This window comes from Thalassophryne amazonica, chromosome 6, assembly GCF_902500255.1.
Source record: "Thalassophryne amazonica chromosome 6, fThaAma1.1, whole genome shotgun sequence".
In the NCBI taxonomy this organism is placed as follows: domain Eukaryota; kingdom Metazoa; phylum Chordata; class Actinopteri; order Batrachoidiformes; family Batrachoididae; genus Thalassophryne; species Thalassophryne amazonica.
The window spans coordinates 47,209,222-47,353,400 of record NC_047108.1 but is presented as its reverse complement, the minus strand read 5'-3'; the positions used below and the strand labels follow the sequence as shown (position 1 = coordinate 47,353,400).

Genomic DNA, 144,179 nt, shown 5'->3' with positions numbered 1-144,179 from the left:
GACAACAAAAAACATTAATCTTTAGTACATACTGTAGTGCCACAGACGCTAATTTAGCTGATGATAAACATGTAATGGTGCTTCAGACTGTAGACACTGGGAGTGTGGTAACAGACTAATGTGGAGTGTTGGCCGATTAGTGAGTCTAGTTACAGTAGGATGTCTATAAGTCAAAAAAAAAAAAAAAAAAGGTTATCCTTTACGAGAACTAGTATTCTGCATCATTGGAGCAGTACAACAGTCTACTATGGGTTTAGATGTATTTAATATAGTATAAAAGGGTTCTGCCACTATACAGCATAGCGGTTGTTTGAGAAAAGGCACCAGTAGTGCAGTAATAAGTGTGTATGGAGTTTAAAAAAAAAAAAATGTATAACATTTTTTTTTCTTTTGTTTAAGTAGGGGAGGGTGTGGCACCCTGGACATGTTATTAGTTCAAATTGTTCAAATTATATCCAGAATGATTTCTTTATTAGTGCTTGCAATTAACTTGGTCCCCCCACCCTTATTTTTCTCATTAATATAGTTTAAAATGCTTTGTGTCACTTGTAGACTCACCTGTTTTACCTGAAGTAATCGTAGGGCAATACCCATTTGCGTCAGACGGTGGCAGTATTGGCTTTGTAATGAAGCTGGTGCTGTAATCCTGTTGTAGCAGGAAGCAAGCGCAGTCATTAAGCAGAAGACGGTCAAGATAGCAGCACAGGAAGCCGATACTCACTGAAGGCGGCTTCTGTTTTCTGTTTTACAGGTGAGCAAAGTGCACAAGCATCCCCTACAGTTCTGTTAAGTTTATTTGTAAGTTCTGGTGCTATATTTATATGTTTAGAATATAGTCAACGTCCAGGAATAAGGCAGCTAACTACTGCTAGCCTCAGCTGCTAACACAGTGTGTGTGGTGCCTGCCGTAGCGGTCAGCTGAGAGCCGTGTGTGAGTGTTAATGGCGTCGTGCTACAATGTTAGTAGCCTTATCTTGTACTTTTGTTGTCATGTGAATAAATCATAAGCTCAGAGGTTATGGCAAACAGGAAGCAGGTGCTACAAAAGGTTTAAAATCTGCTGCATCTAAATATTGTGTTCAGTAAGTGAGATGTTGAATGATTAATATGAGCAGTTTAGTAGGTACATTCTGTGTTTAACGGTAGAACAGTAATGGTTGCATTATTTGCTTAACGGTAATAATTACATTATTAGTTACTGTATTATTAGTTACTGTATTATTTGTGGCACTGTAATCCTGTTGTAACAGGAAGCAAGCGCAGTCATTAAGTAGAAGATGGTCAAGATAGCAGCACAGAAAGCTGATACTCACTGAAGGTTGCTTCTATTTTCTGTTTTACAGTTTTACATTGTGATCCGTACAATAAAGTCTCTGGCACCCCAGGTGGGACGTCGTCGTCATTGTACGAGTGTAACAACTTGCACCACCATGCTTCACTGTCTTCACTGTGAACTGTGCTTTAAATTCAGAGTTTGGGGGTCGCCTCACAAACTGTCTGCGGCCCTTGGACCCAAAAAGAACAATTTTACTCATCAGTCCACAAAATGTTCCTCCATTTCTCTTTAGGCCAGTTGATGTGTTCTTTGGCAAATTGTAACCTCTTCTGCACATGTCTTTTATTTAACAGAGGGACTTTGAGGCAACTCTTGTGATTTGGTGCTACATAACTGAAAAGAAATTGAAATTGAAATTGACTTTGCGGGGGATTCTTGCAAATAAATTAGCTTCACACAGGCGTCTTCTGTCACAGCATTTACAGGTAGTAACTCCAGACTGTCTTTGATCATCCTGGAGCTGATCAATGGGTGAGCCTTTGCCATTCTGATTATTCTTCTATCCACTTTGATGGTTGTTTTCTGTTTTCTTCCACACGTCTCTGTGGGTTTTTTTTTTTTTTGTCCATTTTAAAGCATTGGAGATCATTGTAGATGAACAGCCTATAATTTTTGCACCTGCATATAAGTTTTCCCCTCTCCAATCAACTTTTTAATCAAACTATGCTGTTCTTCTGAACAATGTCTTGAATGTCCCATTTTCCTCAGGCTTTCAAAGAGAAAAGCATGTTCAACAGGTGCTGGCTTCATCCTTAAATAGGGGACACCTGATTCACACCTGTTTGTTCCACAAAATTGACAAACTCACTGACTGAATGCCACACTACTATTATTGTGAACACCCCCTTTTCTACTTTTTTTACTAATAGCCCAATTTCATAGCCTTAAGAGTGTGCATATCATGAATGCTTGGTCTTGTTGGATTTGTGAGAATCTACTGGTACCTTGTTTCCCATGTAACAATAAGAAATATACTCAAAACCTGGATTAATCTTTTTAGTCACATAGCACTGCTATTATTCTGAACACTACAGTACATGCATTTATGCTCCTAACGTAGAATACAGAAAATATTTTACTTACTAGGCTATAAATACACTGAATCCAATTAATAATAATAATAATAATAATAATAAAAACTTTGACAGAAAAAAAAAGCGCAGTTGCACATTGAGCAAGTTACATCATCTCCACATGTGCAGTTGCACGAGGCACCTCATCTCAACGGGTGACGTGTTCAAGTCTGGGGTAGAGCGATGTGCGCATTCGCACGCATGCGCAGTAGCGCAACGCACCTCATCTTGACGGGAGACCGGCTCACTGCTTCGATGGTTTCTTGTATTATTTAGCTTTATCTTAATTTTGCCCTGCTAAAACCCTAAACAGCATATGTCTGTGAGTAATATTTACCTTTTTAATATTAAACCGACCTGTTATGGTCTTCTAAAACAGTTGATAGATGTATTTTATAACTTAAAAATGGGACAGATGCTAACGCATTAGCATGTCTATGGCGTTTTCAATGTTAAAGTTAGCATTAAGCTGTTCACATCTCAGCACAGTTTGTGCATTTTTCTGTATAATAAATAATTAATGGCTTAACGTTTGTTGTCGTAAAAGAGTCAAATGTATTACGAATTGTAATATTTTTTAAATTTATTTTTATTTATATATTAATAATAATAATAATAATAGCAACAACAACAAAAGTAATAATAAGTAATATTGCTACAATACACTTTTAGAGAAACAGGCAAAAAGAACCTGATAAAACAAAACACAACAGAAAAGGTAAAACCAACTAACAATGAACACAAATAAATAAACAGAAATAAATAACTGTTTCCTGTGAACACCTAGTGACTCCACTTCATCCCTGTTTTATTTAAGTTTAATGACAATTTGTTTCAGTCAAACCACATCTAAGCTGTGTTTTTACTCAAGAAAAAATAAAATGCAGTAAACTGCACATTTGTGTCTTTTTTCATGAAAATAACTTATTAAAGATCACATATTACACTTTAGTCAGGCCTTTAAAATACTTTTGTGGACTCTTGCTGTATTATGTTGTCAATGGTTGAGACAGTTGCTGTAGGCATCTAAAAATGCTCATAATCGGGTGAAATCTGATAGAAATCTCTTTGTGGTGTGTCAGTGATGTATGTATGTGCAAAATAAAAACATTACTCCAGGTATGTTTTTGACGAGAATATAACATCATAACTTTATTACAAGCTCAAACGTTGATGTTGCGTGACAAAGGCCTTTTAATAATAACTCACTTCAAGAAATAATGGCAAAACTCATGTAAGTAAAAAAAACCAACAAAAAATGATTAATCGATTACTAAAATAATCGTTAGTTGCAGCCCTAGTTTGTTTTATGAGTGAGAGCATTTTACCGATTAAATGTGAATAAACCAGTTTTGAGTTTCTCAGTACGCATGCGTTTTCAAAACTGATGACAGTGTTACTTTGTGCACAGCAGAACAACGTTGTCAGTTGCTTTAGGCCCTAATTTTGTATTTTATTGACTGTACAGACAGCAACACAGCACCCATTTGGTGCATTCACCGTATTAGAACCGATCAAAACACTACAGAAGACAAAGAATTTTTACTTGACAGTTTGAAGTGAGTTTTCTTTGCTTCAGAGGACTTCATACCCATTAAAATTCACTAGAATATACAAAATTTGACTTGCTCTTTTAAAAAATTTCTGGGGGAGCACCCCCAGACCCCCCATAATCAATAGTGTGTTTTTACTTCACAGATTGAAGTGAGTTTTCTTTGCTTCAGAGGACTACATACCCATTAAAATTCACTAGAATATACAAAATTTGACTTGCTCTTTTAAAAAATTTCTGGGGGAGCACCCCCAGACCCCCCATAATCAATAGTGTGTTTTTACTTCACACTTTGAAGTGACTTTTATTTGTTTCAGAGGGCTTCTCATTAAATATATACTCATTAAAATTCACCACAATGTACAAAATTTGACTTGCTTGCAAAATTTGAGATCCCCCAGACCCCCATAGTTTGAAGTGTGTTTTCTTTGTTTCAGAGGGCTTCATACCCATTAAAATTCACCAGAATATAAGATAAGATAAGACTTTATTGATCTCACAGTGAAGAAATTCACATGTTACATCAGCTCTTAAAAAAGACACAAGATGGGTGCGAGTAGAGGAAAATGTGCATCAAACAGCTTGTGCAAGGATAAGCAATAATAATAATACTCGTAACAATACAATAAAATAAGAAAATGAGGTAGAAATGTACAAAATTTTGCTTACTCTTTTAAAACATTTCTGGAGGAGCACCCGCAGACCCCCCATAATCAATACTGTGTTTTTACTTAACAGTTTGAAGTGAGTTTTCTTTGTTTCAGAAGGCTTCATAACCATTAGAATTCACCAGAATACACAAAATTTGACTTGGTCTTTAAAAAAAATGTTCTGGGGGGGGGTGGCCCCCCCCCAGAAACCCCGGAATCAAGACTACACCCCGCCCCAACCACCCTTTTATGTACCTTTATGTTCAAGTTTTGCATTCTTTTTATGCCTCTCTCCTTAGAGGCTATTTAGAACAGATTTGTGTGCTGTATAATGTGTTTATTGTATTTATTGAGGAACAAAGAGTGTGTGTTTTAATTCAATGAAACTAGATACTTATGCTATGGACATTGTAGAAATATTCATTACAGGACCTCAAATTATAAATTGTCATCATCCTCACTTCGCTCGATGGCTCCGTCGCCTCGTGCTGCTTGGTATAAGATCCCACAGTTGATGGTGCATGTCAGAGCACAAACCAAGCATGAAGTCAAAGGAATTGTCTGCGGACCTCTGAGACGGGATTATCTTGAGGCAGAAATCTGGGGAAGGGTACAGAAACATTTCTACTGCTTTAAAGGTCTTAATGAGCACAGTGGCCTCAATCATCCATAAATGGAAGAAGCTCGGATGTACCAGGACTCTTCCGAGAGCTGGCCACCCGTCTAAATTGAGCAATCGGTGAAGAAGGGCCTTTGTCAGGGAGGTGCCCAAGAACCCAATGGGCACTCTGTCAGATCTCCAGCATTCCTCTGTTGCAGCAATCCACCGATCAGACTTGTATGGTAGAGTGGCTAGATGTAAGCCACCCTTTAGTAAAAGGCACATGACAGCCTGCCTGGAGTTTGCCAAAAGGCACCTGAAGGACTCTCAGACCATGAGAAACAAAATTCTCTGGTCTGATGAGACAAAGACTGAACTCTGGAGTGAATGCCAGATGTCACGTTTGGAGGAAACCAGGCATCACCTCTACAGTGAAGCATGGTGGTGGCAGCATCATGCTGTGGGGATGTATTTTAGTGGCAGGAACTGGGAGAGTAGTCATGATTAAGGGAAAGATAAATTCAACAATGTACAGAGACATCCTGCATGAAAACCTCCTTCAGAGCACTCTTGACCTCAGACTGGGGCAACAGTTCATCTTTCAGCAGGATGGCAGAGAAACTTGAGTCTTGACTGGACTGGGTTGCTTGACATGAGGACGTTTCGCTTCAAATCGCAGAAGCTTCCTCAGCTAAAATTCTTGCTGTGGTAGTCTGACTTCTGTCTTGACTCTTGTAGAGAAGAATAAACAGAAGCCACAAAAGCTGGAGTTTTAAACCTAACCAGACCCCTCCTACCGAGAGGCAGACTGCTATAGGCTAGTGACTAAACAATAGCTGATTAGCAACTATTGTGCTCTAGTTAGCACCCTCCTAATGACAGGGCAGCTGTCCTGCCTAATGATGCGACGGACGCCTCTCCTGAGGGCTCCCTTGACGACTCTCCTGATGACGTGAAAGACTCATTACCATGAACAAAAGACTGAAACTGCTTTGACCTGAGTACCCCATTGTAAACAGGGGACAAAGCGTGTCTCAGACCCCCTCCCCAGTTAAGGCTGGGTTTCAACTGTTTCACATAGAATGCCTCCTTGACCCCTCTCTCAAACCATTTCTTCGCTCTGGCTAAGATTTTAACTTCCTTCTCCTCAAATGTGTGGTTAGTGTCTTTAAGGTGGAGATGAACTGTAGACTTAGGTCCACTGGCGCCCTCTCTGCGGTACTGGTATAGCCTTTTGTGTAAAGGTTGCTTAGTCTCACCTATGTAGTGTTCATTACAGTTTTCCTGACATCTGATAGAATACACTACATTGCTCTGTTTGTAACTAGGGATCCTGTCCTTAGGGTGAACTAATTTCTGTCTCAGTGTGTTAACCGGTTTAAAGTAAACTGGGATTTTGCTGTCTGAAGATCCTCTGTAGTTTTTCCCCTACTCCTGCTAAATAAGGGAGAGACACTCCTCTTCTTCTTGTCTCCGTCTCCAGTCTATCTGGTCTCTTTGTTGTCTGGGACTTCTGCACTTTGTCCAGGGACCATCGTGGATACCCACATACTGGGCCTCATGTATCAACGTTGCGTACGGCGATATTTGAGCGTATATGGGGTGTACGCCAAAACGGCTGCGCTACTTGGCATTTATCGATGTGGTCGTTGCCGTACGCTGCGCTGAAAATATACACCAGGTCGAGAGGTGGCATAAATTATACACCAAAATGAACCACCGCTGGAATCCACATAAAAATGAAGCTAATCAACATGATAAACAGTGCCATTATACAAATCAATGCATATGTTACATAAATAACACTTTCCTGATTATACTACATAATAATCAATACAAATCCCGCCTTTGCGGGATTGTTATGGAGCACGATCCGTGGCCACAGCGTTACTGCAAAGACAGCGCTGCTCGCCTTTTTCTCCAGACTTCGAGCCTGGAGCCAGAGCAGCGCTGAGCTTAACTTCATGTGGTGTGATCGTTTTAGACTATGAAATTGATAATAACAACTGTAGTTTCGTCATTCCCTTAATTCGCCCCGTGCTGCAACCAGGTTTTGTCGTCTCCATTCGGTTGTCACAATAAAATAAATACAGAAATACATTTAAAAAATAAAGACATCTGACAGATTAGGCGTGTCTTATTAATTGAGCGAGCAAATATCCATGTCAAGAATTATTGACATGTGAAAAGAGAACACAGTGGTCCCTCGCTATAACGCTTTTTTACAGTGTTCTGTATTCTGCGTATCTGTTTATAAGAATCTTGTTGCCCAGAAGAGAAAAGAGGCCCGATCTGTGAAATACTGGTCAGTCACTATTAATAATTTCTTATGTGTCCGACCTCATTCGTTGATCGTTAAAATTAATTTGTTAGTTCTAAATGCCATCATAATTATTTATAGGAAAACGTTCTATTTTTATTTCTCAAACAAATGTTTGGGGCCTGAAAACAGTTTGGTATTATTTTCCTACTAAGGAAAATGTTCATGCCTGATTGAGAAAGTGTATAAACTGTGTAGTGAGAGGTTTTACAGCTTTGAAACGTCTATAATAATTGTAAAAAATAACACTGACTACGTCGCGGTTTCGCGTATTGCGGGCTATTTTTTAGAACGTAACTCCAGCGATTAATGAGGGACCACTATAACACTTTATTGATTATATACTACAAAACAATTGATACGACAGCCGCTTTTGATGCTCTATTGGCACGCGTCGTGATTGGTGGAGTTCTTTTTCATTGCCGTCTTTCCGGCTTCCATGTCGTAAAATGAGGGTGTGTCTGAAGCAGAGTCTGAATATTTATGGGCGTGTTTATTATAATTACGATCGTTTCCACCCACCGCATTGATCAAGATCACGTCAGCCGTACGCCAGAAATGGCCAGAAGTGGTGCACACTGCTTGATACATGTCACGGCGACTTTGGTGTATTTCAAGTTTACGCCATAAATTTACGCCACAAGTGCGCAACATTGATACATGAGGCCCACTGTGAGGGCTTTCCGGACAAGTTGTTGTTCTTTAGCCCTTCCCTCTGCAGTTGTGGGCACCTGTAGGGCTCTGTGTTGAAGAGTCCTGATCACCCCGAGCTTGTGTTCAAGGGGGTGGTTTTGTTATGTGGGCCGCTGAAGAGGAGGTACTGCTGGCCCACCACCAGAGGGCGCCCTGCCTGAAGTGCGGGCTTCAGGCACGAGAGGGCGTCGGAGCAACCGGGAGTGACAGCTGTCACTCATCAACAGCACCAGCTGTCACTCATCATCACCACATCACCATAAAAGCCGGGCAGTAACTCCACCTCGCTGCCGAGATATCATCTACCAAACTAGGTAATATTCTCTGCTGAGTCTGAACGTTGACTTACGTGTGATCTGTTTGCAGCCGTTGTCCTGTGGTGTCCTGTCAGTTGGGTTGGCGGTCTGTGAGAGTGCCGACGTCTTCGCCTCTCACTCCAACCAGATAAGTGGTAACAGGAGCTGCTGACGTATTCCTATTTCGGAGGTGGAGGTGCTCCCTCCCGGAGGAACTGTTTTCTGTGTCTGAGGATTTACTGGGTGTGTATCCACACACCCACCATTAACTGTCTCTGCTTCCTGCCAGCAGTACCAGGTCTGACAGCTGGAGACGGTGGCCACCTGGAGATTCAGGGCTTGTCGGCTCCGGTGTTCTTCAGATCTGTTGGCGGTGGAGGCCGAGTGGGACCCGGCTCTTCTCTGGACGGACGTCTTCTATCCTCGAGCCTGCCCACACGTCACTTTTCGTATAATTGCTTATCATTCACAAACTGCATTTGTCTGTATTCCGTTGTGCACAGTTTGCAACATTAAATTGTTATATTTTGGCTTATCCATTGTCCGTTCATTTACGCCCCCCTGTTGTGGGTCCATGTCACTACACTTTCCCAACAGGTTTGAGCCAAAGGGCAGATATTGGTCAGTGTGAGTGGGTTTTCTGTAAACCCCTGTCTGGAGCTGCCTGTTCTCTCCAATCGTAACATCACAGTCCAAGAAGGCTAAATGGTTGTTTCTGGCATCCTCATGTGTGAACTTGATATTGGAGTCCACTGAGTTGATGTGTTCTGTAAAGTCCTCAACCTCCTGTTGCTTGATTTTAACGCATGTCTCATCGACATATCTGAACCAGTGACTGGGAGGGATGCCCGTGAAAGATGTCAAGGCTGTCTTCTTCACTCGCTCAGTGTACAGATTGGCAACAATGGGGGATACCGGAGACCCCATCGCACAACCATGGATCTGCCTGTAGTAATTCCCCCTAAACAGGAAATACATGGTGTTGAGACAGATCTCCAAGAGTTGGCAGATGTGGTCTGGTGTGAGTTTGGTCCTTTCAAGTAGAGACACATCCTCCAGCAGTCTCTGCCTCACAGCTGAGACAGCCTCAGCGGTGGGGATGCAGGTGAACAATGATGTCACATCAAATGACACCATAGTTTCATCTGCCTCCAGAGGTCCTTGATCTTGTTCACAAAATCTTGTGTGTTCGCCACATGGTGGTCTGAGTTACCCACTAGAGGAGCCAAAATCCACTTGAGGTGCTTGGCCAAATTGTACGTGATGGAATCTGTGCTACATACAATAAGCCTGAGTGGCACGTCCTGTTTGTGGATTTTGGGCAGTCCATAGATGCATGGAGTGGCGTCCCCAGGGTACAGTCTGTAGTATGCCTGCCTGTCGATGATTTCAGCAGGACAGTGACCCTAAGCACACAGCCAAGATATCAAAGGAGTGGCTTCAGGGCTACTCTGTGAATGTCCTTGAGTGGCCCAGCCAGAGCCCATAGTGGGGCAGCATAGCAAAGCAATTGTTCATTTTGTGATAAAAGCATGGAATTTGGCAGACATGTTCTAAATTAACTAATGTTTATTTTCAGATATGGAGCCATCCTGGAGCTGATCTCTAATGAGCTACATATAAAATAAACATTAGTTAATTTCAAACACGTGTGCCAAATTCCATGCTTTTATCACAAAATGAACAATTTTTATGGAAATTTTGTAGATGTGATGAATGAAGGAGGCAGAATTTCTCCATTTTGGCAATGCAAGTGTGCACTGTTTATTTCTCACATTCTTTCTAGTTGTACATCTTCATTGCTTTGTCATAGTAGTTCGTATAGATTTCATCTTTTACAGCTTGGCTCCGTCCGTTACCACACAGGAGTTCTTACAGAGAAAAGCACCGCAGGAGTCCTGACAGTAAAAGATCAAAGGGCCAGGCCAGTTGATTACATACACAGGTTATATACACCTGCCACAATGCAGCGAGTGAACAGAATCTGAATACAAGCTGTTGAGACAGCTTTGAGAACAATCAATCATACATCGCCCTGCAGGGGTCCTGCCAGGAAAGCAGCGATGTGCCCGTCTTGGCTTGTTAACGTGTAAAAAAGGAACACAGTGTAATTGCAAGTGGTGGAACATTTACATGCAAAACAGGTTTAATATATATATATATATATATATACGAGGTCTATTAGAAAAGTATCCGACCTTATTATTTTTTTCAAAAACCATATGGATTTGAATCACGTGTGATTACATCAGACATGCTTGAACCCTCGTGGGCATGCGAGAGTTTTTTCACGCCTGTCGGTTAAGTCATTCGCCTGTGGGCAGTCTTTGAGTGAGGAGTCGCCCACCCTCTTGTCGATTTTTTCATTGTTTAGGAATGGCTCAGACTGCTGCTTTGTTTGATCAAATTTTTTTCAAAACTGTAAGGCACAACTGAGTGGACACCATTCGATAAATTCAGCTGGTTTTCAGTAAAAATTTTAACGGCTGATGAGAGATTTTGGTCTGGTAGTGTCGCTGTAAGCACGCCCACGGCGCCTGACGGTGATCTGTGCTTCGAGGTGGCAGCGTCTCGCCGTTTCAAGTTGAAAACTTCCACATTTCAGGCTCTGTTGACCCAGTAAGTCCTCAGAGAACAGAACTTTCAGAAGAAGTCAGCATGAGGAGTTTATTCGGACATTCCATTGTTAACGGACATTTTGTAATGAAAGAACGACAGGAAAAACACCTCAGTTGGAAACCTTAACGGGCAAGTTGGAACATGCCCAAGCTGTTGTATTTGCGCACACGTCTTTCATTAAAAAATGTCCTTAAACAGTGGAATGTCCGCATAAAGTCCTCATGCCGGCCTCTTCTGAATCTTCTCTGTTCTCTGACGACGTCCTGGGTGAATTAAGCCTTAAATTAGGATGTTTTCAGGTCGAAACAGGGCGACGATGGCGCCTGGAAGCGCTGCGCGACGTCCTGCTCCGTGGGAAGTCCTTACAGTGACAGAAACACCCCATAATCTCTCATCAGCCGTTAAACTTTTCACCGAAAACCAGCTGAATTTCTCGAATAGTGTCCACTCGGATATTCCTCACAGGTCCAGAAAAAATTTTGATAAAGCAACGCACGCCGTCTCGAGCAGCGTGTGAAACAAAGGAATTCAGCCGAGAGGGCTGGACCACATCTCACTCAAGGCCTGCCCACAGGGAAATGACGTCACCGACACGCATGAAAAAACTCACGCATGCACACGAGGGTTCAAGCATGATTGGTGTAATCGCACGTCATTCAAATCCATATAGTTAAAAAAAAATAAGTGTGTCAGTTTCTTATCTAATAGACCTCGTATATATATCTGGGCACACATTGCAACCACAGGCGATGATCTGACTTGGTGAATTATGTCTGAATAGTACATTGGGTGTTGCAAGTCCGCTACAATCTTTGGAGAGATCTGAAAATGGCTGTGCATCGACACTCCACATCTAACCTGATGGAGTTTGACAGGTGCTGCAAAGAGGAATGGTCAAAACTTGTGTACATATGATTTTTAGTTTTTTACTTTTAATAAATTTGCAAAAATTAAAAAATGCCATGGAATGGACTTCGACCAGGGGTATTCAAGTCATTCCAGAAAGGGCAGAGAGGGTGCAGGTTTTCTTTGTAAGCACCCACTCCACCAGCTGATTTCACTGATTAAGATCACTTTGAGCAGATGGAATTGGTTAATGAGGCCCTTTCTGGAACAACTTGAATACCCCTGACTTAGATCCTATAGGACTGACTTAGTCCTAAGGAACAATCTTGAAAAGGTACCATGAACCACTGTATTAAGAAGTACAGTCTCCTCCAAAATAATTGGGGTGGGCGGGGGGGGGGGGGGGGGGGGGGGGGTGTTCAGGGAAATAAATGATTGATAATGTTTGGGAACATTATTATTTATGGCAATCTTTCTCTCATCCATCCACGGGGGAAGAAAGGATCTGCTCATGATCCAAAACAAAAATCGGTTGTGAACCATGATGGAGGTAGTGTTATGGTTTGGACTTCCACGGCTGTTTCTGGATCAGGCTCACAAATCTTTACTGATGATGTATGAAGGACTTCTTCAGTGGAAAAGGGTAAAGGTTCTACACTTAGTCAATCAACAGCAATTATACAGTTTTGTTTCTGAAAAGAAGACTGAAAACAGATTGTTCTCCCACCGATGCTAGTATTTCTATAACAAGCAAGATATCTAATTGAAACAGGTATAGTTTCTAAATACTTTTTATTTAATGACTGCTGCAACAATATTGAATTTGACCACGGCAGAGGATTTGGACATCCAGTGATGAGTGCCGTCTATGCCGATGCCTCTGTGGACAGTACAGTCAGGAGATTGGCGAGGAGTTTGAAAGGTGAGAATCCAGCCCCGAGGGCTGGCCCCTAGGGGGCGTCCGATAACAGCCACAGATCAAGTGTAGGCATAGTCCTCAGGATTTTTGGAACAGGACAATTCTGTCAACTTCAACCAATATGTGGACACATTGCAAAAGGTACGTGCACCCTTGAAGCAGGTTCGTCCTGGAAAAGACACAATTCTTCAGCAAGACCATGCTCATCCACACACGAGTCACCGAACACAGGGTGCATTGCAGTGGGTCAAATCTTACCACACCTGCCGTACACTCTGGAGTTTTTGCCCTCTGACTTTTTCCCATGTTGAAAGAACACCCGAGGTTACACCGTTATGCTAATAACGCAAAGCATGCAGTTGTGTGAAACTGGTGCAGAAAAGACACCTGATTTATTCACAGATGGGATGCAAATGCTTGTTTGGTTTTGGCGTAAAATGTGTGGAAAAGGAAGGTGACTACGTGCCTGATAGAGCTTCTAAGCAGGTATGCAATTCTTGTGAAGATCTTGGGTTCTTACTGAAATAACCATGTAGGAGCCAGAAGTTTTCAGCCGACCCTTGTAAATATTTACCATGTGTAGATCAGTGTGGAGCAAAAACAAATGGTCATTCTCATACTTTTGGAGAGGATCCCAGATGATATTTTCATCTAGTCAGTGGTGCCAGGAAGTGGGCTGCTGAGCTGAATGTTTTTGGCTTGCCTCGTACAATTACATTGCGTTGCTGTTTATCTCATGACCGTGTTTGCATTCTAAGTACTGCCCAATAAAAATCAACTTTGTACAACTTTACAACTTTCAGCGACAGTTGTGAAGTTATTGAGAAAATTGTGAAACAAATTTCACAGTTGTGAAATTAATTGTGAAAATATCAACTCAATAACATTTCTACCCCAGGTTGAAAAATGGGAAATTATTCTGAAATCTACAAATAGAGAGACAGACACAGATGTGTTTCCTCCATGCTTTTTTAATATTAGTGTGTTTTGTCTTTGTACATGGTGGTGAATGGAGAAGTCTACTGATGTCTTTACTGTACACGTTACTATTGCCATTAAAATATCTCATTTACATTTAGTTACCTGCAGATATTCATAGATTGAATTCCTATACAATGCATTAAATGTCCAGGATGGACTTTTATATTTGTTATTACATATACTACCTATGGAACACAGAGGCAATCGGGCAAGTAATAAAGCATGAAATGATGATACATATCCAAATAAGACACACATTTCTATCACCACCCACCTCCTCTTGTCTGTCCCCACAAAATGTTCAGTATCACGATTTTAACGATATACGTAGTATATAATCATGCTGTCACAATGTCACACAGCAGCACAGAGTGCAGGTCACTGTGATCAACAATGACGTTAGATTCCAGAAGCAGTGAGAGACGTTGACACAATGTGAGCTCATCTGTGAAAATTTAGGAAAGGGGGTTTGATAAAGTCGGAGCAGTAACATCCTGATGAGTCTCATGTTTAGTATTGAAATTCAAAAAGTAGAAGACACTCAGATAGCGCCTACCTCCACCAAGGCCACTGCTTATATTAAAACATCTGAATCCTGGACCCAAAATATGATCCACAACAAAATTAAAAAAACACTCATTTTCTTGAGCATTATCCATCTGCTCATCAACATCCTCTCACAGCTTTTTGAGTTAAATGTCGTTATGTGCCAAACATTCTTCTGAATATCTGTTTTGGAGCTGATCCAGGATATAGTATTCTCGATCAATCACTTATTTCCCAGTACATTATCCATCTTCTCACCCAATTTCATTGAATACGGTTCATTACGTTTGGAGTTATATTGCTAACAAAGAAACACCGGCGGAAACGTTACCTGCTTGGCGGAGGTAAAAAGCGTGCTCCAGAGCATGTTGCCGTTTAAATAACAAGTTGGTGTCATCGTGATTCAAACATTAAAGATGTGAAGACACATTTATTAAATCCTATGAAGTGGGAGTGAAGGCGTGAGAGTCGTTCAAACATCATTACATCAGTGGCTCCCAAACATTTTAATGATATGATCAGCTTTGGAAGCTTAAAAATGTTGGTGTTCCCTGACAACTAAAAATACTGAAACGGGTACATTTTTAGCAGGGGTGGGCAACTTGTTCCATAAGGGGTCAAGAGGGTGCAGGTTTTCTTTGCAGCCACTGACTCCACCAGGTGATTTCACTGATTAATATCACTTTGAGCAGATGGAATCAGTTAATCAGTGAAGTCACCTGGTGGAATCAGTGGCTGCAAAAAAACCTGCACCCTCTTGGCCCCTTCTGGAACAAGTTGCCCACCCCTGATTTTTAGCACTCCACACTTTGTTTCACAACTCGTCTGAGGTACTTGGACCAATTACCACCAAACGTGTGTACGTTGACAAGCCAAAGGTCAAAACTGAGATGTTTCACTCTAATGTCAAACAAACTTGGCAGACAATATATAGGTGGGTTTTGGAATTACCCAGGGAAAAAATCAAATTTAATCAAAGGTTAATCGCTGGCTCAAGGGTCAAAATTAAAGTTTTACTCCAGTTTGTGCCAAACATAGCACAGATATGGAGGTGGGTTGTGAAATTGCCCTTCAATAATTCATTTCAATTCAATCAATTTTTTTATATAGCGCCAAATCACAACAAACAGTTGCCCCAAGGCGCTTTATATTGTAAGGCAAGGCCATACAATAATTATGTAAAACCCCAACGGTCAAAACGACCCCCTGTGAGCAAGCACTTGGCTACAGTGGGAAGGAAAAACTCCCTTTTAACAGGAAGAAACCTCCAGCAGAACCAGGCTCAGGGAGGGGCAGTCTTCTGCTGGGACTGGTTGGGGCTGAGGGAGAGAACCAGGAAAAAGACATGCTGTGGAGGGGAGCAGAGATCGATCACTAATGATTAAATGCAGAGTGGTGCATACAGAGCAAAAAGAGAAAGAAACAGTGCATCATGGGAACCCCCCAGCAGTCTACGTCTATAGCAGCATAACTAAGGGATGGTTCAGGGTCACCTGATCCAGCCCTAACTATAAGCTTTAGCAAAAAGGAAAGTTTTAAGCCTAATCTTAAAAGTAGAGAGGGTGTCTGTCTCCCTGATCTGAATTGGGAGCTGGTTCCACAGGAGAGGAGCCTGAAAGCTGAAGGCTCTGCCTCCCATTCTACTCTTACAAACCCTAGGAACTACAAGTAAGCCTGCAGTCTGAGAGCGAAGCGCTCTATTGGGGTGATATGGTACTACGAGGTCCCTAAGATAAGATGGGACCTGATTATTCAAAACCTTATAAGTAAGAAGAAGAATTTTAAATTCTATTCTAGAATTAACAGGAAGCCAATGAAGAGAGGCCAATATGGGTGAGATATGCTCTCTCCTTCTAGTCCCCGTCAGTACTCTAGCTGCAGCATTTTGAATTAACTGAAGGCTTTTTAGGGAACTTTTAGGACAACCTGATAATAATGAATTACAATAGTCCAGCCTAGAGGAAATAAATGCATGATGCAAACCAAATGTGACACATACATAGGTGAATTCCAGAAATGCCCTGGCAAGATCAGCCAGAGTTTAATCATTTGAAGGTCAAGGTTCATGGGGTCGAACAGTTTGGGAGCCACTGTTGTACATCAAAATGTGAAACAGGTCCATTAGTTGATATATGACATTACAATGATCGTACATCCATCTGACACATCTACATAATGCAGCTAAATTACAGTAGACTATTGTGCATAGAGTAAAATAAATGACACAGAGATGATTGCTGCTAATTAGTTATTTGCAACAGCTTTTCACAAAATTTTCCAGCAAATTTCCTCTCATTTATCATGACAAGTCTAACCAATGGCAAAATGTAGCCGATTATGTTTGGATCAGCTGTGCTCATTCGAGGTTTTGTTTGCAGGAGGAGGTGGTTGCCTACTACATTCTCACATGATTATATGGCTTTTTGTAAAAACATGAACTTGTTTTGGCTTCTAATCCTTTACCAAGTGTTTCACACAAGTCGTGAGATGGGAACACAGCTATTGCACAAAAAGCAAAAGTGGCAGACAGTTGTGCGCGTCTCTAAGGCGTTCGTTCAAACTCATCATACGTTGATAACCTCTGCTGTTGATGATTGTCGCTGACAGTTGTACAATGTGACAATAAAGCACACACAATGCTCATTTTCCACCATGTCACCTAAACAGCATTTAGACAAACAGCAGGCATTGAGGACAGTTTGTGTGGTCCATTGTGGAAAATATTGTAGTTTTCAGGATCTACTTTGAGTGTCTGTGCTATCTGATCATCAGTCCCGCACAACTTAATTCCAAAGTATTAGTTTTTCTTTTTTTTTTGCTTTACAATAGTGATACATCAACAGAATGGTCAGAACAGTTGGTGGACGGACGCACAACACTTTGAAGACACATACAATATACAGTCTGAAATTCAAGTAATTGCTTAATTTATAAAGTGAGCAATAGTGCAAAATATGTCAACAATACAATAAAAAAAAAAGGAATTTATGCTGCCTCTCTGAAGAATCATTACACTGTTCTTACTTATTGTGTTGGGGTGCATCTTAGTCCACGATCAGCTCTTCAACTCCGGTACAAAATTGGCCATTTTACATTTGCAGGCTGCTTATTCGCTCTATGACACACACACACACACACACACACACACACACACACACACACACACACACACACACACACACACACACACACACACACACACACACACACACACACACACACACACACACACACACACACACACACACAGTCAACTAAAATATAAAAAAGGAATATAAATTCCCATTTTTCATACATTGAAGTAAAAGATTTAAGACCTCTTTAATGCAATCAAAAACGGCTTATTTGCCTCGAATTTCATTCACAAATTTATTAAAAACCAAAACGGCCACTCTATGATTATCTTGAAAAAAGATGGTAAATGGAGTGCATTTATATAGCGCTTTTCCATCTGCATCAGATGCTCAAAGCGCTTTACAATAATGCCTCACATTCACCCCGATGTGAGGGTGCTGCCATACAAGGTACTCACTACACACTGGGAGCAACTAGGGGATTAAGGGCCTTGTTCAAGGGCCCTTAGTGATTTCCCAGTCACGCTGGGATTTGAACCAAGGATCTTCTGGTCTCTAGCCCAATGCCTTAACCACTAGACCATCACCTCCCCTGATCCGTTCCAAGTAAAGGTGTAGTGGTCCAGGGCTGGCAGGGTTAATCTAAAGTTGTGACACTGGATGGAGGTGGTTTACGGTAGTGAAATTAACATTCAGTTCACTGTCAGCAGCTCAGGTGGACATTCCTGCAGTCATCAACTGGCTGTTCCCTCAGAACTTGTGACACCTGTGGCTTTGTGTTGTGTGATGAAACTGCACATTTTACAGTGGCCTTTTAGGTGGGCACACCTAACCGAAAAGCTAGCTTCGATAACCATTAAAAAGTGAAAAGTAAAATTTTATAATGCTAAACCGTCAAACCTCTAAACACCATTTACCGCTAACTTTTAGTGTTGACTCGGTTGCCCCACATCAGATTACACTGTCGGCTACTGATAAACCCGTTTCAAGTTTATGTGCTGCAGGGGCTGCTGGGTAAATTCAAAGGCGATCACAAACACAAAAGGAACACATGAAAAAAAGAAAAAAAAAAAAAACAGTCATCATTTTTTACCAAAAGCAGTAAATTCCAGTATAAAAGTCACAGTTTTTCTCTATATTATATATTTATAAACCATTAACAGAGCTACAGCTCACCCATATAGTGTTCATTAACACAAAACAAATGCATAAAAAATAAATAAAAATACTGACTTTTAAGCTGCTTACATACCGTTTTTATGCACAGTGTAACTTCTTTTGGCTCTAAGTTGCAACAACAGCAGAGCTTGTGTGCTTTGACCTGTGAACCGGAAGTGTTAGCTAGCTCTCTGCGCTCATAAACAGAAACTAACATGTATGATTATAGGATTTACAAACATTTTTGACCATTAAATTTACTCACTTTACCAGCAAAAAAAAAAATAAAAAAAAATAAAATAAAATAAAAATGTTAGTGAACTGAATGTTAGAGGAACCGAATTTAGTGGAAGCTAATTGGTCCACTGATGGTTTTCAAAGTTAGCTGAAAAGCTAACCCACTGATGAAAACATTAGCTTCACTAATTAGCATAACTGTATCCACCACTGGATCAGTCCAAGGCACATCTGTGCAATAATCATGTTGCTTAATCAGCATCTTCACATGCTACACCAGGCAGGTGGATGGATTAATTTGGCAAAGGTGAAGTGCTCACTAACAGACTGTAAGAAATACATGTACAAAACTGAAGCAAATTAAGCATTTTTTTGTGCATAGAGGAAATCTTTGACGTTTTACTTCAATGCATGAATAACGGGAACAAAAATAATTTAGAATTGCATTTAGAATTTTGTTGAGTATACATGTGAAGCTGAAGATTTGCAGAAATGCAAAACTATCACCAGATGCCTTTCTGATTCATTAAAGTCACTTTATAATCGTAAACCAACAGCCGTTACATCTCATATGTTGGCCTGTCAAACTTGCTCAGTGATTTACATTTTCAATGGAAATATTCCAGTTTTTTTGAAGAATGACTCAAGATTACTTGTGATGTCAGACTACCTTTGAAATACACATGACCAGCGTGACAGTTAAACTACAGCACAAGAGCGTTAGGTTAGCAGAAATATACAGCACAGAGCACAGAACACCTCTCACGTTACACTGAGATCAACATTTCAAATGATGTGGACAATCATAAAATTATCTTCCCGTTAATCAGGTTAATTAAACACCTGTTCCTTTGTGCATGAAGGAAGGAGACAAACACATTTGAATTCAATCAGTGTCAGTAAAAGAAAGCAGCCGCGATTCGACAGTTAGTTAGCTTCAGGGTAGAAGTGCAGGAAATGTTCCAACCAACGTGCAGTGCACATGACTGTAATCAAATGTAAAGTAGGCAAAAACAAATATATGCTGTTAATAAAACACATAAATTGGTATGAAATTAAATTAGACACCATGAGGACAAAAAGAAAAACCATAAATGAAAAAAAATATAAATTTATTATTATTATTAATTGTTTACACTATTTAAAGCCAAATTTGATTTTTATTTGTTCAATGGAATATATATTACTTTTTTAGTCCAGAAAGGAAACCTAACTAGATATCAAATAAAAACCACACTCCCACAAATTTACAGACCAAATGACTGTTATTTGGGCAGTAAAATTACATATAACAATCAGTCAGTTGGTCTGTGAATTTGTGGGAGCGTGATTTATAGTTGATATCTAATTAGGTTTCCTTCCTGGACTACAAATAAAAATTAAGTTTGACTTTAAATAGTGTAAACAATTAATGGGCTACACTAATATAGCCGCAGAATCTTAAAGTGCTTTACAGTGATGCCTCACATTCACACCCTGATGCTAAAGGGCACCTGAGTAATTTATCTTGTGTGATACAACTCAACCTTTGTCCCTCTGGTCCCGTGCTCAGTTCTGTTTTGGACACTGGTGTGTTCAAAACACAATCTGTGTATTAACTTTAAATTTGAATCCAAAGCCAAAGCATCATTCCTTTGAATAGGGTAAGCCTTTATAGTTCAACTATAAAACTGTTCACAAACCACCTAGGTTCAGTTAAATGATTTTGTTTTTAATGAAACAGTGACCTTGGAAATGAACTGTTTCAAAACCTGTTTTGTCTTTTACAAAATGATGTTTCAGGTGTAATTATACCAACCTGTTATATAGAGTAAAAAAGCAACTCCTATATCAGCCATTGAAATTCAAAATTTGATGCTCGGTAAGGACGTGATCTATAGCACATTTGATGGGTGCTTAATTTCACTTTACGATTTGCATGGTGCTTAATCCAAGTGCAAAAATAAGGTATTGAAAGTGTTTGTATTTATTACGTTAATTAATCATGAGCGTGTTTCGGGCATAACATGAATAAACCAATCAGACTGTCATCTGTCATTACTTTTAAGAGTGCGATGCAGTCGAATCTGGTCCATTGTGATTTATATGGCGGACTTGGTAGGTGATTTAAGTGAGAGGTTTTCTGGCAAGGCAATGGCTTGTGCACAAGTAGATCATTGATACATGTACATGTATACACACATAAGCAAGAGCATTTAAACACAACAAAGAAATAAAACAGCGTTTTAACCAACATGGATGATTCAACTTATCAGTCAGCTACTGTTTTGGGTTTGTTTTTGCAAATACACAGTGACAATCAGTCAGGCATCTATATCCTACAAATCTGAACTCTGAAGGTGACAAAACAATGGATTTATTCACCATTTAATGTTTACAGATTTTTCAGTGATGTGATAGGAGTGCTGGCACGATAATGAGATGTATGACATCAGGTAGGTGAGAACCCGTTTGAGGGTATTTACGCCCTTATTATGTGAGCTGGGTCAGGTACAACAAATTTTGTAACCCACTTTTAACACTCCAAACGTAACTGGAAAAACTAACATGACAATTTTTAACACTTTGTTGCAGATACTCTTTGAACAAGTTTGACCTCAAGATGTTGGGTTTCTTCCAGAAAGATGTTCCTTCAGACTTCCACTGTAGTTGTTGTCAGTTGCTGTTAATTTTTGGGACATTTGCCTGAATGTTAGCAGATAATGTATGTAGCTCTAAGCCAGTTTTTCTCAATATTATTTTTCTCGATATTCTCAAAATTAATAAATAATAAAAAATCTCATGGACCACCTAGCTCCCCAAATTATCCAAAAACAATAAGTCTGTTTACCACTACAATAGTATATTACAATCTGGCAGCCTTTTGGGTAATTTTTAAACAGTTTGAGACATATTAATTTAAAATGTGCCATTTTACCAAAATGCTCACAGTCCACTAGGTTGCTCATGGACCACTCTTTGAGAAAGGCTGCTCTAAGCCATGTCACATCAGGGTTTTTGTAAACCAGTTAACTGGGTATTGCGCCCCTTGTGGTCACCATGCGTCCTCTTGTTCCCATTCTGCCTTGAATGCTATATTTGCTACAAACACCCTCTTGTTCTTGAAGAATTTTTAACTTCTACCAGTAAGCACTGTTCTTGTTGAAAACAACTTTATTTTGACAAATCAGCAGCAGGACAAGCCGCCATGCTTTATGTGTTTCCTGTAACATGTTCTTGTGATATTTTGAAATATGCGTGGAAAGTGTCAGGTGACTTTGAGTGGAATATTGCATCATTATTTGACATTTGCAACCACGTGAGTCTAATGTGAACTGTAGCCATGACGGGTCACACCATGACATGTACCCGTTACCTGTCTGGGGGGTTGCCATCAGGGAGCCAAGGTGTGGTGTCATGATATTCCGAAGAGCTAGTGCCAGTGCATGCTCCCAGATTTGACTTGATGCCATGGCATAAAATGAAACAAGGCGCCTAAATGCATGGAGCATAAGAAAAGCACAGAATGGCAACATGGAAAGAAAGATAAGGACCTTGGAAAGCAGTGGTGGGTAACCCCAGCTTCAGTGAGTTGAAGTCCTCCCACTTATTTGCTCCATCCAACCATTAAACCAGTTGAATCTAATTACTTCAACTTTTCAGGCAGATTGATGAGCAAATCTATTAAATCACCTGTTTTAGGTACACAGGCAGAAGGCAAACATGGTAGGGCTTTTACCCACTGAAGCCATGGTTTTTCACCTATGGTGGAAAGATCTATTGTTGGGAGTTAAAAAATTACCAGCTATTAGGGTTGCCAACTCTCTGAAAAATAAATAAGGGACACCTCACTGGCAGGGCTGACCGGCCCATAGAAATATAGACTGGAATGGACATGCGCGCCTCTATCTATTAGCATCACTCAGGACAGGAAGGCGCCATTACTAAGGGTGGAAATGTGTAGCTCATCAATAATAAACTGACCGCTTTTTTTGCACTAGCGTCACTATTTCTTAATGGATTTAAAAAAATGTAGGCTTGTTTCAAAGCCCTTTGAAAGCTCTTTCCAATGCACCTATGCATGCGTGGGTTAAAAAAAAAAACTTTTATGTAAAATGCAGAAATTTGGGGAAATTACGACAAACTGTGCTGCTTTTCTCGCTCTATTGTCACTATTTGTTAACAGATTTTAATAAAAGTAGGCTTGTTTTAAAGCCTTTTAATTGCTCTTTCTAATGAACCCATACATGTCTAGGTAGAAAAAAATGTTTTATGTAAAGTGTGGAAATTTGTGGAAAATATTCCATTCTGTTCATTTACTGTGATTTTTTTTTTCCTGTCATCATAATTCTCGATGGATTTTTTTTTATAAATGAAGCCTTGTAAGTTGTATTCATGCTAATTAAAAGGTCTAACGAACCCATACATGTCTGGATAAAAAAATCCTTATGTATTAAAATATAAATCTGAAGTCTTACCATTGTGCTCATTTACCTTGCTGCTTTTTCCACTGTAATATTATTGCTAGTCTTTTAATGACAACAACATATATATGATTTTTACTAACATTTTATTCCAAGTAGATATAAAGCCATTCAGAATGTATTACTTTTGACCCTCAGTCAGGGTAAAAAGTACCTCCTCCATCCCCTCCAACCACACTGTTCAAATTTAAATGCCTCCTGTGACCACCACGTATATACCATATTAAACAACAGCTGCAAGTATATATACTCAACAAAAATATAAATGCAACACTTTTGGTTTTGCTCTCATTTTGTATGAGATGAACTCAAAGATCTAAAACTTTTTCCACATACACAATATCACCATTTCCCTCAAATATTGTTCACAAACCAGTCTAAATCTGTGATAGTGAGCACTTCTCCTTTGCTGAGATAATCCATCCCACCTCACAGGTGTGCCATATCAAGATGCTGATTAGACACCATGATTAGTGCACAGGTGTGCCTTAGACTGCCCACAATAAAAGGCCACTCTGAAAGGTGCAGTTTTATCACACAGCACAATGCCACAGATGTCGCAAGATTTGAGGGAGCGTGCAATTGGCATGCTGACAGCAGGAATGTCAACCAGAGCTGTTGCTCGTGTATTGAATGTTCATTTCTCTACCATAAGCCGTCTCCAAAGGCGTTTCAGAGAATTTGGCAGTACATCCAACCAGCCTCACAACCGCAGACCACGTGTAACCACACCAGCCCAGGACCTCGACATCCAGCATGTTCACCTCCAAGATCGTCTGAGACCAGCCACTCGGACAGCTGCTGAAACAATCGCTTTGCATAACCAAAGAATTTCTGCACAAACTGTCAGAAACCGTCTCAGGGAAGCTCATCTCCATGCTCGTCATCCTCATCGGGGTCTCGACCTGACTCCAGTTCGTCGTCGTAACCAACTTGAGTGGGCAAATGCTCACATTCGCTGGTGTTTGGCACGTTGGAGAGGTGTTCTCTTCTCGGATGATGCGAAGGAGATGTGTTGCACTGCATGAGGCATATGGTGGTCACACCAGATACTGACTGGTATCCCCCCACCAATAAAACAAAACTGCACCTTTCAGAGTGGCCTTTTATTGTGGGCAGTCTAAGGCACACCTGTGCACTAATCATGGTGTCTAATCAGCATCTTGATATGGCACACCTGTGAGGTGGGATGGATTATCTCAGCAAAGGAGAAGTGCTCACTATCACAGATTTCGACGGGTTTGTGAACAATATTTGAGGGAACTGGTGATATTGTGTATGTGGAAAAAGTTTTAGATCTTTGAGTTCATCTCATACAAAATGGGAGCAAAACCGAAAGTGTTGCGTTTATATTTTTGTTGAGTGTATATAGACATAAATATATTTAAACATTTTTGTTTCCGCATGTGAACGCAGCTTAATGAAAAGAACTTATGGCGTTGAGTTATAGTCTCAGTATACTGACATTAAATTGCGGCATAATGACTTTAAAATAGACATTTGTTTTACATAATTACATTAAGGCTCTTGTACAGTTCATTTTAGCATTGGAGAATTTGTTTTTGTGGTTCGTGCAGTTGATGGTGGAGCAGTGGCTGCCTTTTTTCTCCTCATATCGCTTCTGTTTAACAGGATCAAGGTCTCTCTCCACCCTCAGTAATGGCCGCCGTGCAGCACGCCGCTAGTCACGTGACGTCCATTCCAGGTCTCTATTTCCATGGACCGGCCAACTGACCATTGCCTTCACCCTTCCCAGCGTGTGTGTGAAACGATTTTTAACCATTTGACTATTGACTTGACCCTGAATTTAAGTAGATGCACACATGCATTTGTTATGATATGAACATGCAGAAAACAAATTATTATTTAGCAATTTATTTTTAGTGCAAAATAAATTTTCACTCACAATTTCAATATGAGCATCCTGTCCTGCTTCAAAGTATATAAAAAAAATGTCTTTAAAAATAAATCTTGCTCTGTCCTGTTATTGTTATAAAAGTGTATAAATTAAGAAAAAAAATATAATCCAAAACAATGTAACAGTGAAAGTCTGAAAAAGTAAACAATACTTACAATACTTATAGCTGTTGTCGCGCACCTTTTCCCATTTGCCCATGTATTTTTGCTTTCTTTTTTGTTTTGTTTTTTTTCGAGGAGGAGTAACGATGTTACAGACATTGCTGTTCGTAGGCGTATCTGCAATGCCAGTGTCGGTGTCGGTATCAGCCATGCTGCTATGGTCATCCGACGACCATCGTCGGCTCATGATTCTCGTCCGGGATCTTCTTGCGAGCAGATGTCCCTCGACCAATGAGATAAGAGTGATTCTGTATTGTCAACTCGTGTCTGTCAGCTCATTGGTGAAGAGCAGGAGAGAGGCTGGGATCAAATTTACCGTAAGTTTCCATATAAAGCGCCAGTCAATTCCATTGACATTTTACAGACTTTTTGATTCTCACAGAAATACGGGACAAACTGCGTCCCGTTTCAGGTCAATACGGAACGCACACTTTTATTTCCAAATAAGGGACGATTACATTTTTCAAGGGACGGTTGGCAACCCTACCAGCTATAATAGTGACTATTGGAAGCGGCTACAATTGCTATTCATTCTGCTATGACAAGGGCAAGGGACACAACTGTTAAGTTGATTTTTGGCTGTCAGCCCATCTTATTTGTCATTATTATTTGTCGTTGAATAACATGCGACATGTCCTTTAACCAAAAGTTAAAGGACATGTCGCATGTTATTTCACATCCCAGTTAGCAACACAACATCAAAGTACTCATGACTGTAGGTGTCTCCGTGCACATGCACTAATAATTAGTGGCCGCTGATGTATTTTATTACTAATTATTCCTCTCACTCTGAGCATTAGCAGGTGCATTTCAGGAAAACGTCATAATCAGCAATTCTCCGCATGTCTCTGCGTGTGACATACGTTTCAGTAAAAGCAGAAGCATGCAGACAGAGTGTGCTATGTCCAATAACAAAGCTTCTGAGCTTTCATTCGAAACTGATGGCTCAGATTTACCCAGGATATACAGACAGGAGATGACACACTTCACCCCGAAACTCTTAACTTTTCAGCCTGTCGGACTTTTGAACCTGTGATGAACATGTAATGATGTCACAGCACACTGTTCTAACGCACACCTCTCAGCTGTTTTACTGTCGCTGTGAACATATACGTGGAATGTCTCCACCACATTGTTTTTCACAGGCTCCCTGACCACACAGATGTATTTTTTTTATTTTTCAGTTATATTCATGACAACACATGAGCATGGACAAAGCTGAGCCTCGAGCAGAGATTGTTTATAACAGGCTGTGTTTATGACTAATGGCCGTGCAGGCGCACTAAGTCTTCTCATGGCTGCTGCTTTTACTGTGACTGCATCAAAATGAACAGTTATCACTTAAAAACGAGTCATCATAACACAACATCACACTTATGTCAACTATGGAATTAATTTGTGGCCCAGTTCTTAATTTTAGTAGATACATTCCATTCAAGCGCACGATTGGATGTTTCTAAAAGTTATGTTACCGCTGTCCGAAACACGGGAGTACTCATGAGTACTTTGTTTTCAGCAGTCCCCATAGCTGTTTGATGCGAATGTTGTATACTTTGAAACCGGTCACGGAAGTGCAGAAAGTAATCCCTGTGTATCATGATGATTTAACATCTCAAATGAGTAAACATTTGAGACCTTGCTTTACATATGAGCACCTTCTGTTGCCATCTCGCAGGCGCTGTCAGCTTTTCTGTGCTCCTGTACATTATTATTATTAGGTCAGCAATTTCTCTTGGCAAGCACAACTTACAGTTGTGAATAAGCCACTATAATTCCTAGATTGGGAGCCTATATGGCTGTATACACTCAAATTAAAGTTAACATTCTCCACTTTAATTTCATATTCATTGTTTGCCTCCCACTCCAACATAATATGTTCGAGAGCTAAAATAAAATAATTTTGCCTTGGCCAAATAACATGGAGCTGACTGTAGCTAGGTGAGATTCCAATGGATATCCACTGATCTTTCACCTCTCCAAACATTACTGCCAGGGCACAGGTTCAATGAATAACAGTATTTATACATTCTATAAAAAAAGTGGACAAAACTTTGATTTCAAAGTAAAGAGATGCTACTTTGTTACTATGGATGCCATGTGAAATCGAACATCATTGACATTGAGAAAAGATGCCAGAGTTTGACAGACAAAATTCCATCTTCAGTGGTATTTTCGAGACATGTTTAGATGCTGAAGTCAGACATTCTGAGTTGCCATTACATGTTGAGCACAGTATAAGAGCCTGACCATAAGAACTTTATGACTTACAAATCATGTTTCAGATGCAGACACCCCGACCCTGATGCTTCCCTTAAATAATGAACTGTGAAATCATTTTCTCTCCTCACAACAAAAGCAGATCCAATAACAACCCTGAACCACATTACAGGCCAAAGGGTCACAGCAAAGGACCACAGATCCTGCATGGTGAACGATTCTCTTCATATCTGTGATCCACCCAGGTCTCCCCCGCCCGCGGGGTAATGTCTCATTCCACCTCCTCTACGCAGCGAGTGCAATGCCACAGTGCAGCAGCCCCGCAGCAGTGACCCTATATGATACATAGGCTGTCCATCACGAACTGGACCACGGCACAGCCACGCCACCGTTGGCACCACAGGGATAGCCAATGCCAGGAGGTCGACTAGGAAGTGACGACTCCAGTAGCTTTTTTCAACTGATCCAGAGTCGGACGTGGACGAGGGGTCTCCATCCCCTGCTGCAGCATTCCCGGTGGCACCTTGTTCTTTAGTGTCGTCTCCATCAATCTCATTATCAAGCACCTCCACAACAGTGACCCCAGCGATCTCCTCAGGGGAGGTAGATCTCCTTGGCTGAGAGGTGTGAGGCTTTTCCATACCTGGTGATAATCCTGGCCTGAAATCTGCCATCTCTATCTGGGTTGATCCTAACATACCAACATGTTGCTGCGACGCTTCCCCGCTGAGGTTCTCAACTGGCATGTTGCCTGTAGGTCCATCTGCAGTCTCTCCTCTTTGCATTGATGACGTTGGTTCTGCTGAATCACATGATTTTCTTGATTCCTCTGCAGGACTCTGACTTTGGACTTTATTCTTTTCCACAGTGACAATCGGCATCTGCTGTGATTTTTCTGCCTCTTCTGTGAAAGATCCTGCTGCCTGATTCTCCAGCGGCGTTGATTTTTCTCTCTCTCTTGCTTTTCATCTTCCTCTCCTCCCTCGCACAGAGGACTCACCATTGAGAATGCCACAGTGGCGGAACGTGGTAAAGGTGCAACCAGAGGGGTCTTAGAGAAGGAGATGGGCTCTGTGGCTGTACTCATGACTGTGGCTGTAGTTATGGAAGTGGTGGTCGTGATCGAGTCCAGCTCCTCCTCCCCCTCATCAGACATCCATGTGGATGTGGGGCTGCAAGCCTGGGAGCGGAAAGTGCGTTGCTCTGCAATGGTATCCAGGTCAGAAGGGTAATCTGCTGTTGCAGGAATGGGGCAGCTTTCAGTCTGAATACCTGTCTCCCGTAGAGAGTGCAGGTAGAGATGATGGTGGGACAGGCAGGGGTGGCTCATGCAGCCCAATCCACTGAGGCCGCAGCAAAAAGGTGCCGTTCGTTTTCGCCCGGTGCACAGCTTCTCATAGGTGGAGGCGTGAGGCAAAGAGTGGGACAGCGGGACAGAGTGGGACACTTGTGAGGAAAACTATGAGGTAAGGTGTGGGAGAAGGTGTGAGGCAGAGAGTTGTAAGAGAATGGGGAAAACGTCTGTGTGTAGGACTGAGTAAAGATGCAGTTTCTTCAGAAAGGAAGGCAGCCTCAAGCAGCAGGTCGGCTCGGCTGGGGACGCTGTTTTCCCCACAGCAGACAAAGCCGCTGTCATGGGTTCCATCACCTGACAGACAAGGAAAGTCCGACCCGTTCTGGTCTGCCATTGCCTGGTCGCTCAACTTGGTGTAGGTGGAGCTCCGGGTCAAAGATCTTGCAGGAGATGCATCACAGGAGCATGATCCCTTCACTCCTACAGCTGGTTTTGGTATTACCCCAGGACTTTCTCCTGATACAGATGCTGGTGCTGAACCCCCCAACACAGGTCCGACAGCCTGCGCGAGCTTCCCTTCTTTGGCTAATCCAGTCTGGGCTAGCTCCATGTTGAGCAACAGATTCTCAAGTTTTGTGGTTCTGGCTGTTGATGTCCTGGAAGTACTTTTGGACCCCTATGTCCCCACTGATGTCCCCAGCTTCACTGAGTCTGCTACGTACAGTGTCCACAGCCTGTTTGAGCTGCTGGATCTCTTGACGCGCCTCCTTCAGGACCAGCTGAGCCTCGACACGATGACACTCTTCTTCTACCCAGTCCTCCTGCATCCTGTATAGTTGGCCTCTCAGCTCATCTATCTCTGTGTCCCTAAGGATGGGGAAATAACAGGAGAAGGGAAAAGAAACCATGATTAACAGGACAAGGTGAGAAAGAGAAAGGGTGGGATAGGGGCAATTTATTCCAAATATAAGTATTATCACTTTTACAGCCAGTTTTTTTGAGACAAGTCAAGGGATGGATACATGACCATTTCAAAGTCACTAAATATGTCTCAGACTTCATTTCCATCAATCATTAAGAAATACAAACATGTATTTCTGCAGGGAAACATGGCGGCCAAACAGTTTGTATGCTTCTTTCCAAAGCAGAAGGTGGTCAGTTTAAGACCACCCATGCCCATTCTCATGTTATGTGGAGTTGCATCAAGTAAGGCCTCCAGCATAAACATGTGCCAGATCAGCATGTAGATTCATATTGGATATGTTGTGGCTACCTCAAGGGAAAAAGGGAAAAAACCAAAAAGAAATTACTATAGAAATACAACAGTATGATACTGTATGGTGAATGTGTGTGTAGTAGCTAGGAGATGAGTGAGGAAAGCCACCAAGACACCAACGGCAGCTCTGGAGAACCTGGGAGCAGTGCATTTGCCTGTTGCATCCCCACTCAATGTGTCATGTTGGAGTGGAGTAGAGAAGACTGTTAAACAGGAAAACAGATCAAATGTAGACTCGGGTTTTTCATGTGCCTTCTCGCAAACCTACAGCTGAAATTCTGCATGTTATTATTCAGAAGCTCTCTTCTTCCATACCACTTTGTCATGACGCCGAACAACTGCTGATGCAACAGACAAAAATTGCACTATGCACAGTTTCTACAATAACAGAACCTGTAACTCCTGTAGAACTATCAGGGTGTTTTTTGGTGGCTTCCCTCACTACTCTAACTCGTACTTGATGTAGATTACCCTACAGTGCCATATTGTTTTGTTTTTCTTAATGATCAATGTAAATGAAGTCCAAGACATATTCAGTGACTGTTCATGTAACCATCTCTGTCCCTACTTTTTTTTTTGGGGGGGGGGGGGGGGGGGGGGGTTTGTTACAGGCCTTAAATACAGAAATGGATGTATATGAACAAATTAAATGAAGTTGACCACATAAAACATGGAATATCTTTGGTTAATACTGTGAATGAAATAGAAGTCAAATACATTAAGAATCATTGCATTTTTTTTTTCAATCTGCATTTTCCATATCATCCCAAACTTTTTGGGAGGTTGTGCAACAGAAAGAACTGAGTCCACAACTTCATACCATCAACATAAATCAGTATCCCACCTGTCTTGTAGTGTGTCGATGGTTTCTTTTAGCCTGGCCCGTAGGTGTCGGATACACACCTCCTTCTGTTGCAGGGGTGTGAGGTATTGTTCTGGTGGAGGGGGCCTGATACCATGGTTGTCTGTGCATGATGTATATTTCTGCTGGCGCCTGAGGAACATATAGCAAGTGAAAGATAAGAACAGTACTAGGTGAATTTTTCTATGATACGTGTACCACTACATCTGCGTGTTCATTTTAATGAAGAGGTTACCATCAAACTGTGTCAAAAGGTTGAGCTTATCCTGGAACAGTAATACTATTACAGATTTGTATTAAGTTATGGATGAAAGAATTTTTATTTTATGTAAGTGCCACCATTCAAGAAAAATTTCTGTTCATTCAGCTATCGTTCATCTCAACACTTTCTGAATGCATTTCCAGACCAAAGTCATTTTATTGTTGCTAGTAAGAGGTCTTTACTATGAACTACAACCATGAGAAGTTTTCTCCAAACAAACCTCTCTGCATTTAGTTCGGCCACTTTTTCTGAAACACTTTGGGGCTTACCTCAGTGATCTATAGAGCACTGTCTAAGACCCAAATGCAGATCCATTGGAGCGGTCTCCAACACATTTATGCCATTAACATGGCACAAATTCAGAGAAAACTAGGGCACAAAGGTGCTAGGTTAAATCTACACATTACTCATTGGTGTGTTGAGGGCCTACAATGATTTACAATGAATACAAATTACAGTGGCGCCTCTCATCACCTTTAAGGCAGAGTGATCCAAGTTCTACTTTGTTCTTATTAAGAGAAGTGACAGGTTTTCTGGTCAGACAATAATTTTGAGCATGCAATGCAGGCAAAAATCTGGAAGTGTACTGATAGCTGTAAGAGTTGTAATAAAACCTGTTGGCTGCTGTTTCTGGTGTCGGACAATATGAACATGGTAACTCGTGCCTGACTGTACCTCATTCTGAGACTAGACCAGGGTTGTAAGGGGCTAAATCACACAACTGAGAATTCAATCTCCAGGCAGCAGGGCTTCGTAAGGCCCCTTGCTGTCTAACCGCTTCATTAAGGCCAAACCAACTTCACCTCTCCATGGTGCAACCTGAGGTTCTCAGCCTCACTGCTGGGTAGCTAACAAAGAGATCCCTGGCAGAATCTTCTGTCTGGCCCTCCCTGTTAAAAGACTGCTTTGGCTGTCAGCTGGAATGTGCGAGGTCTAAATAATCCAGTAAAAAGGGGCAAGGTACTCTCTCATCTTAAAACACTAACACCATTTGAAAGACAAAGTTAATATGCGATTAAGGTGCAGGTGGATTCAGGATGTGTATTACTCTTCTTTTCCTACCAAAGCCAGAGGCATAGCTATTATGATAAAAAAGGGTGTTCCTTTTGTGCATAAAAGTACAATATCTGACAGAGATGGACGATATCTGATTGTAATTGGGGAGTTATTTTCTATACCTCTTACTTTATTGAATATATATGCTCCAAATATTGACAATCCTTCATTTTTAAAAAAAGTGATGACACTTATTCCAGATAGTCCCAAACAAATCTTATTATTGGTGGGGATTTTAACTGCGTGCTTGGATCCATATCTTGACAGATCCTCTCCAATAAGCAAGCTAGAAATAATTCTAGTATATTTCTTAATACTTTTATTAATAATTCAAATTGTCTGATGTCTGGAGAATTGCAAACCCTTCTGTAGAGATTATTCCTTCTTTTCAACTAGACATAATTCATATACTAGGATCGATTATTTTCTCTTGGATGCCAAATAATGCCTTCTTAGTTGTCAACACAAAATATCATAATATGTCATTTTCAGACCATGTCCTGTTACATGTACTCTGAATATCCAAAACGCAGTCAGACCACAACAATCATGGAGGACTGCACCCACTATTATTAGGCGATAAGGATTTTCTTGATTATTTGGAGGCACAAATCTCTTTGTATTTGACATCAATGACAACCCAGACACCTCACCTGCTGTGTTCTGGGAAGCTTTCAAAGCCTATTTAAGAGGTGTTATTATATCCTTTGAAATGGCTAGAAGAAAGAGAAATAGGGCTAAATTGGCTGAACTGGAGAAACAAATTAAAGATTTAGACGAGGAGAACGCCCGAATGCCTTCCACAATTTTGTATAAAAAAATTCTATCCTTGAAATATGAATACAACAATTTAATGTCAGTGAAAATTAGTAGGGGCTTTCTGTACACTAAGCAGAAATATTTCAAACTGGGTGATAAACCACACAAAATATTGGCTAGACAACTTAGGAAACAGGAACAGGATCGTACAATATGCAAAATTACAAATAGGGATGAAATCCTGACTAACCCTAGAGATATCAACAATTAGTTTTTTCAGTTTTATCAAAAACTATATGCTACACAGAATGTAGAGCATGACTCCATGAAAAATTCTTAGATAATGTACTTTTCCCAAATTTGGAGGAGAAAGAATTGACCTCACTGAACTCAGAAATAACAGTAGAAGAAATCAAGAGTGCAATTGCCTCAACTAAGAACAGAGCTCCTGGGCCGGATGGTATTCCTGGCGAATTTTATAAACAAATTTAGTGAAACTCTCTGTCCATATTTGTATAAAACATTCACTCAAGCTTTACTTGATAAAGCTTTTCCCCCTACTCTTACAGAAGCAGTTATCACAGTTATTTATAAGAAAGGCAGGAACGCTGAAGAAGTGGGTTCCTATCGCCCCATCTCTCTTCTAAATGTGGAATACTTGCCAATAGACTAAGCCCCCTCCTGTCACGGTTAATACATTCGGACCAGACTGGATTCATACCTCAGAGAAATTCATTCTTTAATCTCAGACGTCTATTCAACATAATTTATTCTCCAAGTAGGCCTAGGGAGGAGCTAGCAGTTTTGTCACTTGACGCTGAAAAAGCATTTGACCAGATTGAATGGTTGTATTTGTTTGAAATATTGGAAAGGTTTCAATTAGGTCAAAATTTTATATCAATGGTCAAATTACTCTACACTAACCCACAGGCCCGGGTCCTCACCAATCAGATTCTGTCACCACATTTTCGTTTACACAGGGGACGAAACAGGGTTGCCCCCTGTCCCCGCTGATATTCGCTCTGGCAATAGAGCCCCCGGCTGAAAGTATCCGCAAAGACCCTACTATCTTTGGCTATGAAACTAACAAAATCTGTAATAAAATTTCTCTTTACGCTGACGATATTTTGTTATATATCACCAACCCTGAGCTATCTCTACCTGCCATTTTAGATAAAATCAAGCTATTTGGGTCCTTTTCTGGATACAGGATAAATCTGAATAAAAGTGAACTTATGCCCGTACATGTGAATAATACATCCAACACTACCGCAGACACTAACTGTGGGGTAAAAAAGTATTTAGTCAGTCCATGGTTGTGCAAGTTCTCTGACTTAGAAAGATGAGAGAGGTCTGTAATTTTCAACACAGGTACACTTCAACGATGAGAGACAAAATGAGAAAAAAAAAAAAAATCCAGGAAATCAAATTGTAGGATTTTAAAAGAATTTATTTGTAAATTATGGTGGAAAATAAGTATCTGGTCACCCACAAACAAGCAAGATTTCTGGCTCTCACAGACCTGTAACTTCTTATATAAAAAGCTCTTCTGTCCTCCACCTGTTACCTGTATTAATGGCACCTGTTTGAACTTGTTATCTCTATAAAAGACACCTGTCCACAGCCTCAAAGAGTCAGACTCCAAACTCAACCATGGCCAAGACCAAAGAGCTGTCGAAGGACACCAGGAAGAAAACTGTAGACCTGCACCAGGCTGGGAAGAGTGAATCTACAATAGTCAAACAGGTTGGTGTGAATAAATCAACTGTGGCAGCAACTGTAAGAAAATGGAAGACATACAAGAACATTGATAATCTCCCTCGATCTGGGGCTCCACGCAAGATCTCATCCCGTGGGGTCAAAATGATATTGAGAACAGTGAACAGAAATCCCAGAACTACACAGAGAGACCTGATGAATGACCTGCAGGGAGCTGGGACCAAAGTAACAAAGGCTACACACTACGCAGAGAGGGACTCAAATCCTGCAGTGCCAGGCGTGTCCCCCTGCTTAAGCCAGTACATGTCCAGGGCCGTCTGAAGTTTGCCAGAGAGCATGTGGATGATCCAGATGAGGATTGGGAGAATATCATGTGGTCAGATGAAACCAAAATAGAACTTTTTGGTTAAAAACTCAACTCATTGTGTTTGGTGGAAGAAGAATGCTGAGTTGCATTCCAAGAACACCATACCTACTGTGAAGCATGGGGGTGGAAACATCATGCTTTGGGGCAGTTTTTCTGCAAAGGGGACAGGACGACTGATCCGTGTTAAGGGAAGAATGAACGGGGCCATGTATCATGAGATTTTAAGCCAAAACCTCCTTCCATCAGTGACAGCATTGAAGATGCAACAGGGCTGGGTCTTCCAGCATGACAATGATCCCAAACACACCGTTCAGGCAATGAAGGAGTGGCTCTGTAAAAAGCATTTCAAGGTCCTGTAGTGGCCGAGCCAGTCTCCAGACCTCAACTCCATAGAAAATTTGTTGAGGGAGTTGAAAGTCCATGTTGCCCAGTGACACCCCCAAAACATCACTGCTCTAGAGGAGATCTACAATGAGAAATGGGCCAAAATACCAGCTACAGTGTGTGCAAACCTGGTGAAGACTTACAGGAAACGTTTAACCTCTGTCATTGCCAAATGTTATGTTACAGATATAGAGTTGAACTTTTGTTATTGACCAAATACTTATTTTCCACCATAATTTACAAATAATTTTTTTTTAAAAAATCCTACAATGTTATTTCCTGGATCTTTTTTCTCATTTTGTCTCTCACAGTTGAAGTCTACCTATGATGAAAATTACAGACCTCTCTCATCTTTTTAAGTAAGACAACTTGCACAATCATGGACTGACTAAATACTTTTTTACCCCACTGAATGTGGACTGCTGTACTCGAACAACAACAACAGCAAACATCAACATGCAAGGGTGCAGAAAACACATGATTCTAAGAGAAGGTGGCAGACAGAACAGGGGACTTATGGCAGGCAAGGTTCAGGGTCAGAAAGGTCATGAAAAAAAAAATCTGGCCAACTGCAAACTGAAAGAGGGTGCTACTTCAGAAGAGTCCTGATTTCAGGGAATCAGGTGAACTGAATTGAGCTTGGAGGCCCGGGGTGGGGGGACTACCAAACTGGAGATGATGACAAAAAAAGATATCAGCCGATGTCAAAGATAACTGCTGGAGAAGCTGGCTTTAGATGAAAGATCAAAGAGTGAATCCTGCCTTTGATTTTTGAGTTAGATCCTGACTGCTGATTGCTTTGATCCATTTATCAAGATTAAACAAATCAGGGGTCAAACATTACAGTATCAAAATAATTAGCACTCACAATCTAATTTCAACTATCATTATCAAAGATCAGGATGGATGGGTGGCAGCACAGTGACTTAGTGGTTAACACTGTTGCCTCACAGCAAGAAGGTCATGGGGTCACGTCCCACCTGTGGCCTTTCTGTGTGGAGTTTGCATGTTCTCCCCGTGTTTGCGTGGGGTCCCTCCGGGTGCTCCGGCTTCCTCCCACATCCAAAGACATGCACGTTAGGTGAACTGGAAACTTTAAGTTGACTCCAGGTGTGCATGTAGGCGTGAATGTGTTTGTTTGTCTATATGTGGCCCTGCGACAGACTGGCGTCCTGTCCAGGGTGGACCCTGACTCACACCCTCTGACTCCTGGGATAGGCTCCAACCCCCCCACGACCCTTGATTGAAGTAAGCGGGTATAGAAAATGGATGGATGGATAATTGATCAGGATCAAAGATCACTGTACAGTCCATGTTCATAAGTTAGTGACCAATACCAAAGATCAACAATTAGGATCAGAGAACATGATCAAAGTGTAGGAGCAACACTCAGGATCAGCATCATGTTCAGTTTGTTAAGTTTGCAAGACCACCTCTCGATAAACGCAGAACACTTGCTTATCACCAGCAAGGCCCCCCAAGCCATCGCTCGCGATGCCGGCATGTGACTGCAAACGGCACGGCCGCATCATGCCGGATGCATGTGTCACATGAAAGTTAGGCTTGTCTGCACTTATACCGGGTGGCATTTCAGCTGCGATTTTGATGGGTTGCTGCTCAACTGTCCACATCATCTGGGTCTGTCAGTGACTTTTATTTTACACTCTTGTGTCTTCTGTACCATTTTACAGTGCGCTGTCAGTTTAGGCTTTTCTTGTGTCAATCAATCAATCAATCAATCAATTTTTTTTTATATAGCACCAAATCACAACAAACAGTTGCCCCAAGGCGCTTTATATTGTAAGGCAAGGCCATACAATAATTATGTAAAACCCCAACGGTCAAAACGACCCCCTGTGAGCAAGCACTTGGCTACAGTGGGAAGGAAAAACTCCCTTTTAACAGGAAGAAACCTCCAGCAGAACCAGGCTCAGGGAGGGGCAGTCTTCTGCTGGGACTGGTTGGGGCTGAAGGAGAGAACCAGGAAAAAGACATGCTGTGGAGGGGAGCACAGATCGATCACTAATGATTAAATGCAGAGTGGTGCATACAGAGCAAAAAGAGAAAGAAACAGTGCATCATGGGAACCCCCCAGCAGTCTACGTCTATAGCAGCATAAGTAAGGGATGGTTCAGGGTCACCTGATCCAGCCCTAACTATAAGCTTTAGCAAAAAGGAAAGTTTTAAGCCTAATCTTAAAAGTAGAGAGGGTGTCTGTCTCCCTGATCTGAATTGGGAGCTGGTTCCACAGGAGAGGAGCCTGAAAGCTAAAGGTTCTGCCTCCCATTCTACTCTTACAAACCCTAGGAACTACAAGTAAGCCTGCAGTCTGAGAGCGAAGCACTCTATTGGGGTGATATGGTACTACGAGGTCCCTAAGATAAGATGGGACCTGATTATTCAAAACCTTATAAGTAAGAAGAAGAATTTTAAATTCTATTCTAGAATTAACAGGAAGCCAATGAAGAGAGGCCAATATGGGTGAGATATTGTGTGTGTGCACTTGTGTGGGTTTCCTTTTACTATTGCCTCAGCAGATACAGTCATCCACCCAACACTGTCTGACGTTTCATAATATACGAGGTCTGTGATGAAAAAAGTGGTCCTTTTTATTTTTTCAAAAAATAAATGGATTTGATTCATATGTTTTTATTCCAGACATGCTTGAACCCTCGTGCGCATGCGTGAGTTTTTTCACGCGTGTTGGTGACGTCATTCGCCTGTGGGCAGGCCTTGAGTGAGGAGTGCTCCACCCCGCCCGTCGGAATCTCTTTGTCTGAATAGCCGCTGCGGACAGCGCGCGTTGCTTTATCAACATTTTTTCTGGACCTGTGAAGGATATCCGAGTGGACACTATTGGAGAAATTAAGCTGGTTTTCGGTGAAAAGTTTAACGGCTGATGAGAGATTATGGGGTGTTTCTGTCTCTGTAAGGACTTCCCACGGAGCGGGACGTCGCGCAGCGTTTCCAGGCGCCGTTGTCGGCCTGTTTCGACCTGAAAACATTCTAATTTAAGGCTTAATTCACCCAGGACGTCGTGAGAGAACAGAGAAGATTCAGAAGAGGCCAGCATGAGGACTTTATGCGGACATTCCACTGTTTAAGGACATTTTGTAATGAAAGACGTGCGCGCAAATTCGTCACGGAAACGACTCGGCGAATCTGTGTGCGCCGCGACAGGAAAAACACCTCCGTGTTGAAAACCATTTGTAAAATTCAGGCGGCTTTTCATGGCTTTCAACAAGTGAGTAACTGAGAAATTGTTTAACAGCTTGGGCATGTTCCAACTTGTCCGTTAAGGTTTCTAACGGAGGTGTTTTTCCTGTCGCGACCCCCCGCGGTCGGGTCTGGCCCGACATGCGACTCTGCCCGCACGTTCTTTCATTACAAAATGTCCGTTAACAATGGAATGTCCGAATAAACTCCTCATGCCGACTTCTTCTGAAAGTTCTCTGTTCTCTGACGACTTACTGGGTCAACAGAGCCTGAAATGTGCACGTTTTCAACTTGAAACGGCGAGACGCTGCCGCCTCGAAGCGCAGATCGCCGTCAGGCGCCGTGGGCCGTCCTTACGGCGACACTACCAGACCAAAATCTCTCATCAGTATATAAAGATAAAAATTCTGGCATTCAAAGGCAGCGAGTTTCCATTGTTTGCTGTTAAACAGAGCATGCAGTGTTTAATGTCTCACCCTTTGGTTGGGCTGCAGTCGCTTCCTTTGCAAGAGCCTGACTGGCTGCTGCTGCTGACAGAGGTGTTGCCATGGGGATCTCTATTACTGGGCGGGGCCGGCACGCGCCTGGTCCAAATTAGAAACCGTTATGTTAACTCAATGCAACCACAGTACAAGACACAGCAAAAATTTCAGTGTTAATTCAACTCTCATACTGTTAAAATTAGCACTATTCTGAAATTTATTTCCGAAAGTTACTTTTAATAGTGATACCTTTGTGGTACTTTAACACCATTATAAATTGTTTGGGAGTTGGTTTCAGGAACTTGACAAAATGTACCAGGTTGTATTTGACAACTTTTTCATTATAAGGTAACAGTACAGAAATAGATCCACAACTAATACCCCTGTCACACTAGAGCACGAACTGCAGGAATGCCATATGAATTGACATTTGAACGGCATTTGTGCAGTTCGTGTTCCATTCGAACTGCATGTGAATGCCTCGCACAGCATTCCAACAGGAATTGACACATTCGTGTGTCGCTCGTGCTGGAAAACATCCAAACGGCAGTAGAGTCATTCGTAGGAATGGACATTCAAACATCATTCGTACAAGTCGACTTGCAGTACAACTGCAAGTCGACCTGCAGCACGAATTGCATGAATGCCATACGAAGTGACATTTGAACTATATTCGTGCAAGTCATGCTGCATTCCAGCTGCATTTGAATTCCTTGGACAGCATTCATGTGACACTTAGGGAAATACACCAAATTGGCAGGCCAGCACAAATGTGTAGAACAGGCACACTACTGTCATGCTGCAGTGGAACTGGGGAATATTTGTACGGTGGCCGTACTGCTGTGTGACTGCTAGCTCGAATGTCATTCGAAATGAGATACAACTGGCATCTGAAATGGCAACCCACCAGCATTCAGAGCAGTCTGATCACAATGGCATGCACCCCTGTTGAGCCAGACACCCTTCCCTGTTTGGTGCACAAAGGAAATACTGTAATGTGCAAAGTTGCAGTCATCATGTGCACTAGACTTGAACATTGGGCAATCACACCAAATACACTCTGTGTCACAGGTAGTCAGCACGTCCTTGTGATGCATTGACGCACACTGCCGTGTGGACAGGATCTAACAGTCATGATGACATGATAATTCAGATGAATCCTCTGACACATGAGGTGGACTGGCAATGGATGTGTGATTAGATGCTCAATCCGGATGCTCCATTGTGACCACAGGCACTGTGCGTCAGTGCATTTCTGTGCCACATTGACGTGCACTGCCAGCGGTAATGGTCCGATATTCAGCGGGAGTGGCCGGGAGCCACGCAGGGCTCTGGTGCTGCAGCGCTTGGTCTGCCATGCCCCCCCCCCGAACAGCTGATCTCCAGAGAGTGAGAGAGATGGCGAAACAAGGAAGTTGCATGTACGGTGGGTGGGGATCCAACCCAGGAATGGTCTATTCACAGCGCTCAGCCCCCTGTGGTGCCCCCCCAACCTCCTGCTTACTTTCCACCCAGATCTCGGGTGCAGCATTGTGGGGTTTCGTGCTGTGTTGTTTTTATTCCTTGGTTTTTATATATTATTCTGTCTGGAAGGTTTATGTCCACATTTGACTTGCAGTCTGTGTAGTCCACCTGGATTCAGGTGCTACTGCACTCCTAATTGCACAAATCATTCGTGCTGACCCACATTCTGGGTATTCGTGCATGGCTGTACAAATTTCTGTCCCGTACGAATGCAGCTCAAATTCTGTTTGTCTTTCCAATTCAAGTGATTCATCCAGCATTCATGCTCTAGTGTGACGGGGCCTTAAAACTTGACAGGATGTGTCAAAGAGTTCCTTCTGAACATTTTTCATTCAGCTCATGGACAGGGTTAAAATTACACTGACAGAGTTAAAGCACACCAGCAGAGAGTTAAATCAACACTGATATGATCAACTCTGAGAAACTACGCAAATACAATGCAAGCTTCAACACAGTGTTAAAATAATTCTTGAAGAAAGCCATTCCCAAATGGAAGCATGTCATTTTGAAATCGGAAAAACTTAAATCACAATTTTGATCGACATGTGAGACTTTGAAGATTTGTGTGTGTGTAGATTTTTAGGCAATTTTAAACTTTATTACAAAATTGAAAGGCAAAGATGTTTTTAACAAAAACATTTTTAACTTGCCCACCTGCAGTACCTTTCCCCCGCTGGTGGGCCCCACTGGGAATCAGGACTTTAGGGGTTTTAATTACCTCTGTAAAATTTGCCTCAGAGATTTTAACACTGCTGATCAAGGATAAAAATGTTCAAAAGAAATGAGCCAAAACTTCCAACATGCACGTACATCACGGAGTTGCACAAATACCAACAGATACATCACAGACATCATACCGAGGCGCCAACAAAAGACAGCTGTGCTGCACAAACAAGAACACAGACTTGGGACTGATGGGTTTTCTCAACAAAGGAGAAATAAACGAACAGAAAACATGACAATGACGTGTTAACTCATGACTACGATGCTGCAGACGTGCGTTTGGATCAGTGACTCTCCCACTGTGTCAAACTATGTTTTATCCTCAATGTCACAATCACAGCATTCTCATGCTTTTCAGAACCAACAGTGATGAAGAAAAGGAACTCAGAACAGACCGAGAACGAGGGGTGGAGGGAGAGTTTGCTGAATGACTGTGGCGGTCTGGAGACTTGGTGGACGTGAATCCTTTCGTTGGCGACTTGGAAGATGTAAAGGCTTTAGTTGGACGCATTGAGACCATATACCCTGTCTCCATGGGAATGTAGTCTAGCTCTATGAACCTGCAGTAGTCAAACCTGACCAGGCAAAGACAGCAAGGTGTTAATCTCAGAGGACATGACAAAACAACGTGCATGCTGCACACGTCTGCATGCACACTGTACGACAGCAGTAAAGCATGAAACTTCAGTAAGGTATATCTTATATATTATATTCCAATTCTAAGGTGGAACTATGCTAGTATACTAAAGTATATTTATATATCTAAAAAGGAAGAGTAAAATACGTAGAAGAGTAGAAAAGAGTAGAGTAGAGCCACTTAGGTGCCTGGTCTTGAGAACCAGGGATGGTAGTTTTTTATCCCATGGGAACTCTCCCTACCCACCCAAGTGGCTCAAGAAAAAAGGTATATAATAATAAATAATAACGCATAAGAAAGATAAGACATCATGTATATATATATATATATATATATATATATATATATATATATATATATATATATATATATAAAACATATTTAGATATTAAGGGTAATAAACAACATATACAATAAATATGGTACTATATAATATACAGGAGTAGGTATTAAAATCTAAATATTAATACAGGAGAAGATTGTAGTATAGGTAATTTAGTATGTAGACTAGTAGTAAAATTAAATTCTAGTTAGTAGGCTAAGCTATAAATCTGGTATTTTATTATAGAAACAGAAGCTATGATATGAGCATAATCTATATGCTATCAAATGGAAACCTAAGAATGTAGGTACTATATGTTGATATTTTTAAAAGAACACATAAACTGATGAATCATTAAAAATTTACACCATGTAAAATAAAATTGTAAGTAGCTAAAATACGCTAGTTATAGTTAGATGAGCTAAATTAACCATTAATAAGCCAACCGTACCTAGCAAGCTAACAAGATAAACAAAAACGGTAAATAGTGCATGTTCTTGTTTTCCTGCACTGAGCTAGAAGCAGGATCACGTTGGCTGTGAGCGACAGACAGCAAAGCGGATGTTCCATTGTTTAATGAGGATCTGATGGAAAATTCCACCAACTCTGTTTGTGAGCACGGCGACCATGTACAACAACGCCACTTCCTGTTCAAAGTTTTTAAATTTTCAACTTTTACTGCCTGCTACAGCCAAGACAAAACAGTTGTTGGATCATCTTTAACAATGAAGAATGTAGGACAGCGAGAGATGGATGATTTAAGTGCAGACAGTCATTATGTGATATTACAGAGGAATTAATGTAAAACCTCGCAAAAGTTAAGTTTTAATGTACCATCAGAGCCAGGGCTTCCTGTTTTAATATAGTACAATGCAAAACGTTACAACTCTGTTACCTTTCAGTCAGTGGTGGGCACAGTTCCGCTAATCCAGTAACCGCTAACTAGCAAAGCTAAGTTTTTCATTAACGGATTAGCTTTTCAGATGAGTTTGAAAACCATCAGCGGACCAATTAGCTTTTGCTAAATTTAGTTACAAATAGCCATTTTTTTTCTTATTTTATTATTATTTTTAATATTTTAGAAGTGCCACTGAAATTGCAATTGAAATTGACATCAAATGACTGCAGGCTACAATATAACTCTTATACAAAACATCCATGAATTGCAAATTTGAGTAAACATCCCCTCACATGCTAAATTCCTGTCATTAGACACTATATTAATCTGTTTTTTAGGGAGGAATGATTAGCTCTTTTACTGAGGTGCATATCTGTCTCAACATTCAGCTAAATATTTAGCTTGATGTTTGTAAAACCACCTAAAACAGTTCTGCATTTTTATGGTTTAAAGTGGTCTCACCATTTTCTTACTTATTTATATCTGTTGTCAGCCATCAGTCATATTGACTGTGGTGTAGCACCAGAATAATAATCATTAGATTATTAATATATAAACAAAAATAAATTTAAGAAATATTACAATTTGAAAACAAATGCACCTGAACGTGATGCGAGCTGCAATTGCTTAATGCTAAGTTTTAACACTGAAAATGCCATAGACATGCTAACGCATTAGCGTCGCTCCCGTTTTTAAGTTATAAAATACATCTATCAACTGTTTCAGAAGACCATAACAGGTCGGTTTAACATAGAAAAGGTAAATAATACTCACAGAATTATGCTCTTTAGGGTTTTAGCGGGGGAAAATTAAGCGAAAGAAAGAAAGAATAAACGAAGCAATAGGTCGAAGCGTTGCTTCAGTCTGCGAACCACTGCTTCGATTGCTTCACGGTTCAAAGCAAAGCCGCGCTGCAGAAAAGTTGATTACAGGTGCACATGACGTGAAATATATATATATATATATATATATAAACATTAAACTGAAGCCAAGAGTAACGAGGCTGTTTGTTTTAAAAATGTAAGGAATAGAAAGTACAGATACTTGTGTGAAAATGTAATGAGTAGAAGTCAGAAGTAGGCAGAAAAATAAGTAATGGAGTAAAGTATAGATACCTAAAAAGTGTACTTAAGTACAGTAACGAAGTATTTGTACTTCGTTACTTGACACCTCTGCTCTTAGATTTACATCTTCTGCTGGACATTTCTGACATATGAAGACAGACGCCTGTTGTAGATGCCAGTGATTCTGCAGTGCTGACAGTTTCTGATGACTGTCCATTACTGAGTTCTTGTGATATTTGTTCCTGAATCTTTTTTTTGTTTTTTCCTGTTTGAAAGTGACCGATATCTGATCTCACAGCAGTCATATCACCAGTGATGACAAAGAAAGCAGAATGAAATCAGAACTGAATCTTATCTCCGAGCACATACACAAAGGAAGGTAACAAGAAAAACACATAAATTAAACTTGACATGTTCAGATGGCTCATAAAACAGGAAGGAACCCAAATCTCACATCAAATAATTTGAGTTGGCACATTCACACTCTGCTAAATTCACCTAATCTAGTTCTGTAAACAGAATATACTTTGTTTTATATATATATATATATATATATAGTTGAAATACCAGGTTATGTGGTGAGGGTTAACAAAAAATTTGATTAAGTACATAGTGTTCAGAATAATAGTAGTGCTATGTGACTAAAAAGATTAATCCAGGTTTTGAGTATATTTCTTATTGTTACATGGGAAACAAGGTACCAGTAGATTCACACAAATCCAACAAGACCAAGCATTCATGATTTGCACACTCTTAAGGCTATGAAATTTGGCTATTAGTAAAAAAAAGTAGAAAAGGGGGTGTTCACAATTATAGTAGTGTGGCGTTCAGTCAGTGAGTCCATCAATTTTGTGGAACAAACTGGTGTGAATCAGGTGTCCCCTATTTAAGGATGAAGCCAGCACCTGATGAACATGCTTTTCTCTTTGAAAGCCTGAGGAAAATGGGACGTTCAAGACATTGTTCAGAAGAACAGCGTAGTTTGATTAAAAAGTTGATTGGAGAGGGGGAAACATACGCAGGTGCAAAAAATCATAGGCTGTTCATCTACAATGATCTCCAATGCTTTAAAATGGACAAAAAACAAAACAAAAAAAAAAAACAGACGTGTGTAAGAAAATGGAAAACAACCATAATAATGGATAGAAGAATAACCAGAATGGTAAAGGCTCACCCATTGATCAGCTCCAGGATGATCAAAGACAGTCTGGAGTTACCTGTAAGTGCTGTGACAGTTAGAAGACGCCTGCGTGAAGCTAATTTATTTGCAAGAATCCCCCGCAAAGTCCCTCTGTTAAATAAAAGACGTGCAGAAGAGGTTACAATGTGCCAAAGAACAGATCAACTGGCCTAAAGAGAAATGGAGGAATATTTTGTGGACTGATGAGAGAAAAATTGCTCTTTTTGGGTCCAAGGGCTGCAGACAGTTTGTGAGACGACCCTCAAACTCTGAATTCAAGCCACAGTTCACAGTGAAGGCAGTGAAGCATGGTGTTGCAAGCATCATGATATGGGCATGTTTCTCCTACTATTGTTGTGTGTTGGGGGGGGGGTTTGGCTGGACATTTTGGTGTTCTTTTCTTTTCTTTGCTCTCCAGGTGGTATGCAAACTGATTTATTGTCTGTGGAGAAGGTGCTGGCAGAAGAGTCCTTCACCCTCATCAACGTGATGTGCAGCACCTGTGGATGGTGCTCACGTGCAACCTTAAAGACTTTCAGCTGAAGCAGATAATGAGATGGCGTTCTGCATTTAAGCCAGGTGTGATTCAAGCAGAATTGCCGGGAACTCGACCTTGTGATGTTCGTTTGTGAGACGCTGAGGACTGCGCCTGGGTTTGACACATCGTGCCTGTGAAGGAGGATGGGTGAGGGACACATGCTGTCAGCACACATCAGAGGTGATTGATTGTCTGAATAATTGTTAACAGTAACTTGGTATTTTGTTACGCAGTATATTTGAACATTGATGAGAATTGTGCAGCTCGCTTCTCACTGCCATGGCATGCGGACTGATGATCCTCCACCTGTTGTGAGAAGCTGCTCATTTACATAAAGCTTAAATTCAGACCTGAATGTGTTGCTGATAGTGTGTGCCTCTGAAGGATATTAGTTGTAGCTGCTGACTTACCTCACCTTTTCTATCCTTCGCAGAGTCGGTTTGTCGTTTCCACCTGGGGGGTGTTTGGCGGTGAACGTGGGCCCAGAAGCGCTGGGCTTCGATCCTTTTGGGCGCTGGAGAGTGTGCCGTCCTTCACTCCGCCAGACAGATGCATTTTACGTTTGTACACTTTGTCTTGCACAGAAGGGGGTAAATAAACTGTTTTGTTTTTGGAACCGCTTTCTGGTTGTTTTGGCGCTGGGTTCCGTCAGACGCAGGTCCGCTCCTCAACCCGGGTCGACACATAACAGTAGTTCCCGGCCATTCTAAAATGGACCCAGCGGCAGAGGCGGTTCCGTTTGCCGAAAGAGTTCAAGAACACTTGGAGAAAATATGGGAGCAATTACAGCATCTCGCAAACCAAATTAAACAAACAGATGCCAGCGTTACGGAGCTTGCAGCGCAAGCCGTTCCGCTTCCTGCTGCTCCAGCTGCGGCACCATCGATACCAGTGCAGATAATTCCGTCACCCAGAGATTCGGCTTCCGAACTGATTATTTGTCGTCCGGAGCCTTATGCGGGAAACGTTGAAGCCTGTGCTCCGTTTTTGATGCAATGTTTTCTGTTTTTTGCTTATACCGTTGCCCAACGGTTGCTGAATCTCAGGCAGGGGAGGCGGAGTGCGGCGGATTATGCTGTGGATTTCCGAATTTTTTCTGCTCAGTCCGGTTGGAATGCCGCAGCATTAAGCGGAGTGTTTGTGGATGGTTTAAATGATACATTAAAAGACGAGCTAGTAGTCCGTGATGAACCAAACGATTTAGATGAGCTAATATCTTTGGTGATTCGTCTAGATGATCGGATAAAGGAGCGTGGACGCGAGAGAGGGCGGCCATCAGAACGGGTTTTTTCGTCTTGGGGCTTTCCCCGACACAGGTCTGGGCTGCCTCTTCTTCGCCCCACTGAGACTCCTCCGACGGGACCTCTGGCTCCTCTTGCGGATGAGTCCATGCAGCTCGGACGAGCTGAAGTTGCTATATTGCCCCGTCATATAAGCGTCAAGAAAAATAGTGGTGACGTATCTCCAGGTGTTCTGGGACAGGCAAAATAATACACACACACACACAAAAAAAAAATTATTTGGGCTGATTTGTTTTTTTCTGAAAGGGGTTATAAATTGTTTGGGTGATTCAGCGGCGTTTCTGGTGGAGTGAACGACAGGCGGTTCGAAGCCCGTCTGGACTCAGTTGATCGTTGGTTTTTATTATTTGTATTTAGGTATTTTCTATTTGGGTCTGGGGTCGTTTTTTTTTTTTTTTTTTTATTTCCCTACTTCCCTAACCCCAACCTCACTCGCCCCAAGACCGTTCGTCTTGTGGGTTGTGGGGTGGTGCAGGTTGGTCACGCTGAGCGTTCTCAGGTGACCTCTGCACCTGGGGGGGGGGGGGGGGGGGGGTTGTTAGGGGCGTTTTTTCTGGTTTGGTTAGGGCCCGGTTCCACTCCAGCCTCGGTGGGCCTTTGTACCGTTCGTCATTGGTGTTGCCGGGGTGTGGTGCAGCGGGAACATACCTCAGTCGGAGGGGTGGGCCAATCTGTTGCCGTTTGCCATTTCGGTAGTTCCACCCCTCCCGATAGGCTGGGGTATGGTCGGGTTGGGGCACCGGACGTATTTCCGGTTTTCCGCTGCGCCTTGGGGTTGGGGCCGGGTTAGTTTTTCCTGTTCCCTTCCCCGGCTTGATGTTTTGTGCCGTTCGCCAAAATTGAGCCGCCGAAAGGCTCTGGGAGGGATCTGGGGTCTTTCGGGGTGCTGGGGAAGGTAACAGGGTTTATCGGTTGTTTTATTTGCCCCCGGGGTTGTTTAATGTAGTCCTCCGGGGGTTGGAATTTTGTGTTTTTTGTTTCCTTCCAGGTTCCACCTCCAGGGTTGATGAGACGGTCCTCTGGGGGGGAATTGGCTTGTGGGGCCGACTAGCCAAGTGTGGCCGCGTCTGGGGTTCCTGGGTTGTGGGGAGGGTGCCTCCTGGGGTTTGATGGTACGGTCCTCTGGGGGGCGCCGTTGCTCCATGTGTACCTGGGGACCTCTGTGGGATTCCGGCTTTGGCTATTTCTCCTGGAACTGGCGGTGAAGGCCTTCTGGGGGGTGTTGGGCTCTGCAAGTCGTTCTGCGGGGGTTGTTATTTTTCTTGGTGCATTTATGTTTGTATTGTGTTTGTGGGGCTGTGTTGGGCTTTTGCATTTGGGAGTTTTTTCTTTTCTTCCCGGGGTTGGATGGGACGGTCCCCTGGGGAGGTCTTGGGTGGGTTTTATGTTTTTCTTGTATGTTGGGTTGTACTAGGGACTGTTTTGGGGTTTTTGTTGATGCCAGCCGGCCTTCCAGCTGCGGTGCCGTCCTGCTGTCTGTGGTGGATCTTGGGAGCGTTACGCTGTCTGCTTCCTGACGAGGACCCCGGAGGGAGGTGCTGTTCTCGGACCTGGTCTGTTCGGTTGCCGGGAGGCTTCCCGTTAAAGGGGGGGTACTGTTGTGTGTTGGGGGGGGGGGGGGGGGTTGGCTGGACATTTTGGTGTTCTTTTCTTTTCTTTGCTCTCCAGGTGGTATGCAAACTGATTTATTGTCTGTAGAGAAGGTGCTGGCAGAAGAGTCCTTCACCCTCATCAACGTGATGTGCAGCACCTGTGGATGGTGCTCACGTGCAACCTTAAAGACTTTCAGCTGAAGCAGATAATGAGATGGCGTTCTGCATTTAAGCCAGGTGTGATTCAAGAAGAATTGCCGGGAACTCGACCTTGTGATGTTCGTTTGTGAGACGCTGAGGACCGCGCCTGGGTTTGACACATCGTGCCTGTGAAGGACGACGGGTGAGGGACACATGCTGTCAGCACACATCAGAGGTGATTGATTGTCTGAATAATTGTTAACAGAAACTTGGTATTTTGTTACGCAGTATATTTGAACATTGATGAGAATTGTGCAGCTCGCTTCTCACTGCCGTGGCGTGCGGACTGATGATCCTCCACCTGTTGTGAGAAGCTGCTCATTTACATAAAGCTTAAATTCAGACCTGAATGTGTTGCTGATAGTGTGTGCCTCTGAAGGATATTAGTTGTAGCTGCTGACTTACCTCACCTTTTCTATCCTTCGCAGAGTCGGTTTGTCGTGTCCACCTGGGGGGTGTTTGGCGGTGAACGTGGGTCCAGAAGCGCAGGGCTTCGATCCTTTTGGGCACTGGAGAGCGTGCCGTCCTTCACTCCGCCAGACAGATGCATTTTACGTTTGTACACTTTGTATTGCACAGAAGGGTGTAAATAAACTGTTTTGTTTTTGGAACCGCTTTCTGGTTGTCTTGGCGCTGGGTTCCGTCAGACGCAGGTCCGCTCCTCAACCCGCGTCGACACATAACTATGGTGTTGGGCCTATATATCGCATACCAGGTATCATGGATCAGTTTGGATATGTCAAAATACTTGAAGAGGTCATGTTGCCTTATGCTGAAGAGGACATGCCCTTGAAATGGGTGTTTCAACAAGACAATGACCCCAAGCACACTAGTAAACGGGCAAAATCTTGGTTCCAAACCAACAAAATTAAAGCCTCGCAGATGTGAAGAAATCATGAAAAACTGTGGTTATGCAACTAAATACTAGTTTAGTGATTCATAGGATTGCTAAAAAAGCAGTTTGAACATAATAGTTTTGAGTTTGTAGCATCAACAGCAGATGCTACTATTATTGTGAACACCCCTTTTCTACTTTTTTTTACTAATAGCCCATTTTCATAGCCTTAAGAGTGTGCATATCATGAATGCTTGGTCTTGTTGGATTTGTGAGAATCTACTGAATCTACTGGTACCTTGTTTCCCATGTAACAATAAGAAATATACTCAAAACCTGGATTAATCTTTTTAGTCACATAGCACTACTATTATTCCGAACACTACTGTCTGTATATGTTGTAATTTGTTTTAAAGTGTACACTGCATTTCTTACACTTCTGTGTAAGAAATGCTGCATCCTAAGTGGACCTTGCCACCGGAAAGCAGTATCCTGCTGAGCGGAACAGCGTAGAAACTGGAGCAGTGCAGGATGCTCCGTCCGTCAAAGCGGAGCAGAGCGTCTCTCCAAGGGGACAACGCAGGAGACAAACCACCGAATCTTTTACACTGGTTCTGTGCTGTGCAGCTCAGCAAGCAGGGGTGCCTACAGCTGCAGGGAGTGACTGCCAATTTGCTAATTCCCCACACAGTGATATGATCACCACTTTGCGGCGCAGGTGATGATTATTAGTTTTAAGTGTTTGTGCCGCCCCCTGTGTATCATGAAAAAAATGCACCCCGGGCAGCTGCCCGCTTCGCCCACATCAAAAACTGCGTCCGTTTACAAATACAGATTTATTTGTAAAACCCACTGCACGTTTCAGTAACTGTGTGTTATACCGATCAGGCAGCCAACCACTGACGTCAGGAAACGAATGTACCCATAATGCAATGTGGCATGTGTATCTAAACGCTAAAACCTTCAAAATTATTGCATATAGCTGATATTTTCACTTTGTAAAACAACAGACGTGATGTTAATTTCGATAACTTGACCGGAATTAATTTGTTTAAAATTATAACCCTAAGTCAAAACTGTCTGCCCGGCAGGTCTGTATGGTGAGTAAAGAAATTACCCCTCGCCCCCCCTTCTCTCTGATTACCAGGTCTCTTTTGCTGAGAGAAGGCTGAGCTGAGACAGAAGTGCTGATTCGTTGTTGTGTCAGTAGCTGCTGTGTACTGAAGTCAATACTGAAAGTTATCGGTTTAGCTTTTATCTGTAACTTCCACTACATTTTTAGGGATTTATTGGTTTAGCTTTAACAAAGTTAACCTTTCAGTTAGCAGATTAACGGTATCAACGCTGACTTTTTGTTTAGCTATGCTCACCACTGTTTACTTATCTTTTATGTATTTGTTTTGTGTTTGTGATCACATTTGAATTTACCCAGCAACCCCAGTGGTGCTTAAACTCAAAACTGGCTTGTTAGTACCTGACAGCGTACTGACTCAATACTAAAAGTTAGCAGTTAGCGAGAACTTCCGCTAAATTTTTTAAAGGTTTATTGATTTAGCGTTATAAAAGTTAACTTTTCAGTTGTAGGTTTAATGGTTATCAAAGCTAACTTTTCTGTTAGCTGTGCCCACCACTGCTTTCAGTTAGTAAATTATTGTCTGTCAGTTACAGTTAAAAATGCCTGCCCTTGTCATTGTCACCTGCAGCCTATTGCTACAATGACAGGAATTCTTCTCTAAAGACAGCCGTGATGGTTTTTCTAGTGCAAATGTGAGTGCAGCAAAATATCAATAAGCACTCAAAAACTGATGAGGCCCGAGAGACTGCCATCTAATTCCTTGATCAAAGGAAAGATAGATGGCTCTGGTTTTAGTTCTTTAAGATGCTGTCTTTATTTTCTCATGTCAAACGTGAAGTCATTTGCTGCTCCACTGGGACAGAAGATCAGCTGAAATCCAATTTGTGTTCTTAGATCCGAAGGACAAGAGCTGCTGAAAAGTAGAAACAACAGCAACTATGCATAAGGGCATAACCATACAGACACAGCTAAGAATATTGTCCCAATTTCTTTCAAACATGGTGGGATAACTGAAGGTCAGCCAAGGACAATGCAATTCAATTTTGAGAATAACTCATCAAAAGCATATCACAAGGCAAGGTCAAGATTTTGACCAATGCTTATACTGTATATGGATGACTGTTGAGAGTGGCTAGTCTAAGGAATTGTATAAAGATACTGTATGCTCGTGGTCACTATTAAAGAGTAATATGAAGTCATATTTCAACTTGCTGTTGGCCACATGACGTTAACCTTGGGTGACCTTGAAAGATCAGACTCATTTTGAATGGTTATTTTGAGGAATTGGTTAAAATACATTAATGTTAAAACTACTATAAAGTTGTATCACCTTTATACTGGTCACATAACCTTTAATCTTGGGTAACCCTGAATGATACCATACTACTCGGATACTAACCAGTAACCTAAGCCAACAAGTGGAAATTTCTGAGACTAGGTCTCTTTGGAGCATCCTTGGCTACCACTGGAATGATGTTGACTCTCAGATAAGGTACCACCTGCATTGTGAGGTAACATCAACTACGACATTCTGGATATTTGCTGCACTTCCCTGGACATGATCCAGCATACAGGTACCCCGTTGTTGAGGACCCCAGTGGCTGGAATGCCAGGGGGATGTCCATTTTTCACCTGACTGCAGCAGATATGGTTACTTTTAAGAGTTTGGAATGGATCAGTTGTCTGCCTGGGTGATTCCAGCCAGTACACAAGGTGGTTCCATAGTGTGGTAGATTCTGCAATAGGTAGTACCAATGCATGCTATCTGACCTCAGCTGACCTGAATCAGTGTTAAACGTCTGAGGCGATAGTGTTGCACTCTTAGAGCACCCCTTTGATTTTATATAATTACAAATCCCAACAGATCTCATATCAAAGTGCTTTACCTATAGAACAGGTCAAGACTACGCTCTGAGACATAGAATTTACCTTCCATCTATCATGCAGATGACTTCACCATTATATTTTGTAAAAATCCCTTTGTCCTGTTATTTGGAAGTACAATTTTCATTACGGTGTCAATGATAATGGGGAGTGGGGGGATGCAGTAACAGCTAACAACACTAGATGGTGACACAATCAATCACAATCAATGGATGTTGGAAACACGGAAGAGACCGGGGCCAGGTGTGCCTGATAGCAAGCACTCAATCATTTCGATGTATGTCAGTTATCTGACATACACTCCCAAACCAGCTCAGAAAAAAATTAATAATAATAATAATAATAATAATAATAATAATAATAATAATAATAATAATAATAATAACAATTTAATAATAATAATAATTATTATTATTATTATTAATAATAATGTTATTTGTATAGTTCTTTCAGGTCAGACATTTCAAAGTGTTTTATGACATCAAACCATGTTAAAAACAAGAAGTTAAAAAACAAATTTAAACTCAAAATAAAAGAAATTACACAAACACGTGAGCAGAGATTAAAAGTCTAAACACACACACACACACACACATATATACTCAACAAAAATATAAACGCAACACTTTTGGTTTTGCTCCCATTTTGTATGAGATGAACTCAAAGATCTAAAACTTTTTCCACATACACAATATCACCATTTCCCTCAAATATTGTTCACAAACCAGTCTAAATCTGTGATAGTGAGCACTTCTCCGTTGCTGAGATAATCCATCCCACCTCACAGGTGTGCCATATCAGGATGCTGATTAGACACCATGATTAGTGCACAGGTGTGCCTTAGACTGCCCACAATAAAAGGCCACTCTGAAAGGTGCAGTTTTGTTTTATTGGGGGGGATACCAGTCAGTATCTGGTGTGACCACCATTTGCCTCATGCAGTGCAACACATCTCCTTCGCATCATCCGTGAAGAGAACACCTCTCCAACGTGCCAAACGCCAGCGAATGTGAGCATTTGCCCACTCAAGTCGGTTACGACGATGAACTGGAGTCAGGTCGAGACCCCGATGAGGACGACGAGCATGCAGATGAGCTTCCCTGAGACGGTTTCTGACAGTTTGTGCAGAAAGTCTTTGGTTATGCAAACCGATTGTTTCAGCAGCTGTCCGAGTGGCTGGTCTCAGACGATCTTGGAGGTAAACATGCTGGATGTGGAGGTCCTGGGCTGGTGTGGTTACACGTGGTCTGCGGTTGTGAGGCTGGTTGGATGTACTGCCAAATTCTCTGAAACGACTTTGGAGACGGCTTATGGTAGAGACATGAACATTCAATACACGAGCAACAGCTGTGGTTGACATTCCTGCTGTCAGCATGCCAACTGCATGTTCCCTCAAATCTTGCGACATCTGTGGCATTGTGCTGTGTGATAAAACTGCACCTTTCAGAGTGGCCTTTTATTGTGGGCAGTCTAAGGCACACCTGTGCACTAATCATAGGTGTCTAATCAGCATCCTGATATGGCACACCTGTGAGGTGGGATGGATTATCTCAGCAAAGGAGAAGTGCTCACTATCACTGATTTAGACTGGTTTATGAACAATATTTGAGAGAAATGGTGATATTGTGTATGTGGAAAAAGTTTTAGATCTTTGAGTTCATCTCATACAAAATGGGAGCAAAACCAAAAGTGTTGCGTTTATATTTTTGTTGAGTGTATATACGAGGTCTGGGAGAAAAGAAACCGACAGTTTTATTAAAAAAAAACTATATGGATTTGAATCACGTGTTATTACATCAGCCAAGCTTGAACCCTCGTGCGCATGCGTGAGTTTTTTCAAGCCTGTCAGTGACGTCATTCGCCTGTGAGCACGCCTTGTGGAAGGAGTGGTCCAGCCCCCTTGTCAGATTTTCAATGTCTGAGAAGTTGCTGAGAGACTGGCGCTGTGCTTGATCAAAATTTTTTCAATTACTGTGAGGCACAGCCGAGTGGACACCATTCGAGAAATTCAGCTGGTTCTCGTTGAAAATTTTAACGGCTGATGAGAGATTCTGGATTGTTTCTATCGCTGTAAGGACTTCCCATGGAGCGGGACGTCGCGCAGCGGTCCGAGGCGATGTCGTCATCCTGTTTCAAGCTGAAAACCTCCAAATTTAAGCCTCTGTTGACCCAGGACATCGTGAGAGAACAGAGAACTTTCAGAAGAGGTCAGAATCAGCAGTTTATCTGGACATTCCACTGTTAAAGATTTTTTTAATGAAAGATGTGCGGACGGATTGCCGCGTTGGCTCGCAGCCGGCGCAGTGCGCCGGCCACAGGAAAAACACCTCCGTGTTGATAACCATTTGTAAAATCCAGGCGGCTTTTGGTGGCTTTCAGTTGAGTATCTGAGAAATTGTTTAACAGCAGGGCATGTTCCAACTTGTCCTTAAGGCTTCCAACGGAGGTGTCTTTCCTGTGGCCGACGCGCCAATCCGTCCGCACGGATTGCACGGAAAGTTAACTTAATATAATGCTATGCAAAATACTAAAACTCTGTTACATTTTTCAATTAAGTGAATCATTTTCCGTGTTGTTAGTACTCATAACTGAGCATGCATCACGTCATCATCTACAGTATGCCACTGCAGCTGACAGGAGTTCAGCTGTAAAGAGTGATATGAAGTTTTTTTCTGCTAGGAATATTTGAATGCAGGATAAAAGACACAACCTGCACCAACGGATAAGTAAACTTGTATGTCATCAGCATAACATCAAACCTTATTTCTGTGGCTACATGTAAATTGACCAAGAGGAGCAAAATAAGAGGAGAATCATAGTGGGACAAGAACTGAAGTGCTTGAACACCATACTTCACTATACAGTAGTGTTCAGAATAATAAGACTAAAAAGATTAATCCAGGTTTGAGTATATTTCTTATGGTTACATGGGAAACAAGGTACCAGTAGATTCAGTAGATTCTCACAAATTCAACAAGACCAAGCATTCATGATATGCACACTCTTAAGGCTATGAAATTGGGCTATTAGTAAATAAAAGTAGAAAAGGGGGTGTTCACAATAATAGTAGCATCTGCTGTTGACGCTACAAACTCAAAACTATTATGTTCAAACTGCTTTTTTAGCAATCCTGTGAATCACTAAACTAGTATTTAGTTGTATAACCACAGTTTTTCATGATTTCTTCACATCTGCGAGGCATGGAGTCAACCAATTTGTGGCACCTTTCAGCTGTTATTCCACTCCAAGATTCTTTAACAACATTCCACAATTCATTCACATTTCTTGGTTCTGCTTCAGAAACAGCTTTTATGATGTCACCCCACAAGTTCTCAGTTGGATTTAGGTCCAGGGATTGGGCAGGCCACTCCAAAACATTAATTTTGTTGGTTTGGAACCAAGATTTTGCTCGTTTAACACCCAAGGGCATGTCCTCTTCAGCATAAGGCAACATGACCTCTTCAAGTATTTTGACATATCCAAACTGATCCATGATACCTGCTATGCGATATATAGGCCCAACACCATAGTAGGAGAAACATGCCCATATCATGATGCTTGCACCACGCTTCACTGTCTTCACTGTGAACTGTGACTTGAATTCAGAGTTTGGGGGTCGTCTCACAAACTGTCTGTGGCCCTTGGACCCAAAAAGAACAATTTTACTCTAATCAGTCCACAAAATATTCCTCCATTTCTCTTTAGGCCAGTTGATGTGTTCTTTGGCAAATTGTAACCTCTTCTGCATGTTTTTTTATTTAAAAGAGGGACTTTGCGGGGGATTCTTGCAAATAAATTAGCTTCACGCAGGCGTCTTCTGTCACAGCACTTACAGGTAACTCCAGACTGTCTTTGATCATCCTGGAGCTGATCAATGGGTGAGCCTTTGCCATTCTGGTTATTCTTCTATCCATTTTGATGGTTGTTTTCCATTTTCTTCCACGCGTCTCTGTTTTTTTTTTGTCCATTTTAAAGCATTGGAGATCATTGTAGATGAACAGCCTATAATTTTTTGCACCTGCGTATAAGTTTTCCCCTCTCCAATCAACTTTTTAATCAAACTACGCTGTTCTTCTGAACAATGTCTTGAACATCCCATTTTCCTCAGACTTTCAAAGAGAAAAGCATGTTCATCAGGTGCTGGCTTCATCCTTAAATAGGGGACATCCGATTCACACCTGTTTGTTCCACAAAATTGACGAACTCACTGACTGAATGCCACATTACTATTATTGTGAACACCCCCTTTTCTACTTTTTTTTACTAATAGCCCAATTTCATAGCCTTAAGAGTGTGCATATCATGAATGCTTGGTCTTGTTGGATTTGTGAGACTCTACTGTATCTACTGGTACCTTGTTTCCCATGTAACAATAAGAAATATACTCAAAACCTGGATTAATCTTTTTAGTCACATAGCACTACTATTATTCTGAACACTACTGTAGGTAGTGTTGCTTCTGTTGATAACGTTATTCTCTGCAACACACCCAGGCATGTCCAGCAGGTGGCAGGCATGCCTATGGGATATTACATTAGCAAAACAAAGTTGCTTTTTCTATTCATCTGGCTTAATTACCTTGTCCTAATTATATGCCATTATAATTTGGAAATATATAAAATGATATAATTTAGTCATATCTTGAGTTATTGTGTTAACAACATGGAGGGGATGGACTCATTAATTTATCTACAGTATCCATTTATTCACTCACCGTATTTTACAGGCTATATGCAAATAAGCAGCAATCATTTTTTTGATGTCTCTCTGTAACAGTCTGTAATACAAATATGATCACGCTTTTACTAAATGAGTTCACCAACACATCTGTGATTGATTTAAAAAAGCTAATGATAACATCATCTAAAAAGTCTTCATCAATTAAAATGCACAAAGAAAAAAACCTGGCATATTTTGCCCCAAACCACTACTACCTTTGAGAAAAATAACGCTGTTGAGTTTCACACATTGTAATGAGTGGTAACAGAACAAAGGAGACGGACTGCATGATCTGTGATGGGCAACTCCTGTCACATCTTTGCAGATTACTCCTAATGTAATGTGGAGTAATCAATAATGTTATTTGGCAATGTAACAATCTGTCTATCAAAAGACGGGGCTGTTGCTCAGTCACTGGCCTCCACAAAGGGAGAAGGGGCATGCAGGGCCAAAAAAGCATTTTCACACAGGACACAATAAGATCATTTCAAGAGACAAATCGTGGCCACAGCCTGGCTCCTATACCTGAACTGAAATGAGAGTTTTCACTCATTCTGCCTTGAATTTAATATTTTCAAACGTTTTACCAACAACACTAAATGTGTCCTGTGTGACACAATAAGTGACAATGCCAGATATTGATTAATCCAGAAGTTTGTGAAGATCAATATATGACAAGAGCCAAGGCATTAGAAGAATGCAGACACAGCGGTAGCAGCTGAGGGAGTGATCCTGCAGAAGAAGAGCTTTGTTTGCTTCCGCTACACCAGTCTGCTGAGAGTCTGTGGTGGCGCAGTGGCTGTGTGAGGGATCGGACAGTGGGGACAGTGCATGAGACGAGTGCGCAACTGGTCCTTTATGTGTCAGATTCCAGTGGAGACAGAGAGTTTGCTTATGAAATTTAAAACATCCCAGAGCCACAAACAGTGACAAGATGTTTCAACTACAAATCCATATCTCATTTTAAAATCATCTAAAAGTACAAGCTCAGTTCAGGCAACATCGATGTCTCACCAGTGGGAACAAGCACGGTGCTTTTAATGAAGTGGCACCAGTGATCACTATACACCGTGCAGTGATAGCATCATTTCTCCCGTGCATGTAGCCACTAAAAACAGCCACTGATAAGATCTGACTCCATGTGCACAAATTTACCTAATAATATGACCAGTGGCCAATGGCACACATTTTAATTGGAATTTTACATCAGTCAATATACAGAAATTCAAGATTCTTGATAGATTGTTTATAAAATAATACTCCATCATGTCAAAGCAAAAAGATATAAATTGTCCGATCATTTAAGCAACATTTGTCTTTCTGTTTGTTTCACTGCTCCTCCTAGGTCCATCCATTTGGTGAACTCAGTATTCCAGTTAAGGAACTTGGCAGGGCCACTGGAGCCTATCTGAGTAGTCACTGGTTGAGGGGCAAGGTACAGACCACCAGTCTGCCGCAGGTCTAACATACACAAAGCCTCATTCACACTCTTAAAGTTTCCAATTCACTGAACTTGCATGTCTTTGGAAGTGTGAGGAAACTAAAGTACCCGGAGGGAACCCACACAAACTCCACACAGAAAGGACCAGGTACCAGATCTGAAGCAAACCAGGGACCTTCTCACTATGAGGCAACAGTGATGCCCTCCTCCTAAGTCCTTTGTCCGATTTCCACGAAACTTGGTATATGGTTGAAGGTCAACCCTTCCACCAGAAGGGTAGTTCCAGCAGACATTACGGTTATTAGGGTCAAAGGCCAAAACTGAAATTTTAATTCCAATGTATATACAGTAACAGTCAAAAGTCTGGATACACTTTACTTTTATGAAGTAAACCTTGTAAGTATATTATTTCAATACTTCTTGGAACTAAATTGGCCTACGTTTTAGTTTATAAAAGTGTACTTCAATGTAAAATAAATAAAGTTTGAGGACACAACAAACTTTATTTGACAGTGCAAGTGAATGTACAAGTACCAGTTACATACTTATAGCCCAATTTTTAAGTTTGTGAAATGACAATCATCGAAGGGATTTCCCTAATCTAATCAGGATTTGAATCAAGGATCCTTTCATTGCAAAACTATTTCCCTAACCCTACCATGAAACCCAGTCTTGGAACTTCTGATTTATGTTACCTAAAGACACTTGCTTCTTATAGCTACAACTATAACATACAACAAGTATAGTTGTCAGTATACACCAAGTATACTTCTCAGTATAAACAAACTATACTTATAGTCCGCAGGCCAACATGGGTATTTGTACACCCCCCCTCCACAACTCTATGAACCTATATTTTTCTGAAGCCTTAGATTGTCCCATTAATGAAACTAATGTTAACATTGAAAATTTTGGCATGTACTACCTGTTTTCACACAACAAATAGACATAACCTATAATCCCCATTTTTGTAAGCCAAACACAAAAATTCTTCACTGAAGTATATAACGTTACAGGTTAGGCAAATATTGTTGTAGTTCAGATACAATAGCACAAAAGCAATGTCTAAAGTATTGTTAGTGTAAAACAATGTTAAAATATTGTATTTTAATATATTACCTTTTTTATGAAACAATAGAGATGCCCCATAATTGTCCGGTTTCACACTCATATCAAAATAGTTTTTTCTTATGTAGAAAAATATGACTCCCACAAACATGCAACAGAATTCATGGTATGAAATTTAATTAATATGCACAATGTACTGGATTGTTTTCTGAATGTTTTGATGCTTTCAAGGAAGGACAGTCTGGAGGTCTGTGGTCTTGTATCTGACATTATTCATTATTCATATGCAATATGGAAAAAGCATATTGTTAAAAGTCTATTTCATACCAACGTAAACTACCATTTGAAGTATTAACTGTCTGAAAATAATAAAAATAATAATAATTGCAAATTGCTAGATTCTCAGCATCACAAAAATATTTGAAACGGTACAATCTTTTGTGGATCGTACTTTGTACCAAATCATGATTATGGTCACCTGTTTGACATTACCTGGAATATATATATATATATATATATATATATATATATATATATATATATATATATATATATATATATATATATATATAGCTGACCAGAAAAAAGGGAAATATCTTGGGTTCACACTGTCTGCACTGAAACAGAAGTCAGTAAATGTAAGATTCACTCCATTTTTTAAAATTAACTGTAATTTTATTTTATTTGCATTTTCCTTAATGTATCAACTTTTTCTCACTTGGGGTTGTAACATAATGATAATAACAATAATAATAAATATAACACAATGCTAAAATACCCTCGGCCGTATGAGCATTGTGTTCTTTATAATTTGCACTTGCTTAAGTAATTATTAGGTTCCAAAAACTGAGTTTGCAGCTAGCAACCAGACTGTGACGTCATGGCGCTGCTCTACTCTGATTGGCTGTCACCCCCACCACTCAAAAACTAAACTGAAGAGATTGAATGCTAACATCTGCTAAATGTCTTTTAAATCACTTCAGAGGTATTATTAGGTTCTAAAAACAGCATTTTCAGTTTTAGACGTGTTTATTTGTCATTAATTTTACATAATATGACAAAGAGCATATATTTACACACAAACGAAACAGTTTTACAGTGAGCTTCCAACCTGTGACATCACCATGCTATCATCTGCAAAATACGTTCAGAGGTGTTATTAGGTTCCAAAAATGGCATTTTAAGTTTTAGAAGTATTTATTTCTCACTAGCTTTTACATAATATGTAAGAAACATGTATATAAACACACAAAACGAAGCGGTTTTGGAGAGACCAGCCACTGACGTCACTGTACAGCTCTATGCTGATTGGCTGTCACGCTTGCCACTCAAAAAGATAAATGAACAGGTTCACACAGAATGTGAGTTTTTAACCTCTCAAAATACCTCTTACAATATGTCAAGGCTAGTCATCTTCAAACCTGTCCAAGATCTGTGTCCCAAGAATGTTCCCTGTGAATTTGAAGACTGTCGAAGTGATTGAACTGGACTTATGCTGTACACAGACAGACAGACGGACGGACAGACGCCAGGTCTTCACAATACCCGATGGCCCTATGTTGGCCTTGGGTAAAAAAAACACTTTCAGAAGACCTACAGTCCAGACTAAATGTGGTGCACATTCTGCTTTTGCTTTTTGTTTTGTGACTGATCATGTTTTAGTGGCTACATCACATGCCGGTGCTGCAGCTATGGAACATGCTCTCTGAGACTTTAACTAAAGTGTGTCTCACGAAGGTGGGCGCGGGCCCTGGAAATTGCCACGGTTGCCGTGGCTGCTACTGCACCCAACCCTGCGCCGGCTTGGCCACTGGGATGGGAGAAGAAGCCAGCATTTGCTGCAGGCGGCGTTTGGGCTGCAGCACCTTCAGAGGGTTGAATCTGAGGAAAAAGAGAAGAGGTGGGCACCACAGATACAAATAACAGTCTGTAGCTACAGGTTACCATCGTAGTACATCATTCGGGATTTAGTCCAAACTGTGAAACTACATGAAGACATCCTTGTCACAGATTATTTGATTTTACACCATTTTGGTCAGAAGTTAAAAAAAAGTACTTTCACAAGCAAAACAAGCAAACAAACAAACAAACAAGTCTGAAAAACAAACAGTGTAACAAAATTATTTCTTTTCTCCTTCTTGGAAGCCTTGTTGAGTTCTTCACCATCAGCCTTAGATCTTCATATAATGGCTAATTTACCGCTGTAACCAGGGTCTGCGGTAATGACGTAATTACCATACAGTTGATTACGAGGAGCCAGATACTAGTTCGGGAGGGAGGGTAGGAGACAACGAGGGAGTGAAGTCAAACCGCTTACTGGAGCCACAGACGAGTTTATATGAACTGTATTGAACACAATTAATTATCGTAAATATAAAATTCAGCTGACATTCATTAATACAATACACAAAAAAAAACAAAACCCAGTGCCCTTAATTGAGCTCAAACGAATTTTAGTCCTGCCGGCTTAGTTAATGTCTTAGTCAGTCAAGTCAAACTCCTGCCTGCAGTTCTCCTACCACACTCCAATTGTCCGTGTTGCTGGGAGAGTGACCTGCTCTCTCAAAAGGCCAACTCCGGTTAGATTCAGTTCAACAGGGTAGCTCGCCATCTCCCTCGTCAGGGAGAATTCCACATCCAGTGGATAAATAAGGAGAAAAAAACCCAGCCTGTTGAAAACAGAGCTGTTACTACAAAGTTCACATTTCTAAATCACAATGGCCATATAGTCAATGTAAGTGCTTAACTTTTACACACTAGCACTAACAATTAATATTTCAAATAATCATGTTCAAATATTTCCCAATGTACTAATAATCATGGAATGTAAAATATCCCATAAGCATGCAGTACAGTATATAATAACAAATATTCATATTTCATCACATAGTGTAATAAACCATAAACCATGGTAAACCTCTTCTTTGCAGTACACATTTAGAATGTACTGTAACTTCAAAATATTACATTGAAAATATAAAAACATTCAACCTCTCAACTCTTCCACAGTGCAACATGAGCTTAGTACAAAAACAATGGTGACAGTCCTTCAGCCCAGTTCCTCGCAGATCTAAAACAGTGAGTTTTAATTCTTTAGCTTGACAGTAACTTTTAGCTGTTAGCTCTGTAATTCTCTGTGTCAATCCACTCACCAAAGTGTTCCAATGGCTTTCAAATTGCAGTGGTGGGTCGGGTCGGGTCCTCCGATGTCTCAGGCCCAATGTGGTTTCGTTTGGATGAAGTAATTTGATTATCTTTGATTTTATTCAGTGTAAAATCCTCAGGTTCTCTTGCGTGTGCTTTCATCTCTCTCGAAGGTTCTTTTGCGTGTGCTTTCATCTCTGGTCCACAAAACATGAGCGCGCACCCACTTTTACAAGGGAGGGGGCGGATTAATCGGAGTCTTGAGCCAATGAGAAACAGTGTTTTATTTTGGTGAATAATTGTTAACAGAAACTTGGTATTTTGTTACGCAGTATATTTGAACATTGATGAGAATTGTGCAGCTCGCTTCTCACTGCCGTGGCGTGCGGACTGATGATCCTCCACCTGTTGTGAGAAGCTGCTCATTTACATAAAGCTTAAATTCAGACCTGAATGTGTTGCTGATAGTGTGTGCCTCTGAAGGATATTAGTTGTAGCTGCTGACTTACCTCACCTTTTCTATCCTTCGCAGAGTCGGTTTGTCGTGTCCACCTGGGGGGTGTTTGGCGGTGAACGTGGGTCCAGAAGCGCAGGGCTTCGATCCTTTTGGGCACTGGAGAGCGTGCCGTCCTTCACTCCGCCAGACAGATGCATTTTACGTTTGTACACTTTGTATTGCACAGAAGGGTGTAAATAAACTGTTTTGTTTTTGGAACCGCTTTCTGGTTGTCTTGGCGCTGGGTTCCGTCAGACGCAGGTCCGCTCCTCAACCCGCGTCGACACATAACAACTATGGTGTTGGGCCTATATATCGCATACCAGGTATCATGGATCAGTTTGGATATGTCAAAATACTTGAAGAGGTCATGTTGCCTTATGCTGAAGAGGACATGCCCTTGAAATGGGTGTTTCAACAAGACAATGACCCCAAGCACACTAGTAAACGGGCAAAATCTTGGTTCCAAACCAACAAATTAAAGCCTCGCAGATGTGAAGAAATCATGAAAAACTGTGGTTATGCAACTAAATACTAGTTTAGTGATTCATAGGATTGCTAAAAAAGCAGTTTGAACATAATAGTTTTGAGTTTGTAGCATCAACAGCAGATGCTACTATTATGTGAACACCCCTTTTCTACTTTTTTTACTAATAGCCCATTTTCATAGCCTTAAGAGTGTGCATATCATGAATGCTTGGTCTTGTTGGATTTGTGAGAATCTACTGAATCTACTGGTACCTTGTTTCCCATGTAACAATAAGAAATACTCAAAACCTGGATTAATCTTTTTAGTCACATAGCACTACTATTATTCCGAACACTACTGTCTGTATATGTTGTAATTTGTTTTAAAGTGTACACTGCATTTCTTACACTTCTGTGTAAGAAATGCTGCATCCTAAGTGGACCTTGCCACCGGAAAGCAGTATCCTGCTGAGCGGAACAGCGTAGAAACTGGAGCAGTGCAGGATGCTCCGTCCGTCAAAGCGGAGCAGAGCGTCTCTCCAAGGGGACAACGCAGGAGACAAACCACCGAATCTTTTACACTGGTTCTGTGCTGTGCAGCTCAGCAAGCAGGGGTGCCTACAGCTGCAGGGAGTGACTGCCAATTTGCTAATTCCCCACAGTGATATGATCACCACTTTGCGGCGCAGGTGATGATTATTAGTTTTAAGTGTTTGTGCCGCCCCCTGTGTATCATGAAAAAATGCACCCCGGGCAGCTGCCCGCTTCGCCCACATCAAAAACTGCGTCCGTTTACAAATACAGATTTATTTGTAAAACCCACTGCACGTTTCAGTAACTGTGTGTTATACCGATCAGGCAGCCAACCACTGACGTCAGGAAACGAATGTACCCATAAGTGTGGCATGTGTATCTAAACGCTAAAACCTTCAAAATTATTGCATATAGCTGATATTTTCACTTTGTAAAACAACAGACGTGATGTTAATTTCGATAACTTGACCGGAATTAATTTGTTAAAATTATAACCCTAAGTCAAAACTGTCTGCCCGGCAGGTCTGTATGGTGAGTAAAGAAATTACCCCTCGCCCCCCCTTCTCTCTGATTACCAGGTCTCTTTTGCTGAGAGAAGGCTGAGCTGAGACAGAAAGTGCTGATTCGTTGTTGTGTCAGTAGCTGCTGTGTACTGAAGTCAATACTGAAAGTTATCGGTTGAGCTTTTATCTGTAACTTCCACTACAGTTTTAGGGATTTATTGGTTTAGCTTTAACAAAGTTAACCTTTCAGTTAGCAGATTAACGGTATCAACGCTGACTTTTTGTTTAGCTATGCTCACCACTGTTTACTTATCTTTTATGTATTTGTTTTGTGTTTGTGATCACATTTGAATTTACCCAGCAACCCCAGTGGTGCTTAAACTCAAAACTGGCTTGTTAGTACCTGACAGCGTACTGACTCAATACTAAAAGTAGCAGGTAGCAGTTAGCGAGAACTTCCGCTAAATTTTTTAAAGGTTTATTGATTTAGCGTTATAAAAGTTAACTTTTCAGTTGTAGGTTTAATGGTTATCAAAGCTAACTTTTCTGTTAGCTGTGCCCACCACTGCTTTCAGTTAGTAAATTATTGTCTGTCAGTTACAGTTAAAAATGCCTGCCCTTGTCATTGTCACCTGCAGCCTATTGCTACAATGACAGGAATTCTTCTCTAAAGACAGCCGTGATGGTTTTTCTAGTGCAAATGTGAGTGCAGCAAAATATCAATAAGCACTCAAAAACTGATGAGGCCCGAGAGACTGCCATCTAATTCCTTGATCAAAGGAAAGATAGATGGCTCTGGTTTTAGTTCTTTAAGATGCTGTCTTTATTTTCTCATGTCAAACGTGAAGTCATTTGCTGCTCCACTGGGACAGAAGATCAGCTGAAATCCAATTTGTGTTCTTAGATCCGAAGGACAAGAGCTGCTGAAAAGTAGAAACAACAGCAACTATGCATAAGGGCATAACCATACAGACACAGCTAAGAATATTGTCCCAATTTCTTTCAAACATGGTGGGATAACTGAAGGTCAGCCAAGGACAATGCAATTCAATTTTGAGAATAACTCATCAAAAGCATATCACAAGGCAAGGTCAAGATTTTGACCAATGCTTATACTGTATATGGATGACGTTGAGAGTGGCTAGTCTAAGGAATTGTATAAAGATACTGTATGCTCGTGGTCACTATTAAAGAGTAATATGAAGTCATATTTCAACTTGCTGTTGGCCACATGACGTTAACCTTGGGTGACCTTGAAAGATCAGACTCATTTTGAATGGTTATTTTGAGGAATTGGTTAAAATACATTAATGTTAAAACTACTATAAAGTTGTATCACCTTTATACTGGTCACATAACCTTTAATCTTGGGTAACCCTGAATGATACCATACTACTCGGATACTAACCAGTAACCTAAGCCAACAAGTGGAAATTTCTGAGACTAGGTCTCTTTGGAGCATCCTTGGCTACCACTGGAATGATGTTGACTCTCAGATAAGGTACCACCTGCATTGTGAGGTAACATCAACTACGACATTCTGGATATTTGCTGCACTTCCCTGGACATGATCCAGCATACAGGTACCCCGTTGTTGAGGACCCCAGTGGCTGGAATGCCAGGGGGATGTCCATTTTTCACCTGACTGCAGCAGATATGGTTACTTTTAAGAGTTTGGAATGGATCAGTTGTCTGCCTGGGTGATTCCAGCCAGTACACAAGGTGGTTCCATAGTGTGGTAGATTCTGCAATAGGTAGTACCAATGCATGCTATCTGACCTCAGCTGACCTGAATCAGTGTTAAACGTCTGAGGCGATAGTGTTGCACTCTTAGAGCACCCCTTTGATTTTATATAATTACAAATCCCAACAGATCTCATATCAAAGTGCTTTACCTATAGAACAGGTCAAGACTACGCTCTGAGACATAGAATTTACCTTCCATCTATCATGCAGATGACTTCACCATTATATTTTGTAAAAATCCCTTTGTCCTGTTATTTGGAAGTACAATTTTCATTACGGTGTCAATGATAATGGGGAGTGGGGGGATGCAGTAACAGCTAACAACACTAGATGGTGACACAATCAATCACAATCAATGGATGTTGGAAACACGGAAGAGACCGGGGCCAGGTGTGCCTGATAGCAAGCACTCAATCATTTCGATGTATGTCAGTTATCTGACATACACTCCCAAACCAGCTCAGAAAAAAAATTAATAATAATAATAATAATAATAATAATAATAACAATTTAATAATAATAATAATAATTATTATTATTATTAATAATAATGTTATTTGTATAGTTCTTTCAGGTCAGACATTTCAAAGTGTTTTATGACATCAAACCATGTTAAAAACAAGAAGTTAAAAAACAAATTTAAACTCAAAATAAAAGAAATTACACAAACACGTGAGCAGAGATTAAAAGTCTAAACACACACACACACACACATATATACTCAACAAAAATATAAACGCAACACTTTTGGTTTTGCTCCCATTTTGTATGAGATGAACTCAAAGATCTAAAACTTTTTCCACATACACAATATCACCATTTCCCTCAAATATTGTTCACAAACCAGTCTAAATCTGTGATAGTGAGCACTTCTCCGTTGCTGAGATAATCCATCCCACCTCACAGGTGTGCCATATCAGGATGCTGATTAGACACCATGATTAGTGCACAGGTGTGCCTTAGACTGCCCACAATAAAAGGCCACTCTGAAAGGTGCAGTTTTGTTTTATTGGGGGGGATACCAGTCAGTATCTGGTGTGACCACCATTTGCCTCATGCAGTGCAACACATCTCCTTCGCATCATCCGTGAAGAGAACACCTCTCCAACGTGCCAAACGCCAGCGAATGTGAGCATTTGCCCACTCAAGTCGGTTACGACGATGAACTGGAGTCAGGTCGAGACCCCGATGAGGACGACGAGCATGCAGATGAGCTTCCCTGAGACGGTTTCTGACAGTTTGTGCAGAAAGTCTTTGGTTATGCAAACCGATTGTTTCAGCAGCTGTCCGAGTGGCTGGTCTCAGACGATCTTGGAGGTAAACATGCTGGATGTGGAGGTCCTGGGCTGGTGTGGTTACACGTGGTCTGCGGTTGTGAGGCTGGTTGGATGTACTGCCAAATTCTCTGAAACGACTTTGGAGACGGCTTATGGTAGAGACATGAACATTCAATACACGAGCAACAGCTGTGGTTGACATTCCTGCTGTCAGCATGCCAACTGCATGTTCCCTCAAATCTTGCGACATCTGTGGCATTGTGCTGTGTGATAAAACTGCACCTTTCAGAGTGGCCTTTTATTGTGGGCAGTCTAAGGCACACCTGTGCACTAATCATGGTGTCTAATCAGCATCCTGATATGGCACACCTGTGAGGTGGGATGGATTATCTCAGCAAAGGAGAAGTGCTCACTATCACTGATTTAGACTGGTTTATGAACAATATTTGAGAGAAATGGTGATATTGTGTATGTGGAAAAAGTTTTAGATCTTTGAGTTCATCTCATACAAAATGGGAGCAAAACCAAAAGTGTTGCGTTTATATTTTTGTTGAGTGTATATACGAGGTCTGGGAGAAAAGAAACCGACAGTTTTATTAAAAAAAAACTATATGGATTTGAATCACGTGTTATTACATCAGCCAAGCTTGAACCCTCGTGCGCATGCGTGAGTTTTTTCAAGCCTGTCAGTGACGTCATTCGCCTGTGAGCACGCCTTGTGGAAGGAGTGGTCCAGCCCCCTTGTCAGATTTTCAATGTCTGAGAAGTTGCTGAGAGACTGGCGCTGTGCTTGATCAAAATTTTTTCAATTACTGTGAGGCACAGCCGAGTGGACACCATTCGAGAAATTCAGCTGGTTCTCGTTGAAAATTTTAACGGCTGATGAGAGATTCTGGATTGTTTCTATCGCTGTAAGGACTTCCCATGGAGCGGGACGTCGCGCAGCGGTCCGAGGCGATGTCGTCATCCTGTTTCAAGCTGAAAACCTCCAAATTTAAGCCTCTGTTGACCCAGGACATCGTGAGAGAACAGAGAACTTTCAGAAGAGGTCAGAATCAGCAGTTTATCTGGACATTCCACTGTTAAAGATTTTTTTAATGAAAGATGTGCGGACGGATTGCCGCGTTGGCTCGCAGCCGGCGCAGTGCGCCGGCCACAGGAAAAACACCTCCGTGTTGATAACCATTTGTAAAATCCAGGCGGCTTTTGGTGGCTTTCAGTTGAGTATCTGAGAAATTGTTTAACAGCAGGGCATGTTCCAACTTGTCCTTAAGGCTTCCAACGGAGGTGTCTTTCCTGTGGCCGACGCGCCAATCCGTCCGCACGGATTGCACGGAAAGTTAACTTAATATAATGCTATGCAAAATACTAAAACTCTGTTACATTTTTCAATTAAGTGAATCATTTTCCGTGTTGTTAGTACTCATAACTGAGCATGCATCACGTCATCATCTACAGTATGCCACTGCAGCTGACAGGAGTTCAGCTGTAAAGAGTGATATGAAGTTTTTTTCTGCTAGGAATATTTGAATGCAGGATAAAAGACACAACCTGCACCAACGGATAAGTAAACTTGTATGTCATCAGCATAACATCAAACCTTATTTCTGTGGCTACATGTAAATTGACCAAGAGGAGCAAAATAAGAGGAGAATCATAGTGGGACAAGAACTGAAGTGCTTGAACACCATACTTCACTATACAGTAGTGTTCAGAATAATAAGACTAAAAAGATTAATCCAGGTTTGAGTATATTTCTTATGGTTACATGGGAAACAAGGTACCAGTAGATTCAGTAGATTCTCACAAATTCAACAAGACCAAGCATTCATGATATGCACACTCTTAAGGCTATGAAATTGGGCTATTAGTAAATAAAAGTAGAAAAGGGGGTGTTCACAATAATAGTAGCATCTGCTGTTGACGCTACAAACTCAAAACTATTATGTTCAAACTGCTTTTTTAGCAATCCTGTGAATCACTAAACTAGTATTTAGTTGTATAACCACAGTTTTTCATGATTTCTTCACATCTGCGAGGCATGGAGTCAACCAATTTGTGGCACCTTTCAGCTGTTATTCCACTCCAAGATTCTTTAACAACATTCCACAATTCATTCACATTTCTTGGTTCTGCTTCAGAAACAGCTTTTATGATGTCACCCCACAAGTTCTCAGTTGGATTTAGGTCCAGGGATTGGGCAGGCCACTCCAAAACATTAATTTTGTTGGTTTGGAACCAAGATTTTGCTCGTTTAACACCCAAGGGCATGTCCTCTTCAGCATAAGGCAACATGACCTCTTCAAGTATTTTGACATATCCAAACTGATCCATGATACCTGCTATGCGATATATAGGCCCAACACCATAGTAGGAGAAACATGCCCATATCATGATGCTTGCACCACGCTTCACTGTCTTCACTGTGAACTGTGACTTGAATTCAGAGTTTGGGGGTCGTCTCACAAACTGTCTGTGGCCCTTGGACCCAAAAAGAACAATTTTACTCTAATCAGTCCACAAAATATTCCTCCATTTCTCTTTAGGCCAGTTGATGTGTTCTTTGGCAAATTGTAACCTCTTCTGCATGTTTTTTTATTTAAAAGAGGGACTTTGCGGGGGATTCTTGCAAATAAATTAGCTTCACGCAGGCGTCTTCTGTCACAGCACTTACAGGTAACTCCAGACTGTCTTTGATCATCCTGGAGCTGATCAATGGGTGAGCCTTTGCCATTCTGGTTATTCTTCTATCCATTTTGATGGTTGTTTTCCATTTTCTTCCACGCGTCTCTGTTTTTTTTTTGTCCATTTTAAAGCATTGGAGATCATTGTAGATGAACAGCCTATAATTTTTTGCACCTGCGTATAAGTTTTCCCCTCTCCAATCAACTTTTTAATCAAACTACGCTGTTCTTCTGAACAATGTCTTGAACATCCCATTTTCCTCAGACTTTCAAAGAGAAAAGCATGTTCATCAGGTGCTGGCTTCATCCTTAAATAGGGGACATCCGATTCACACCTGTTTGTTCCACAAAATTGACGAACTCACTGACTGAATGCCACATTACTATTATTGTGAACACCCCCTTTTCTACTTTTTTTTACTAATAGCCCAATTTCATAGCCTTAAGAGTGTGCATATCATGAATGCTTGGTCTTGTTGGATTTGTGAGACTCTACTGTATCTACTGGTACCTTGTTTCCCATGTAACAATAAGAAATATACTCAAAACCTGGATTAATCTTTTTAGTCACATAGCACTACTATTATTCTGAACACTACTGTAGGTAGTGTTGCTTCTGTTGATAACGTTATTCTCTGCAACACACCCAGGCATGTCCAGCAGGTGGCAGGCATGCCTATGGGATATTACATTAGCAAAACAAAGTTGCTTTTTCTATTCATCTGGCTTAATTACCTTGTCCTAATTATATGCCATTATAATTTGGAAATATATAAAATGATATAATTTAGTCATATCTTGAGTTATTGTGTTAACAACATGGAGGGGATGGACTCATTAATTTATCTACAGTATCCATTTATTCACTCACCGTATTTTACAGGCTATATGCAAATAAGCAGCAATCATTTTTTTGATGTCTCTCTGTAACAGTCTGTAATACAAATATGATCACGCTTTTACTAAATGAGTTCACCAACACATCTGTGATTGATTTAAAAAAGCTAATGATAACATCATCTAAAAAGTCTTCATCAATTAAAATGCACAAAGAAAAAAACCTGGCATATTTTGCCCCAAACCACTACTACCTTTGAGAAAAATAACGCTGTTGAGTTTCACACATTGTAATGAGTGGTAACAGAACAAAGGAGACGGACTGCATGATCTGTGATGGGCAACTCCTGTCACATCTTTGCAGATTACTCCTAATGTAATGTGGAGTAATCAATAATGTTATTTGGCAATGTAACAATCTGTCTATCAAAAGACGGGGCTGTTGCTCAGTCACTGGCCTCCACAAAGGGAGAAGGGGCATGCAGGGCCAAAAAAGCATTTTCACACAGGACACAATAAGATCATTTCAAGAGACAAATCGTGGCCACAGCCTGGCTCCTATACCTGAACTGAAATGAGAGTTTTCACTCATTCTGCCTTGAATTTAATATTTTCAAACGTTTTACCAACAACACTAAATGTGTCCTGTGTGACACAATAAGTGACAATGCCAGATATTGATTAATCCAGAAGTTTGTGAAGATCAATATATGACAAGAGCCAAGGCATTAGAAGAATGCAGACACAGCGGTAGCAGCTGAGGGAGTGATCCTGCAGAAGAAGAGCTTTGTTTGCTTCCGCTACACCAGTCTGCTGAGAGTCTGTGGTGGCGCAGTGGCTGTGTGAGGGATCGGACAGTGGGGACAGTGCATGAGACGAGTGCGCAACTGGTCCTTTATGTGTCAGATTCCAGTGGAGACAGAGAGTTTGCTTATGAAATTTAAAACATCCCAGAGCCACAAACAGTGACAAGATGTTTCAACTACAAATCCATATCTCATTTTAAAATCATCTAAAAGTACAAGCTCAGTTCAGGCAACATCGATGTCTCACCAGTGGGAACAAGCACGGTGCTTTTAATGAAGTGGCACCAGTGATCACTATACACCGTGCAGTGATAGCATCATTTCTCCCGTGCATGTAGCCACTAAAAACAGCCACTGATAAGATCTGACTCCATGTGCACAAATTTACCTAATAATATGACCAGTGGCCAATGGCACACATTTTAATTGGAATTTTACATCAGTCAATATACAGAAATTCAAGATTCTTGATAGATTGTTTATAAAATAATACTCCATCATGTCAAAGCAAAAAGATATAAAATTGTCCGATCATTTAAGCAACATTTGTCTTTCTGTTTGTTTCACTGCTCCTCCTAGGTCCATCCATTTGGTGAACTCAGTATTCCAGTTAAGGAACTTGGCAGGGCCACTGGAGCCTATCTGAGTAGTCACTGGTTGAGGGGCAAGGTACAGACCACCAGTCTGCCGCAGGTCTAACATACACAAAGCCTCATTCACACTCTTAAAGTTTCCAATTCACTGAACTTGCATGTCTTTGGAAGTGTGAGGAAACTAAAGTACCCGGAGGGAACCCACACAAACTCCACACAGAAAGGACCAGGTACCAGATCTGAAGCAAACCAGGGACCTTCTCACTATGAGGCAACAGTGATGCCCTCCTCCTAAGTCCTTTGTCCGATTTCCACGAAACTTGGTATATGGTTGAAGGTCAACCCTTCCACCAGAAGGGTAGTTCCAGCAGACATTACGGTTATTAGGGTCAAAGGCCAAAACTGAAATTTTAATTCCAATGTATATACAGTAACAGTCAAAAGTCTGGATACACTTTACTTTTATGAAGTAAACCTTGTAAGTATATTATTTCAATACTTCTTGGAACTAAATTGGCCTACGTTTTAGTTTATAAAAGTGTACTTCAATGTAAAATAAATAAAGTTTGAGGACACAACAAACTTTATTTGACAGTGCAAGTGAATGTACAAGTACCAGTTACATACTTATAGCCCAATTTTTAAGTTTGTGAAATGACAATCATCGAAGGGATTTCCCTAATCTAATCAGGATTTGAATCAAGGATCCTTTCATTGCAAAACTATTTCCCTAACCCTACCATGAAACCCAGTCTTGGAACTTCTGATTTATGTTACCTAAAGACACTTGCTTCTTATAGCTACAACTATAACATACAACAAGTATAGTTGTCAGTATACACCAAGTATACTTCTCAGTATAAACAAACTATACTTATAGTCCGCAGGCCAACATGGGTATTTGTACACCCCCCCTCCACAACTCTATGAACCTATATTTTTCTGAAGCCTTAGATTGTCCCATTAATGAAACTAAATGTTAACATTGAAAATTTTGGCATGTACTACCTGTTTTCACACAACAAATAGACATAACCTATAATCCCCATTTTTGTAAGCCAAAACACAAAAATTCTTCACTGAAGTATATAACGTTACAGGTTAGGCAAATATTGTTGTAGTTCAGATACAATAGCACAAAAGCAATGTCTAAAGTATTGTTAGTGTAAAACAATGTTAAAATATTGTATTTTAATATATTACCTTTTTTATGAAACAAATAGAGATGCCCCATAATTGTCCGGTTTCACACTCATATCAAAATAGTTTTTTCTTATGTAGAAAAATATGACTCCCACAAACATGCAACAGAATTCATGGTATGAAATTTAATTAATATGCACAATGTACTGGATTGTTTTCTGAATGTTTTGATGCTTTCAAGGAAGGACAGTCTGGAGGTCTGTGGTCTTGTATCTGACATTATTCATTATTCATATGCAATATGGAAAAAGCATATTGTTAAAAGTCTATTTCATACCAACGTAAACTACCATTTGAAGTATTAACTGTCTGAAAATAATAAAAATAATAATAATTGCAAATTGCTAGATTCTCAGCATCACAAAAATATTTGAAACGGTACAATCTTTTGTGGATCGTACTTTTGTACCAAATCATGATTATGGTCACCTGTTGACATTACCTGGAATATATATATATATATATATATATATATATATATATATATATATATATATATATATATATATATATATATATATATATATATATATATATAGCTGACCAGAAAAAAGGGAAATATCTTGGGTTCACACTGTCTGCACTGAAACAGAAGTCAGTAAATGTAAGATTCACTCCATTTTTTAAAATTAACTGTAATTTTATTTTATTTGCATTTTCCTTAATGTATCAACTTTTTCTCACTTGGGGTTGTAACATAATGATAATAACAATAATAATAAATATAACACAATGCTAAAATACCCTCGGCCGTATGAGCATTGTGTTCTTTATAATTTGCACTTGCTTAAGTAATTATTAGGTTCCAAAAACTGAGTTTGCAGCTAGCAACCAGACTGTGACGTCATGGCGCTGCTCTACTCTGATTGGCTGTCACCCCCACCACTCAAAAACTAAACTGAAGAGATTGAATGCTAACATCTGCTAAATGTCTTTTAAATCACTTCAGAGGTATTATTAGGTTCTAAAAACAGCATTTTCAGTTTTAGACGTGTTTATTTGTCATTAATTTTACATAATATGACAAAGAGCATATATTTACACACAAACGAAACAGTTTTACAGTGAGCTTCCAACCTGTGACATCACCATGCTATCATCTGCAAAATACGTTCAGAGGTGTTATTAGGTTCCAAAAATGGCATTTTAAGTTTTAGAAGTATTTATTTCTCACTAGCTTTTACATAATATGTAAGAAACATGTATATAAACACACAAAACGAAGCGGTTTTGGAGAGACCAGCCACTGACGTCACTGTACAGCTCTATGCTGATTGGCTGTCACGCTTGCCACTCAAAAAGATAAATGAACAGGTTCACACAGAATGTGAGTTTTTAACCTCTCAAAATACCTCTTACAATATGTCAAGGCTAGTCATCTTCAAACCTGTCCAAGATCTGTGTCCCAAGAATGTTCCCTGTGAATTTGAAGACTGTCGAAGTGATTGAACTGGACTTATGCTGTACACAGACAGACAGACGGACGGACAGACGCCAGGTCTTCACAATACCCGATGGCCCTATGTTGGCCTTGGGTAAAAAAAACACTTTTCAGAAGACCTACAGGTCCAGACTAAATGTGGTGCACATTCTGCTTTTGCTTTTTGTTTTGTGACTGATCATGTTTTAGTGGCTACATCACATGCCGGTGCTGCAGCTATGGAACATGCTCTCTGAGACTTTAACTAAAGTGTGTCTCACGAAGGTGGCGCGGGCACTGGAATTGCCACGGTTGCCGTGGCTGCTACTGCACCCAACCCTGCCGCCGGCTTGGCCACTGGGATGGGAGAAGAAGCCAGCATTTGCTGCAGGCGGCGTTTGGGCTGCAGCACCTTCAGAGGGTTGAATCTGAGGAAAAAAGAGAAGAGGTGGGCACCACAGATACAAATAACAGTCTGTAGCTACAGGTTACCATCGTAGTAACATCATTCGGGATTTAGTCCAAACTGTGAAACTACATGAAGACATCCTTGTCACAGATATTTGATTTACACCATTTGGTCAGAAGTTAAAAAAAAGTATTTCACAAGCAAAACAAGCAAACAAACAAACAAACAAGTCTGAAAAACAAACAGTGTAACAAAATTAGTTTTTTCTCCTTCTTGGAAGCCTTGTTGAGTTCTTCACCATCAGCCTTAGATCTTCATATAATGGTAATTTAACGCTGTAACCAGGGTCTTGCGGTAATGACGTAATTACCATACAGTTGATTACGATGGACCAGATACTAGGTTCGGGAGGGAGGGTAAGGAGACAAGAGTGAGAGTCAAAACAGTTACTGGAGCCACAGACAGAGTTTATATGAACTGTATTGAACACAATTAATTATCGTAAATATAAAATTCAGCTGACATTCATTAATACAATACACAAAAAAACAAAACCCCAGTGCCCTTAATTGAGCTCAAAACGAATTTTAGTCCTGCCGGCTTAGTTAATGTCTTAGTCAGTCAAGTCAAAACTCCTGCATGCAGTTCTTCCTACCACACTCCAATTGTCCGTGTTGCTGGGAGAGTGACCTGCTCTCTCAAAAGGCCAACTCCGGTTAGATTCAGTTCAACAGGGTAGGCTCGCCATCTCCCTCGTCAGGGAGTATTCCACATCCAGTGGATAGAATAAGGAGAAAAAAAACCCAGCCTGTTGAAAACAGAGCTGTTACTACAAAGTTCACATTTCTAAATCACAATGGCCATATAGTCAATGTAAGTGCTTAACTTTTACACACTAGCACTAACAATTAATATTTCAAATAATCATGTTCAAATATTTCCCAATGTACTAATAATCATGGAATGTAAAACATATCCCATAAGCATGCAGTACAGTATATAATAACAAATATTCATATTTCATCACATAGTGTAATAAACCATAAACCATGGTAAACCTCTTCTTTGCAGTACACATTTAGAATGTACTGTAACTTCAAAATATTACATTGAAAATATATAAAAACATTCAACCTCTCAACTCTTCCACAGTGCAACATGAGCTTAGTACAAAAACAATGGTGACAGTCCTTCAGCCCAGTTCCTCGCAGATCTAAAACAGTGAGTTTTAATTCTTTAGCTTGACAGTAACTTTTAGCTGTTAGCTCTGTAATTCTCTGTGTCAATCCACTCACCAAAGTGTTCCAATGGCTTTCAAATTGCAGTGGTGGGTCGGGTCGGGTCCTCCGATGTCTCAGGCCCAATGTGGTTTCGTTTGGATGAAGTAATTTGATTATCTTTGATTTTATTCAGTGTAAAATCCTCAGGTTCTCTTGCGTGTGCTTTCATCTCTCTCGAAGGTTCTTTTGCGTGTGCTTTCATCTCTTGGTCCACAAAACATGAGCGCGCACCCACTTTTACAAGGGAGGGGGCGGATTAATCGGAGTCTTGAGCCAATGAGGAAACAGTGTTTCTATTTTGGCCTATAAAGGCGCTTTTCCACTTCACAAAAGTAGCACTACTCGGCTCGACTCTACTTGTTTTTTTTGCTTTTCCATTACGGTAGTATCTGGTACCGGGTCCTTTTTTTTAGTACCTGCTCGGGAGTGGTTCCAAGCGAGCCGAGCCGATACTAAAATGTGACGTCAACAGGCTGCCGGCCACTGATTGGTCAGAGAACGTCATCACTGGACGAGTCATGAGCGCGCTGTCCGAGAGGAAAATCAAAACCCGCCATTTTTAAATAGTCACAGCGGCGTTACAGCGACCGTCGTTTTCTTTTGTTTCACTGCAAGTTTTTTTTTTTTTTTACACGCACAAAACCACACCGTGGTCTGTGGATGAGCTGCAGAAGTTTATGTTTGGTGGCGGAGGAGAGAATACAGAGAGGTGGATGAAGCGATCCGAAATGAGGCCGCACTCGGCTCACCGGACATTACAGCAACTCAGAGAACAGCTGAAAAAGCTTAAAAGTGATTAAAGGACCACAATGACCGGAGTAGGTCGGACCGTAAGGGCTGGAAATGGTTCGACCGCAGGAACGCTGTTTACGCACACCGACCGGCGAGCAACGGGAGGCAGGATGACCGTGACTCGGCTTTGTTGGAAGCGACGGATGGTAAGTGTTTTTGTGACTGTAGTCTGCTTGAAAGCACCGTTTAACGTTCCTTTTCCCATTGGTGGGAAGCACACTTTAACAACCGAAGATTGTGAGTCTAAACTTGTGTTAAAGTAACATCGTTGTCTCATGTACGCGGACACAGTGAGCTAGCTGACTGCTAACTAGCGAGCTAGCTAACTCCGTGCTCCGCTTTAAAGTATTAACTTCTGACAGAAAAACACCTCAAGTCAGCAAGACAACAAACGTGTACATTTGACTCATTTAGTGCCATTACTGTGATGTGTGTGTGTGTTTTTTTTTTGACATGTCGCCATTTTGTGTTTTTGTTGAAGAATCCAGTTCCATAAGCGAGAAGGGTTCGAACACCAGCTTCAACATCTGTATCAACGTCCAGCACCACACAGCAACGTGTCATCACAGGTAATAACGTGTCTCACATCACCTTAACTTTCCCAAATATGATATATATATATATATATATACACAGGGTGACCCCCCCCCTCACCAAAAAACAAAACAAAAAACAATCAAATCCAGAACCCATAAATATTGTCATAAATCCCAAAGTTTCAGTTATCCTGATCGCTTTGCATAAAAGTCATGTTCTTTCAAAATGATGCTCCAAATGATCTGATTTGTTGGAGAATAAGTTTTAAAGAACATAATTTTTATGCAAAGTGACCAAGATAACTGAAACTCTGGGGAATGATCATACAAAGACTGAAGGTTTTATTTATTTATTTTTTTTAACTTTCCCATTTCTACCTTCATTATTGTCCAGGAAAGAGATAAAGGAAGCCTGTTCCAGCAGGAGAATCTGACCATCTTGAGTGACGTTGAGGCTGAAGCTGAACTGGGTTCAGTGTGATCGACACATCCGACTGATCCTTGAGGAAGCAACGGTGGTGGAAGCTGCATTTAATCAGGCATATCTTGGCATGCTGGGTGACCTTGTGCACGCGATGCATGACCGGGGCATGTGACATGCGCCCCCAACCCAGACTACAGACACATGAAACTTATACGTATAGTTTGTGTTGCTTTTTGTGTGTGTGTGTGTATTTGCTCTTTTTTGTTGCACTCATGTGACTGTATCATAATTTGTCATTTCATTCTGAGTCAACAGTAAAAAACATTTTGGTTCATTTCTAAGAATTTTTAATTTGCGTTTTAGCCTCTCCAGAAGACACTGCACACTACACCTGGCTGAATCTTTACACAGATGCTGGAATAATCATGTCTAAACTGAGATTTTACCAAATGGTATTTAACATAAACAAAAAGGTTTAGTCACTTCAGTGAAGGCACCATTACATCAAGGAATTTTGAACAACCCGTTTTACTGTCTGTTACATTTACATTTATGACCCCATTAAATGTAAAACTTATTTTCCTACTGGATTATGCTTAAACAGCTTCTCAAACTGTTAACCTTTAAATCAGTAAACCTTGGTAACTTTTACAAATCAAAATGATGTTACACAAAAGTGGAGACATTTTAGCAAAAAGTACAAAAATTTATTCAAAATTCACAGTGAAACATAACTGGTGTATAACATGATGACAAAGGTGTCCCATTCTGTGGCATGAACCTCTGCAGCGGTGACTCTGAGAAAACCATCTGAAACACACACACAGCATACATATTTTAATTAGTACTGTCAGGTTATTAAAAAAATGTGATTACAGGGTTTGTGATTAATCTAAATTAATCATTTAATTGCAGGTATATTTAAAAAACTCAGATCTGTGTGTGTTTGCGGCACTTAATACAACCCCTGGCAAAAATTATGGAATCACCGGCCTCGGAGGATGTTCATTCTGTTGTTTAATTTTGTAGAAAAAAGCAGATCACAGACATGACACAAAACTAAAGTCATTTCAAACTTTCTGGCTTTAAGAAACACTATAAGAAATCAAGAAAAAAAGATTGTGGCAGTCAGTAACGGTTACTTTTTTAGACCAAGCAGAGGAAAAAAATATGGACTCACTCAATTCTGAGGAATAAATTATGGAAACACCCTGTAAATTTCCATCCCCAAAACTAACACCTGCATCAAATCACATCTGCTCGTTGACATTGACCCTATGTCATGAAATTGACCCTATGTGTCTTTTTGCAAGGAATGTTTTCACAGTTTTTGCTCTATGGCAAGATGCATTACCTTCTTGAAAAATGATTTCATCATCCTCAAACATCAGAAAAGTGTCCAAAATATCAACGTAAACTTGTGCATTTATTGATGATGTAATGACAGCCATCTCCCCAGTGCCTTTACCTGACATGCAGCCCCATATCATCAATGACTGTGGAAATTTACATGTTCTCTTCAGGCAGTCATCTTTATAAATCTCATTGGAACGGCACCAAACAAAAGTTCCAGCATCATCACCTTGCCCAATGCAGATTCGAGATTCATCACTGAATATGACTTTCATCCAGTCATCCACAGTCCACGATTGCTTTTCCTCAGCCCATTATAACCTTGTTTTTTTCTGTTTAGGTGTTAATGATAGCTTTCGTTTAGCTTTTCTGTATGTAAATCCCATTTCCTTTAGGCGGTTTCTTACAGTTCGGTCATAGACGTTGACTCCAGTTTCCTCCCATTCGTTCCTCATTTGTTTTGTTGTGCATTTTCGATTTTTGAGAGATATTGCTTTGTTTTCTGTCTTGACGCTTTGATGTCTTCCTTGGTCTACCAGTATGTTTGCCTTTAACACCCTTCCCATGTTGTTTGTATTTGGTCCAGAGTTTAGACACAGCTGACTGTGAACAACCAACATCTTTTGCAACATTGCGTGATGATTTACCCTCTTTTAAGAGTTTGATAATCCTCTCCTTTGTTTCAACTGACATCTCTTGTGTTTGAGCCATGATTCATTCAGAATTGCGTGAGTCCATAATTTTTCCCTCTGCTTGGTCTAAAAAAGTAACCGTTACTGACTGCCACAATTTTTTTTTCCTGATTTCTTATAGTGTTTCTTAAAGCCAGAAAGTTGCCATTTGAAATGACTTTAGTTTTGTGTCATGTCTGTGATCTGCTTTTTTCTACAAAATTAAACAACTGAATGAACATCCTCCGAGGCCAGTGATTCCATAATTATTGCCAGGGGTTGTAGTAGTGCTATGTCACTAAAAAGATTAATCCAGGTTTTGAGTATATATATATATCTGTTTAGGTGTTAATGATGGCTTTCGTTTAGCTTTTCTGTATGTAAATCCCATTTCCTTTAGGCGGTTTCTTACAGTTCGGTCACAGACGTTGACTCCAGTTTCCTCCCATTCATTCCTCATTTGTTTTGTTGTGCATTTTCGATTTTTGAGACATATTGCTTTAAGTTTTCTGTCTTGACGCTTTGATGTCTTCCTTGGTCTACCAGTATGTTTTAATTAAATGAATTAATTTAATTCATTTAATTCATTTGAAAGCTTGACTCTTAGTCTTGTCCATCCAAATTGGAAGTCCCAAAAACCAGTTTTATTTGTTATTATCTATCGTCCACCTGGTCGTTACTGTGAGTTTCTCTGTGAATTTTCAGACCTTTTGTCTGACTTAGTGCTTAGCTCAGATAAGATAATTATAGTGGGCGATTTTAACATCCACACAGATGCTGAGAATGACAGCCTCAACACTGCATTTAATCTATTATTAGACTCTATTGGCTTTGCTCAAAAAGTAAATGAGTCCACTTTAATCATATCTTAGATCTTGTTCTGACTTATGGTATGGAAATAGAAGATAACAGTATTCCCTGAAAACTCCCTTCTGTCTGATCATTTCTTAATAACATTTACATTTACGCTGATGGACTACCCAGCAGTGGGGAATAAGTTTCATTACACTAGAAGTCTTTCAGAAAGCGCTGTAACTAGGTTTAAGGATATGATTCCTTCTTTATGTTCTCTAATGCCATATACCAACACAGTGCAGAGTAGCTACCTAAACTCTGTAAGGGAGATAGAGTATCTCGTCAATAGTTTTACATCCTCATTGAAGACAACTTTGGATGCTGTAGCTCCTCTAAAAAAGAGAGCTTTAAATCAGAAGTGCCTGACTCCGTGGTATAACTCACAAACTCGTAGCTTAAAGCAGATAACCCGTAAGTTGGAGAGGAAATGGCGTCTCACTAATTTAGAAGATCTTCACTTAGCCTGGAAAAAGAGTCTGTTGCTCTATAAAAAAGCCCTCCGTAAAGCTAGGACATCTTTCTACTCATCACTAATTGAAGAAAATAAGAACAACCCCAGGTTTCTTTTCAGCACTGTAGCCAGGCTGACAAAGAGTCAGAGCTCTATTGAGCTGAGTATTCCATTAACTTTAACTAGTAATGACTTCATGACTTTCTTTGCTAACAAAATTTTAACTATTAGAGAAAAAATTACTCATAACCATCCCAAAGACGTATCGTTATCTTTGGCTGCTTTCAGTGATGCCGGTATTTGGTTAGACTCTTTCTCTCCGATTGTTCTGTCTGAGTTATTTTCATTAGTTACTTCATCCAAACCATCAACATGTTTATTAGACCCCATTCCTACCAGGCTGCTCAAGGAAGCCCTACCATTATTTAATGCTTCGATCTTAAATATGATCAATCTATCTTTGTTAGTTGGCTATGTACCACAGGCTTTTAAGGTGGCAGTAATTAAACCATTACTTAAAAAGCCATCACTTGACCCAGCTATCTTAGCTAATTATAGGCCAATCTCCAACCTTCCTTTTCTCTCAAAAATTCTTGAAAGGGTAGTTGTAAAACAGCTAACTGATCATCTGCAGAGGAATGGTCTATTTGAAGAGTTTCAGTCAGGTTTTAGAATTCATCATAGTACAGAAACAGCATTAGTGAAGGTTACAAATGATCTTCTTATAGCCTCGGACAGTGGACTCATCTCTGTGCTTGTTCTGTTAGACCTCAGTGCTGCTTTTGATACTGTTGACCATAAAATTTTATTACAGAGATTAGAGCATGCCATAGGTATTAAAGGCACTACGCTGCGGTGGTTTGAATCATATTTGTCTAACAGATTACAATTTGTTCATGTAAATGGGCAATCTTCTTCACAGACTAAAGTTAATTATGGAGTTCCACAAGGTTCTGTGCTAGGACCAATTTTATTCACTTTATACATGCTTCCCTTAGGCAGTATTATTAGACGGTATTGCTTAAATTTTCATTGTTACGCAGATGATACCCAGCTTTATCTATCCATGAAGCCAGAGGACATACACCAATTAGCTAAACTGTAGGATTGTCTTACAGACATAAAGACATGGATGACCTCTAATTTCCTGCTTTTAAACTCAGATAAAACTGAAGTTATTGTACTTGGCCCCACAAATCTTAGAAACATGGTGTCTAACCAGATCCTTACTCTGGATGGCATTACCCTGACCTCTAGTAATACTGTGAGAAATCTTGGAGTCATTTTTGATCAGGATATGTCATTCAAAGCGCATATTAAACAAATATGTAGGACTGCTTTTTTGCATTTACGCAATATCTCTAAAATCAGAAAGGTCTTGTCTCAGAGTGATGCTGAAAAACTAATTCATGCATTTATTTCCTCTAGGCTGGACTATTGTAATTCATTATTATCAGGTTGTCCTAAAAGTTCCCTAAAAAGCCTTCAGTTAATTCAAAATACTGCAGCTAGAGTACTGACGGGGACTAGAAGGAGAGAGCATATCTCACCCATATTGGCCTCTCTTCATTGGCTTCCTGTTAATTCTAGAATAGAATTTAAAATTCTTCTTCTTACTTATAAGGTTTTGAATAATCAGGTCCCATCTTATCTTAGGGACCTCGTAGTACCATATCACCCCAATAGAGCGCTTCGCTCTCAGACTGCAGGCTTACTTGTAGTTCCTAGGGTTTGTAAGAGTAGAATGGGAGGCAGAGCCTTCAGCTTTCAGGCTCCTCTCCTGTGGAACCAGCTCCCAATTCAGATCAGGGAGACAGACACCCTCTCTACTTTTAAGATTAGGCTTAAAACTTTCCTTTTTGCTAAAGCTTATAGTTAGGGCTGGATCAGGTGACCCTGAACCATCCCTTAGTTATGCTGCTATAGACGTAGACTGCTGGGGGGTTCCCATGATGCACTGTTTCTTTCTCTTTTTGCTCTGTATGCACCACTCTGCATTTAGTCATTAGTGATCGATCTCTGCTCCCCTCCACAGCATGTCTTTTTCCTGGTTCTCTCCCTCAGCCCCAACCAGTCCCAGCAGAAGACTGCCCCTCCCTGAGCCTGGTTCTGCTGGAGGTTTCTTCCTGTTAAAAGGGAGTTTTTCCTTCCCACTGTAGCCAAGTGCTTGCTCACAGGGGGTCGTTTTGACCGTTGGGGTTTTACATAATTATTGTATGGCCTTGCCTTACAATATAAAGCGCCTTGGGGCAACTGTTTGTTGTGATTTGGCGCTATATAAAAAAATTGATTGATTGATTGATGTTTGCCTTTAACAACCTTCCCATGTTGTTTGTATTTGGTCCAGAGTTTAGACACAGCTGACTGTGAACAACCAACATCTTTTGCAACATTGCGTGATGATTTACCCTCTTTTAAGAGTTTGATAATCCTCTCCTTTGTTTCAATTGACATCTCTCGTGTTAGAGCCATGATTCATGTCAGTCCACTTGGTGCAACAGCTCTCCAAGGTGTGATCACTCCTTTTTAGATCCAGAGTAACAAGCAGATGTGATTTGATGCAGGTGTTAGTTTTGGGGATGAAAATTTACAGGGTGATTCCATAATTTATTCCTCAGAATTGAGTGATTCCATATTTTTTTCCTCTGCTTGGTCTAAAAAAGTAACCGTTACTGACTGCCACAATCTTTTTTTCTTGATTTCTTATAGTGTTTCTTAAAGCCAGAAAGTTGCCATTTGAAATTACTTTAGTTTTGTGTCATGTCTGTGATCTGCTTTTTTTCTACAAAATTAAACAACTGAATGAACATCCTCCGAGGCCGGTGATTCCATAATTTTTGCCAGGGGTTGTAAGCAGGTAAAAAAGGATCAGGGTTATTTTTGTTACATATCAAGGAGGTATTAAGCTGTAAATTGGTCTTAAATTGGGAGAACTGTCTAAGTGTAATTTGGATGGGTTAAATGCAGGCAAATTTCATTGTATTTATGTGTACAATGACAATAAAAGGATATAAAGAATATCTCTAAAAACAGAATTGTGGGAGTTTGGAGGCTGATTCTTTCTGCACAATATGACTCCTTTAATAATTATCTTATTAGATTTCATATTTGAAATTTGTCCATTGAACATTAAAATCCGGATGAAAAACAAACAAAGTTCAGTGACGACGTTAATTAACGGTCATTAAAACCGAATCAACATTTTGTGCGTGAACGTCGGTAAACGCACAAACTCCCACATTTGAGATTTAACAATAAGTTATCAAAGCGAGTTACTTTGGTAAAAAAAAAAAGAAGTATGGACATTAACACGTTTATTGCTCAGAAACGCGTCTTTATTTACAGACCAAGTCACTGACATCAAAACAAAATGGAGCAAAGTGTGGATGAAGGCCTGATAGGTATTGTAATTAATCTAAATTAACGCTTTATTTTGACAGCCACAATTTTAATAGTTAATAGCGACAGCCTGCAGTTATTAATTATTTACGAGCTACTTAGGAAGCTAACAATTAGCTTACCGTCATGCTTTGTCTCTTCATCTCTAGCAGCTTGTACCTTCTCGTCTTCATCTTCATATGAATTCCCAAAGTCTTCTGTACGTCTCAAACGTGTTTTTCTCGCCACCAGCAACTTTCTCTTAAAAACTCACAGCAGTAAACACACGGAGTTCGCCATTGATTATGTTTGTGTCGCGTATAAAACTACGTCACTGCAGTTTGCTCTGCTGACCCCGCCCACGTTGAAGTGGTACTATTTGCAGTAGAAAAGCTCGCGCTTGGATCCAAACCGAGTAGAGCCGAGTAGAGTAGAGCCAAGTAGTGCTGGTGCTTTGTAGTGGAAAAGTGGCTTAAGAGGCCTTGATTTACAGTTTTTAAAATGACTGATGTTACCTTACATAGTTTTCTTCTTTTGGGGACTAAAATAATAGTTTTCTTCTTTTGGGCAGTAAAATCTACTGGGTTACACCCTTCCCTCTTAAATCACATGCACGTCCCTGTGCATGGCTCCGTTGCAGTCAGCATCATAAGGGAATCAACGAAAGCTTTGTTTAGCCCTTGGAAGAGCGATTTGACGACTGTTATAACAGGGTTACCCAGCTGTGGGTAGGTAAGTCTGTGGGATGGCTGTCGATTTCTCTCAGATCTTCTGACTTGTGTTTCATTGTGCAAGGTTTCAGTTTCAAGGTCTGGTTCAATTTCAATAACAACGTTGTCACTTTAGCATGGGTTTCAGGTGAGTTGGGATAAACGGTTGTGTTTTCCTTTGAAGGTGCATGCAATGGACTTTCTGTATCATCTCCAGGTTTTGTTTCAAGCTCACTTGTGCTGTTTCGATCACTTGTCACGGGCGAAGTAGTTTTACTTTCAGTTTCGATTTCAGGTGAGTTAGTTCCAGTTTCGTTTTCCTTTCCCATTTCTGTTGACAATTTTGATAGGTTGTCATCTCTGGGTTCCTTGTCACATCCAGGTAAGTTGTCATTTCCAGTTTCTGTGTCACATCCAGGTAAGTTGTCATCTCCAGTAGTATTGCAATTTCCATGTCTCTCTTTGGATTTTTCAGGTCATTCGGTGTGATTGATCCCTTTTGTTGTTTGTGGCTCATATATCTGAATGAAATGTCTTTCTTCTACTTGTGGTGGGTCAGAGTAATAAAACTCTTCCTCATTTTCAAGTCCTTCTACTGCATCTTGGCTTGTTTGTGGTTTGCGAGGTTTAGTGACTCGTTCAGGTTCTGGTTCTGTTGGGGAAGTAAAAGGTCCCTATGAAGGGTTCTTGAAGGTCCATCACCCTTTTCCGGTTTGACAATGTACACAGGTAAGTTTTCTATTCGCTTGGTGACGACATAGATTGTTTGTTCCCATTTGTCTGCCAGCTTGTGTTTTTCCCTCAAGCGAAGGCTCCGTACTAAAACTCGATCTCCCACATCCAGTGTTGACTCACGTATGACCTTGTCAAATCTTTTCTTGTTTCTGTCTGCAACTTTTTGAGAGTTTTTGATGGCAATTTCACAGCTTCGCTCGAGGTGGCTTTTCAATTGTTTGACGTACTGTGAGTGAGACAAGGGCTGATTGCGTTGTTGGGGCAGACCAAAAGCAATGTCGATAGGAAGGCAAGGTTGTCTACCAAACATTAATTCGTAGGGGCAGTATCCTGTTACATCATTTCGTGTACAATTGTAAGCATGAGTGAGTGGTTTCACATAGTCTCGCCAGTGCTGTTTTTCAGTGTCTTTCAATGTACCAAGCATACTCAGTAAAGTACGATTGTAGCATTCGACGGGATTGCCATGTGGATGATAAGGACTTGTGCGGACTTTGCGAATACCAAGCAGTGAGCAGAGCTCTGATGGTGTGGAACTCAAAGTCTCTTCCCTGATCACTGTGGAGTCTTTCGGGAAAACCGTAATGGACAAAAAAGTTTTCCCACAAAGTCTTTGCTACAGTGGTGGCCTTTTGGTCTTTGGTGGGAAGCGACACTGCATATTTGGTGAAATGATCGGTAATCACTAGGACATCTTTGGTGTTTCTACTGTCTGGCTCTATTGAGAGGAAGTCCATACATACGAGCTCCATGGGCCTAGTTGTTTGAATGTTAACAAGTGGGGTGGTCTTTTCTGGTGGGGCTTTTCTGCGGACACATCTCTCGCAAGTTTTGATTTTCTTTTCAATATCTGCAGCCATCTTAGGCCAATAAAAACGAGACCGAATGAGTTCAAGTGTGCGCTCGATGCCTAGATGTCCCATGTTGTCATGGAGATTTTGCATAACAATAGATCTGAGGGACGCAGGAAGGATTAATTGCAACAAAGTCTCAGACCCAGAATGGCGTTTTTGGAAGAGAAGGCCATTTTGAAACTCAAGGCACTTCCACTAATTAAGAAACAACAGGACATCAAGAGGTTCACTTCTGACATTGGTGGGTGGATGAAAATCAGCAGAGAGCAGAGCAATGACTTTGCCAGTGATCGGGTCTTCGCTTTGCAAGTGCACAAGGTCGGCATGACTGTATCTGGGCAAAGCAAACAGGTTAGTATCACTGCCCTCTTCTTGGAACATCTCAGGAACAGCTGCAGCAGACATGGCAAGAGACTGGACAAGAGTGCAGGAAGATTCATGCTGGACAAGAGTGGTGTGTCTTTGGCAAGTGGCTATTACAGTATCAGCAGGAATTTGGAATTCAGCATCCTTAACCAAAGACAAGAGATGGGCTCTGAACTTATCAATGCACTCACACTCTGCGCTGAAAACAGGATCTTGCTCAGGCTTGTCATGGGGCTTCCTAGACAGACCGTCTGCATCCAGATTTTGTTTTCCAGCTCTGTACTTTATGTCAAAGCTGTAAACAGACAAAGCAGCAAGCCAATGGTAAGATGTAGCATCAAGCTTTGCTGTAGTGAGGAGGTAAGTCAATGGATTATTATTGGTGATGACGGTAAAAGTGTTTCCATACATATAATCATGGAACTTGTCTGTTATGGCCCATTTTAAAGCCAAGCACTCTAATTTGTGCACAGGATATCTGGATTCATTGTCTGAGAGACCTCTACTTGCATAGGCTATAACTTGTATTTTTCCATTCTGCACCTGATAAAGTGCTGCACCAAGTCCAGTTGTACAATCGTCTGTGTGCAACAGATAAGGGAGCCTTGGATCTGCATAGCCGAGAACAGGTGAGGTGGTGAGCTTTTTAATTATGTTTTCAAAGGCATTTTGACAGTTTTCGTTCCAGCGTTCACCAAATGGTTCTTTGGGATTCAGATACCTTGTGTTATTGTGGGTATTCTTGCAGCCTTTTCGTCTTAGTGGATAGCCGGCCGTGAGGGATGTGAGGGGCCTGACTATGTTGGAGATTTTGCAATAGTTGTCACCTGAGAGCCTGTGTTGAGCAAGCAACTGCAATCTACTCCTCTGATGGTAACCCTGGCTGTACATCTCCTGCCCACAAGTCTTTTTGGGAGTATGAGTTCTGGATTGATGTTTGCAGCTTTGCAAGGGGCTTTCTTTGTCCTTTTCTCTGTGGGACGTTGTTTGTCTTTAGCACCTGTCTGTCCCGCGACAGGTGCTTTCTCTAGTTTAAATCAACACAGTGTGTAACTTTATGGAGCATGTCCCATTCCCTCTGTTTTTGTCTCAAAGCATTTCTTTTAGCTGCTATGAGGGCATGATTTGGGTCATTGGTGCAGTTGGAGGAGATGTGACCATCTTCGCCACATTTGAAGCAATATCCAGGCTTTGGTTTGGGCAGTGTTGAATTTATTTGTTGGATTTCTTTGAGCTCACTTTGACTGTTAGCATTTGGCTTTCTTTTGGTTTCTTTGAGGGGATTCTTGGTTCTTTTCCCTGTCTTGCCAGCCTTGAGTTGTGCAGTTTGCATCTGAAGATCTGCAATTTGTTCCTGAAGGTCCATTTCCTTGTCCATGTCATGCTCGTAACTAATCCTACCTTGGGGGCACGTTTGTGTGTTGGAATAAACTCGTGATCTTTGCATCCCCAGGTGCTGCTTCATTCGTGTCGCTTTACTTGCCTGCTTTCCTTCCTCTGTTCTTAGTTGCAATAGTAGCTCGGCAAAATGGGGTGGATCGCTTTTCTTTTGCTCCAGCTGGAGAGTGGAGATTAGCGCACTGTCCCAACAGCCCCTGCAGAACTGTCTGAGAAGCTGTTTGTCTGACTCAGTGGGGGCCATGCCATTTCTGCTGATGACTGAGCTCAAGGCAATATGTAATCTTTGCAGGAAGTCTGAAGGTTTCTCATCGGCATTCTGATTAGTGTTGAGGAAGCGGGCAAAGAGTTCATCGCCATCTTCAACTGTGGTGTAAGCAGAGTCAAGCAGTTCAAGATACGTTTTGGGACTTGATTTCGGCCCGAGACTTCTGATAATGTTTGCCGCAGGCGGTGACAAACTTTTAACCATTTTACATACAACTTGGGTGTCAGTGAATGAAGGATCAGTTAAGAAAAACTCTACGCTGTTGCGCCAAGCGCCGTAGTCAGTCTCAAAGGAAGGGTGTGGAACTCTGCCAGAGAAAGGTTTCAGGTTGTAATGAGAGTTTGAAGGAGGTGTAACTTCATTACTTCTAACAATGTGCTCTACAATGACTCGCTGGACTTCAGGAGTACTTAAAAGATCAGCAGGAATGTTTTGTGTCTGCTGAACAGTTTCTGCAATTGGTTGAGAGTCACTTAAGACAGTGGCATCAGACTTAGCTGGTGAAGGAGGAGGTGACAGAAGAGGCAGAGGACTGGAGGGCACTGGTTCTTGTTCAAGGGGTTCAGCAGATTTACTTGTTCTCTCCCCTCCCAATGACCTCTCAATCTTGGCTAACTCTCCCCTCAGAATGTCTTCAAATGATCTTTTACTTTGATCAGCTACATCTTTTAATCTTGGCAGATACATATCAGTAGCTGAGGCACTAGTTTCAATGCTATAAGCACTGGCTAGGTTTTGAACATGATGGATAACATCTGGTTTTGCAACACAAGGTCTGTCACAAGGTAACTGTTTTGCAAGCTCATTAACAGTAGCTTCATGTACATACCCTACAATAACCTTATCACTACTTTGTAGTTCAACAAGTCTTTTGACAGGACCAAACTGTTTTAGAAACTCAAAAACTTCATTGTCAATTTCAGCTTTAGTTAAACCACTGACCAACACAGCTTGGTTGATTTTACATCCTTAGATCTCACAATATCCATGTTTAGAATAGGAAAGTACCAGCAAATAAAAATAAAACAATAATCTGTGAAGCTCCAGGAACACTAAAGTTAGTCACCAATATTTTGGGGTGGCTAACGACTCTACAATTGCTTAAAACCCTCCTGGCTGGCTCGCCAAGCTTTTAACACTGTAACCAGGGTCTTGCGGTAATGACGTAATTACCATACAGTTGATTACGATGGACCAGATACTAGGTTCGGGAGGGAGGTTAAGGAGACAAGAGTGAGAGTCAAAACAGTTACTGGAGCCACAGACAGAGTTTATATGAACTGTAATGAACACAATTAATTATCGTAACTATAAAATTCAGCTGACATTCATTAATAGAAAAAATGAAAAACAAAACCCCAGTGCCCTTAATTGAGCTCAAAACAAATTTTAGTCCTGCCGACTTAGTCAATGTCTTAGTCAGTCAAGTCAAAACTCTTGTATGCGGTTCTTCCTACCACACTCCAATTGTCAGTGTTGCTGGGAGCGTGACCTGCTCTCTCAAAAGGCCAACTCCGGTTAGATTCAGTTCAACAGGGTAGGCTCGCCATCTCCCTTGTCAGGGAGAATTCCAGATCCAGTGGACAGAATAAGGAGGAAAAAAAAACAAACCAAAAAAAAAAAAACCCAGCCTGTGGAAAACAGAGCTGTTACTACAAAGTTCACATTTCTAAATCACAATGACCATATAGTCAATGTAAGTGCTTAACTTTTACACACTAGCACTAACAATTAATATTTCAAATAATCATGTTCAAATATTTCCCAATGTACTAATAATCATGGAATGTAAAACATATCCCATAAGCATGCAGTACAGTATATAATAACAAATATTCATATTTCATCACATAGTGTAATAAACCATAAACCATGGTAAACCTCTTCTTTGCAGTACACATTTAGAATGTACTGTAACTTCAATCAATCAATCAATCAATCAATTTTTTTATATAGCGCCAAATCACAACAAACAGTTGCCCCAAGGCGCTTTATATTGTAAGGCAAGGCCATACAATAATTATGTAAAACCCCAACGGTCAAAACGACCCCCTGTGAGCAAGCACTTGGCTACAGTGGGAAGGAAAAACTCCCTTTTAACAGGAAGAAACCTCCAGCAGAACCAGGCTCAGGGAGGGGCAGTCTTCTGCTGGGACTGGTTGGGGCTGAGGGAGAGAACCAGGAAAAAGACATGCTGTGGAGGGGAGCAGAGATCGATCACTAATGATTAAATGCAGAGTGGTGCATACAGAGCAAAAAGAGAAAGAAACAGTGCATCATGGGAACCCCCCAGCAGTCTACGTCTATAGCAGCATAACTAAGGGATGGTTCAGGGTCACCTGATCCAGCCCTAACTATAAGCTTTAGCAAAAAGGAAAGTTTTAAGCCTAATCTTAAAAGTAGAGAGGGTGTCTGTCTCCCTGATCTGAATTGGGAGCTGGTTCCACAGGAGAGGAGCCTGAAAGCTGAAGGCTCTGCCTCCCATTCTACTCTTACAAACCCTAGGAACTACAAGTAAGCCTGCAGTCTGAAAGCGAAGCGCTCTATTGGGGTGATATGGTACTACGAGGTCCCTAAGATAAGATGGGACCTGATTATTCAAACCTTATAAGTAAGAAGAAGAATTTTAAATTCTATTCTAGAATTAACAGGAAGCCAATGAAGAGAGGCCAATATGGGTGAGATATGCTCTCTCCTTCTAGTCCCCGTCAGTACTCTAGCTGCAGCATTTTGAATTAACTGAAGGCTTTTTAGGGAACTTTTAGGACAACCTGATAATAATGAATTACAATAGTCCAGCCTAGAGGAAATAAATGCATGAATTAGTTTTTCAGCATCACTCTGAGACAAGACCTTTCTGATTTTAGAGATATTGCGTAAATGCAAAAAAGCAGTCCTACATATTTGTTTAATATGCGCTTTGAATGACATATCCTGATCAAAAATGACTCCAAGATTTCTCACAGTATTACTAGAGGTCAGGGTAATGCCATCCAGAGTAAGGATCTGGTTAGACACCATGTTTCTAAGATTTGTGGGGCCAAGTACAATAACTTCAGTTTTATCTGAGTTTAAAAGCAGGAAATTAGAGGTCATCCATGTCTTTATGTCTGTAAGACAATCCTGCAGTTTAGCTAATTGGTGTGTGTCCTCTGGCTTCATGGATAGATAAAGCTGGGTATCATCTGCGTAACAATGAAAATTTAAGCAATACCGTCTAATAATACTGCCTAAGGGAAGCATGTATAAAGTGAATAAAATTGGTCCTAACACAGAACCTTGTGGAACTCCATAATTAACTTTAGTCTGTGAAGAAGATTCCCCATTTACATGAACAAATTGTAATCTATTAGACAAATATGATTCAAACCACCGCAGCGCAGTGCCTTTAATACCTATGGCATGCTCTAATCTCTGTAATAAAATTTTATGGTCAACAGTATCAAAAGCAGCACTGAGGTCTAACAGAACAAGCACAGAGATGAGTCCACTGTCCGAGGCCATAAGAAGATCATTTGTAACCTTCACTAATGCTGTTTCTGTACTATGATGAATTCTAAAACCTGACTGAAACTCTTCAAATAGACCATTCCTCTGCAGATGATCAGTTAGCTGTTTTACAACTACCCTTTCAAGAATTTCTGAGAGAAAAGGAAGGTTGGAGATTGGCCTATAATTAGCTAAGATAGCTGGGTCAAGTGATGGCTTTTTAAGTAATGGTTTAATTACTGCCACCTTAAAAGCCTGTGGTACATAGCCAACTAACAAAGATAGATTGATCATATTTAAGATCGAAGCATTAAATAATGGTAGGGCTTCCTTGAGCAGCCTGGTAGGAATGGGGTCTAATAAACATGTTGATGGTTTGGATGAAGTAACTAATGAAAATAACTCAGACAGAACAATCGGAGAGAAAGAGTCTAACCAAATACCGGCATCACTGAAAGCAGCCAAAGATAACGATACATCTTTGGGATGGTTATGAGTAATTTTTTCTCTAATAGTTAAATTTTGTTAGCAAAGAAAGTCATGAAGTCATTACTAGTTAAAGTTAATGGAATACTCAGCTCAATAGAGCTCTGACTCTTTGTCAGCCTGGCTACAGTGCTGAAAAGAAACCTGGGGTTGTTCTTATTTTCTTCAATTAGTGATGAGTAGAAAGATGTCCTAGCTTTACGGAGGGCTTTTTTATAGAGCAACAGACTCTTTTTCCAGGCTAAGTAAAGATCTTCTAAATTAGTGAGACGCCATTTCCTCTCCAACTTACGGGTTATCTGCTTTAAGCTACGAGTTTGTGAGTTATACCACGGAGTCAGACACTTCTGATTTAAAGCTCTCTTTTTCAGAGGAGCTACAGCATCCAAAGTTGTCTTCAATGAGGATGTAAAACTATTGACGAGATACTCTATCTCCCTTACAGAGTTTAGGTAGCTACTCTGCACTGTGTTGGTATATGGCATTAGAGAACATAAAGAAGGAATCATATCCTTAAACCTAGTTACAGCGCTTTCTGAAAGACTTCTAGTGTAATGAAACTTATTCCCTACTGCTGGGTAGTCCATCAGAGTAAATGTAAATGTTATTAAGAAATGATCAGACAGAAGGGAGTTTTCAGGGAATACTGTTAAGTCTTCTATTTCCATACCATAAGTCAGAACAAGATCTAAGATATGATTAAAGTGGTGGGTGGACTCATTTACTTTTTGAGCAAAGCCAATAGAGTCTAATAATAGATTAAATGCAGTGTTGAGGCTGTCATTCTCAGCATCTGTGTGGATGTTAAAATCGCCCACTATAATTATCTTATCTGAGCTAAGCACTAAGTCAGACAAAAGGTCTGAAAATTCACAGAGAAACTCACAGTAACGACCAGGTGGACGATAGATAATAACAAATAAAACTGGTTTTTGGGACTTCCAATTTGGATGGACAAGACTAAGAGACAGGCTTTCAAATGAATTAAAGCTCTGTCTGGGTTTTTGATTAATTAATAAGCTGGAATGGAAGATTGCTGCTAATCCTCCGCCCCGGCCCGTGCTACGAGCATTCTGACAGTTAGTGTGACTCGGGGGTGTTGACTCATTTAAACTAACATATTCATCCTGCTGTAACCAGGTTTCTGTTAGGCAGAATAAATCAATATGTTGATCAATTATTATATCATTTACCAACAGGGACTTAGAAGAGAGAGACCTAATGTTTAATAGACCACATTTAACTGTTTTAGTCTGTGGTGCAGTTGAAGGTGCTATATTATTTTTTCTTTTTGAATTTTTATGCTTAAATAGATTTTTGCTGGTTATTGGTAGTCTGGGAGCAGGCACCGTCTCTACGGGGATGGGGTAATGAGGGGATGGCAGGGGGAGAGAAGCTGCAGAGAGGTGTGTAAGACTACAACTCTGCTTCCTGGTCCCAACCCTGGATAGTCACGGTTTGGAGGATTTAAGAAAATTGGCCAGATTTCTAGAAATGAGAGCTGCTCCATCCAAAGTGGGATGGATGCCGTCTCTCCTAACAAGACCAGGTTTTCCCCAGAAGCTTTGCCAATTATCTATGAAGCCCACCTCATTTTTTGGACACCACTCAGACAGCCAGCAATTCAAGGAGAACATGCGGCTAAACATGTCACTCCCGGTCCGATTGGGGAGGGGCCCAGAGAAAACTACAGAGTCCGACATTGTTTTTGCAAAGTTACACACCGATTTAATGTTAATTTTAGTGACCTCCGATTGGCGTAACCGGGTGTCATTACTGCCGACGTGAATTACAATCTTACCAAATTTACGCTTAGCCTTAGCCAGCAGTTTCAAATTTCCTTCAATGTCGCCTGCTCTGGCCCCCGGAAGACAATTGACTATGGTTGCTGGTGTCGCTAACTTCACATTTCTTAAAACAGAGTCGCCAATAACCAGAGTTTGATCCTCGGCGGGTGTGTCGTCGAGTGGGGAAAAACGGTTAGAGATGTGAACGGGTTGGCGGTGTACACGGGGCTTCTGTTTAGGGCTACGCTTCCTCCTCACAGTCACCCAGTCAGCCTGCTTTCCCGGCTGCTCGGGATCTGCCAGGGGGGAACTAACGGCGGCTAAGCTACCTTGGTCCGCACCGACTACAGGGGCCTGGCTAGCTGTAGAATTTTCCACGGTGCGGAGCCGAGTCTCCAATTCGCCCAGCCTGGCCTCCAAAGCTACGAATAAGCTACACTTATTACAAGTACCGTTACTGCTAAAGGAGGCCGAGGAATAACTAAACATTTCACACCCAGAGCAGAAAAGTGCGGGAGAGACAGGAGAAGCCGCCATGCTAAATCGGCTAAGAGCTAGTAGCTACGCTAAGCTAGCGGATTCCTAAAAACACGCAAAGTGAATAATGTGTAAATAATTTAGAGATGATTCAGCAGAAGGAGTGCTTTAGTTAAGGCACGTAAAGATTACACTGGGAAACAAATCGTAATCTAGATAACTAGATCAATCTAACTGCGCAGATTAAACAGCTAACAGATACAGAAAAACACCGCTGTGCTCCGGAACAGGAAGTGATACAATACCACAGTGAGAGCCAACCACCAGTAGAGGCAAGCAAGAGGAACTTCAAAATATTACATTGAAAATATATAAAAACATTCAACCTCTCAACTCTTCCACAGTGCAACATGAGCTTAGTGCAAAAACAATGGTGACATCACAGCACCATTCTCTTAACAAGTGCAAAAATAAAATATTTCTCAAATCTTCTCAATAGTTTAGCTTTACTGTGCATTTGTATTGTTCTCATGGCATATTTTATCAGAAAATGGCAGTTAATAATTCATAAGCACTAAGGTGGACATGCTCTTGCAAACACACAGCAGCTCCCCGGAAACCCCGTGCATTTCTTTCCCACAGTCCAAAACGTGGTTATCTTAGCATTAGCCACTAAATTAGCTGCTAACTAACTCTCATTTGCTCCGCTCCAAGCCACTCTCCAAGACGCTTCTATAGTTATTCTCATCAGAGTCCAGTCCTTCAGCCCAGTTCCTCGCAGATCTAAAACAGTGAGTTTTAATTCTTTAGCTTGACAGTAACTTTTAGCTGTTAGCTCTGTAATTCTCTGTGTCAATCCACTCACCAAAGTGTTCCAATGGCTTTCAAATTGCAGTGGTGGGTCGGGTCGGGTCCTCCAATGTCTCAGGTCCAATGTGGTTTCGTTTGGATGAAGTAACTTGATTATCTTCAATTTTATTCAGTGTAAAATCCTCAGGTTCTCTTGTGTGTGCTTTCATCTCTCTCGAAGGTTCTTTTGCGTGTGCTTTCATCTCTTGGTCCACAAAACATGAGTGCAAGGGAGGGGGCGGGTTAATCGGAGTCTTGAGCCAATGAGGAAACAGTGTTTCTATTTTGGCCTATAAGAGGCCTTGATTTACAGTTTTTAAAATGATTGATGTTACCTTACATAGTTTTCTTCTTTTTGGCACTAAAATAATAGTTTTCTTCTTTTGGGCACTAAAACCTACTGGGTTACAGTAACAAACATCTGGATTTAAATATGAAATCACAGTCAAATCTTTGTGATTGTTGTGTATTTGGCAGTGGCAACTCGAAAAACGTACCATATTTTCCAGACTATAACATTTCTAAGTAAATAAACAGATAAACAAATAAGTTTCATCAGCATTTTGACAGACCCCCCCCCCCACACACACACATTAAAATCTACTGGGTCAGTAAGTCGAATTTGTGATGATGTTGGCCCACCCAACTTCATGGCTCTAGAAAAAGAAAAAACAAATCCAGTAGCACCTTTAATGTTAGCTAATCTGATATATAATAAATGAAGACTAGACATACTAAAATAAAAATTAAAGAAATTATTCGAATCAAAACCAGTCTCCAGGTGTTTTGTGGACATGGAAAAGGCCTCTGACGGTATGGGGTACTGGGACCACTGCAACGCATGATCCAGTCTCAATACGACAAAAGTACGAGCTGCATTTACGTTCGTGCCATTATATCAGACCTGTGTGGGTGTTGGACTCCACCAGGGCTGCCTCTGGTCATCAGTCCTGTTCATGATGTTCATGGATGGTATTTCAAGGCGCAGTCGGAGTCCAGTTTGATGACTTCCGAACTGCATCTCTGATTTTTGTGGATGAGGTATTGTTGGCTTCATTAGACAGTGACCTCCGATGTGCGCTGGGAAGGTTTGAGGCTGAGTGTGAAGCATGAGGATGAGGAGCAGCATCTCCAAATCTAAGACCATGATCCTCTGTCAGAAAAGGGTGAATTGTCCCCTCTGGGACAGGGGACAGTTACTGCCCCAATTGAAAGAGTTCATACATCTTCAGGTCTTATTCACGAGTCGGGGTAAGATGGAACGTGAGCTCGATGGACAGATTGGGGCTGTGCCTGAGGTCCTTCAGACACTGTACTAGACCACTCTGGTGCAGAAAGCTCAGCCAAAATGGCAAGACTTTCGGTTTACTAGTTGATTTAGACTTCTGTCCTCACCTGTGATCATGAGCTTTGGATAGTGACCAAAAGAACAAGATCATGGATACAAACGATTTAGGCTGTTAGTGACCATTTGATGATCCACCGGGATTACTTTGTGCACTTCTGTGACCGGTTTCAAAGTATACGGCATTCGCAACAAATAGCTACGGTGCCATCCGAAAACAAAGTACCCGTGTGTTTCTGACAGGTGACGTAGCTACTAGCATCCCAGGGTGAAGAACTGAGGCACAGATTAATTCCAAAGTTTACACAAGTGTTATGATGACTCGTTTTTAAATGAAAACTGTTCATTTTGATGCAGTCATGGTAAAAGCAGCAGCTCTGAGAAGATTCAGTGCACCTGTGGCCATGAGCCATAAATGCAGCCTGTCAATAACAATCTCTGCTGGAGGATCAGCTTTGTGCACTATTAAATATTAGTGTTGTTATCAATAAAATTTAAAAAAAATACATCTGCTGCTGGGGAAAAACGTTGTAGAAACATTCACAGCGGCAGGAGCCTCTCATGAGCTGCACAGCGCGCGCGCACACACACACACACACACACACACACACACACACACACACACACACACACACACACACACACACACACACACACACACACACACACACACACACACAGTTCCAAATTCACACTCAAAGCAACAACAACAACAAAAAGAAGCTTGCCACAAAACACAAAATGGGTAAAATTCTGAACATGCCAGACTCACCCAGAAGTAGATTTATTTCCAAATGCAAACTCCACACAATCAAAGCCCCCACGCACGTGTGTGCAATCACTGGCTGCAACTCCGCCTTTAGTTCTCTCAAGATTGTGGCACGTAAAGCCCATTAACTCCTGGAAATTATGTATTCTGACTTCTTCAAATGTAACAAATCCATCTCAGTGTTAGAAAGTCTGTTAAAAACAGCATCATGGAGATGTCCCATGTCCATGTACACAGCTTCAGTAAACCAGTATCCACACAAACAGTTTGTCACCACAAAATCCAACACACTGAAAAAGTTAAGAGTTTCAGGGTGAAGTGTGTCATCTCCTGTCTGTAAATCCTCTGTAAATCCGAGCCATCACTTTCAAACAAAAGCTCAGAAGCTTCGTTTTCAGATGGAGCAGGTTCGTTTCCCTCTGTCTGTCAGTCATCGGGATGTTTCTCCTCATTCTAAAATGTGCGTCACATGCCGCAAAATGCCGAGAATTGCAGAGTGAGATGTTTTGCGGAAATGCTCAGAGTGAGAGGAATAAAATACACCAGCGATCACTAATTAATTGCACATGTGTGCGGAGAGACTTACAATCATGAGTACAACCCCCTCCATGCTTCAACAAATAATTAATCTTAAATTAAATTAATCTGGGTCAGCACAAGCACAATAAGTTTGAAACACCTTATTTTCAAGATGTTACCTATCTGGTGTCCACACTTAAGCAGCCTTTATAGTTTCTTCAGGTAAAACTGTTGGACAAAAGCTTGTATGGAGCCCAAGAATTCCGCAAGCTAACTTCTTGTTGACAAACTACAGCTTCATTTAAGAGAGCTTGCATGAAGCTCAACAACTGAGATAACTTGTGTCCCAGTTCAGCGGCTGCCCACTTCAAAGAGTGTAAAGCCTGGGTCCCACCAAATAAGGAAGGATGAATAAGGAGCCACGCATGGGTGTGTCAGCGATTATTCAAAGAATGATCCACGTTTTCATCTATCACGTATCCGCTATGAAGGTGCCTCTATGTGCCACGTAACAGCCTCTAGTGAGCCATGACCGACCTGTCATTAGAGCCTCGAATGACTCTCATCAGCCACACTAAGCCACGTAGTGCCATGATAGTGCCATGACAATGCCATGTTGGGGCACGTTTAGGCATGGTTTTGGTCCAAACCTCCAGCCCTCCCACACTTGGTCCCTTTAAAGTGTGGGTTTTCAATTCACAGATTCACAGCAGCATTTAAAGATGTCCCATTTTTTTAAAGGCAGTCCAAAAATAGACACTCCGGCACAGTCCCGTGGTTGTGCGCTGTGCGCCAGTCTGCTATCCACCTGTAATGCACCAGACCAGCTAGAGCCGAACCAAGAGCTCTTGGAGAGCCACCTCTGTGCTCCTCGCTGGCTCCGTGGCTCACTGGCTTTATTTCTTCTGCGGCTTTAAACACAGAAACTGTGATCCCACTATAAACTTTATGTTTGTCCATTTATTTCTGCAAAATCGCTTTTTTGTGAGCATGCTGCTGTTGTCCTTTCATGGACAGCCGCCTCTGTGCTCTTGGCTTCCTTTCCATCCATGGCTTGCTGGCTTTATTTTTTCACTGGCTTTAAACACAGTAATTTTTACACTGTGATTCCACGTTTAACTTTGTGTTTGTCCGTTTATTTCTGCAAAAGCACTCTTTTGCGCATGGTGCCGTTCTGCATACAGAAAGAGGTGGCTGCTTTAATTATATACACCTGTGGATCATTTTATATATATATATATATATATATATATATATATATATATATATATATACAGTAGTGTTCAGAATAATAGTAGTGCTATGTGACTAAAAAGATTAATCCAGGTTTTGAGTATATTTCTTATTGTTACATGGGAAACAAGGTACCAGTAGATTCAGTAGATTCTCACAAATCCAACAAGACCAAGCATTCATGATATGCACACTCTTAAGGCTACGAAATTGGGCTATTAGTAAAAAAAAAGTAGAAAAGGGGGTGTTCACAGTAACAGTAGCATCTGCTTTTGATGCTACAAAGTCAAAACTATTATGTTCAAACTGCTTTTTTTAGCAATCCTGTGAATCACTAAACTAGTATTTAGTTGTATAACCACAGTTTTTCATGATTTCTTCACATCTGCGAAACATTAATTTTGTTGGTTTGGAACCAAGATTTTTGCTCGTTTGCTAGTGTACTAGGCAGAAAATGATTAATCCGCTACAAAATAATTATTTTATATAAAGTCCAGTGCACAGAGCAGGTGGAATTGTGTGTGCAAGAGGGCAGCCGCTCCAAAAATAGCCTCTCAGGTCCTGCATAGTTGCCAGGCGCACGGATAATGGGCTTTTAGCAGACTCATAATCACCACACAAATGCCTCTAAGCCGTCGCAGTAACTCATACACAAACTGCGCCATGCTGTTGTTGCTAAATTTTGAACTTCTTGAAATTAGTTCCACGCTCAGAGAGGAGCCTCGTTAACTGAAGATAATGCCTCTAAGAGCCACTCAGAGCCACAAAACTCCCACGATAGTTGAAGAAACCCTCTCGTAGCAAAGAAAACATGCTGCGTGGCTCCTTCATCATCCTTCATTATTCGGTGGGACCCAGGCTTAATCGTCGGCTGTTTACATCATAAGTGGTGTGACAAGCCTGTGCCATTTGAAAGGCTGCTTATGAAGCAGCCAGCCTTCATTTCGCTGCACAAGAGGGATACAACAGGTGTATTATTTGTGGCCCAAACAATCCCATGAGCATTGTGATTTTTTTTTCCAAGACAGAAGAGTTGGTAAATTTAAAAAAGAAAAAAGGACACTTATAGGCACCGTGTGTAAAACTGTACATCAGTAATACTTAGAAGTATAAATAAGTACTGAAAAATGATTACTAAACTATGGGTTACACGGGAACTTCCCACTAGTCCTAGGGTCCACTAGTCCTGGTCCTAGTATTACGGAGAGCATGTTGAAGCTTTTTTAAATTTATGGTAGGCTATATGTTGCACTAAAGAATGTTAAGTAATGTTACAAAAGTGTGACAATAAAAACAAAAACAAAAACATTTAATTATGGTGAATTACCATTAGTTGTTGATTTTCAATTCAATAGATTTATAGACAACAGTACAATTAAAGGTGATTAATGGTGTGTGTCAACAGAATCATATGTTTTATTTTGTAAACTGAACAAAACTGAATCTGGTTTGTTAGCTATTTGAAAGTATTAAATTTATTTGTGAAGCTGTTGTAATATACACCATCAAATTATATAAAGTGGTTAGGACCGGTGAACCCTAGGACTAGTAGACCCTCTCCACGTTACCCTGCTGTAACTGTCGTCAGGCGGAAAGTGGCCAGGTGGAAGGAGGTAGGGACAAACGTAATGATACAATACTAAAATGCTTGGTGTGCCAGACCATCTAATATGAGAGCCCTTTGTTCTGGCCTCCGCTGTGTCTGAAGGGCTGAAGCTTGAAGAGTTTCATGGGACACAGCCCTTAGAAGGGTGCAGACCTTGAGTATCACCAACCACATATGAGGGGAATCAACCCAGAATGCACTGTACTGTGAACATCCTTTTTTTTTTTTCCCCCAAGTCCAGTTAACTTGCTCCCATTGTTTACAATGCTTGAAAACCACTGTCTATTTTTACATGTGCCTACCAGAGAGCTGCGCAGGTTTGCAAGACTGTGACCATGAAGGCTTTGAGAAGAAGTGATGTCTGCTTAGTGATGACAACAGGACAGCTGTGGTGTAGGTAACAGGACTTTGAAGCAGTTAGCATGGTTAGCTGTTAGCAATGTTTATGCTTACCAGCTTATTGACTGTTTTTGGGACAAATGAAAGAATCAAGAAACACACAGATAATCGTTATCGGATGTTTAATGACATCACGCCAAACTTGCAGAACTTTGAAATATCGAAGCATATGAAGCCCTGTGAAGCCAGAAGCAGCATCAGATATCTTTAAATCTAATCCAAAACAAGGGGAACACTACGACAGGGTTTTAGGGCTACATAAAAATTTTTCTTTTAGACTTCGAGAATAAAGTCGTAATATTACGAGAATAAAGTCGTAATTTTATGAGAAAAAAGTCATAATAGTACGAGAATAAATTTGTAATTTTACGAGAATAAAGTCATAATATTACGAGAATAAAGTCATAATATTTCGACTTTTTTCTTGTAATATTCCGACTTTTTTTCTCATAAAATTACAACTTTATTCTCGTAATATTATGACTTTTTTTTCTCGTAATATTACGACTTTATTCTCGTAATATTATGACTTTTTTCTCGTTAAAAAAAAAAAAATTCAATGTGGCCCTAAAACGCTGTCATAGAACACAGCTTTAGGCACAATAATGTGAAAAAAAAAATCTTTTTCTTAATTTCACTTATTTGTGGTGACCCTTGTTATGCCCCCATATGTATGCTTACCCCTAGTCAAGACCGCTGAATTTTGAGTAAAATAACCATTTATTTTTACAATATTCTCTGGTTATTTTTGCAATGAAATTATGAACAGGAGAATCAATCAACATCAGAACCAACAAGAACTATCTTATCAATTTTTCACAGGTCAGCTTTGAGAAAACAAGCCAAAACTAGGGCTCCTGATTGGCTGCCTACCTGCGAGAGCCCGTTGCAGACCTCCGATTGGCTGAAGCAGGAGCAGACATGGAGCCAGACCACCTGTTGTACACTTCAGTTTTTTTCCTGTCTCTCGCTCTCACGGTCCCACTGTCTTCTTCAGGTCAACAGTGGAAGTGAGCCTGGAGAAAAGCAGAAAGGACAGAGACACTGTGGTTAACGGCTGCAAAAGTCAAACAGTGCAGACAATAATGTGAAATAAAAAGCTTTGCAGACACTGCCTGTGTCCTGGTTTTTGGATGCCTCAGCGTGCTGCATGGTGCTGCTGAGTCAAGCAAAACATCAAGGCTCAGCAGCCAATCACCTCTAAGATTCCACCCAGAGCCAGTTAAAGTTGCTCCAATTTTTGTAAAATGTGATGCAAATTATTGGTTGAGTTAATAGGGGTTTAAAAGGAATAGTTTGCACCATGTGTCATGCTTAGTTGTCACGTTACAGGGTAACATACACCACATGTCATAGAATCCAATGTAAGTCAACATTGTTTGACATTTCCTGGGCAAACAAAGCATTCAACACAGTCAAAACTATTCCATTTATTAATCCTATTAGTTCAACCAGTAATTTGTACCGCTTTCTACCAAAATTGGAGCAACTTTAACTTTTGACTCCCGTGCAAACTGAAACTGACCTTTCTTACCATTCTTTCTTACCATTTCTTACCATCTACCCCATAACTCCATAACATTCAGTCATAGATAGTCCAAACTATACCTTTTTGGAATCTTTGTGATCAGACACATAATTTGGTATAGCTTTCAATATGATTGTAGCATTTTTAAATTTTGACCCCTGTGTCATTCTTCATTGACCCCTACCTGGCTGTCATATTGGATTTTCATGTGGCCAGGACTTTTTTCTCAAACACTGATTTATGAAGAACCTTCATGCCAAATCTGATGCTTGTATCGCCATGTGAAGGATTGTTTCAGTTATCTGCTGCAGTATTACAGAGTTTCTCACTTGCTCACAAGCCTTGACTGCACTCTCGCACATGCTGCTTTTGTCCAAAAAGTTTGTCCAATGCCCTCAGCACAAATTTCTTTATTTCATCCCAGAGCCTATTCCAGTGGTCAGGGCAAGAGGTGGGCTACACCCCGGACAGGATGACTTAGTACTTGCAAACAACAACAACAACAACAACAAAAAACAAACAAACAAACAAAGGCCTGAAATGTTGACAAAATGAAATGTTGATTCTCCCCATCAGTTATATATTACATATATCTACTTGAGTGACTTCAGAAGGCCAATGTTGTGAATGAGTATAAAAGTGCAGCACCTGCTTTATACTGCAGCTGTGTGCCCTCATTTATCAAACTGCAAGCAGCAAATGCTCTAAATGCTGGTGTGCCAACAAAATATATTATGTGTGCAAGTACAAAAAAGTCTGTATTTATCAAACAGGTGGCCACTGCTTGTTGGCACTTCAGTAAGTACCACCTGTTGAAACATTCCACATGCTCATGCACTTTCATGGTCATTCATCTTCAGAAACCACCTCAATTAACCACATACAGTGCATCCGTAAAGTATTTACAAGTATTCACATTTTAATAGTTTTTGCAGTCTGCATGCTGATTACATTTCGATCATCGATCAAATTCGTTTGGCAGAAAAGTCCGCAAATATGACCAACTTTACAACACAAAGTCAGGAAAAGATGCTCAAATGACCCGCAATTCATGGAGGGAAATTATATGTACCATACTGCTGGTTTGGAGGTTGATGATTGTACAGTATGAAGAAGTGAAGCTTGTTGAGGGACAAACTGATCCAGAAAAAGCCACTGATCCTGTGGTAAATTGCATTAAGATGCCCACCACGTGATGGAGAACTTTAAAAGGGTAACACCCACTTCTGCGTCATTGCATGGCAACAGAGATACAGAGTTGTAGAAGCATAAATCAGGCTTTAGGATTTTAAGGTACCACTTCACAGCAGACTTGGGAAAGAGTGACTCGACCAAATGTAATCTTTTTAATGCACATAATGCCCGGTGCTTATTTAAGTCAGCCGTTAATTTTTTTTTCAGACAAAGTTTTGACCCGGTGATTAAATGATGCAAGCCCCTATTCAAGCCCCTATTCAGGCTTTTAATTAAGGAAATATGTAAATCTAATTGGTGCTGGCGATTTCCCATAGATCATTCGGCGCCTCCTGGCTGTAACTAATCCGTTACATAAATATAGCAAATTCTGTCTGTTTTATACAAATAGCGGATTTCAATTATAATGGACAAAATTCACTGGTCCACCTGAATCCATTATATGCAAGTTTTACTGTATTTAAGGAAAACACAATATGATAATTACTCAGTACAAGCAATTCAATTGAACAGATTCTGACAGGAAGCAAACGTAAAAGCATAGAGGAACAAAATGTCTTAACATCCAACATGACAGTTACACACAATGTGCTTTGATGTACAGACCAGTACTGACAAACCGACACCTTTATATTATTTTGAAAAATGTTGGTTTTCCATAACTACAGTTAAATACAGATAGACTTTGTCAGGTCCATCCTGCCTACTCAGTTTCAGCTTTGTAGAAAACAAAATACAGCTTCAAAGATCCCACAGAAGTACATACATACATAAACAAATTTCTGATACTCCGTGTGCTCCGGCTCATGGTTTTGTCTGGCTTTATTTATTTATCAAATTAAACTCACAAGTGTTTCTCACATTACATGTTGCAACCTCCTTAATGTTTCCAAATCCTGTTTAATTCATGCTGTTTAAAGTCAAATACTCAAGAGCAAATCATTATTCAACCATATAAGTGAGATGAGATAAAAGCACAAACTGGAAACATGAAAGCAACAAAAAGCAGATGCGAGTCTGCAACTATTAATTTAATGTTATTGGCTGCTGCCGAGCAACCTCACATCCTCTTACTTGTTGCAGCTCCCCATCAGTTATATATGCATTTAATCATTAGTGATTGATCTCTGCTCCCCTCCACAGCATGTCTTTTTCCTGGTTCTCTCCCTCAGCCCCAACCAGTCCCAGCAGAAGACTGCCCCTCCCTGAGCCTGGTTCTGCTGGAGGTTTCTTCCTGTTAAAAGGTAGTTTTTCCTTCCCACTGTAGCCAAGTGCTTGCTCACAGGGGGTCGTTTTGACCGTTGGGGTTTTACATAATTATTGTATGGCCTTGCCTTACAATATAAAGTGCCTTGGGGCAACTGTTTGTTGTGATTTGGCGCTATATAAAAAAAAATTGATTGATTGATTGAAAATAGCAAACAATTGGACAAATTAATCCCTTTCTTGCGGTAACACAAATGCTCTCATTTGTAAACATACAGTTCCTGTATGCTCTGTGATGCTTGACTTTAACACATCACAGCAAACAGATGGTCATGTTTCACTCTTGTTACATGAACAGCACAAAAATCATGAGTAGACCTAGAAAACAGCATTATATTTGTAAGAGTTATAAAATGATCAATTGTAATGCATGATAATATGTACATGTCTCAGACATGAATGAGTGAAGCTCTTCAGCATCTCACCATGTCATTTAGGTCTTTTAGACTTTATTCAGTAAATGCTTCTGGGGAGCATTAGCATGGCTAAAACCTTCCACTTCTGGGGGCCCTCTTAACCCCCGCAGTTTTAACCAATTTTCTTTTTTTGTGTCTCACATGCCTGGAAAGTCCTCACCATCTCATTTAGGTCCTTCACACATAGCATTAGCATGGCTAAAAAACTTCATACAATTAACACACTAAATATTCACTAACTGACATCATGAGCTGTCAAGGTGCGCGCTGCCTCTCACTTTAGCGTTCCCGGATTGAATGTGAACTCAACATTTAGCATTTCCTGTTTCAGTGTCAACTATGCACTGAATTCCCACGAGATCTCTTCTATTCACACGAGATCTCCTCTTTCTCTTTTTTAAAATTTTCTTTTCTTTTTTTTTAAAAACTGAGACAAACAAAAAGTTACACAAAAACCTTACAGAGGTAACTATAGCAGCACAAAAACTCTTTGCTCATTTAGGGGGTCACACTCAACAAGGGAATTAACCGTAATAATTATGGTGGGGTTGGTAGGTAGGGTGAGTGTGGCATGTGTGGTTGGCCCTGGATGTCTGTGGATGTCTGGGGCCTGGGATGGGGGAGTCTGCCTCGCCGGTTCTGCTGTGGTCTCGGGGCCCTGCTCCGGGACTCGTGGGGCCCGGGGTCCTACGGTTCATTGGGGGGGGGTGGGTGGTGGCGGTGTGTGCGGGAGTCTGGCACGGGGGGCGGACGGCAGCTGTGGGTTTGGGGGCCACGGTTTCCGTGGGGTGGGGTGTTGCCCCGTTCTCGCTTAGGCGGTTTTCCCAATCTTGGGCTTGGTGTCCGGGGTGGGATCCAGGATGGGGGTGGATTTGTGACTGGGGGGAGTCCTGTGGGCTGCTTGGGGGGGTCTCGGGTGTTGGGGGGCCTCGTGTGCTTGCTGGCCCGGGGGGTGGGTCTCGCCTCTTTTCTGGGGGCCGGGCCCCGCCCTCGTGTGCCGAAATGTTCAACATTTGACATTTCCTGTTTCCCCGTGGGCTCAAAATTTGGCACTTCCTGTTTCAGTTTCAACTTGCCACTGAATTCCCACAAGAGTCCTTGAGATCTCGTCTACTGTCAATCCAGGAAGTGTTGATCCAGGAAGTGTTCAACATTTGACATTTCCTGTTACACTGTGGACTCAAAATTTGACACTTCCTGTTTGGGACTCCCTGTACCATGAGCCTGCTTGCTCCGCTTGTACGGTCCTTCGCTCATAATATGTATATGTCACGGACATGACGAGCGAAGCTCTGCAGCAGCTCACCATGTCATTTAGGTCCTTCAGACTTTTTTTGAGTAAATGCTTTGGTGGAGCATGAGCATGGCTAAAACCTTACAGCTTCCGCCTTTTTAAGCATTTTTCTTTTATTGCCTACAATATGGCCAAATTATCATATTGCAATATTGTCATATCAATATGATATACGATATGACTATGATTTCACACAAAGTACAGCAACAGTGAAAATTAAACATTCTTAAACAAAACAGTAATAATACCACACTCATTTTGCACTCATCATAAGCTTAGGATACAGTGCCCTCCAAAAGTATTGGAACACTTAGTATTTCACACATATTATGTTAGAAAGATTCAATTTCAATTTCAATGTATTAATTTATATAGCGCCATCTCACGACATGGTCGCCCCAAGGCGCTTCACATAACACACAATTTAATAACAACACAAAGTAATTTTAAATCAAAATTTTAAATCAAAAGGGCAAAATAAAAAGGTACAACCAGTGGAATAAAAAGAAATTACAAAGCAAACATCAAAACAAATACAAATAGATGATAAGATAATGATAAAGTGGGTCTTCAATCTTGATTTAAAAGTCTCCACCGTGTGAGACTGCCTAATAACTGCAGGCAGAGTGTTCCAAAGAGTAGGGCCACGGTAGGAGAAGGCTCTATACCCAACAGACTTTTTATTCACCCTTGGAACACACAAAAGCTCTGCGCCCTGCGAACACAAGGGCCGTGCAGGTATGTAGGGCTTAACCAAATCAGCCAGGTAGGAAGGAGCCAGTCCATGAACAATTTTATAGACCAGCTGATCTGGCAGAAACCGGAAGCCAATGAAGGGACACCAGAATGGGTGTAATGTGGTCAAACTTTCTACTTTCTGTCAAAAGTCTGGCAGCAGCATTCTGCACTAATTGAAGACTCCGAATGCTAGACTGCAGCAGACCAGAAAATAAAGCATTACAATAATCCAATCTGGAAGAAACAAATGCATGTATCAAAGTCTCAGCATCAGCCATAGACAGAATGGGACAAATCCTTGCTATGTTTCGCAGATGGAAGAAGGCAGTCCTCGTAATATCTCTAATGTGGGGGCCAAAGGATAACGTAGGATGAAAAAGTACCCCAAGATTTCTCACTTTGTCCATATGATATATAACACAAACCCAAATTAAGTGCCAACAGGTCAAATTGATGCCGATGTCTGGCTGGACCATTATTTCAGTCTTATCAGAATTTAAGACTAGGAAGTTACTAGACAACCAACTTCTCACAGATACAAGGCAATCTTCTAAGGATTTTATATGGGTAAGATTACCAGCAGTTATCGGCATGTACAATTGAGTATCATCAGCATAGCAAATGTGTATCAAGATTAAAAAAGAAAATACGATTATAGAATCCAGCCTTCACACTGCCTTGTGATAAAATCACTATGATGACTGCTCCAAGATGGCGGCCGCATTTCTTGCGCCTCAGCAACCAATGCAGCGTCTACTCTTTATAATGTCTATGTTTGTCTACCATCGGTTTGTGGCTTTTTACGACAATGGTTTGTGGCTTTTTCCCTAGTGCGGAGATTTTTTGTGCCATTTCCAGTTTGTGCCTCCATCTATCACATGCTAGTGGGCCATAATTAGTAGTAATAGTAACAGTAATAGTAATTAGTAGGCAAAATATTTACGGCAATCCCCTTTAAGGACATTACCAAAGTCAAAATAAAAGTAACTATGCTTATGGTGGTGAAGATAAATGGACAGACAGTAATTCCAATTCTAGTAGCATACTTCCTGAGTCACGACTGACAAGACAGCAGGTTCGACTGCTCCCACAGCACATCAAAGCAAATCATGCAGGATTTATAAAGTTGAGTCAGTTATGTAACACCATCATCAGCCACAGACAGCCTGAAGGAGGCCGACCTCGAAGCAGCTTCTCCGCTGACAGGACAGAAACACAGCAAAGGCAAGCGGATAAGAGAGGCAGAGATTGGGAGAGAGAAATGCCAGTGAGATGAAAGGATGATGTGGCAGATGTCGGAGACCTTGGGAAAGTGACAAAAAGAGGAAGAGCAGGGATGCAGAACAAATGCATCGATCTTAATGTGAAGCCATTGTTCATCTCCGTCTGCGGCACTGGAAACAGGACAGGGTGTCGTTACTACTGAGGATAATGTGCCCTTGACTGACATTCATCTAAAAAAAAAAATCATCTGCAGAGTGGCTCAGTGTTTGTTTGTGCAGATTTACAAAAAAAATCCTGATCATGCCCATGACTTTACTCAGGAGCAGAAATAATATAATTGCAATAAATACTCATTATCCAAATTTAATGCAAGAAACTATTTAGCAGAAGAGGCTGCAAAACATCAGGGATAAAGAAGTGCCCTGCCTCCTCTGGTCCAGGAAGACTGCAGTGGTACGGCCTCACCACTTTCATCCGATAGGTCGCACAGCACAGAGAAGGGAGGGGCTGTGCACATATGCGCGAGAAAATATGACTCACGCCAACTACGATGAAGTCTTCTTGAACACCTTGTGCAATATCATCCCAGGAGCCAAATACAGACACATACCAAGATTTACAGACAGTTAGCAGCCTCAGAGGTCAATAACACAGGCTCAGTGCTGCTTGTCAAAGCCCCTCTGGTGTCGTGCAACACTTCTGCAAAATTGCTGAAATATGATTAGCTGTTGACATCTGACCTACTGTATTAAGCTATCTGCTGTATGTCACTGCTTTTGTAATGGTATATCAGGCTGCACCACTGTGCAGCTGGATATACAGTTGTGCTCAAACATTTACATACCCTGGCAGAATTTTTGCTTTTTTGGCCATTTTTAAGAGAATATGAATGACAACACAAAAACTTTTCTTTCACTCATGGTTAGTGGTTGGGTGAAGCCATTTATTGTCAAACAATTGCTTCCTTTTTTAAATAAAAATGACAAGAGAACTACCCAAATGACCCTGATCAAAAGTTTACATACCCCTGTTCTTAATACTGTGTATTGCCCCTTTAACATCATTGACAGCTTGGAGTCTTTTGTGGTAGTTTTGGACGATGAGTTCAAATCCCCGCCTGACTGGAAAATCACTAAGGGCCCTTGGGCAAGGCCTTTAATCTCCTATTGCTCCCGGTGTGTAGTGAGCACCTTGTATGGCAGCACCCTGACATCGGGGTGAATGTGAGGCATAATTGTAAAGCGCTTTGAGCATCTGATGCAGATGGAAAAGCGCTATATAAATGCAGTCCATTTACCAGTCCATTTACGAGGCTCTCTGATGGTAAAGCTGCCACTGAATATGTCTTGGACTTTATTTACATCAATTACAAAGAAATACAAACAGTATGGCACTTTATGGTAAATCTGCATGGAGTAAACAGTTCTCAAAAACTGAGTGACTGTGCAAGACGTAGAAGAGTGAGGAAAGCCACCAAGCCACCCAGACAACCCAGAAGAAGTTATGGGCTTATGTGGCTGTGATTGGAGAAATTATGCACAGTGCATATTTTGCACTTTATATCACCAGTTACCCATCTTCATGATGAAGTGGTATAGAGGAGGATTTTCTTAAAAAGAAGACCTGAAAGTTTAGCTACAAATTGCCAGAAGGTACATCTGAGATGCAAGCCTGGATTTGATCTCATTTGGTGAAAGAAAATCCTTCTCTGCTCTACTCCACTATGAAGCTAAGAGTATTGATGCAAAATGTAAAGCTTGCACTGTGCACAATTTCTCCAATCACAGCCACGTAAGCCGATAACTTCTCCTGGGTTGTCTGGGTGTCTTGGTGGCTTTCCTCATTCTTCTACTTCTTGCACAGTCACTCAGTTTTTGAGAACTCTCTACTCCATGCAGATTTACCATAAAGTGCCATATTGTTTGTATTTCTTTGTAATTGATGTAAATAAAGTCCGAAACATATTCAGTGGCAGCTTTACCATCAGAGAGCCTCGTTTGTTGCATCAAAGTCCATTCCTCTATATTTTGTACAAAATTAAAGGTGATAGACAGAGGTTGAATGGGGCATTAATCCTTGTTCTGTGATGTGATATGTAGCCCCAAAAAATTGGTTGGGTCTGTAATGGCTCAGAACCTTCCTAAAAGGCTCTCTGAAACAGCTATGTTACTATGCTGGGTTTAGAATGCCTCATTTGCCTTTAATGGCGTCGTTTCGGAGCTTATTTGGCAACCTCATTATGAAATGCAAGTAGGTGGTGCTGATCTGTTGCCGTTGTTTCATTGGCTGCCCTTGCTCTCACTGAAAAGAAAGCATTATTTATTTATTTTCATTGCTTTTATATTTTCTGTTGTGTTTCTATTCAGGTTTTTTTTTGCCTCTTTCTCTAAAATTGTATATTATAATCATTAGATTATTAATATATAAACAAAAATAAATTTAAGAAATATTACAATTTGAAAACAAATGCACCCGAACGTGATGACAGCTGCAATGCTAACTTTTAACATTGAAAATGCCATAGACATGCTAACGTGTTAGCATCGCTCCCGTTTTTAAGTTATAAAATACATCTATCAACTGTTTCAGAAGAACATAACAGGTCGGTTTAACATAGAAAAGGTAAATAATACTCACAGATGTATGCTCTTTAGGGTTTTAGCAGGAGAAAATTAAGCAAAAGAAAGAAAGAATAATCGAAGCATTGCTTCAATCTGCGAAGCACTGCTTCGATTGGTTCAAGGTTCAAAGCAAAGCTGCGCTGCAGAAAAGTTGTTTACGGACCCGCTGCAGGGTCTGTAATCAATACAGAAATGATCATTTTCCTGACAAACACCCCCCAAAACAACGGCCACTCTGAAGGACTGATAACATAATCGTTAAGCACGAAGCTTATTGATGTCGGTGGATCGAGTCATTTCTTAACGATACCCAAAAGGAACGGGTTCTCGATACACATCCCTAGCTGCTAAGGGGTTAGCTCATTCCCTTTAGAGGAACAAACCAGAGCTAACGTGCCATTCTAAACGTGCAATTCTTACAACAGGATATGCGCAACACAAATTTGATTTTGTCGCAAAGTCGGAACTGACTCTCTACTGAGTATTAAATGCCGACTGAAGCCAGTTCGAAATCGTGCAAGGTTTGTGAAACAGTCCTCTGTGAAATGAGCAGAGCAAAGAAATAGTTGGCGGTTGTATGTACTGGGGATGTGGTTAAAAATGAATAAAAGCCAGTGATCGCGTACATTGCTTTCCGTGGGAAGATCGTAGTCTGCTAAAACAGCCTGGGAAAGCACACCTGTAGCTCGCCATTGCTTCTCTTCGAGTGTTACGAATGGGTGGGCACAACCTTATGAATAATTAATTTCGAAGGGGCGTGTGTGAAAGGGGGTGGGTGGGGGGGGGGGGCTATTGGTGAAAAAGTGACGTAAGTTTTCTCTCAAAAACGGATTGGCCTGTTTTCTAGGGGCAATTCAAAAAGGAGAAATACTTGAAACAGAGATTCTGAAACTTGCTGGCACTTCATGTGTTTTCCCCACACGGGGAGACTCTGAACTAACACCAAAAACATGAAAAAGATGATTTTGATTCTCTATCCCCTTTAACATTTCTAAACAAATCTAAAACTAACTTCCAATATAATAAACAAAAATGTTTCTGTAATCTCCTTGCACTACTTTATTAATTCGCAGACTGCAGAGATAATAATAAAAAATATGCTTCTTTTTGCATAACATATTGTAAAGGAAAGACACCTTCCTGACAGAACATGTATGTAGGGTGCTTTGGCTGTACTGTCCACCTTTGTCATGAAAAGTGAAAATGTCATAAAATTCAAAATTGGCAAAAAATGAGAACACACAGTAACAAATCAGTATAATCAGATCCCAAATCAGGTGGTCCCAAGACAGTAGTTAGCCATTTACTATTGTCATAGAACAAATCCCTCAAACAGAAAAAGAAAAGAAAGTGCCGGGATGAAGCGGTAGTTAGCACATGAGAAGAATGACGATATGAGCATAAAGGCCTCTTAACAGTACATCCTTCACCTGGCTGTTAAAAACTACTTTGAAGAGGCATGTAAAAAACAAACAAACAAACACAACAACAAATTGTTTGTACAAACACATACACATCAACTCCATGGATTGACTGTTACCTGAATCCCTGACAGGTTTGTCAAACTTGTCATTTTTATTCCTGCAAATACTGTAACTCTATGACATATATCTATGAGATTTAAATAATAGATCTGTGGGCTGAATGAAGAGCAGTACAGGGGCTGATTACTTATGCAACCCATCATCTTGACTTTTAGATTTTTAATTAATTTATACCAAGTTGTATTTACTGTCAGTTTGAGTCTAAGGAAGATAATGTTAGAGGTTTTTATATTGAGAAACCTAATTTACTTTTTGTATTTGAAATGCCATAAACAAATTAAAATGCATGAAATACCAAGGGGTATGAATATTTTGCAAGCCACTGTATGACTCTGATGAGAAGCACCTGTCAAAATATATAATGACTTCTTGTCTTATCAGGGCAGACTGCACAGTCAGCAGCTTCTAATATTACTCTACTTGGCAGACAGTAACTCACATTAGTAGTAATATAAGTGCTATAAATACTATAAAGAAAAGAGAAGACTCTGGTAAAGGCAACAGTATTTCATTCACAACTGATCCTTACATTTATTCTATGTACACAAACACACACGTAGGGGTGGTGGCCAAGTGGTTAGTGCACTTGATTTCAGTGCAGAAGGTTCCCAGTTCAAACCCCACCCCTGCCACATTTCTCCATATAATGTGGAGTTGCATCATGAAGGGCATCTGGTGTAAAACTTGCGCCAATTCAACATGTAGATCCACCTCAGGTTTGCTGTGGTGACCCCGAGTGCAAACAAGGGAGCAGCTGAAGGAACTTACTTTTACACACACAACACACTTACTGTGTGCTCGTGAGTCAATATTAGTACATTTAATTTCACTTATTAACACACATCACAAATACTACAACTTTATCCAGAACAAACAAGAGTGCTCTGAGAGCACAGTGTCCCCCGCCGTCAAATGCTGCTTTGTGCGGAACAGAGATTCTGTCCACTGAAAGGGAAAAAGGCTCCATTAAAATCCTGCACGTGAGCGTCGATGATGATGATATTTATTTTACAGTTGAAAGGCTTCGTGTTTACCAAATGTTCCAAGTTTGTGCAGCACTTAAACAGCGAGAGAGATGGAGGGAGAGAGAAAGAGAGAGAGAGTGAGAGACAGAGAGCGAGCGAGAGACAGAGAGGGAGAGAGAGAGAGGGAAACAGGCAGAGAGAGAGAAAGGGAGAGCGACAGACAGGGAGAGAGAGACAGGTGCATGGGCGGCGCCAAGCGGGCATGAGGGGGTGATAGAGCTCCCCCTGGATTTGTCTTAGCACCCCCATAGCACCCCCAAGAAAATAATTCCTCATTTATTATTTTAATTTAATTTCATCCCATGTTTTTAAGGCCTTCTCCACACTGAAACTAAACTTCTGCTATACAGTATTTTTCTTTATCATTTTCAAAAAGTGTTCCATTCAATAAATATCTCCATTCTCACAGATCCAGTGAAACCACATGAAAATGCTGTAGCACATATGCCAGGTCTATATATGGCTCTGTAACGCTTCTACAAAAAATGGAGAAGACGACGTGGGGCTAACAACAAAAGCTAAAACTTTTGAAGCCAGCTCACGGATTAAATAAAGTCTTTTAATCTGACCTGTTGCAAGGATTCATCATCACAGATGAAAACTGTTCTCTAAATGACACCCTTGCTTTGGAAGATGACGTCTGGAAATGCGTTAATTCGTTATGACGGAAGTTACTTAAGTGTTTTTAAGGTTTTTTGATTTGTTTTTTGAAGAGTTTACAGAGAAGCCCCTCAGGGTTTTGTTTTTTTTGCCCCCCAGCATCTGTCTGCTCTGGGTGAGTTTTTCAGGTGGAGGACGCCAGCACTTTGTCCCACCAAAAAGAAGAAGAAGAAGAAAAAATATATGCTAAATTAGACTGTTAAATTACAATGTGAGCAACATGTTACAGAGGCAGGGTGATGACATCATCCTTTCAGTTTTCCACAGTAAAGACACTTCTGGCGTTTTCAGATTTATGTGATTAGATGAATATTCCACTCATAAAAGAAAATAAACATTCATCAACAGAACTGATTGTTTTACACAAGATGAGTGCAACGTGACGTTCAATGACATCACGTTCAACAATGTCAGGATAATAAAAATAAATTTCATTTATAATGCACCTTTCATTAATAAAAATCTTAAAGTGCTACAGAGAGAGAGGGGTCAAGGAGGCATTCTATGTGAAACAGTTGAAACCCAGCCTTACCCGGGGAGGGCGTCTGAGACACGCTTTGTCCCCTGTTTACAATGGGGTACTCAGGTCAAAGCAGTTTCAGTCTTTTGTTCATGAGTCATTCACGCCATCAGGAGAGTCGTCAAGGGAGCCATCAGGAGAGGCATCCGTTCCATCATTAGGAGGGACAGCTGCCCTGTCATTAGGAGGGTGCTAACTAGAGCACAATAGGTGCTAATTAGAGCTATTGTTTAGTCACTAACCCATAGCAGTCTGCCTCTCGGTAGGAGGGGTCTGGGTAGGTTTAAAACTCCAGCTTTTGTGGCTTCTGTTTATTCTTCTCTACAAGAGTCAAGACAGAAGTCAGACTACCAGAGCAAGAATTTTAGCTGCGGAAGCTTCTGCGATTTGAAGCGAAACGTCCTCGCGTCAAGCAACCCAGTCCAGTCGACGATTAAAGCTTCTCTACTATGGAAACCACCTGGACAACTGAGAGCCTACACAGAAACAGTCTTGACTCTTGTAGACTCTCTACAAGAGAGACTCTTGTAGACTCCTGAGACTGTAATTGCTGCCAAATGTGCATCAACAAAGTATTGAGCAAAGGCTGTGCATACTTATTATGTACATGTGATTTCTTATTAGGGATGGGTATTGATAAGATTTTATCGATATCGATGCCATTATTGATTCTGCTTATCGATCTGATTCCTTATCGATTCCCTTATCGATACCTCTTTGAATTTTGTACTAAAAGTAGGCTTTACAGGTTTTCTATGTATTTCATTGAGTCTTAAAGTAAATAAATATGAAATTGGTCACTGTATCCTTGATCTCTGGACATAAATAAAAATAAACAAAACAGTGTTTCGCTTTGAAGTTATTAATTTCGACTGGATTCTATCATTCTAACTTGACTCGGCAGAGAGCTGCGCAGCGTTTGGAGCTGTGTGAACAGAACGGAGGACGATTCTCATTTCTTTCTCGCAACAAGACAGGAGTCCCAGTTACTAACTTTAATCCGCACAAAAGTGACTCATGCTTTCACATATTCGGGGATGAAAGTGGTGAAAAACAAAAAAAGCTTAAACCCATAATTATCCCCAACACCACCTGCACGAAAATGTTTGAATTCTAGAAACTCTGAAATCCAATCTGGGACTATTCCAGACAATAAACTGGAGTGAGTGCAGCATCCATTTAGGTGAGAGAAAAAACAAAACAACTTTCCTTATTCAAATTCATTCCAGTAGTATTCTGCTCTTACTAGGATGCAGCAGTTTTCTAGTTTGGCAGATAGTTCTGGAGGAAATCACTGAAGAAATTAACAAACTGAAAATATGGTTTGACCAAAACAAACTGTCATTAAACTTAAATAAGAGGTATGAAATGGAGGTGTAAAAGTCACTAGGTGTTCACAGGAAACACTTATTTATTTCTGTATGTATGTATGTATTTATTTATTTATGCATGTTCATTGTTAGTTGGTTTTATATTTTATATTGTATTTTTATTCAGGTTCTTTTTGTCTCTTTCTCTAAAATTGTATATAATCATTAGATTAGTTATTATTACTATTATTGTTGTGCTTGCTATTATTAATAATATATAAACAAAAATAAATTTAAAAAAATATTACAATTTGTAATACATTTGACTCTTTTACAACAACAAACGCTTGACAGCTGCAACTGCTTAGGCAAGGCAAGGCAAGTTTATTTATAGAGCACAATTCGTACACAAGGCAATTCAAAGTGCTTCACAGCTTCATAAAAATTAGAAGATACAGATAAAATCACAAAACACACAAAATCATAAAAACATAAATATCATTTTAAAACTACATTTAAAAAGAAGAGGGCAAATAGATGACTCTCAATTCTCCTACGCCAAGCTGAAAAGAACAGTTTTCAGCCTGGATTTGAACATTGTCACAGATGAAGCCAGTCTCACCATTTCAGGGAGTTTATTCCAGATTTTAAATGCATGAAACTGAAACATTGCTTCTTCGTATTTAGTCCTGACTCTGGGGACCAGTAGAAGACCAGTCCCAGAGGATCTCAGGATCCGCAATGGTTCATATGGCTCTAACATATCAGAGATGTACTTTGGTGCTAAACCATGAAAAGACTTGTACACAAGCAAAGCTGTTTTAAAGTCTATTCTCTGAGTGACTGGAAGCCAGTGCAGAGATCTGAGCACTGGACTAATGTGGTCATATTTCCTGGTTCTTGTCAGGACTCGAGCTGCAGCATTTTGGATGTTCTGTAGCTGTTTGACAGCTCGTTTAGAGAGGCCAGTGAGTAGACCGTTACAATAATCCAATCTGCTGGAGATAAAAGCATGGATCAGCTTCTCTAAGTCCGATTTGGACACTATATTTTTAATCTTAGCAATATTTTTAGATGGTAAAAAGCTGGTGATGTTATTGATTTGATGTGACAGTTTAAAGTCATGTCTGAGTCCATGATTACTCCAAGGTTTCGCTTAATGCTAACTTAACACTGAAAATGCCATAGACATGCTAACGTTAGCATCGGTCCCGTTTTTAAGTTATAAAATACATCTATCATCTGTTACAGAAAAAGATAACAGGTCCGTTTAACATAAAAAAGGTAAATAATACTCACAGCCATATGCTCTTTAGGGTTTTAGAGGGGGAAAGCGAAAGAAAAAAAAAAAAATCAACAAAGCAATGATCGAAGCACTGCTGCGATCTGCGAATCACTGCTTTGATTGGTTCAAGGTTCAAAGCAAAGCCACGCCGCAGAAAAGTTGATTACAGACCAGCTGCAGGGTCTGTAATCAATGTAGAGAAATTATAATTTTTCTGACAAACACCCTCCAAAACAACGGCCACTCTGAAGGACCGATAAGAGAATCGTTAAGTAAAAAGGTTATTGATGTTGGTGGATCAAACCATTTCATAATGATACCCGAAAGGAACCGGTTCTCGATACCCATCCCTATTTCTTCTTCTTTTTTTTTAATAAATTTGCAAAAATTTCAAAAATAATTTTTTCATTTTGTCATTAAGGAGTGTTGTGAGTAGAATTTTGAGGGGAAAAAAAATGAATTTACTCCATTTTGGAATGAGACTGTAACATAACAAAATGTGGAAAAAGTGAAGCGCTGTGAATACTTTCCGGATGGATCGTATGCTGGGAAATATGGTATGCAAATCACTGTAGTCGCTGTCTCCTCTCTTCAGGGAATGATGGGAAACATTCACCGCTCACCAGATCCCATGATTAGACTAAATCTCTGCACCTTTAGGCTGGGGTGTATCATCAAAAATATTTTACTGTTTCCAGAAAGAAGACAAAGCGATAAAAAAAAATACAGCAACACATCTCACTCATAATATGAAAGAGATTTTTTTTCATTTCAGTGTAACTTTAACTGAATGATTCTTCTGTTGAATGTTTTGACATAAGCCAACATCTAGCCATCCTTGAACATTTTGTTCTGTGTGAAAAGCACACAGATTTGGTCTCAGTGGACACAACTCTGACATGACGCCACAAGACCTCATTTAAGCACTTAATCAGGTCAAAAGCTCAAAATATCTTTCACCAAGAGTTTTTCATTTTGAGCCAAGCAGTGATTAAAGCATGTCAAGAGCACTAAGTCTGTTAAATGTGTATGTATATGAGCAAAGAGCTTGATAAAAACAGGAAAATTATATCAAGTTATTACAGTGTGAAAGCAGAAGACAGCACACAAATGTCCCCCACAAACTCCACTCAGGATTACAACAGAGATACAACAGACATACAACAGTTTGCAAAATTAAAAATAAAATCTGAAGTCTGCATATCCTCTTTGAGAATAAATACTGCTGAAATGATGGACAGAATGGTCCGGGGCTAGCATTCAATTACAAGCTCACAATAAAAAGACAAACAAACAAAAAAAATCTCATAAAAAAATAGAACCAACCACTACAGCAGGAATAGCCTCATTCCAACTCGTTAAAAAAAAGGAATTGGATGTTCCGTTCCAAGTTTGAGGTGAATGATAATTCACTAAAACTGTTAGCAAACATGTCTTTGTGCTTTTCAGACTAAAGGAAACCTCAAATTTACTGAAGTGCCTCAAACCCCTGTTACACAGAGATGAGGGTCATTCAGCAGTCCTTGTGTGCTCATGAAATCATGTTGAACACCGCATGTTAGTATCTGTTCACAAACCGCCATGATCGCAAGGCCGGTGTGAAGCGTGAAGCGGCACCTGACTCTGCAGAAGTCACCAGAGTCAGATGCCAAACCCGGGGAACACTCAAATAACACACAGGCCACGCAGAAACATCTCACAGAGCGCCCCATGACCACCCGAGAACCGCACGACTGTGACATGAGTTTGGACATGAACTCAGGAAAAAAATAAGAGCAATATCATTTCAATATTACAGCCAATGGGAGGGCAATGATCAGGTCTGTGTGTTACTTTACGAATAAAGTTCATTTTATAAAGTGCTGTTATAAAGCTCAAAATTAGTTCCTTGTAAGCTGATGTCCGCGGAGTTCATCGGACAGTTTTGTGTGTGTGTGTGTGTGTGTGTGCTCAAATCTGCGCGGAGATCAGGCGAAAAGAGTTTTTTATACTTTTCCTGAGGCTGATGGTTCATTCTGGGCACAAGTAGACATGTAGCTCAGCTGTCACCAAAAGCATGCGACATGTCAGACAAGTAATCTGTGCCCCGATTACCGTTATGATGACAATCTGCAACACTAACTAACTAAAAATTGGAAACACAGGAATAAATATAAAAAAAGAAGATAAATCAGAGCGCACACCTGTAGTGCTACACAAGAATAAATATAATGGAAAACAAAATGAGCTAAATACAGTTGTATGTAAAAGTTTGGGCACACCTGATAAATTTCATGATTTTCCTTTATAAATCATTGGTTGTCTGGAACAGAAATTCCAGTTAAATATATCATATAGCAGACGAACACACTGATATTTGAGAAGTGAAATAAAGTTTCTAGTATTTACAGAAAGTGTGCAATAATTATTTAAACAAAAGTAGGCAGCTGCATAAGTTTGGGCATCCTTGTCATTTCATTAATTTGAATACATTTAGCACTAATTATTGGAACACAAAATTGGTTTGTAAGCTCATTGACCCTTGACCTCCTTACACAAGTGAATCCAATCATGAGAAAGGATATTTACAGTGGCCATTAACAAATGTTTCCCTTCTTTGCATCTCTTCTAATGAGCCTCTAAACACCTCTCAAATGAACTGAAAACAAAGATTGTTCAACATCATGGTTTAGGGGAAGGATACAAAAAACTATCTCAGAGATTTCAGCTGTCAGTTTCCACTGTGAGGAACATAGTGAGGAAATGGAAGACCGCAGACACAGTACTAGTTAAGACCCGAAAAATCTCAGGATGGTGAGAACAGTCATAGTCAACCCACAGACCTACTCCAAAGACCTACAACATGATCTTGCTGCAGATAGTGCCACTGTGCATCGTTCAACTATACAGCGCACTTTGCACAGAAAGGTGCTGTATGATGCTATAATGCAGAGGAAGCCTTTTCTGTGTACACGTCACAGAGTCGCTTGAGGTATGCTGAAGCACATTTGGACAAGCCAGCTTCATTTTGGAATAAGGTGCTGTGGAATGATGAAACTAAAATTGAGTTATTTGGACATATGTGAAAATGAAAAGGTCCCGCACTCCGTCTTACTTGCTGTAGAAAAATTTATTCAGGACTGTATCCCCAACGTTTCGGCACTGTGGTCTTCATCAAGCAAATGAAGATTGAGCTCCAGGTAGTCATCTTAAAAAGTGTGGGGCTAGCACCCAAGGGTGCCAGTTAAATGCACAGTGCACCAAAATACAAATATCCATGAAAAAGTCAAAGTACAGAACAAGTACAGACATAATTATAAAATAAAGAGTGTTTGGATACCTAATGATACTGTATATAAGTAACCAGGTAAAACTGGTGCACAAATATACATATCTCCATATAAATAACATTCAATAATAGCACATCACATCAGGACAAAGTTAATATATTACATTATTTACAGAAAAATACTCAGATTAAAATCATCATTTAGGCCTTTCGGAGTCAAGGTTTGGAGGGTATGAATCCAAAATGCCTCCCTCTGTTTGAGCAGTCGATCATGATCCCCTCCTCTTGGTGGACGGGGCACCCGCTCAATGCCACAGAATCGTAGGGCACTTATATCATGCCTGTGGTCATTGAAGTGTACCGCTACAGGGTAGTCTCTGTCATACCGCCTGATGGAACTCTTGTGCTCACTGATTCTTTGTTTTAATTTTCTTGTGGTCTTGCCTTAGTTATTTGGACATAACAAGGGGCAGAAAAAGAACACAGCATTCCAAGAAAAACACTTGCTACCTACAGTAAAATTTGGAGGTGGTTCCATCATACTGTGGGGCTGTGTGACCTGCAGTGCAGGTACTGGGAATTTTGTTAAAGTTGATGGTCACATGGATTCCAGTCAATATCAGCAGATTCTTGAGAACAATATTCATGAATCAGTGACAAAGTTGAAGTTGCCCCGCAGCTTGATCTTTCAACAAGACAACGACCCTAAACACTGCTCAAAATCAATCAATTCAATCAATTTTATTTATATAGCGCCAAATCACAACAAACAGTTGCCCCAAGGCGCTTTATATTGTAAGGCAAGGCCATACAATAATTACGTAAAAACCCCAACGGTCAAAACGACCCCCTGTGAGCAAGCACTTGGCGACAGTGGGAAGGAAAAACTCCCTTTTAACAGGAAGAAACCTCCAGCAGAACCAGGCTCAGGGAGGGGCCAGTCTTCTGCTGGGACTGGTTGGGGCTGAGGGAGAGAACCAGGAAAAAGACATGCTGTGGAGGGGAGCAGAGATCAATCACTAATGATTAAATGCAGAGTGGTGCATACAGAGCAAAGGAGAAAGAAACACTCAGTGCATCATGGGAACCCCCCAGCAGTCTAAGTCTATAGCAGCATAACTAAGGGATGGTTCAGGGTCACCTGATCCAGCCCTAACTATAAGCTTTAGCAAAAAGGAAAGTTTTAAGCCTAATCTTAAAAGGAGATAGGGTGTCTGTCTCCCTGATCTGAATTGGGAGCTGGTTCCAGAGGAGAGGAGCCTGAAAGCTGAAGGCTCTGCCTCCCATTCTACTCTTACAAACCCTAGGAACTACAAGTAAGCCTGCAGTCTGAGAGTGAAGTGCTCTATTGGGGTGATATGGTACTATGTTGTCCCTAAGATAAGATGGGACCTGATTATTCAAAACCTTATAAGTAAGAAGAATAATTATAAATTCTATTCTAGAATTAACAGGAAGCCAATGAAGAGAGGCCAATATGGGTGAGATATGCTCTCTCCTTCTAGTCCCTGTCAGTTACTCTAGCTGCAAGCATTTTGAATTAACTGAAGGCTTTTTCAGGGAAGTTTTAGGACAACCTGATAATAATGAATTACAATAGTCCAGCCTAGAGGAAATAAATGCATGAATTAGTTTTTCAGCATCACTCTGAGACAAGACCTTTCTAATTTTAGAGATATTGCGTAAATGCAAAAAAGCAGTCCTACATATTTGTTTAATATGCGCACTGAATGACATATCCTGATCAAAAATGACTCCAAGATTTCTCACAGTATTACTAGAGGTCAGGGTACTGCCATCCAGAGTAAGGATCTGGTTAGACACCATGTTTCTAAGATTGTGGGGCCAAGTACAATAACTTCAGTTTATCTGAGTTAAAAGCAGGAAATTAGAGGTCATCCATGTCTTTATGTCTGTAAGACAATCCTGCAGTTTAGCTAACTGGTGTGTGTCCTCTGGCTTCATGGATAGATAAAGCTGGGTTTCATCTGCGTAACAATGAAAATTTAAGCAATGCTGTCTAATAATACTGCCTAAGGGAAGCATGTATAAAGTGAATAAAATTGGTCCTAGCACAGAACCTTGTGAACTCCATAATTAACCTTAGTCTGTGAAGAAGATTCCCCATTTACATGAACAAATTGTAATCTATTAGATAAATATGATTCAAACCACCGAAGCGCAGTGCCTTTAATACCTATGGCATGCTCTAATCTCTGTAATAAAATTTTATGGTCAACAGTATCAAAAGCAGCACTGCGGTCTAACAGAACAAGCACAGAGATGAGTCCACTGTCTGAGGCCATAAGAAGATCATTTGTAACCTTCACTAATGCTGTTTCTGTACTATGATGAATTCTAAAACCTGACTGAAACTCTTCAAATAGACCATTCCTCTGCAGATGATCAGTTAGCTGTTTTACAACTACCTTTTCAAGAATTTTTGAGAGAAAAGGAAGGTTGGAGATTGGCCTATAATTAGCTAAGATAGCTGGGTCAAGTGATGGCTTTTAAGTAATGGTTTAATTACTGCCACCTTAAAAAGCCTGTGGTACATAGCCAACTAATAAAGATAGATTGATCATATTTAAGATCGAAGCATTAAATAATGGTAGGGCTTCCTTGAGCAGCCTGGTAGGAATGGGGTCTAATAGACATGTTGATGGTTTGGATGAAGTAACTAATGAAAATAACTCAGACAGAACAATCGGAGAGAAAGAGTCTAACCAAATACCGGCATCACTGAAAGCAGCCAAAGATAACGATACGTCTTTGGGATGGTTATGAGTAATTTTTTCTCTAATAGTTAAAATTTTATTAGCAAAGAAAGTCATGAAGTCATTACTAGTTAAAGTTAAAGGAATACTCAGCTCAATAGAGCTCTGACTCTTTGTCAGCCTGGCTACAGTGCTGAAAAGAAACCTGGGGTACGGAGGGCTTTTTTACACGTATAGAGCAACAGACTCTTTTTCCAGGCTAAGTGAAGATCTTCTAAATTAGTGAGATGCCATTTCCTCTCCAACTTACGGGTTATCTGCTTTAAGCTGCGGGTTTGTGAGTTATACCACAGAGTCAGACACTTCTGATTTAAAGCTCTCTTTTTCAGAGGAGCTACAGCATCCAAAGTTGTCTTCAATGAGGATGTAAAACTATTGACGAGATACTCTATCTCACTTACAGAGTTTAGGTAGCTACTCTGCACTGTGTTGGTATATGGCATTAGAGAACATAAAGAAGGAATCATATCCTTAAACCTAGTTACAGCGCTTTCTGAAAGACTTTTGGTGTAATGAAACTTATTCCCTACTGCTGGGTAGTCCATCAGAGTAAATGTAAATGTTATTAAGAAATGATCAGACAGAAGGGAGTTTTCAGGGAATACTGTTAAGTCTTCAATTTCCATACCATAAGTCAGAACAAGATCTAAGATATGATTAAAGTGGTGGGTGGACTCATTTACATTTTGAGCAAAGCCAATTGAGTCTAATAATAGATTAAATGCAGTGTTGAGGCTATCATTCTCAGCATCTGTGTGGATGTTAAAATCGCCCACTATAATTATCTTCACTATAAAATCTACTAAGGCATTCATGCAGAGGAACAAGTACAATGTTTTGGAATGGCCATCTCAGTCCCCAGACCTAAATATCATTGAAAATCTGTGGTGTGATTTTAAGTGGGCTGTTCATGTTCAGAAACCAACAAACCTGACTGAACTGGAGATGTTTTGTAAAGAGGAATGGTCCAAAATACCTTCAACCAGAATCCAGACTCTCATCGGAAACTATAGAAAGCATTTAGGAGCTGTTATTTCTGCAAAAGGAGGCTCTACTAAATATTGATGTATTTTTTTCTGTTGGGTGCCCATATTTATGCACCTGCCTAATTTTGTCTAGAGAATTATTGCAGACTTTCTGTAAATCCTATTAAATATATCCTTTTATCAAATATCACTGTTTGTCTGCTATATGATATATTTAACTGAAATTTCTTATCCAAACAAAAAATTCAGGTTCAAAGCATTGGACCAAACTCAGGGGGTGACCAACTGCTTAGGCCATACTAATAATAACAAACATCAGGTGAACAAAATATAACTAAGAACTGTTATTCAAAGTTTGTGATTTGGTTTGTCTGATTATGGAGAACATACCTCAAATTAATAATTAAATTTGATAACAATATGTATGTCAGGGAAGAGCTGACTTGCTTTTGAGTGTAACCGAATGGAAAATCCTAAAAAACAAACAAGCAAAAAAAAAAAAAAAAACAGCAGGTGAAACAACACCGTCATCTTCAACTTGATTTTTGTCCCCAGGTTATGCAGAAACACACCAAAAATAAACAAACAACAACAAAAAACAAGTAAACACAAAAATGTCAGACAAACAAAAGAAGCAGGGGGACAGGGCTGTTAACCCCCAAAACGTGAATCAGCTGCAAATTCTGAATTATCCGCAAACCGTTAATTGCAAAATGTAAATACTGAAAAAATATCTCACAAAACTCTTTTGGGAGATATTTTTTCAGTATTCACATTTTGCAATTAATGGTTTAGGGATAATTCATGATTTGCAGCTGATTCATGTTTTGGGGGTTAACACCCTGCAAGGTGGAAAAGATGGACAAGACAAGCGTCTCTCTATTATGACACAGTCTCAAACATCAAATATCACAGACATCAACAATAACCTTTATCATCATTATTACCATAATATCACCAGAAATAATGCGCTGAGTGAGTATAGCCTCAACGCATTTCCCATAACGGTTCATCCTCTCCATGTGCTTCTCCACTGCTATATCCCTTCTCCAATTAAAAGCCAGTGCAAATGCCAGAAATTATTTATTTATTTGTAAACCACTTCAAGTTTCATTTCCTCCCCTGGAGCGACAGCAGCACCAGAGGTACGAGATATAATAAGAGCTACAAATAACGAGTCAAAGGTGAGTGCAGGATTGACATAAAAAAAAAAAACGTTGCATGATTTGTGCTTTTATTTTGAGAACCATTTTCATTGTGGGATTCTCTCAAAAAAACAAAAAACAGAATCATATAGAATCAATATTCCCTCCACCTTCTCAACATACTCTCTTCACTTGTCAGCACATTACCATGTGCATCTTTTACCACCCTAACCTGCTACACATCCTTTCCAGCTCTGTCCCTGCACGATGTGAGACCACATCCCACAGCTGCTGTGAAAAAAATAAATAAATTACAGACCACCTGTGGGAATTGAACCTGCACTTTGCAAAAGCTCTAACTGCCAGTCAGAATCTTTACCACTGAGCTACCATTGGTGTCCTATAAAAGGTGGGGGAAACTGCCTGATATCAGGAAGGCCATGGACGTATTTAAAAAAAATAAAACCACACACCTGATAAAAACACCGCATTTTATTGAATCCCTCTTATCAAGCGGGAAATACAAGTATGATCCGTCTGTTCCTCTGTAGATGACCCATGGTCACAGATGTATAGTCATGACATGACATGAATGAGAAGCAGTGTGCTCTCATCATGTCTACATCTACTGATCAGGTGGGTCCAGCCGGCCCTGCGCACGTGTCCTTCCCGACATGCGTGTCTTGTGGATGCCGCACCGCTGGACAGACCCATGTACAAACTAAAACTGATTTTTGTCACCATTTTTGTCATTTTTACCCCATAACTCCACAACATTCAGTCATAGATAGAGCTGAAACAACTAATCGAGTTATTCAATTAAAATCGATTATTAAAATAGTTGTCAACTAATTTAGTCATCGATTAGTTGCTAAATAACTTTGTTTTATCGCAGATGTTTTGTTTATTCCATATAATCAACCGAGCTTTGCTTTGAATCTTGAACCAATGGAGTGCTTCGAGCTGCTGCTTCGTTGGTTTCATTTCTTTTATTTCGCTTTATCTTAATTTTTTCCCCACTAAAACCCTAAAGAGCATATGTCTGTGAGGAATATTTACCTTTTTTATGTTAAACTGACCTGTTACGGTCTTCTGAAACAGTTGATAGATGTATTTTATGCTAACACCGATGCTAACATGTTAGCATGTCTATGGCATTTTCAATGTTAAAGTTAGCATTAAGCTGTTGGCATTTCAGCATATTTGTGCATTTGTTTTCTGTATAATAATTAATGGCTCAGCGTTTGTTGTCGTACAAGAGTCAAATGTATTACAAATTATAATATTTTTTAATTTATTTGTATTTATATATTGATAATAATAGCAACAATAATAATAGTAATAATAACTAATAATGCTACAATACAATTTTAGAGAAAGAGACATGAGTCACATGTGTCATTGTGAAATGACCACATAGTTTACAAGTTATACAGAGAATGTTGCACATATAATGAGTCAGGCTACAGTTTTTGATTTAGGTTTTATGGTTAACTGGTTATGCTAATTGCTCATTTGCAGCAAAAAAAAAACCCCTCTTTTTTCACCATATATTCTATAACATTTATATGTTTCAATGTTGTTTTATGGCAACTCAGCACTTTGATAAAGCAATGCCATTTGAAATAATTATTTTTGTTCTTTATTATAAACTGTTTTATTCTTTATTATTTTATATTTCAACAGCCAAGGGACATTTGACGATTTTCAAGTATTTTAAGTTTTCAAATAATGTTCTGTTGTTAAATAAAGTGATGGAAGGAGAGAAAAATTGTTTCCCTGCACATTTAAAAAAATTCCCTAATCCGCTTAATCTATTAATCGTGTCGAAACCCCATCAAATTCAATGATGATCCAAATAATCATTTGTTGCAGCCCTAGTCAGAGATAGTCCAAACTATACCTTTTTGGAATCATTATGATCAGGGAAATAATGTGGTATAGATTTCCACATGACTGGAGAATTTTTAAATTTTGACCCCTGTGTAATTCTTTATTGACTCCTGTGGCTCATTAGAGGTCAGATCCAGGATGGCTCCATATCTGAAAATAAACATTAGTTAATTTATAATAAGTGTGCCAAATTCCAAAGTCCATGCTTTTATCACAAAATGGACAATTGTTTTGCTATGCCGCCCCACTACATGTCTTTGGAAGTGGAGGGAACCCACAAAAACACAGGGAGGACATGCAAACTCCATACAGAAAGGCCCAAGGTGGGATGCGTACACGATTTTGTTGCAGTGGGGCAATAGTGCTACCCACTAAGCCACCATGCTGCCCTATTGTGACGTGATTTTAGTAAAGCATTTGGGTGAATATATAAACATACAGGGCACTCAATAGAGCACCTTTCTTAACCAATGCATGCACGCATGCATACATACAGTGCATCCAGAACATATTCAGAGCTCTTCACTTTGTCTACATTTTGTTATGTTACAGCCTTATTCCAAAATGGACTGAATTCATTTTCCCCCTCGAAATTCTACTCACAACAACCAATAATGGCAACATGAAAAAGGTTTTTATGAAGTTTTTGCAAATTTATTAAAAACAAAAAGAAAAAGAGAAAAAAATCACATGTACATAAGTATTCACATCCTTTGCTCATTACTTTGTTGATGCACCTTTGGCAGCAATTACAGCCTCAAGTCTTCTTGAATATGATGCCACAAGCTTGGCACACCTATCTTTGGGCAGTTTTGTCCATTCCTCTTTGCAGCACCTCTCAAGCTCCATCAGGTTGGCTGGGGAGCGTCGGTGCACAGCCATTTTCAGATCTCTCCAGAGATGGTCAATCAAATTCAGGTCTGGGCTCTGGCTGGGCCACTATAAGAATTATGAGCTGGTGAAAAAAATGAATAATTTCTACCTAATGGATTGATGAAATGCCATAAATCTATTAAATTAATATTTTTCAGATATTAATTCAAAAAATATATATACTTGAATTACTTTTGGGGAATCTGAAAGATTTCTTAAAGTAGTCCAAAATAGTCACCTTTTCAAGGCCTTTATCTCCTTTGTCAAAGGCCTTGTTTCTCCTTTCATTCAGCCTGTGTGGAGGTGATCACTGTGCTAGAAATAACTCAACTTTTTGCATCTGTCTTTAAAAACTTTACCACTCAATCTGGATCTCGATCAACTTGCATGTTAGCTTCTATGTTAGCTTCCTGTGCTGGCTCCGTCGTGAAGTTCACCTGTGTCAGCCACTGATCTCTATATAACACTGGATCGCTCACTGGCCAATATTTCTGAAGCAAACCGTCCGCCATATTACCACTAGCATGTTCCGCTCCTGAACGGTCTTTTCTATTGATCTTTAACCAGGCGCACGTAACTTTATTCTTTGTGATTTTGTAAAAAAAAAAATGCCTTCATGTGCAGCTATAAACTGCGCATATCTCCAGTTCAAAGTCTGTGGACGAACATTTCACCTGTGAGTATGACTGAAATGGAAAGTAAGGAATTATAATTTGAAGAGTTTCCTCCCTTATTACAGCATATAGGCATAGATAATAATAATGATAATAATAATAATAATAATAATAATAATAATAGGTGGCGTTACTTGTGTGTAGCCACATATTGAGTTTTGTGTTGGACAAACTATTTTAAGACATTTATTAGGTCTACTTGTGCATAGTTTTGGAGCTTTAGGTGTTGTTGCTACGAGCTTTATTACTTATGAGGCTGAAGCTCATAGAGCTATACATGATAAATATTAACATTGCAAGGGAAAACCACCTCTCCTGTAGCTAGTTAAGTGGTGTTTTATTCTTTTAGTGCAGCTATAAAAAAAATCCACTATTGCTATATTATCCATCATGACTTTTATTATCCATCCACTTTTGTTCATATATGATACACACACACACACACATATAGATAGATAGATAGATAGATAGATAGATAGATAGATAGATAGATAGATAGATAGATAGATAGATAGATAGATAGATAGATAGATAGATAGATAGATAGATAGATAGATAGATAAGCTTGCTGATGATTACACAAAACTTGTATAAACTTTGATTATAGAATCATAATTTTTAGACTGGAGTGAGATCTGAGTAACTGAGAATAGAAGGGGAGAATGTGTCAAAGTACTAAAAGAAAGGAAATAAATGAAACGGCTAATCATGGCAGACAGATTCAGAGGGATGAAGGTTACATTATTTGAAGCACAAAAATAAGAAAATGAGAGAATCAGTTGAGGTATTACTTCAAACTGTTGATGTTCTAATAAGCCGTCTGTGTGCTCCGCATAACTTGCGAGTGGTAAGATGGCCGCCAGTTTGCTTCAGCGGTTTGTATGGAATGTGTGGGCCAATGAGCGATCCAGTGTTATATACAGATCAGTGGTGTCAGCAGAGACTGCGTTCATAACTGAACGTCAGATCATTTTTAATTAACTAATCTATCACGGTGATATGATGACAGAAAGACTGCACTCACAACTGCATCACATGATTATGATCAGTGATGTTTTTTAAAATAGATGTAAAAATTATTTCTGTCATCATATCGCTGTGACAGAATGAATGAACTGAATTTTTTTTAAACAAAAACCCCACAAAAATACCCCACAAGAAAAATATGTCAACTAAGAAACAATGCTCACAAAGGAGTAGGAAGAAGTAAATACTTAGAAACTGCTACCCCCTTCTTGCTGTTCATATATTAAAATAAATAATAAAATGATCTGACGTTCAGTTATGAACTCAGTCTCTGCTGACGCAGGTAAACTTCACAATGGAGCTAGCATGGAAAGCTAATGTGTAAATTAGTTAATCTACGTGATCAGTGGTAAAGTTTTAAAGACAGATCTAACAACTTGAGTCATTTCTGGCACAGTGATCACCTCCACACAACCCGAGCGAAAGGAGGAGAAGCAAAGTCTTTGACAAAGGAGATAAACACCTTGAAAAGGTGACTATTTTTGGCTACTTTAACAAACCTTTCAGTTGTTTGAAGTCAGGAGTCACTGCTGTTATTTGCCCCCTTGCCTATCCAGAATGCAACAAATATGGCGGTATCTGCGACAGAGTCTATGTATAATGTCAGATAGCTGCTTGTTAACGAGCAGCTCTGTGGTGCATTGCCCTTCTGCATAGTTCTGTTCTGGATGTGAAATTGGGTGCATTTAGTTTCAGCCATTTCAAACTGGATTTCATTAACCAAACATTAATTTCAAATATGGGCTCTATTTTTGTTATTATTATTACTATTTACTTTCTGTAGCAACTTCTACACTACCATCATTGAGTCCATCAACTCCTCCTCCATCACTGTCTGGTACGTTGCTGCCACTAAGGATAGGAGAAGACTGCAGCATATCATCCACCCAGCAGAGAAGGTGATTGACTGCAATCTGCCATCCCTACAGGACCTGTACGCCTCCAGGGCCCTGAGGTGAGCAAGGAAGATTGTGGCCGATCCCTCTCACCCAGGACACAAACTCTTTGTCACCCTCCCCCCTGGCAGATGGCTCAAGTCCATCAGGACTGTTGTAAATCTCAAGACACAAACCAGCGTCTTTCCATCTGCAGCTAGACTAAAAAGACCCCCATTTAATCTGCCCCTCACTTCCGTAGAGTACAGACTGATCATGCCTGCACTGAAAAGTACTTTACATCTGCACACCAATCACATGCTTTTGCACAGTCCTATTCCACTACGTTATATTTATTTAACAGTGAACAAAGTTTTGTCTATTTGACACTTTTACTTCTTACAGAAGTATTTTTTCCTTTTCTTTTTTATTGTTTATGCACCAATAACACCACATCAAATTCCTTGTATGTGAGAACTTACTTAATATAAATGCATTTGATTCTGATTCTGATTATTATTTTGAAAATCTGGTTCAGTTTAGTAATTCTGGTTCAAATGTAAATTCAACAGGTTGATTTCACCTTCATTCTAAACTCTGATTTGTTATTGAGTCGGTCATGGTGCATCTGGATGCAAGTTGAACCAGATTTGCCATAATAAAAGGCAGTGCATCAGTTATCCAGGCAGACTGGATGCTGCAGTCCAAACAACCGAACTTCTACCACATACTTTTCTATAGCTGAGAACGACAGATTTATGCTTGTACTTTGCATTCCGCAGCAGCAGATCTTTTAGTACAATGAGTAAGTGAATCCAGCAGCTTTTCCCTCCAACAACATGGCAGCCTCAGCACTGAAGGTCATGTGACAGCACAGGATTAGGTTTGGTCATGGAAACATGGTTCCGGCAAGGTACTGTTTCTTCTATCACTGTGTTCTACAGTTCATAATCAGAATGTAGATTTCCTCATTTAGCCACGCTTGTGCCTGAGGACGAGAATATACAGTGGCTTGCAAAAGTATTCAGCCCCTTGATATTTCATGCATTTTAATTTGTTCATGGCATTTCAAATACAAAAAGTAAATCAGGCTTCTCAATATAAAAATTTCTAAAATTAAAAAATTAAAAATTCTAAAAAGGTAAATCGCTACAACTTCATATAAATTAACTAAAACTATTAAATCCAAGATGATGGGTTGCATAAGTAATTAGCCCCTTTGGTATAATACCTGTAAATAATCAGTTTAATTGCCAGTTTTCTTCAGACAAGTCAGGGGATGGATACATGAACATTTCCAAGTCACTCAATATGTCTTCATTTACATCAGTTATGAAGAAATACAAACAGTATGGCACTCTATGGTAAATTTGTGTGGAGTGGACAGTTCTCAAAAACTGTGTGACTGTGCAAGGAGAACAGTGAGGAAAGCCACCAAGACAACCCAGAAGACGTTACAGGCTTCTGTGGCTGTGACTGGAGAGATTATGCATTGTGCATGTTTTGCATTTTGTATCCCCAATTATACAGTTTCAGAATGAAGTGGTATAGAGGATCTCTCCATGCTACCACACATTTTTGCGTGTTCAGTGGTGACAAGAGACTGTTAACTGTTTTGAACTTCTCCCTGCCATCACATTATATATGTATTGATGCACTGAAAATCAATACTACACCAATTAATTTCATTGTGTGCCAAGTGAAAAGATGAGCCCCACAACTTCTAAAAAATATGGAGGACTAAAAGTGAATATTCATACACGATGACCAAGTGTTTAAGTGCACTGTTTTCTGTGATTTTAGAGGCTGGGCATCCGGCGTAATACTTGTTCCAAATCAATATGCAGGCCTACCTCAGATCTGTTGTGGTGACCTGAGTTAAAAAAAGGGAGAAACAGAAGGATCTTCATATTTATTTAAAATTTAATACATGTATTTATACAATCAGAGATGTATTTACACTTATACATACACTGTACATTTTGTCATGTATCTATACTTCTATCCATTTATTTATACTGTTGTATACTCATTCATCCTTTTTTCTTTTTTAAGTCTGAATTCATGTTTGATCCTCTGAAAAATAAATAAATGGGTAACTACAGTAATATATACAGTGGGCGGTCCTACTAGGAACCTGGAGTTTGACTGGCCAGAGCGATGTGATTGAATTTGCTATTTCAGTCTTGAGCTCACCTTAGCCTCTCAGCTGACCGGATACCGACAGCATCATGGAGAGTCTGCTGGTCATTTAAGATCTCTGGCGACCAGTTTAGGGAATAACATTCAAAAGTACAACATTCATCTTCGTCTGGAGAGAATAACAGATGATTTAGGTCATTTAAATGTGGAAGGAGATGCTGAAGATGAGTTTTTGTAGCGTCCCACAATCCCTTGCAGCTGGAGTGGTTCTGGCATATCAAGTGCATGTAAATACGTGTTTATAACAGTGTTTTAAGTTGAATAAAAAAAAAACAAACACTCGAAATAAACTAAAAATAAATACGAAACATTTTGCATTATTTCTTATATAGGGCTCTATGATAGTAACATATTCAATCACATTGTTTGATCAAATCAAGCTTCAGGCTGCGAGTAGGACTGCCCATTTATTCATTCATTCATTCATTCATTCATTAGTGAATGTAAAAAGCATAAATAAATGGATAAAAGTATAAATACAAGTCTAAAAGTATAAATAGATAAAAGCATAAATACAGGTATAAATAAATCTCTAAATACATGTATTAAAGTATAATTGCACGTCTAAATAAATGCATAAATAAAAGATAGAGCCCAGGTTGATAAATGTCAAACTTCTGCTTTAAGGTTTTGTTACAAATAATAAAACAAGCCCCTGCCCCAAACCAATAAATAACAATAATAATGATGATGATGGTGATGATGATTTATTTTAGAGGTGATATCCATGTTCCCTTTTCAGCTATTTGTGAAAAAGGGAATTTGTATCAAATGAACAGTTATTTAGGGAAACAAAAATGAGGAGCATCACATGCATTGTGAGGGAACATCAGCTACGACATTTTGGCGCTTTCTCTGCGCATGATTCAGCATGCAGAATTGAGGACCTCAGAGACTGTGGAAGGCCAAGGACACACCCACTTTCCCAACTGGCTGCAGCACATGTGGTTACTTACAAGGGGTGAGGATGCACTGCTTATGTGCCCAGGTGGTTGCCAAACAGATTCTACAGTATGATGGATGCAGCGATGCGCAGCACCAATGCATGCTCCCAGATCTGATCTGAGTCCAGCACTTAGAAGGACTGCAAACAATGTTTTAATCTGATTAGAATAATAAATAAATAAAGTGAACTTGTCCTCTGAGCATTTTGGCACCATGAGCACATCCAGTGTGATGATCCTGGTGCCAAGGTTAATGCGTAACATCTCAAACTAAACTGTACTTTCAGTCAGGAAAACAAACTGAAGCTTGAGAGGAACTTGTGTAATATTTTAGCTGTGCTGTGCTGGATTATACTAAAATACGAAATGGGGCGAAATGGAGCCTGATAATCACGAAATGGAGGTAAAATGTAATGAAATGCAGCAGACTGACCCAGACTGACTCCAAATATGATTCAATTAAGTACTTTTATTTAATTATTTTTAAGCGAAATGGGGCGAAATGGGGACTGATAATAACGAAATGGGGGTAAAACGCAACGAAATGGAGCAGACTGACCCATTGACTGAAGTGTCAACTCTTGAACGCCAGATGGCGCACCTGCCTCTACTACATGCACTGAGCGCATCTCACCTAAAAAACAAACAAACAAAAAAAAAAACAAAACAAAGCAAAAGCCAAACAATGAAATAAAAGTACTTATTTGGAGTCAGTCTGGTTCACTCTGCTCCATTTCCTTACATTTTACCCTCATTTCGTTATTATCAGTCCCCATTTCGTATAAATCCATGGCCTGTGCTGCGCTTCCATCTGCCCCGTGCCGCGGCTGGAGTAAAAAGAAACTGCTGCAAGGTCAAACTGCAGCGTCACACAAACCTGTCACGACTTTCCTGCACACAAACATGGACGATCTGATTGTGCACGGGCAGCAGCTCTCTCCTCTGCAGGCAGACACATTTGGCACCGACACATCAGGACATCGTGTCTTTGACATCCAAAGGCCCCTCTATGACGCGCAAACATCTGGCGGAGCGCAGCACGCGCGCAGTACGCAGCTTCACACACACACACACACACACACACACACACACACACACACACACACACACACACACACACACACACACACACACACACACACACACACACCGGGAAGTAGTCTGGACCCGAACCGCTTTAGGAAACACCGCATATCCTGTCACACTTCTTTCTCCATACGTGCATCTATTCCGCCTGCGAGGACAACGTGCACACGGTCCACGCTGCAGGCGCATGCTCGCCAAAATGACAAATGACGGGGCCTGACGTACCTGATGGTTCCAGTCCCACATTTAGTCCTCAAACGGGTCCGTCGCCTCGATTCTCATCGTTTACCGGCGCTCCTTCGCCCGCAGCTCCGCTGGATGGAGCACAGATCCAGGAGGAGAAGGAGGAGAAGGAGGAGGAGGAGGAGGAGGAGGTGCGGGAGGAGGAAAATATCTGCGTCACCATACGTCGTTTTTTTTTATTAAAGGGCAACACTGCTCAAAGCTTTGAGTTGGTTTGTTGTCATCTAGTTCTCCTTGACAACAGCTCTTAGATTTAAACTTATTTTAATTCTCACTGAGTGAAAACACAGAAAGAAATATCGTGACACTGCATGAATAAATAAATAAAATAAAAGTCCATCCACGCAAGTTATCCAAGGTGTATGATGGTGATCAACCCAGTCTCACGACAATTCGTGCTTCGGCAGCACGAAATATACATTAATCTATTGGTTCGTGATATTGTGACGAAAAGCGCCTCATTTTCGTCACGGCAGCACGAATTCATTCTCAATCATTCCGTGATGGCTGCACGAAATTAAAAATGAAGGGGGGGGGGTCGGGGTGGTTATGGTTAGGGTGGGGGGTGGGAGTAGGGTTAGGAATAGTGAGTTAAAAAATGCTCCTTCATGAAAATTTGACTCATTTCGTCACGGAGTGACAAAAAAATTCTATCTAATCGAATCTATCAAATCTAATCTGAATATATCCAACGGGATACTGCACATATGAAGATGCTACAAGGATAAAGTTGCGACCAGATGCTACAGTACATTTACAACAGGTGAGTGGATCCTTGTCATTTAATTGGTGCTTTGTATGTCACATGGCATGGATTATTGTCCCATTTGTGTTGCATTGTATTTAGAGTGCAGTTTGGTTCCATTTAGAGTTCAAATTTGGTTCCATACGTTTGGTACCATTGCACTCTGGACGGACACACACACACACACACACACACACACGCGCACTCACACACGCGCACTCACATACACATGCATACGAACATACACACGCACACAATATAATATATAAAACAAATAATGAATGTTTTTACATTCTTTCAATGGAACAAATATTTAATTTTGTGAAACCTGGAACATGCCATTGAATGGTAAGTTCCAGCTTTCACCTTGATTCTCTTTTCCACACCTCTTTGCCTCAGTCAGTCAGTCAGTCGGACAGTCAGTCAGAGCTGCGTGTCGTCAGAGCGAGCTGCAAAAAGTTTGTACCTGAGTTTTCAGAGGTGGTGTTTGTAGTTGCCATCTGCCACGCCGGTGTTTGCCAACCCGGACAGTGGGAATACCACCTCAACCGGCAACTTAGCCCCGCGACTGGACAGCAACAACGTCCGAGGCCCAACGTGGTGAATTCACTGAGGCCGCGCGCTGCGTCATTAGAGCCGCGCGTCACGAGTGCCGCTTCCCTGAGGCCTCGTGCAGCCACCGCGGATCCATCAGCGCGGAAACACTGAGGCCGCGCGGCACCAGCGCAGTGCAGATCCATCCCGGTGACAAACAACGCAGGCTGTTAACATCGGCGATCGACAAGCTGCTCATAAGCCGACCATGGGGCCTAAGAAGGTTCTGACAGCGGAGGAAGGTGACGATATTAAAAAATCTCTGGACTTTCTATCAGAGGAGATTTCTGTTGTGAAGCAGCAACAGAAATCAATTATGGATCTGGTGGAGGAGGTGAAGGCATTACGGCTCCAGAATGCCGAGAAAGACCGGCATCTGGTGCAGCTGGAAAATAGAGTGGCTGAATTGGAGCAGTACACCAGAATTAACGACGTCATCATCACAGGTCTTCATATCAAACCACGGTCCTACGCACGGGCGGTAACAGATGAGAGCGGAGGGGAGCCCAGTGAACAGGAGGTCAGCTCTGTGGAAAAACAGGTTGCTGATTTCCTCCTATCTAAAGGTATAGAAATGGATTTAAATAACATTGAAGCGTGCCACCCTCTGCCCCGGAGAAATGACGGTGACAAACGAACCGTCATCATGAGATTCATCAACAGAAAACACAAAACAGCACTGTTAAAACAAGGAAGAAAACTGAAAGGGACAAACGTATTCATCAATGAACATCTCACCAAACGGAATGCCGACATCGCCAGGAAAGCACGCTTCTTGAAGAAACAGGGAAAAATCCAGCACACATGGACTTCAAACTGTAAAATATTCATCAAACTGAACGGATCACCAGAACAAGCAAAAGTCATGGCAATAAGGAACATCGAGGAGCTGGACAAATATGAACAATAGTGTTTCTTAAAGCGAGGATCTGGACAAATATGACCAATAAGGTATGAGGACACAAACACATCACAACACCATGACACAGACCAGAGGAACCTATTCATCTACTACCTATTCATCTACATCTGGAGATAAGAAGGATATAACTCAAAGGATTGCTGATCATGGAAAAGTAGAACTGAGAACATTTAAATACACAGACCACAATGTACTGGACTTGGAGCACGATATAGACCCGGACAATAATTTCTTCTCAAATATCAATGACAGTTGTTGCTATTATACAGATGAACAGTTTAATCGGATCATTAGAACGGATAACAAATTATCAATAATCCATTTCAACAGCAGAAGTCTATATGCAAACTTTAACAACATTAAAGAATATTTAAGTCAGTTTAAAAAAATATTTAACATAATTGCTATATCAGAAACATGGATCAATGAAGATAAAGGAATGGATTTTGAACTGGATGGATATGAATTTAATTGTGTAAACAGAAAAAATAAGAGTGGAGGAGGAGTGGCTGTGTATGTGGATAAGAACATGGATTATAAAATAGTAGACAATATGACAACTGTGATTGATAACTTATTAGAATGTATAACTATTGAAATATGTGAAGAAAAAAGCAAAAATGTATTAGTCAGCTGTATATATAGAGCACCAGGATCTAGTATTGAAACATTCACTGACTGTATGGGAAAAATGTTCTCAAAAACTAATCAAAAAACTGTGTTCATTTGTGGTGACTTAAATATTGATCTGCTCAATCCAAATAAGCATAAAATAACAGATGAATTTATCAGTATAATGTACAGTATGAGTTTATATCCAAAAATCACCAGGCCAAGCAGAATTACATCCCATAGTGCCACCTTAATTGATAATATATTCAGCAATGATATTGAGAATAACACTGTGAGTGGATTATTAATCAATGACATTAGTGATCATCTACCAGTTTTCATCGTTTATAATAGAAACCATCGGCGGAATCAGCCAGAGGAGAAAATAAAATACAGGCGAGTGCGGACAGAGGAAAACATGAACACACTAAAGAAGGATTTACAGGAGCAAAACTGGGAAAAGGTATACAGTGAAAGTGATGTTGATAGTGCATATGAAACTTTTTTACAAATATTTACATCATTATATGATAAAAATTGTCCAATTAAACAAGACTACAGAAAACAAAAAATCCAAGCTCGACCATGGATGACGAAAGGGTTACGAAATGCATGTAATAAGAAAAATACACTGTATAGAGAATTCATAAAACTAAAGACTAAAGAGGCAGAAAATAGATATAAGAAATACAAAAATAGATTAACTAATATTATACGGGTATGTAGGAAGGAATATTATAGTAACATATTATATAATAACAAAAACAATATTAAAGGAATATGGGATATATTAAATAGCATTATCAAAAATGGTAATAAAAAACAGAGTTACCCTCAGTATTTCACTGATAATAATGTCAAGAAGGAAAATAAGGATGAGGTAGTCAACGGTTTTAATAATTTTTTTGTAAATATTGGACCAAGCTTGGCAGAAAAAATTCCCGATTCCCAACCTGAGGATTGGGATAATAATCTCATAGAAAGAAATCCCTGTTCAATGTTCCTCACAGCAGTGGATGGAAATGAAATTATAGACATTGTGAATAATTGTAAATATAAAACATCTACCGATTTAAATGAAATTGATATGGTGGTGGTAAAACAGGTCATTGAATGGATTGTAGAACCATTAACATACGTCTGTAACTTATCATTTCAAACCGGTAAATTTCCCAATCAAATGAAAATAGCTAAGGTCGTGCCGCTGTATAAGACTGGGGATAGACACCACTTCACAAATTATAGACCTGTTTCTTTGCTTCCACAATTTTCCAAATTATTAGAAAAGTTATTCAATAATAGATTAGACAAATTCATAAATAAACATAAATTACTTACTGATAGTCAATATGGATTCAGAGCACATAGTTCAACATCACTTGCATTAATAGAATCAGTTGAGGAGATTACAAACGCCATAGACCACAAATTACATTCAGTTGGAATATTTATAGACCTTAAAAAGGCTTTTGATACAATTAATCATGACATATTAATCAATAAACTTGAACAGTATGGGATTAGGGGGTTGGTGTTGCACTGGGTGAGAAGCTACTTAAGTAACAGAAAACAGTTTGTGAAGTTGGGGGAATATACATCATCATGCTTGGACAATGCTTGTGGCGTCCCACAGGGGTCAGTATTGGGTACAAAACTGTTTCTAATTTATATAAATGATATTGTCAATGTTTCCAAAATATTAAAATTAGTATTATTTGTAGATGACACAAGCATTTTTTGTTCAGGGGGGGATTTGCAGGAGTTACTGAGGAGGATCAGTATAGAAATGGGAAAATTGAAAATATGGTTTGACAGAAATAAATTATCATTAAACTTAAGTAAAACAAAATACATGTTATTTGGCTATTGTAATACAGACATACAGGTTCAGTTACAAGTCGAGGGGGTAGATATTGAAAGGGTACATGAAAATAAGTTTCTGGGGGTGATAATAGATGATAAGATAAACTGGAAGACTCATATAAAACATATACAAAGTAAACTGTCAAGAAGCATTTCAGTTCTAAACAAAGCGAAACATATTCTGGACCACAACTCACTCCGCATTCTTTACTGCTCACTGGTTTTTACCATATTTACAGTACTGTGCAGAGGTATGGGGTAATACTTATAAAGGTACAACACAATCACTATCAGTAATGCAGAAAAGAGCTATAAGAATTATTCATAATACTGGCTATAGAGATCATACAAATCCACTATTTTTACAATCCAAATTCTTAAAATTCACAGACTTGGTTCATTTTCAAACAGTACAAATTGTGTATAAAGCAATAAACAATTTACTTCCACCAAATATTAAAAATATGTTTTTTAACAGATCAGGGGATTACAGTCTGAGGGGGAAATTTAATTTAAAGCATCAGTGGGCACGAACAACATTAAAAGGTTTCTGTATTTCTGTCTGTGGGGTGAGGATGTGGAACAGATTGGGAGTGGGGCTCAAGCAATGTCCAAGCATGAACCAGTTCAAACAGCGGTACAAAAATATGGTTTTTTCTGGGTATAGGGAGGAGGAAGGGTAATGAGGGTTAGGGTGTTTTTGTTTTTTGCTTCGGCTTGTAAATATATAGTATTTTGTATGTAAGTAGGTATGTGTAGGTGTATATTTATGTTTGTGTATATATATGTGTATATACGAGGGCTGTCAATAAAGTAACGGTCCTTTTTATTTTTTTCAAAAACTATATGGATTTCATTCATATGTTTTTACGTCAGACATGCTTGAACCCTCGTGCGCATGCGTGAGTTTTTCCACGCCTGTCGGTGACGTCATTCGCCTGTGAGCACTCCTTGTGGGAGGAGTCATCCAGCCCCTCGTCGGAATTCCTTTGTCTGAGAAGTTGCTGAGAGACTGGCGCGTTGTTTGATCAAAATTTTTTCTAAACCTGTGAGACACATCGAAGTGGACACGGTTCGAAAAATTAAGCTGGTTTTCAGTGAAAATTTTAACAGCTGATGAGAGATTTTGAGGTGATTCTGTCGCTTTAAGGACTTTTCACGGTGCGAGACGTCGCGCTGCGCTCTCAGGCAGCGTCATCAGCCTGTTCAAGCTGAAAACCTCCACATTTCAGGCTCTATTGATCCAGGACGTCGTGAGAGAACAGAGAAGTTTCAGAAGAAGTCGGTTTCAGCATTTTATCCGGATATTCCACTGTTAAAGGAGATTTTTTTAATGA

The 144,179-nt window shown here is 40.4% G+C and overlaps 1 protein-coding gene across 1 annotated transcript; it reads right to left on the bottom strand.

Moving 5' to 3' along the window:
- Positions 1–27,638: 27,638 nt before the first annotated feature.
- On the bottom strand, positions 27,639–138,219 carry snphb (syntaphilin b). The gene is given in 9 exon segments (XM_034172123.1): positions 27,639–28,533; positions 28,536–29,052; positions 29,054–29,591; positions 29,593–29,821; positions 31,075–31,224; positions 39,332–39,439; positions 41,980–42,159; positions 104,363–104,505; positions 138,089–138,219. Coding segments are annotated over 8 exon segments (2,421 nt in total). The 5' UTR covers positions 104,413–104,505; positions 138,089–138,219; the 3' UTR covers positions 27,639–27,884.
- Between the last annotated feature and the right edge of the window lie 5,960 nt (positions 138,220–144,179).